Source organism: Xenopus laevis, chromosome 1S (genome assembly GCF_017654675.1).
Source record: "Xenopus laevis strain J_2021 chromosome 1S, Xenopus_laevis_v10.1, whole genome shotgun sequence".
NCBI classification, from domain to species: domain Eukaryota; kingdom Metazoa; phylum Chordata; class Amphibia; order Anura; family Pipidae; genus Xenopus; species Xenopus laevis.
Genome location: NC_054372.1, coordinates 119281647 through 119407781, shown reverse-complemented (window position 1 = coordinate 119407781; position 126135 = coordinate 119281647). Strand labels below are relative to the sequence as shown.

Below are 126135 nucleotides of genomic sequence, written 5' to 3'. Positions count from 1 at the left end.
ACAACAGGAAGAAACACTCTTACTGCCCATTCAAATAGTTACTCATTTTGCTTCATTTCTAAATTTTAGACATTTTAATTTGTGCTGGGCAGTTACTAATTAAGTATAGTTTAATAAAAGTTTATGTATTTAAAATTCTCCTTTTCCTTATTGCAATGCTTATTTATAAAGTTAAGTTTTTTTCCAACACTGTAAACCATTTCCCCCAAAATATGCTAAAGATTGCTCATTGTTCAATTGACTCAAATACAAGGTAATGTGTGTTGTACTTAACCAATAGAGCAGTTCCATAGAGCCATCTGCTGCTCACTCCTGGTAATGTTTTATCAAAGGAAACCATATTTGTGAGGAGGTGTCACATCCACAACATGTTTATGTGGAATTAAGTGCTTAGTAAACTGTATTGACATATTCTGGTTATTGATGTGACTGGGAATAGAAATGAGTTGATAGTTTTCAACTTGCCATCTCTCAGGATTACTATTTTGTCATTCAAGAGGAAAACATTAATGTTTTCTAAATCTATAACTGTCAGCAATTATAGGAACAGTAACACCAAAAAAATTAGTGTTTTAAAGGAATGACAATATAATGTACTGTTGGCCTGCACTTGGTACAACTGGTGTGTTTGCTTCAGAAACTATACTATAGAGGAAGCAGAGCCTGCAGCTGCAGGGGGCCCAGGAGGTATAGGGGCCCCATGAGGCCCTAACTCATATACAATTTCAATAATTACTGGTAAAACAGGTCAATCTCTAGACATTTTGGGAGCCTGAAAAGAGTTTGCTGTAGGGCCCAGCAATATCTAGTTACACCACTGATACTATAGTTTATACAATGCATGGCATGGGGCACGTGTATAAAAAAGGAAGCCAGAAGTCGGAAGCTAGCAGTATAAGGTGTGAAATGAAAACAAATAATCACATTTTGATTTTCAGTGCTTTGAAACGTTACAAACAATAACATTCCTTTGCAGGGTTTCCTATACAGTAAAATGATTTGTTTAAGGGTCGGAGGATATAATATGAGGGTACTGCCACTGGCTGAAACAGTACCAATAACCATAATAACTGTAACACATACATATACACAAATATCTAGACAGATTCATCGTATAAATATGTCTGCCATTGTGAAGTGCCCATAAATACTATCAACAGAGATAATCTCAGTAAAAGCACATTATTCATACAGCATTAAGCCAAAGTGCTTTTTTGTGCAATTGCTTTATCGGTCAGCTATCATATGAATGTTATGTACTCACTCTAATTGTTTGCTGCCTAATCCCCAGCTGGTTCAGTTCTTATGTCTATTACCTCATGTGCCTTGTCTGCAATGGGCTTGCTCTCATTTCCTTCCATTCACTTTAGCGCTCTGCCCACCTTGGCCCCCGTATGTGTATGCTCAGCCACTAAATCAGATGTCTCACAGGTCATGTGTTCCATATGAAATGGTTTGGGTGAGACAATTGTAGCTTCTCCTTAAGTTCAGGCATCTATCCCCTCAACACAAGACATGACAATAAATCTTGTACCTACCTTACTATTGGGCTGAAAAAAGAAAACCTTTCACAGTATAGTTTTCCCTTGATGGCTCAAGAACTGCAATTGGCAAGCAAATAAACCACTTTAATGCTGTCAGAAAAAGTACTGATCTAGAAAGATGGCTCGTAATGACCTGGCCCGAAACCCATAGGACCTGACTTCCGCACATGGTTTGCGGGTAGTGGGCAGGTGATGTCCGAGATGAGCAGGTTGGGTGCAGGTCTATAAATAGAAGTGCCGGTCAACATTTTGTTATGCAAATCAGGTACTCTATGCAACAGACAATTAATGGTCAGATCATGGAGGTTACAGGTATAGCTGGTCCAATTAAGGAAGATGGAGTTATAGGGGGAAAAACCCCCATTAAAATCTGGCCAGACGCACCAATAACATTGTATGAAATGGTGCGTGTATGGCGGGAGATGAGCCAACTGATATCAGTCAGCTTGTTGATCGGGCTGGCTGGAAAATTTTGATCCAGTGCCTTTGGTGATCTGGAGCGACCAATGGCCACATGAAAGATTGTAACCGTTACATAACAGGGGTAGGCAACACGCAGCTCCGGAGCCTCCTGCGGCTCTTCATCCTGCTTGCTGTGGCTCGGTCTTGCGGTTTTGCCTATACAGCCCTTGTTGGTGGCTTCTTGAGTGTGCGACCGCTGGCTGTATAGACATCCCAGGAGTGATAGGCAATACCGAGTCGCAGCAAGATGATTCATCATTGTCCTTACCGTGGTCACACACTCAAGACAAGAGAGGAAAGATCAGCAGGGAGCTTCAGAAACAGAAGTCACATTAAACAGACGAGAACACTATCATTTAATAGGGCTAATCAGTGTTTAATTTATTTCAAAGTAGCCCTACACATGCACACTGCACTTCTGTTTGTTGTATTCTGTTGTTTCTAACAGTTCAATTTAAAAAAAAAAGGTTAAAACTTTTAAAAGTTTATAAGCTGTGTTAGGTTTTGCGGCTCCAGGCTATTTTTCGTTAGTGGAAGAGTGGAAGGTTGCTGACCCCTGATCTATGACCACCTTTATGTCAGATATATACAATTTATCAGGGATCAGATCCGGACAGCCAAGCACTGTGTTTCTGGGACTAGAGCAGCCTGAAATACAGACTCAATTTCCTATTGAATGCTTTTAGGTAGTTGCAACAGTGGGGATCATTTATAAACACTGAGAAAATTTGCATCTGGACAGTATCAAAGAATCAGTGATTAGCTTTTTTTCAGTCAGCTGCATGTAGAACAGTAAAAGCAAACATCTGACTGGTTGTCACAGATACAAATTTGCTCAATGTTTATAAATGACCACCACTATGTGCTCTCAAAGGGAATACCATCCAGCAACTACTCTGTAGTTATCTCTGCTGTGCACAAAACTATGGGGCTGATTTATGATCGTTCGAGGATCATGGTCAAGTAAATCAATGACCAGAACTGGGCCAAGACGGCCATCTCTCTCCTGCGAATGTGCAATGGAGCACTTGCACTCTGTGAAGATACATAGGGGTAGCGTGCACAAGCTTTGAGGATGCACGGGGGGGGGGGGGGGAGCATGCACACGCTCTGAGGAAGCAGAGGGGTGGGTGTGCACACAGGTGAGCTGAGATGAACAGTTGCAGTGAGAGGAACAAATTCCTGGACCAGTTTAAAATCTTTTAAAGGGGTTGCTCACCTTCCAAACATTTTTTTTTCAGTTGAGTTGTTTTCAGATTGTTCACCAGAAATCAAGACTTTTTTTCAATTGCTTTCCATCTTTTTCTTTTACTGGTGTTCCCAAATTTGTTAAAATTTTAATTTTCCTGTTTTTCAATCTGGCAGCTCAGTAATCCAAGGGCAGATTCTGAACAGTTACAATTTGCTACATTTAGTTCCGTGGAATATGAGCAACTATTTTATCAATTGTAACAGCTGCCTTTAATGAAGCTCAGGAATTCTGCTCAGCTGGGACAAAGATAAGAAATGTATCAACTAAATGTATCAATTAAGAACAGTTTACCGCAAAATTAAACTTAACACTTATTAGAAAACTGTCACAAATAGAAAATAGAAGGTAATTGGAAAAAATTTGTTTATGGTGAACTATCTGAAACCAATAGAATTGAAAAAATGTTGGTGTAAACAACCCCTTTAAGGAATTGTAAAAATGATTAATCAACCCCATCCCTGTGCCATTTCCAGTTTATCAGCTCCCATGGATTGCATTGCTGTATGCTTACAAATGTGAAATATTGCTCACAGTTCAAATGGAATGTTTATCCTTTGCAGATAAATATGTATAGATTAGCATAAAATACAATGCAAACTAGGCCACCTTCTTGGAATATTGTATTATTTACTTTACTCAGGAACCTTTTATCACCTCTTTTATCATTGTCATGAACACTTTTACAGAACTATAATGAGCCATTATACATATATTAGTTGCCTTCCTCATTTTTAAAAGTGTTCATGTCAATGACTACATTATTTATCTACGAAGATAGGCAAGTATATCTGCAAAGATCTTCCATCAATGTTACCCTGAGATGCGTCTTGCACACAGGGCTGAAATAAAGAGATTCTTCTTCCTTCATGGTGGGCTGTAGGTGGTGAAATCCTTCCACTGGCTCCAGTACAAGTGCAAGGAGTACTCCAATCTATTGAAGGAAGATACGGCCTCCAGTGCAACTTTAATAAGATTATGGAGCCTGCACTCACTGGCATCTATACCATGTTGGAATGCTGGTGTAAGCACCATGGGTACATTTTACAGGAAAGTAGATGGTGACCAATCTTACATAGTAATACGACCTGTTTTATGAAAGGGTCAGTTTCCCTTTAAACTTACATCTACAGTTTCTTTTTTGTCAAAAAGATACATTTATTTTATAATCTGAAATAAACATCTACACAAAGCTTTTTTTCTGGTTAATCAATGTTTAATGGAATATGAAATACAAATCATTTTCAAAAAATTTTAGGGAAAAAGGTAGAAAATATGTTCTTGTGGCCTTTTAAAACCTCACGTCATGAGTCTGAAAGAAAACAAACAAACAAAAAAATTCTGAATAAAGATATGCAGTATTTAGTAAATGCTGGTTTTACATAAGGTACAAGGTATTCATGATCTTCCTCAAAGCAAGCAAACAATAAACATTCAAACCTCTATAACAAGGCACATACATTAAAGGAATTGTTCAGTGTAAAAATAAAAACTGGGTAAATAGTTAGGCTGAGCAAAATAAAAACATGTTTCTTATATAGTTAGTTAGCCAAAAATGTAATGTATAAAGGCTGGAGTGACTGGATGCCAGAACACTACTTCCTGCTTTTACAACTCTGAGTAGTCAGTGACTTTTTAAGGGGGACCACATGGGACATAACTGTTCAGTGAGTTTGCAAGTGATCCTTAGCATTCAGCTCAGATTCAAAAGCAAACAGTTATGACCCATGTGCCCCTCCCTCAGGTCTCTGATTGGTTACTGCCTGGTAACCAATCAGTGGAAACCAAGAGAGCTGCAAAGCAGGAAGTAGTGTACTGGCTATTATGTTACACATCCAGTCATTCCAGTTTACATTTTTGGCTAACTAATTATATTGGAAACATTTTTTATTTTGCACAGCCTATTTACCCAGTTTTTATTTTTATACTGAACAATTCCTTTAAGGGCTATGACACACACTGCATCCTGACTGCTGTGGCACTCTGAGGGAGAACCATGGTGGTCAAACTGTACTAGTTGCTTCCCCCCATTTTCCAATCGAGTTATTGGTTGAAGCCATCAATGGAATGAATTTCATGGTCTAACGTGACCATGACTACTTAGCATTTGTGTTAAATAACATAATATTTTGTAGTTTGGGGCTAATAGGCGGAAAGTTCTATAAAATGCACAAGCAGCCTCATGGTTATTTGAACTGTGTGTTTTAACTACAATAACATCTATAGTCTGTAATATGCAAGACTTGTAGATTGTATATTCATAAACGTGAATATTAGCAGTCAAAATAAATCCACAAGATAATGACAAAAATGTACACATACCCTTGCCCCTATGTATGTAAAGTAATCTTCCAATATAACAGATGTTATGCTTAGAACTGAACAGCATTGTCCTTACCAGTTCCTGATTTATGGCTCCTTAGACCTTGGGTTCCTCCTCTTGTGTGAATAATCCTCTAGAAATGCAAAAAAAAAACTCAGTAAATATAACACAACTCAACAGAGATCAGCTTTCGTTTTTTAAGTAAGGTAACATGATTGTGGACCAAACTGGCCTGATCCAAATGTTTAGGCCCAAGGTCTAAGATCAGATCACACAGAGCTCCCTGTGTCCCTGTGACCATTTAGGAAAGGACTGCACATAAGGCACGATGCAGTCCCTGCCTGATTCTCCAAACGTATCGAATGATATTTAACTGAGCCCCAATTAGATATCAGTTAGGGAGGACATTGATTTGGCCACATACATAGACCTATAAGTTGCCAAGTTGTTGAAAAGTGGGCCAGCTTATCTTGGTGAGCCTAGCTGGCTCACTTGTTTCATTGGTTTCATATGAAGGCTTGCATCAGGATTCATGAGCCAGCTGGAAGGCAGAAAGAGTTTTCACCTCTACCACACACTGTCAAAAAGGGTTTAAACCCATGTGCCAAGGAAAGCAAAATAGAGTCGACCTGCAATTAAAGTGACCGTTACATGTCATTCTGATTGAAGAATGGGAGAATATTTTAGCCACAGCACATACCAGAAGCCCTAGAAGAAGGAAAAAGTAGTGATGGACAAATCTGACCCTTTTTGCTTGTGAAACAGTGAAAAATGTGGCAAATACATTGAAGTCAATGAATGAATTTTTTTCATCTACTGGTGTCTAGGACATCTTTTTCACTGAGAAACCTGGCGAAAAATTTCGATCATCACTTGTAAGCAGTGATGCAACCTTCAATAAATTGTCAGGGAAGTAAAAACATAAAAATAATGAAGAAATATTACAACAATACATGCCCTACATTTATTTATACAGACCTTCCATTTCCGAATCGCTGTCTTCCACATAAGGCAGATTAATTAATGTCTGTTTTTTGTCTCTAAGAACCACAAGCTGAAGCTTCCCTCGTGATTTCTCTATCAAAGCCTGGGCATCCAGTAAAGACATGTTCTCAGTCAGAGTACCATTAATCTGCAAAGGAATACAGCACATACTGGTCATTATAATTTACTTATACATACACGCAATGAGAATGTTCAAGCAGTTGGTGCTGTGTTGCAACAAGTGTAATGCACTGCAATAGGCAGTGGCAAATCTACAGAAGTTCTTCACCCCTGGCCAATTGAAGTGTTGCAAAATAACAAACTTATGCTGAAAATCCATTTTTCCTATGCTTGAAAATGAAATTTTTTTTTTAATTTTTACTCTGTGCTACTCTGTATAAATGTAACAATTTTTCAGCTTCTGCAGATACCATGTCTGAAGCAGGAACCTAAGCAGTCCAGGAAGTTAGAAACATGGAGTACCTTCAATTACCTTACTTAATAAAGTTATTTTGATATTTTAAAAAAATAGGCAAAAAGTATGTTCAGCACAAGCAGTTGTGCCCCATAACCCCCATACAAGTTACTCCACTGAATTTTGTACAGATAATGCTAATGTACACTTGCATTTCCTTCACTGGTAGGAAAAAGCCTAGCACAGGTATGGTACCTGTTATCCAGAGTGCTCGGGATCTGGGGTTTTCCAGATAACAGATCTTTCCGTAATTTGGATCTTCATACCTTAAGACTACTAGAAAATAACGGGAACATTAAATTAAAATTAAGATGAAAATTAAGTGTAGGACTGGCCAGATATGGGATGACTTTGACGTAGTTGGCCAGTTTAAATATATTGCAATATATGGACAAACAATCACTGTTTTGTTTAAAGGGTAAGGCATTTTTCAGTAGCAGTATGCACAAAATGTCTGTCTTAAATATATTGATAATGGGTTGAGTGCAGAGGACTCTTGTATTTGTCTATATGTATTTTGTGGTCACAGCCTCATTGCACCCCCGCCTAATGATTTTAAAAATTAGTGGTGAGCACAACTTTCCCTTTGTTTGTTATAGTTATACAGGAGCAGTGACCAGCTCCATGTTGTAGCTCCCACCCTTCCCAACTATAGTCAGGTGATCCCACTGGTGTCTAATAAAAGGGCAGCCAAGTTTGGGAGTTTTACTTTGAAAGCAGCTAGTAAGTTGCAGGTAAAAGTTAGTCCCTTTGTAAAATGTATAATGAAGTAATAGAATTCTTAATAAATCAGATGAAAATTGAGCATAGGACTGGCCAGATATGGGATGACTGACGTAGTTGTCCAGCTTAAATATATTGCAATATATGGACAAACAATCCCTGTTTTGTTTAAAGGGTAAGGCATTTTTCAGTAGCAGTATGCACAAAATGTCTCTGTCTTAAATATATTGATAATGGGTTGAGTGCAGAGGACCTCTTGTATCTGTCTATATGTATTTTGTGGTCACAGCCTCATTGCACCCCCCGCCTAATGATTTTAAAAATTAGGGGGGAGCACAACTTTCCCTTGTTTGTTATGTCTATGGGAGATGGACATTCCATAATTCTGAGTTTTCTGGATAACGGGTTTCTGGATAGCAGATACCACACCTGTATACCCATAAACGTTTTTGTTTTACACAAAGCTTATCTCTGCTTTAACCTGCTGATTAAAAGCACGATGATCTGTATTTTCAGCATATATGTAGTTTGCTTGTGTTGAAGCAAAGTTTTTATTTTTACCATACTTTCCAATGGTAATGTTATTAAACCCAGCAGCAGACACAATAACACATACTGTACATTGAAACAAAGCAGTTCACCACTGAGTCTAATACTATATACACAATGTTTACATAGTATGGAAATCCTATGCACTCAAACTTTCCAAACTGCATTTAAATTAAATAAATTGTAAAGAAAGCTCAGTAATGAGTACAATACAATATTGTGAAATATATATAAATATTTTCTTACTGCTAGCATTTTTGTTTCCAGATTCTTCACTGTATTTTCTGCAGATTTTCTAATTTATTATGTTTCCATAACCCTTACCCATTTCAAAAGCCCTCTTGTAAATCATTGTAGAATTGGTGGCAGCAAATAATTAAGTCAAACCTTTAACAGCTTGCCTTCAAGCATATCCCATTCTACTCGATAGGAGGTGGCACGCAGACCCTGGCTACAAAATTGTGGCTTAAAAAAAATAATTTTTCTTATATTTACATTAGCACCTCAACACTTTCATAATGAAGTTGTTTTAAGGCGACAGAAAAAAAAGACTATTCCCAATGATTCACTGCACCAGCTTCATGGAAAATCTTTAAAATTGAATTATTTCCTACTTTTTTCCCTTGGGCCTCAATCATTTTACAGGATACTTACAGCAGTTAAGGCAGCCTTCACGGGTTTCCTAAGTAATGCACGGTATCAGAAGATCATCAGTTATGTCTGCACGGTCATAACAAGCTGTCACAAGCATTTGATTCACTTCACACCTAGGCCAACCTCTACTCACTTTACCTTAAGTATGATATCTCCTTCATGCAAAGTCCCATCTTTTCCTGCCAAACCAGTGCCCGTCAACCCCTTGATGTAGATCTGGCTGCCAAGGCGAAGGCCATATTCTGAGGGGAGTAAAAAATAATCCAGGTTTTAACAACATTTTATCCATGGTTTCTATTAAGAAAACAATATAACCATTATTAAATTACCTTCGTTTGACTTGTTCTTTGAGAGAAGAACACTTTTGGTTTTGTCTGAACCTCTATTTGGTTGAGGAGATGGGCTACGAGACTGTAGCCTATCTCGGCTGCGACTTTTCTGAATTTCCTTTTCATAGGTTCTCTTCCCCATATCTCTGTCTGGACTGTAATCTCCACCTCTGTCATACATATCATTTCTATCTATGGTGCGGCTACGACTGTTTTCTCTCCTGTAACCTCGTTCATCATCTAGTTCACGATCTAGGCTTCTACCACGGCTGCGTTCCCTTCTGTAGCCACGATCATCATCCAGGTCTCGGTCTATGCTTCTACCACGACTATGGTCTTTTCTGTACCCACGATCTTCATCTAAATCCCGGTCAATGGTCCTACCACGGCTGTGGTCCCGTCTCTGTCCATATTCCATATTAAGATCTTGGTCAACGCTTCTGGCACGGCTGCCATAACCTCCCTGTTCTCGTTCATAATATTGGCCTCTATCTTGGTCCCTTCGGATGTTTCTGTCTGGGCTTGGATCACGGCTGCGGGAACCCCCATATCCACTCCTGTCACTATATGCACTATAGGCAGTTCTGCTTTCATATTCAGAATAGTCATCTATTACATCTAAGGCCGGCTCCGATTTGCTTGGAGGACCCAACTGAACCTTCCTTGGTCTTTTTACTACCTGCCAGGAGTAAAATGCATGAAAAGTAATTGAAAAAAAAAAATCAAAAAAATCAAATGGAAAATAGATGATAAAAGTACAAGTAACACGAGAAAATGTCAGTTTCCTAAGAGTACAGGTATGGGCAGGGGCGGATTAATGCCTAGGCTACACTAGGCTATAGCCTAGGGGCCCATTAGTGGTAGGGGCCCATGGGTTTTGAATTTTTTTTTTTTTAATTTTATTTTAAAAAAATTCACCGGGGTCCGGGCCCCCCCCCCAGGCTTGCTGACTGGGACTCTGGCTCACAGCATCTCTCTGCGTCACAGTGTACAAGTGCACAGACTCGCCGGGCTGACAATCTTCATGTGGACAGACACGCAGTCTGACTGTCTGTCTTCTTCGAGACTCCACTCTCACTCACCATCATCACTCCTCTTACCTTTTTTTTTTTACCAAGAAGCTGCTGCCCAAGTTCAAGTTGCCTATTACTGGCTGTATTGTGCTGGAACTTGTCTCTGTCCCAGGCAGCTAGCCTAGCTGGAAATTTTTTTAGCCTGCAGACAGTGAAATAAATTCTGCAGACAGTTAAATAATTTTTGTTATTTTTGTTTCTCCTCGTAAATACGCTAGCGTCATGTGCCTAAGTTTGAAACCGCTAGCATATTTACACGGTGGTTGGCTTTTTTTTTTTTAAAAAAAAAACTGTGGCGCGTACCGCGCCATAATAAAGTCCAACCCTAGGAGGGGGCCCCAAGGAAAGTGTAGCCTAGGGGCCTCATATGTCCTTAATCCGCCACTGGGTATGGGACCTGTTATCCAGAATGCTCGGGACCTAGGGTCTCTGGAAAGGGATCTACCCGTAATTTTGATCTCCATAACTTAAGTCTACTAGAAAATCACGTAAACATTAAATAAACCCAATAGTCTGGTTCTGCTTCCAGTAAGGATTAATCATATCTTAGTTTCGATCTAGTACAAGGTACTTTTTTATTATTACAGAGAAAAAGGACGTTTTATAAAGTTTGTATTATTTTTGGATTATTTTGTCTATGGGACAAAACCTGTATTTAGTGGCGTAAAAGAAAAGTGTTAAGTAAGTAAAGAAGTTCTATCTATACATAAATTAGAATTCAAGTTAAATATTTATTTGACAAAGAAGTTTTTTTTTTTTGTTTTTTTTTGACGGATAGGCTGGTGCAGTAATATAATAGAAAGATTATGAGACAAGGTAGATCAATTGTGTGCTGCATTTTTGCAAATTCCCAGAAAACGAAAAATGTGTATAAAGGCATTATAAAATTGGCTGGTCCCAGCACAATATAATATACATAATGTCAGCAAAATGCCCCTTGGGTTGCTGGCAGCCTGCAGTCTGTGTAAACGTCATCAAACTGAGATGCAAAACATGTGTTGAAGACAGAATTTCCTCAATGGCGCTTTTTGGTAGTGAAATGCTAGTGAAAATAGGATATTTGTAGGCCTGATATATTTAAATAGAGGATGTTATACAATGATGTCAGGGAGGCTTTTAAAATGCCTTTGACCAGTGTTTTCTTTGACAAGATTTCCCATGCCATGACACACTATATTTATTTTTTCACAGCAGTCAAATTATTAAGCAATTAAGCAATGACACTAAAAACAGAGGTGTATGGAGATTTGTGGCATGCTGGGCGCCATAAAAATATCACATTGAGCCCATAGACCTCCAGTTGGACTGCCTTAGTGGTCCCAGTCTGTAGTGCACCACAGAGCAAGCATCAGCTTTATTAGCTTTTGTTAAATTAATTCTCTCTCTGCCTTAATAATAACAACAATAATGTTATTTAAGTGACATGGGGTTTACTTGCCCTATCAAATTACTTTATCATACTTTGTATGGTCTGCTTTATAGTATAAGGCGGGGGAGAGTGGCACCAGCAGGACACATGAACTGTATGTAAACTCATACACCAAATACTGCCTAGAGCCCCAGTTTATCTTAATTCAACATTACATAGTTGCATAGCTATAGTTCTGCACAATTTTGTATCATCAGCAGACATTTTTTTACTTATGGTGACAAAATAATTTACCAGAACTGCAGTTTTCCCACATTTTCTCAGCTGTTGAACGGCAAACGAATGTGGCACATTCTCAAGAAGGGTTCCATTAACCATTATAACCCGGTCATTCTCACTACAACATAAAGAAAACATATGTTAAATAAGGAGTTCAGTTCATAGCACAAATTGACAGTAATGCATATTTTCTTAGTTACCATACTGTCATTGCAATATAGATTGTTAACCCTGTTATCAGGCCAAGCCAATTGTTTCATGAATAAATAACCTTAAGCACACAGGCAGGTCTCAGACTAGAGTCCTGCGCGGGTCCATTTTTGGAACCCGTACACGACCCATACCCTGCAACCCGGACCCGCATTCTTACCTGCTTGGACCGGCTACCCGACCCGCAAGTACCTTATCCGCAACCTGGACCCGCAAGAATCAGGAAGTGCCGTCATTGTAAATCAGAAGTGCCATTATCGGAAATAGGCGTGATCAGAAAAAAGGCGTAAAAATTGCTATTGAGAAGACCCGCAAACCTGCAGAACCACCGACCCGCGTCTATACCCGCAACCCGCAGGTTTTTGTGGGTACCCGACCAGCTGCAGGACTCTATCTCAGACTTGTCCAAGATATGACTACTTTCCCTTGCATTATTATCCCACAGCATGTACTGTTTTGAGGGTAAATCACATTTTAAAGTCTAAGAATGAAGGAAGGCAGAAAGAAAACCTACCCACAAGCCACCTCCACCCGATTCTAATCCTAATGTCTGACAAGAGCAAACAGACAGCAATATTGCTACTGGATTACTGTAATTTCCTCAGACAATAATAATGGCACCACAACAAAATAATAATGGCATTCTTGTCTTGGAAGATAGAAAAGATAAATGTATACTGTTATCACTTGAAGGGACAATGCCATCTGATAATTATGCCTTTTTATTATATCATTTTACTTTTTTCCCCAAAGGCATTAATTGTGCTTTATAACTTTCAGCTAATATTTATTTTCTAAATTCACGGCACCCTTATCTCTGATACTGTAATAATGTTTTGTACGGTACATTTCAAGTTGATATCTGTTTAACATACCTTTTGCCTGTTTTAATAATGAAAATTCTATGGTTTCTTGAGCTTAATAGGGCAAACAGGAAAACTGAAGCTACTGCATAGTTGGTCCTTAAGAGAAATATAAACAGATTATCAATATTGAAACCCCTCCCTAAACCCTTAGTTGAGACTGTTTTGTTAGCAGGAGTCCATTATGCAAGGGGGGTTAATTTGTCCAAACATGGAATAGTTTGTTCTATTTAGCTCAAGAAATAGCAAAAGAAGATTTTTGTGAATTAAAACAATAGGCAAAACGTTTGTTCAGCACAAAGTAAATATAATCATTTGAAAAGTCTGTACCATTTCTGAAATAATCAAGTTACTCTTCAGCATCGTCCCTTCAGCAATCTGCTTCTATATGACAGTCATCACTTGATGGACAGTTAACTTTACTATAACATTGTTCTGTGCATCTGTTGCCTAGACATTTCTAGAGCAAACTGCCTTTCAGAAAAATAAACTACAACAAAAAGCCTGCATGTAGAGAAAGTTGGATATTGGAAAATAACATGATTGCTTTGATATTTGCAGTTTATATTACATTTTTATTAATAATAGTAAGCCTTATAATGTAGAATTGCTTTCGGAGACAAGACTTCTACTGCTTGAATGTAAGATAATTTCCCCCTAAACTATACTAGTGAGTGAAAGTACTGAGTAACGTGTAAATTTTATTGATATTCTGGTGACAACAATATATATCTTAATTTAAAAAAAGTTGAATAATGTATATACACAATAGCATTTAGTTGTTAGGGCAAATGTTTGGCAAAAATATTTTCCCCCCAACCAAAGGTGCAGACTAATAAAGTTGTACTCTGGTTGGGGGTAACGGTAGCTTTTTTTTTTTTTTACTTTTTAAATGGCCTCCCACCAGTGCTAGGACACCTGCACCGGGAGGGAGCTCCAAGTTTGAGCAGCCATGCTGGAGCATGCCCCTGGCATAATGAGCGAATGCTGCAACTTGCTCATTATGTGTATGGACAGACACTCTGCACGATATGGCCCCTTGCACCAGGAGCTCCCTCCAGGAGAGAGTGTGCTAGCGTTGGCGGGGTCACTTTAAACAAAAAAAACAAACTACTGTTACCCCCAAACGGAGTGCAGGATGTATTTGCCTGCACTTTTGGTTGGGGAACAATATTTGCTTTTGGTTGGGGCGCAATATGTGCCTGCTCCTTGCCCAGATAAGTTATATGGAAACATAGCAGTGGAAGTGGGGTGACATCTCCACACACAAGGTGAAAGAGGCTGGATAGCAGTGATACCAAAGGGAAAAAAAAGACAAAACTGAGTGGCATACATATCTATATATATATCTATATATATATCTATATATCTATATATCTATATATATCTATATCTATATATCTATAGATATAAAATGTATATATATAGATATAGATATATATAAATAAAACGTATCTTTCCTTGAAATGAAAAAAACAAGTGCATAATGAATGGTATTTACAAATAAGGTCCATTTCCCTTAAAAAAATACATTACTTTTCTTATTAAAACAGTTGTCAATACAAATATGAGACTGCACTGAATTTGTACAATTTATAGTGTTAGCAAATCTTCCACCCCAAAGACAATCACTAAATCATGCATTAGCGTTTTCAATCTGTAGCAGAAATCAATCAGCAGAAGAAAAAAAATTACTGCAAAATAAATAAATTATCTGGGATCTATCATGTCAAATGTCAAGATTTTTTTCATAGGGAAGAACAGAATCAATAAACATATTTTATGCAAGTGAGGTTGTGCATGTAAAGTAAGGCTAAAGCTATATCTTTTAGCAATGGGACTAGCACAATAATAAATAACAAAAGAATAAAGGTCACTGCTTTGAGACCAATTAACAGATCAACTGCAGATATGGATTGACATCTGATTCAAATATATCAGACTAGCACACCAGATGCAAAATCTTTTGTTTAAAAAAATCCCTCATACAAAAAGTGGATCTTAAAGGATAGTATATGAATGGTCTCACTAAAGTAAAGCTGTTAATAAGCTAGTGCCTATCAGTCTTCAGAATTGTTGAAATTATTACCCTCTATCCTATTCCTTTTTGGGCATCCCTGGGCAAGCTCATGTGCATCACACAAAGTCAGTCAAGGCATTTGCCTTATTACAGGTGCAGCGATGATGCACTGGCCACATGACATACAGCCTGCCTCCATTAACTGCCCATCTAATAGGAAGCCTACTTGCATGTAGAGGTGATGGCACCATTGTTTTCCTACATATTTAGGGGATGTTTACTATGGTGCTTTGAGATATCATAACAAGGATAATGAACGTGCACTTAAATACTTTGTTACTGTGCCTTCTCCTTTAAAAATGTCAATAGGATTTTGGTACTCCAGATGAATCCATTAACATAGTATGTGCCTATTCAGGTGACAGCCTGTTTAGAGATTGATCATGTAATCCAGCAACTAAGGTTTAAAATGCCTGTAAACAACATGACTGAACTTGGGGCATCCACCCAAAGTTAAATTCACCAAATAGTTGATATGAAAACAAATGACCAAAAAATATTAGAAAATGTTTTGGGGTTTAGCTTACAAATTACTTACAGCAGTCGACCCTCTGCAGGCCCCCCTATGAGTACATCTGAGATCACAATGGAGTTGTCACCATTTTGGAAGTGTGGATTGTCCCTTCCTCCAGAAACAGCAATGCCAAATCCTTTTTTGGGATCCTATGGTAAAAAATTAAACAGAAAAATATCAAGAAAGAATGTTTTCAGATCACAGTGGTTGAATTTGGAGAGATGGATTGTGTTGGACTCAATGGGCATGTGAATGGAATAGCTTCACATTCTAGCAGATATACCCCTGTACCTAACCAATAGAAAGGGACAGTGCTTAAAAACACCATCATGGCTCTCTGGCCCACACTTATTCTTATTTTTACTGTAACTATACAGTATTTGCTTTAAGTATGCACAGTCACTTTGGTGCAGAGAAATTTAGGATCAGCATAGACCGGAAATATGCAGTTTACTCCAAACGAGTCAGATGTTTTTTTATGATACTATGAATGTAGCCATTATTATTTTTACATAATACATTATGCCCTGTTATTCTGTTGTTTTATTTAGTATGAACTTTACCAACTGCAAGAAAAACTGTTTCTCAGTGCAGAATTGCAATATATGGATAATGTTCTGGTTTATTTTCACATCTTGCAGAACATGGAGCAAGTCTGAGATTTGCAGAACAAAGCATGTAAATATTTTTTAACTGAAGTACTAGTGTATTGTGTGTGCACAACTGAACATACATTGTTACTGGAGCTGGTCTACTTACTAGAATGCCTGCAACCTGCTCATCATTAGGAGTAGTTGCATGCATATACCCAATCTGCCTCCACATATACTGGAAAAATATCCAATGTTAATTCACACCAGAAGAGCAACACCAAAAAACTAATGTTTTAAAAGAATGTCAATATATGTATGTTGCCCTGCACTGGTAAAACTGGTGTGTTTGCTTCAGAAACACAACTATAGTTTATATAAACAAGCACCTGTGTAGCCATGGGGCAGCAATTCAAGCACAGGATAAACAGTAAATAACAGATAAGTTCTGAAGAATCCCATTGTATACTTCAGCGCTTATTTGTTATCTGCTGTGTATCCTGTGCCTTTTCTCCTTTTTCAGCTTTGAATGGCTGTCCACATGCTACACAGCAGCTTGTTTATATAATCTATAGTGTTAGTTAGTGTTTCTGAAACAAATCCACCAGTTTTGCCAATGCAGCACAAAAGTACATTATAGTTTTCTTACTTTAAAGGACAAGAAAAGTCTTTTAATCGCTAAAATAGTTTTTCAAAAAAACGTTCCTGTCTTCTGCAGTGCCCACTGGAAGGTATAGTTATTTCTCAGTTCTCGGCACCAAAATTTTCTTTTTGGTGATGTACTAAAGAACTAACTGTCCATGTGCCGAAACCGTTCCTGCCCTGTATGAGAGCACGTCTAAAAAGCTTGTACGCTGTTACAACTTGCTACAATAAGAGCGCTCGTGTAATTTTACATGTGCAAGCAATTCCTTCCAGTCTGAACAACTGTGCAGAATCGCCAGTCTTTGTCTTACTGCAGGAGCATGGTATCATGGGAACTATTTTATATAAATAAGATTTTTTCTACTATACTGCTTCTGATCACACAAATGGCTTAAAATAGAGCAGACAAAATCAGCTAGCTGAAATATGCTGGCTGATTTCAGCCCTACCGCGGGCAAAAGCCTCCTCTCTCTTGGGAATTGAATCAGAAGCAGTGCGAACAGACTCAGAGTATTTCAGCCCCTGTGTGGCCCTAGCCTTAAAGTATTAAAACTATAATGTACGGTTGTGCTGCACTGGTAAAACTGGTGTGCTTGCTTTAGAAACTCTACTATAGTTTATATAAACAAGCTGCTGTGTAGCCATGTAGGCAGCCATTCACAGCTGGAAAGGAGAAAAGGCACATGATACACAGCAGATAACAGATAAGCTCTGTAGTATACAATGGGATTCTTTAGAACTTATCTATTGTGTTTTCTGTGCTTGAAAGACTCATTTTGGTGTTACTGTTCCTTTAACATCATCTACCTTTCAGGCCTGTTTGACCTCACAAAGGGTTTAGTTTTGTTATAAAAATAATCTCCCAACTTCAGTGAGGAGGCTCCAAATTCACAGGAGCTATCCCTGTGTCTATTCAGTATTAGGAGCACAATAGTCTAAGCACAGGTAGGGTAGTTATGTATTTTCAGCTAGTGGTATCATGTTAACCTTGTACAACTATTAGATATTAACTCATGGAAACCAGACTGTAACACATTACTTCAAAGTACCAAAGTTAAACACAGCCCTGATTTTCACAATTAAATTATTCAAGCAATAACATAACCACACTTGGAGGTGTTGGGTGATTTAGTTAGTTCTGCAACAGCTAAGTAGCAAAATGTTGCCTTCTGAGACTTTCAGGTTCCCCATGCTGTAGTCTTGCTGATCAACATACTAGTGTTCCCTCACTATCATAAGGAACACTAGTCTGTTGACCATTGCATATAAAAAGTCTTTAGTGGAAAGATGAATTGGTAGAGGCAGTAATGGACCAGTGTGACTTTTACAGGCATGCCACTTATTTTCTGCATTCATTATTTACATGTATCAAAAAAAAAAAAAAAGAAATCGGGAAGCAAAATGTTGCGATGAGTTAGGCATACAACACCAATCCAAGGTACCTTTTGCAATGTGACAGTGTACTGCTCCCACACGACATCTTCCAGTCCATACCCCTGTGAAGAAAGAGGCATATATGTTTAAATAATAGGAATTGAGAAACAGAAAAAATGAGAGATCAAGATTCTAATTACAAGCTGAGGAACGGTTTCCATGCCTCCTGCCATCACAGTGTCGAATAGTTTTTGTGTTTCTCCAGGTTTCCTTAAATCACTGTGAGACATAGCTGGACGCAGTTCTAATTGACTGGACGCCGCAAGGCCTGAATGCAGTTAATCAGCCAACTGCATGTTAGCGGTGTCAAACTTTTTATTCATTTCATTTATACTGAGATGTGGTTCATGACTTTATCAGCATGAACATTTTGTATAGCAAACGCTTCTGTCTAAACCATCACTTACCATTTCAAATGCACACGCACACACACACACCTTACATACTAATTCAAAAGAGAACACAGCGAGATAATTCTGCCTGCACAAATTGATCGATGGATAAACTAAAAGGGAAAACTACAAATATTGTAACCATGCATTCCATACTATTTACTGAAAACACTTTGGCAAATGATAGAGAATATTCATGCACCGAGCCAAACAGGCTCCCCGTAATTGGCAAATGGTTTGATGACAAGGAAAACTATAAGGAATCCTTTATCATTTATTTATAAAATATATATTTATTTATTGTTGCGTCTACCTTCACATTTTAGCCAAAATCTGTTCCCTTTTTCAGGTACTTTACGGTCATCTGCAGGGAATGCAATATCTCTAGTGCGACAAAACAGGATTAATATATATATATATGAAGATAGATAAAGATTGCAGTATTCACACACCCAATGCAAGCTAAGCACATCTTACACTTTGCATTAAGACACAAGCGCATTCACATCAAACAACTTGCCTCACAAGCACACGCAAGTCACCCACCAAAAAAATAAACATTTCAACCACATCCAATGCAAGCAAATTCATACAAAATCCATCATACTGACGCAATAAAACACAGAGCAGCACATTGCCAAATAAACATATTTATACTGTCATGAAAAGACTAAAGTCCTCAATAATTAACCCTGGACTGATGCTCTTAACTCAGCTTGAAAGAAAATGATTGTATTGATTACTCAATATAAGTCATCCAGAACACTATATAAGTGATATATGTTAAACTCGTGCCCTTGGTTCATGATTTTACTTTCTGCCATGTTTTAGCATAAAGTGAATTTAGATTATCCTTTACAGGTATACTAAAGTTATTATAGTCGATATACTTCTCATGACCGCATCCAAGGTATTACATAATAATACTGATCCTATAGGCACCATATTGTTTTTTTTTTCTGTTGACAGACAAAATTAAGCATAGGCTAGATTTATAAGTGCATTTTATAGTATAAGTGCTAGCTATAGCACAAAATGCGTAAGGGCAAGCTATATTTTCAGTAAAGACTCCATTGATTTTTCAGAGCATCTGCCTATAAATACACATTTGGTTGATCCCCCTCCTTGGCTGAAGTCTCAGGGTGGAGCACCTGAGGCCGGCCCCAAATATAAGTGTACTCTTGCTTGCTTGGGACCTGTGGTTTTCCAGATAATGGACCTTTCCGTAATTTGGCTCTTCATACCTTAGGTCTACTAGAAAATTGGGTAAATATTAAAGGAGAAGGGAGGTAATTTTATATTTGAGGCTCCCAAAAGTTAGGCACCCCCAAGTGATTGTGTTTACTTACCCGATACTCCTGGCCAGTGCGTCTATCACAGAGCAATCTTCTGCCTGCTTCTTCACTCTTCAGATTTCCTGGGGCAGGCGAATGTGCAGTAGAATGAAATAGTCGGCTTTTTCATTGAAGTTTGGCTTTTCGCTCTACTGCAAAGCAGCAGGCAGAGGATCGTTCCGTGGTGCTCGCTGGAAGAACCCTGGGCCGGTGCAGTTTTCTGCTGACAGGAGCACCAACCGGGAGTGTCAGGTAAGTAAATACAATCACTTGGGAGGGCCTAATTTTTTTGGCACCCCAAAGTATAAAATAACTTTCCTTCTCCTTTAAATAAAACCAATAGGCTGGTTTTGCTTCCAATAAAGAATAATTACCGTATATCTTCGTTTGGATCAAGTATAGAGAAAAAGAAAATACTTCCTTTGATTATAATGGAGTCTATGGGAAACGGCCATTCAGTATTTTGGCGCTTTTTGGAGAACGGGTTTCCAGATAACAGATACCATAGCGGGTACAATAAGCGTTCTATTCAAGGATTCAGTTCAGCCAGACACACATACAATATGCTTTTCCCAATATGCTTACTACGTCTACATTTTCTTTCAATATACAAAATACAATTTAGGAGTGGAGGACCCAATTAAAGCCTTTATTGCAGCATAATATGAATCTGTAAACATTAATGTGGTGATTAAGTTCTTGTGCAAACAGATCATTTTTCATATGTTCTCTTCTAACATAGTATAATGTCATATTAAAAAACTAATTTTGAGTTTCAGAGTTTTAAAATAAAAAATACCATGGAACGTTATGGGATTTGTAAGCTTTCAAAGCCTCAGCAAGGCACTGATATATATTCACTTTTCTTGTTTGAATTTAACCTAAAATGTCTTGACAGTTGATGGAATAAAACTAATTTAAATTTTTTTTTTTTAAAAGGGGACCTACTGGCCACCTTCAGGAGACTTTGTATTCATATGGCATATTTCTGGCATTTCTTCTGAAAATACATTGCTTTGATTTCTCTCCAAGTTTAGAACATTTGTTCAGCCCATTGCAAAGATCAATGCTGCCAGGCTGAATTCATGCCTAGAAATCAAGAATCTAAAGAATGTGTTGTATTGAAGTGTGCAAATGACAATTACTGAACCTCAAAGCAATTAGCTGTAATTTTGCTTTCCACACACGTTTGTTAGGTATTTTATAGCTTTTATTCAGAGTTGGTTGTTTTTTAACTGGACTATTGATAACTGGTAAGGTGGAGAAAGGAATACAGAAAAAAACAAGCAAGCATCAATATACTTCAGAAATGTGTATTTCTTGACTTAAGTGTGTGTGAAATGCATGAATTTGACCGGGACAATTTAGTGGAAGCTTCACTGGGTCAGGGAATGATGTGAACAATGAACAATCTCATTAAAGTCATCCTTAAACATGTTGGTACTATACGGATAAAATAACAAACACGTAAGAAACATAAAATGCAGAACCCTCCACCCAAAACATGTATGTAACCACAAATTGTAATTGTTTGCTAGAAAAAAATTTTTTTTAAATCTATTTTAAAATGCGCTACAGTATATACATGTAAAATATTTTGAAGTGTGCAAGAAAACAGATATCATGTAAACTGATCGATGGTAATGTGCAACACAAGGCAATTCTATGGCATTTTCCCGACATGGGTTTCAGCAAATAAGCCAAGCGTAGCTATACTATGGAACTGTTTTCAGACAGGTTATTGTTCCTCCTACTGAATATAACTGACGGAGTTGAAAGGGGACATGGATTTTTACTATTGGGTGCTGTTCTTATATCTATCGGGGAGCTGTTATCTGGTTACCTTCCCATTGTTCGGCAGATGAGCTGCTGGGGGTAGGGAGGGGGGTGATATCACTCCAAAATGCAGTGCAGCAGTAAAGAGTTTATCAGAGCACAAATCACATGACTGGGGGCACCTGGGAAACTGACAATGTCTAGCCCCATGTCAGATTCCGACATTAAATATAAAAAAAATCTGCTCTTTTGAAAAACGGAGCAGCACTATTAACAGATGCATTTTGCAAAAAACATGTTTTTCCAAGGCAGTATCTCTTTACTGATCTGGAGGTGAGCATTAAAAGTACAGTTGCTGATGATACTAAATTGTGCAGAACTATAGGTTCCATGCACAACGTTGCCACCTTGCAGAACTACATTGGAAAACTGGGCAGCAAACTGGAAAATGAGGTTCAATGTGGATAAATGCAAGGTTATACACTTTGGCAGAAATAATATAAATGTGAGATATACACACTAAATGGCAGTTTGTTAGGGGTTTCCTTAAATGAGAAGGTTCTGGGGATTTTTGTAGTTAAAAAGAGGCATTAACTCAAGGGAGAAGATTAAATCAGGTCTCTAGGTCACCTTGAGTATGCAGTGCAGTTTTGGGCTCAAGTCATTAAGAAGGATATTAATGAGCTAGAGTGAGAGTAGAGACGTGCAAGTAAACTGGTTATAAGGGTGGAAGACATAACTTATCAAGTCAGGTCAAGGTTGGGGCATGATTATTCTTTATAAGTACATTAGAGGGCATTATAGACAAATTGCAGGAGATTTTTTTTCCCATAAAATGGAATACCCTTTCGACCAGAGCAGGGTCCCCAACCTTTCTTACTCGTGAACCTTAAAAAGAGTTGGGAAGCCACAAAACCATGATAGAAGCTCAAAGAGGGCTGTGATTAACTCTTTGGTAATCTCTGTGCAGACTGTCAGCCTAACGGTAGCTTGGTTTGTCAGTATATCTTGTTTTTATTCAACCAAAACTTGCCACAAACCCTGAAATCTAAAAAAACCACCTGCTTTTGGGGCACCGGGAGCAACATCCAAGATCTTGTTGAGCAACATGTTGCTCACAAGCCACTAGTTGGGGATCACTGGACTAGAGAAGAAGAACTTGAAGATTTTTGAAGAAATTTGTTGGCGAAACCAGACTATTTAATTTATTTAATGTTTAAATGATTTTAAACATTTATAAGGTATGAAAATCCAAGTTACGGAAAGATTCTGGAACATTCTGGATAAAAGGTTCCATAACTGTATATAGAGTTTATCTGAGTGTATTGAGGGGTCAGTGTTAAGTGTATGTATGTATGTGCACTGGGTTTCATTTGGAAGGGTTGAACTTGATGGACTTTGAGCTTTTTTTTTCAAGCCAACTTAACTATGTAACTCACTTGTATAATTACGATTTTATCTTTCCTACTCATCCTCCCTTCAATTTCTAGCATTCATTTCCTGTTTTGTTATTCTATAGTCTAAAAGAAATGTCTGACAAAGCATTTTTTTGCCCACACAGTATCTATCTTGTGTGCCTTAAAATGGTTGAAAAGATCCCCATGTAGACATCAATGGTAACCATGTTGATCAACAGAGTACATTATTCCTTAAATCTATGCTTCCAATTTTCTCTCTTTCCTAGGAATTCAATTATATTTACCTGAGCACGTTAAGATTGGTACAATTTACAGTCAATTTTAAGCTCTTGTAAGCAGTGCCCTCTGATCTTATTTTTTATTTGATAACACGTTTGTTAGTAACTAATAGAAAGTGCTGTGTAACTTACTGGTGTTATATACAAATAATGATTACCCAACAAAGCACTGCAAAATGTATGTCTGTAGGGCCACTGCAACCCCTGCCATCAGCTAAAACCACAGCTAGAAGTTGATAAATGGGGTAATGGAAAATGTTATATATGGCCTTAAGCCTGTTACTTGTCTAGTAACCTATAGCAGGTACCTGGGCAATTGTAAATGTATTGGTTAGTATAGGTTGCTAAACAAGTAGCAAAATGTAAATGGTTTAAAACATGTTACCCGAATCTCTTTTACACTCAGTACTGCTATCCAGAAACCTGTAATCAAAGCTTTACTGGCACTGTGAAATTGAGTCTGTTTCCATTAACCAGGTTAAATACCAGGATGGCTGGGAGTGGCGATCAGTAACAGCTGGCGAACAGAAGCTTGAGAATTTCTAATAGAAATAAAAGTACCAAACTAATGTATGGTAGGTAACATATAAAGTTGCCCAGGTTAAGAGAAAAATGATATGTTGCTTTCAGAAAGATGCAGTGGCTGCAAAATTGACTGGAGCTCTGTTCATCTAATGTTGCTACAATAAAGAAGGATCAGAAAGGCATGAAATTGCCAAAGTTCTAACTTATCTTGGGCCATGTAACCTACAAATGCTTTCCCCACATTCCTAGGATGCATGCCCTCCCTCCTCTTCAACACTCCCAAATCTCAAGTTTTCAAAGTAAACAGCTGCAGTGGTAAAAGAGCTGAAACAGGCCAATTTATTTTGGTATGTGTAAACACAGGGCTTCAAAAATGTGCACTTGTGTATTCATAAAATAGATGCACAAAGGGAAACTGGCTCCAGCCCATGCTGAAAAATGCCACATAAAAACATAGGTCTTTCTATACACTGCAATAGAGGAACACAGTACTACAATAGTCATGGGTAAATAGTCGCCATTGAAACAGGCACATAATCCAGATAGCCATAAAGTACGCATCACTTTTATGTTTAAAAAGTTGACTGGGTGGTGGGAAAGCAAGTCGTTTTTGTATTGCTCTAGAATAAAAGAAAAATTTGTGAAGGGCTTTAGGTTTTCTGAAACATGAGTCCCCAACAATAGTTACAGCAATGTTTACATTTTGAGCAGACATTTATGTGTGCTATCCAGCAGACAGGGAGTTAAAGGAGACATATAGAATAAATGAAAAAAAGAATTTGTAGGCAATTATGAGTAATATATGGTGTTGCTTTTACATGGTACTAAAAATTAATATTACCTTTAAAAATAGCCCCTTTATTGGAGCTCCCTATATGTTCTCTGGTCCATGTCTGTGTTTCAAATGAGGGGTGGGCGTGTCCTAACGGTCCCTGCCAGAAGCACAGTAGGAGGGGGACAGCCAATCACAGCCCTGCAGTCACACAAGCACAGATAGACTTCAGTTCCCTATAAGGTCCTGCTAGCTGCTGATTGGTTCTTGCCCTACAGTAAAGTGAGCTGAGAGCCGCCGGCTCCCCTGCACAGCCTGGGAATTCAGGGAGCAGGAAGTGGAAGGGAGGGGTTATTATGGTTTCTGCATAAATATTCAATAAATCAGCCTGAAACTACTTTTTTTAAGCACAATTCTTCTATATCTTAATAAGTATAATGCACTGGTACATTCTTATTTTTACACAAAATGTCTCCTTTAACCCTTTGCCTGCCAAGCACGTACGGCGTACGTGCTGGCAGGCAAATGCTCAGGCTGCCAAGAACGTACATTGTACGTTCTTTAGCAGCTGAGCGCTCTCTCTGCTTCGGCGGCTTTTGCCGCCTCCGCAGAGAGTGGGGAGAGAAGACAGCCCCCTAGGCAACGAGGCTGGGGGGCTGTCAAGTCGGATCTGCGACTCGATTGTCGCAGATCCGACTTCAAAGTAGCAGACGCATCGCATGGAGCGTCTGCTACTACACTCACCTTCTTCCTGCCTGCAGAGCCGCCCACGCACTTCCTGCTGCGCAGCAACTCTGCAGACACGCTGCCAGGACTCCTCCAAAGAAGACAGCGATTCTCCTGCTCCAAAAACGGTAAGTGCACGTTTTTTTACACACTTACCTGCACCTACACATACTTACAGTACATTTATGCATTTTAGTAAAGATTGGAATTTTTTTAAATTTTTTTTTTTTAATTTTAGCACACTTGGTCCCTTTTGTACAGTTATTTACACTTATTTACACTTATTTACATGTATTTGCACACTCAGATAACTTTTATTAGTGCACAAATATGTATACACAAACAGGTGTTTTTTTTTTTTTTTACGAATTCATTATACTGTTATCTTTTGTTTTTTTTGCCTAAAAACGTGTTATTTTGGCAGCGTGACTATTGGATAATCGATTTCGGCCACTAATTACGCTGTCAGAACAATTATTTTGTTATTTCATTGATTTACGCTATTTTTGTGGTTTTATTGCAATTTTATCCCTGCATTATTGTTCCCTATGTATCTTTAGTATCGTTTTGCTGTTTGGTGCTTTGGTATAGAAAGATAGATTTTACTTAGTTTGATCCGCCAAAATATGTGCTTTCCAAAAATATATGGGTTTCTGGGGGTCTTTTTACAGTTTGGGGGTCTTACGGCACATAACGTACAGTTAGGGTTCTCTTTTCTGCAGCTTAGTTGGCTAGCGTGAAAATTCATAGTTACGTTTTTCATTTGGGGTCCATACACAACACATACTTTGGTAAATCTATACATATTGGGCATCAAACTATTTATTAGACCTCTGACGTCCATATTTAGAGAGATTTTTCTTTGTACGTAAAACATTGTGTCCGATAAATGCGGCAAACTGCAACATTTTTAGGCGATTTTCAGAAATGTTGTAAAAACCTATATGTTTAGAAAAGCTTTGCAGTTTGGTAGTTTCGTGTAGAAAGACGTCGTTATCTTTGTTGGAATCGGCAGAATGTGTACTTTCCAAAAATGTATGGTTTTGGGGGGTCATTGCTGTTAGGAGGGTCTTGAGGCAAATAATATGAAGTCAAGGGTCTATGTTCACAGAAGGCGAATGGGCAGCGGAGAAAACTCATATTCACTATTTTTATTTGGGGTCCGCACATGCCAGCTGCCTTGGTATATCTATGCATATTGGGCATCAAACTGTTCAGTAGACCCTTGGCATCAATATTTATGGTGTTTTACAATTGTATGTAAGAAATTGGGTGAGATAAATGCGGCCAATTGCAATATTTTTAGGCGATTTTCAGAAATGTAAAAACAGTTGCTTTTATCGCCAAATTTAGGAAAGGCTTGCGACTTGGTACTTTGGAGTACAAAGACATGCATACCCAATTTGGATTCGCAGGAATGTGTACTTTCCAAAAATATATGGTTTTATGGGGTGAACGCACTTTTTTCTACCTTTGCCCCCCCCAAAACAATGTAAATGTGTTGATTTTGCAGTACCTGAAATGACAGACCATATGGGGGTCTTTGTTTTGGGGCCCCTATACGCCACGTGCTTGGGTACACCTATACATATTGGGCATCAAACTGTTCAGAGGACCCCAGGCTTTCATATTTGGGGTGATTTGTCTTGATACCTAAAAGTATGTGGGTAATACAATGCTGCAGGGTCGAAATTTTGAAGTCATTTTTGGAAATGTCCCCAAAATCACCAAATTTAGGAATGGTTTGCGGCTTGGTACTTTGGAGTACAAAGACATGCATACCCAATTTAGATCCGTGGGAATGTGTACTTTCCGAAAATATATGGTTTTCTGGGGTGAACTTACTTTTTTCTACATTTTCCCCCCTCAAAACAATGTAAATGTGTTGATTTTGCAGTACCTGAAATGACAGACCATATGGGGGTCTTCGTTTTGGGGCCCCTATACGCCACGTGCTTGGGTACACCTATACATATTGGGCATCAAACTGTTCAGAGGACCCCAGGCTTTCATATTTGGGGTGATTTGTCTTGATACCTAAAAGTATGTGGGTAATACGATGCTGCAGGGTCGAAATTTTGAAGTCATTTTTGGAAATGTCCCCAAAATCACCAAATTTAGGAATGGTTTGCGGCTTGGTACTTTGGAGTACAAAGACATGCATACCCAATTTAGATCCGTGGGAATGTGTACTTTCCGAAAATATATGGTTTTCTGGGGTGAACTTACTTTTTTCTACATTTGCCCCCCTCAAAACAATGTAAATGTGTTGATTTTGCAGTACCTGAAATGACAGACCATATGGGGGTCTTCGTTTTGGGGCCCCTATACGCCACGTGCTTGGGTACACCTATACATATTGGGCATCAAACTGTTCAGAGGACCCCAGGCTTTCATATTTGGGGTGATTTGTCTTGATACCTAAAAGTATGTGGGTAATACGATGCTGCAGGGTCGAAATTTTGAAGTCATTTTTGGAAATGTCCCCAAAATCACCAAATTTAGGAATGGTTTGCGGCTTGGTACTTTGTAGTAGAAAGACATGCATACCCAATTTAGATTCGTGGGAATGTGTACTTTCCGAAAATATATGGTTTTCTGGGGTGAACTTACTTTTTGCTACCTTTGCCCCCCCCAAAACGATGTAAATGTGTTGATTTTGCAGTACCTGAAATGACAGAACATACAAGGGGGGGTCTTCCTTTTAGGGCCCCTATATGCCACGTGCTTGGGTACACCTATACATATTGGGCATCAAACTGTTCAGAGGACCCTAGGCTTTCATATTTGGGATGATTTCTCTTGATACCTAAAAGTATGTGGGTAATACGATGCTGCAGAGTAGATATTTTGAGGTGATTTTTGGAAATGTCACCTAAATCACCAAATTTAGGAATGATTTGCGGCTTGGTACTTTGGCGTAGAAAGACATGCATACCCAATTTGGATTCGTTGGAATGTGTACTTTCCGAAAATATATGGTTTTCTGGGGTGAACTTACTGTTTTCTACTTTTGCCCCCCCCAAATCGATGTAAATGTGTTGATTTTGCAGTACCTGAAATGACAGACTATATGGGGGTCTTCATTTTAGGGCCCCTATATGCCACATGCTTGGGTACACCTATACATATTGGGCATCAAACTGTTCAGAGGACCCTAGGCTTTCATATTTGGGGTGATTTGTCTTGATACCTAAAAGTATGTGTGTAATACGATGCTGCAGGGTAGATATTTTGAGGTGATTTTTGGAAATGTCACCTAAATCACCAAATTTAGGAATGATTTGCGGCTTGGTACTTTGGCGTAGAAAGACATGCATACCCAATTTGGATTCGTTGGAATGTGTACTTTCCGAAAATATATGGTTTTCTGGGGTGAACTTACTGTTTTCTACTTTTGCCCCCCCAAATCGATGTAAATGTGTTGATTTTGCAGTACCTGAAATGACAGACTATATGGGGGTCTTCATTTTAGGGCCCCTATATGCCACATGCTTGGGTGCACCTATACATATTGGGCATCAAACTGTTCAGAGGACCCTAGGCTTTCATATTTGGGGTGATTTGTCTTGATACCTAAAAGTATGTGTGTAATAAGATGCTGCAGGGTAGATATTTTGAGGTGATTTTTGGAAATGTCACCTAAATCACCAAATTTAGGAATGATTTGCGGCTTGGTACTTTGGCGTAGAAAGACATGCATACCCAATTTGGATTCGTTGGAATGTGTACTTTCCGAAAATATATGGTTTTCTGGGGTGAACTTACTGTTTTCTACTTTTGCCCCCCCCAAATCGATGTAAATGTGTTGATTTTGCAGTACCTGAAATGACAGACTATATGGGGGTCTTCCTTTTGGGGCCCCTGTATGCCACGTGCTTGGGTACACCTATACATATCGGGCATCAAACTGTTCAGAGGACCCTAGGCTTTCATATTTGGGGTGATTTGTCTTGATACCTAAAAGTATGTGGGTAATACGATGCTGCAGGGTAGATATTTTGAGGTGATTTTTGGAAATGTCACCTAAAGCACCAAATTTAGGAATGGTTTGCGGCTTGGTACTTTGGCGTAGAAAGACATGCATACCCAATTTGGATTCGTTGGAATGTGTACTTTCCGAAAATATATGGTTTTCTGGGGTGAACTTACTGTTTTCTACTTTTGCCCCCCCCCTAACGATGTAAATGTGTTGATTTTGCAGTACCTGAAATGACAGACTATATGGGGGTCTTCCTTTTGGGGCCCCTGTATGCCACGTGCTTGGGTACACCTATACATATTGGGCATCAAACTGTTCAGAGGACCCTAGGCTTTCATATTTGGGGTGATTTCTCTTGATACCTAAAAGTATGTGGGTAATACGATGCTGCAGGGTAGATATTTTGAGGTGATTTTTGGAAATGTCACCAAAATCACCAAATTTAGGAATGATTTGCGGCTTGGTACTTTGGCGTAGAAAGACATGCATACCCAATTTGAATTCGTGGGAATGTGTACTTTCCGAAAATATATGGTTTTCTGGGGTGAACTTACTGTTTTCTACTTTTGCCCCCCCAAAACAATGTAAATGTGTTGATTTTGCAGTACCTGAAATGTCAGACTATATGGGGGTCTTCCTTTTAGGGCCCCTATATGCCACATGCTTGGGTACACCTATACATATTGGGCATCAAACTGTTCAGAGGACCCCAGGCTTTCATATTTGGGGTGATTTGTCTTGATACCTAAAAGTATGTGGGTAATACGATGCTGCAGGGTCGAAATTTTGAAGTCATTTTTGGAAATGTCCCCAAAATCACCAAATTTAGGAATGGTTTGCGGCTTGGTACTTTGGAGTACAAAGACATGCATACCCAATTTAGATCCGTGGGAATGTGTACTTTCCGAAAATATATGGTTTTCTGGGGTGAACTTACTTTTTTCTACATTTGCCCCCCTCAAAACAATGTAAATGTGTTGATTTTGCAGTACCTGAAATGACAGACCATATGGGGGTCTTCGTTTTGGGGCCCCTATACGCCACGTGCTTGGGTACACCTATACATATTGGGCATCAAACTGTTCAGAGGACCCCAGGCTTTCATATTTGGGGTGATTTGTCTTGATACCTAAAAGTATGTGGGTAATACGATGCTGCAGGGTCGAAATTTTGAAGTCATTTTTGGAAATGTCCCCAAAATCACCAAATTTAGGAATGATTTGCGGCTTGGTACTTTGGCGTAGAAAGACATGCATACCCAATTTAGATTCAGGGGAATGTGTACTTTCCGAAAATATATGGTTTTCTGGGGTGAACGTACTGTTTTCTACCTTTGCCGCCCCCCAAAACGATGTAAATGTGTTGATTTTGCAGTATCTGAAATTACAGAACAAACGGGGGGTCTTCCTTTTGGGGCCTCCTATGCCACGTGCTTGGGTACATCTATTCATATTGGGCATCAAACTGTTCAGTGGACCCAGGATTTTATATTTGGGGTGTTTTACATTGATACCTAATGATGTGTGGGAGATATGTTGCTGTAGAGTGGAAGCTTTGAGGTCATTTTTCAAAAAATTCACCAATTTCTATAAAACACTATAACTTTAGGAAACAATTGCAACTTGGTGGTTTGGAGTACAAAGATATTTCTACCCATTTTTGATTCACCAGAATCTGTTCTTTCTAGTAATGGGTAGTTTTCTTGGGTAAACCTACTGTTAGTGGAATGTTTGGCCTTGAAATCAAAAGTATGCCGTTTGGGGAGTGTTGCTTTGGAAATTTGGTTGTGTACTGCTTGTAGATTTTGAGCTATACAAGTGAGAAATCTCCATAAAACTATATATATTTGGTATTGTCGCGTTCAGGAGACATAGACCTTTCTAAATCAGCTGTGTTCTCGTACGTAAAATGAATGATGTTTCTGATATATGTGATTGTTCTTCGTGCAACATGATTTTTTTCATTTTATTTGACACTTAGAATCCAATATTTTTTTAGAGAAGTAGAATTACACCAAAATTCTTGCATATTGTGAAAGTTCAGGTTGTCCTGAAAAAAACAATATATTGTTTTCCTGGGTTAACTAAAAGACCACCCCAGGAAAGGCCCTTAAAGTGAAAGAGTGCAAAATATCTAAAAACTGCTTGGCAGTAGATGTTCGCATCTAGGACAAAACGGCTGGCAGGGAAAGGGTTAATGTAACAGATATGTAAAGGCAAAATGACATGTGGCCTTTTGGCAAGGCTGGACTTGGGTCATGCAGGGTCAGAGAAGCCTTAGTTTGCTTCCAACTGCAGAATATGTAGGTGCTATAACAGAGATGATATATTATTATTCTCATTCATTCCTAGCCCAGTGGAGTTAACAATCTATGTTCAATTATACTTGCTTGTATGTTTTGCAAGATAGGAGGAAACCTGAGTGCCAGGAGGAGGTAACCTGCGCAAACTCAAGATGGACATATAAACAACTTGTGCATTGCAAGGTTCTATGCCTGAATGGCATAGAACCTCGGGCCCCATTTAAAAGGTAAGAAATAGTCAAAATAAAAACAATATTGCTGTTTAGAGCTTCTGATGACATTAAAAGTAGCAATCTTTAAGCCAGAGGTGAATAGCCCGTTTAATAGTTCCTAATGGAATGTGAAAATAACAACAGAGTGGGGTTGCAGCTACCAAGGACGGGAACTGTTCAAATCTGGCCATGAGAACATTTCAAAACATGCAAAGTTTACTTAATGAATACAGTATATACACAGGAAGCATTTTGTTTCCTCTTGAAACTCAACTAAAATTGTGATGTCACAGGAACTTCCTCTGATTACAAGAGTACCCATAATAACATACAGTAGGGTGGTCATTAAAAACCATTTAATAAACCTTTATAAGTTTCAGTAAAACAATTTAATGATATGCCCTATATGCAGTTACATCTACTATCCTCTTAGCCCATTCTTTCAAAACTCTGTACTATTTCTAAAAAAATGTTTTCTTTTGCAGGACTTTCTGAAGGTCATAAATATGTATTATCTACAGATAGCTAACAAAAACAGACAGGCTGGGGCTTTTTTAATGAGTTATTGCTAAACAAAGAGGGAGTAATAAACTGCTTTGAAAAAGAGATCTGCTTTAAGAGTTGTCAACAATGACTTCAATTACATAATAAAGATATATTAAAGAAAGATGATTTTATTTATAGCTTAGGAAGTTGTGCACAAGTATATATGTTTTGTTCTTTGGATGATCCCTTTTTGGATCACTTTATCCCTCTTTGTCCTTCCAGTGGAAACAGCATGTTATGACTTGGTTGAAGCCATTTTTCATGCTGTTACTAATAGTATATAAAAACTCCAATTTGATCGTTTTGTATACAACATGGACCTATACTTATCTTAGTTAACACCGTGTACAGTGAACGGTCTTATTACAGACAAAATGAACAAGGAATAGTATGTTTAAATGGACACTATGGCCATACAAAGGCTAATACAGGCCGACTCTGCCTGAACCAACTGTTAACCATAATACATGGAAATCCGTCACAATCAGCATGTAGCAATACAAGTATTGGAAATTTTAAGATATGCGCGTTCAGCAGGTTTTTTTAAATTTATTACTATCAGGAGCAGAGGAAGGTAGATGGGACATTTTGAACACCACTATGTTCCAATGAAGGACAACAGCAGTCAAATCATCTCTTGTGCTATTAGTCTAATATTATTGAAGAGAAGGGTCCTACTGGACAAACAAGCAGTAGTGAATGGCAGCTCCATGGGGGTCACACAGGGCACTTCACATTCAATGCTGCAGACACCAAATCTGTATGCCATTGACCTTAGGCAAGGCTGGGAAAATTTCTCCCATTAATTCTCCCAACCAAGAGCCATACATGGAAAAAATAGAAGGGAACATGTATAAGCATTATTTCTTGTTAACCACACCACAGCAGTTAAGGGGGTTCAATGTATTACCCCAATGCTACAGATTCCTGCCAAAGAGGACATGATGCTCAAAAGTAATTAGGCAAGGATCAGATGACTTACACATGACCATTAGTTATCAAACTAACTGAATAACTAAAAAAAAGTCGGCCAGATCTCGATCGGATGGGACTAAAAATCCCGTCGGATCGCGGCCGCATCTGTTCGTTGATGCGGCCCCGCGATCTGACCGCCCGTTTGCATTCGCTAGGATCCAATCGTTGGGCCCTAGGGCCCACGATGGGATCAGCCCGATATTGCCCACCCGGAGGGAGATCCGCTCGTTTGGCGACATCGCCAAACGAGCGGATCTCTCCATGTATGGCCACCTTAAACGAGGTGTGAGGGAATCGGTCAGATCTCATAAAAACTTTCACATGGGAGAACAACTGCTGTTTTGAAAGAAAATATACATTGCATCTATTATGGCCTACACAGTAAAACTCTGGTCATTATTCTTGACAATAGAATAAGGCAGTTGACATTTCTTTGCCATGTGTTATTACTGATGTACAGAGTTGTACAGACAGAGTTTGCACTATGCTCGTGTCACTTGTTTATCAAAAAGGTGTTCAGCTTGTGCCACGAAATCCCAACTCTCTGTAAATTACTCCTTCATAACGAGATGAATCTTTATTCAAAACAAGTCTCTGTGTGTTTCTTTCATTCTTATTAATATATAATGGAAAACTGACTGGCCCCATCATTGTAAAAGTGGCCCACATCTTATATATGTTTTCCACCATCCAATTGACCTCACTGATAAGAATATGTGACCTCAGTGTTAACACGCAAGAAAGAGAACTGGAATGGAAAGGCTGAAATATTTTATTTTGCACAGAATTAACTAAACCAGAGCAGGTCAGTCTTTCCCCTCAAATCTTTATATTACAAAAGGGAAATATTCGTATAAGAACAGACTGGCTGTACCACATAAGAATATAGTCCCAGGGGCACAGGTACTCGCAGCTCTCATTTGAAGCTTGGCATAGACAGGTCTCCTGTGGCCCTGGGCACAATTAATAACACAAGAATGCACTCCCCTCTCTCAAGTGGTTTCAAACAATGTTGGAGGAATTTAAAAACTTCCCCAGGAAATCAGCGAGCCCAAGTGCGAGGCCTGTCTACAAAGAGAAAGATCTTCTCCCCCCCCCCCCCATTTACTTAGAAAAGTGGAAAGTTCTAGGCTAACCTGCTATTCTCACACGAATGCCCGCGGAGCTTAGTTTAACCCTTACACTGTTCCCTAGCACAGCGCTGCAGCAGGACTACTCCCTCTCTCGCTTCAGCGACCCCCCATTTTGTTGCTAATTCTACCCCAAGTGTCGCCGCGTCTGCAAGTGAACTCTCGCACCTTGCCAAGCCACTTGTGGGTCTCCCACAGCCAAAAAACTAGTCCCGCGCAAGCACATTGCACGCTGTGCCAGTTTCAGCCTTACCTGGTAGTGAGATCTGACAACAGCCATTTTGGGAGTAAGTAATCAGGTGGGAGAGAAAGAATTCCAGTTCCTCCCGGCGAGAGGGCAAGCAGCACCTGTGTGTCTGTATGTGTGTAATCACAAGAGAGGACTTGGACCTGCGCCCCGCCCTCTGGCTGATCCTGAACATGTCGGGGCGTGGGGGAAGCTGGGCTGGGACTGTCTTGTACTCCTAGTTACCTCCCACACTGAATTCTTTGTACGCACAGCACGGCGCTGCCTGGTCTCACGTGGAACAAGTGGCGATACTTACCTGTGTGACCCAATTCTCTCAGGCCGGCAGGTTTAACTGCTCAGCTCTCAGCTCAGCTCTCAGCTCAGCTCTGTAATATGATGATCTGAGGCAGCAACACACATACCCTGGGGAGGCTATAGGAGGCCCGGCACTGATATGCAGGCTGAAGGAAGGTGGAGGGGGGGCTCTCGTTTGACAGCACAAATATGAATATGATTCCTGTGGCAGGAAAACAAGAGAGGAATTACATGTTACTGTGGGAAGACGTTAAAATTAGAAAGAAAGGGTTTAACTCCATAACAAAAGTTGTGTAGATTATAGGAAACTAAGAACGTTTTCAGTAAATGTACAGGGTTTAATAATGTCATTTATAAGCCTATTATAATGTACTCTCGTGATGACATTATAAAGTACAAAGCCATAACCTTTCACATGATAGCAGGGCGAACTTTATAAAATGTCGTGACCATCAGTACTGCACTAATATGGAAGCCCTGGCCAAGGAGCTCAGTAAACAATGACGAGTCTGAGGTACCTAAGCCTTGCAACACTTTTACAGTGAATTGGGAAGAAACCTTGTGTTTTGCACTTTTCACCTTGCCCCAAGATTTGCATGTTTTGCCCTGGGGTACACCTGTATGCAGTGTTAAGTTTAATAGGGCTAGTTTTGCCATGAGGCAAACTGTGGTAACTTGAAGGGCAGGCCCAGATTTGTGGTGAAACCATAAAGGCCTAGGGTGGCAAAATTTTAGGGGCAACATGCCGCATACCTAAGGACCACTGGGGACCCAAACCTCCCCAGTGCTCTGGCGCAAACACGCTTGCTTGCTCGGCACTAGGACCAGGGGGGGGGGGGGTGAGCGCATGATGTGGCTGGCTTTAGGACCATGTGGCCTTGGGGTACTGCTTCACTAAATCCGGCCTTAGGGGCAGGCCCGGGCTGGCAATGTGTGGGTTCTGGCAAATGCCAGAGGGTCTGCTGTATGGTTCCATAGAAAGTTACCATATAGTGGGCTGTTTGGGCTGGTAGGGAGCTGTTTGGGCATCTGTGTACTTGGAATGGCAGGGCCTATTTTGACTCCCAGTCCAGGCCTGCTTAGGGACATCAGTTCAAACTGAGCTGGAGGGATGCCAGGAAAAAACCTGGTGAGCCTTGGCCTTCGCTTGCACCTACGAGTAGTAGTTGCCACGTCTTCGGTTTAACAGCCTGGTTTTTTGAAGGGCTGTCCGGGTCAAAACTGCCTGCCTGGTTTTCCAAACTAGGAAAACCGGGCAGGATTCCTTAAGATTGACTCAGCGATCGGCGATCCCATGCGTAGCCCTATCCTGATGTCACGACCCGCCCTCTGCAGGGTCAAAACCCTGCACCATTGCACCACTGCCCGCCCCCCTGCTTAGATTCAACAGGGCCAAAAGGTGCTAATCCTACCAACGACCCAGACCCATCCCCTCTGACCTCCCTTACCGATTGTGGCCACATTAGAGGTTATGAGGTATGCTCTGGGCAGTTGTGGAGTTCTTGGAGGATGGTCACCTCACAACTGGGAACCAACGTTTTTTTGTGGCAAAAACTGCAGCTTCAGGTTTTCAAAACTCTTATTTTCAAGACTTATTAAGCATAACAAGCATGCAAATGTAACAGTTCATGTGGATGTCAGGTGGAGCTGTATTAGCAAAATTCAAGTAATTTTTTCATTTCAGTTTTTGAGTTTCATTTCAGATTTGGGAGATTAAAAATGGTAGGTAGAATGTGGTTTTTGTATTTACATGTTTTTATGCGATTACACGTTTGCGTATAGTGCCTGCATCATATACTAAACAGCAATACAATTTACATCTGTTAATGTATTGTGTGTTTAGAGAACTTCAAAAGCTGATTAAACTGTATTATTCACATTATGTAGAATACATTTGTCTATAAAATGAAGCTTATTTTACAGTTTAATTTGCTAGTGGTGTGCTTGACATCTCTATTGGTCATTTTAAACAGAGAGTTATGCATTTGTGCTGTAACAGGAGCTGCTGTGAAAATCCTGCCTTTTTATTACCCTTACTCCTATCATCTTCTCATTGTCGGTTCCCCACTATACATATTTCCCTGGCATATCATCTTCTTCTAAAATATGCTGTGACACAGAAAGAAAATAGTTTACCCAGAGGTGGCTCCAAAATGTCCCAATGCAAATACCCTTAGACATCATTAAGTGCAAAAGTCAAGTTCCTGTGTAGATTTCTTGTTACACATATTGCCATTTGCTTTCAAATATAATATTGATTTGTTTTGGAAAATCATATTGAGTTTGGGTTTTTGGAATCTGTTTTTTTCCAATATATTTTTGGCATTATTTTACTATATGCTACAGGGCTTGTCAGAATCTGTGCGGGAACAGTGTAGAATAATGAGAAATAACAGTCAGCGCAAATTAGTTCCTAATTTTGGAGATTTATTAATTTGACATACTTGACAAGGCACCCTAGCAGCTCTATTACATGCTACAGATATGGAGCAGTCTTGGTGTTCCACCCGTTAAAAGAAAAAACATGCTTTAAAATGTGTTATGCATATATTTTATTTATAAACACTTATGCCTATCATCTTAACACACCTATCTCACCTCCTTACTGTCATTTAGTAACCAGGGGACAAAGTTGGCTAAAACACGTGCTTATCACATCTTTATTTGTACATTAAACAGTAAAGCTGTTGGTATTAGCAAGCAAGAGACATTGCCATGTCTTGTCCCAGCATTAAAAGCCTTCTGTGCCTACAGTATTACAGAGCAAACGTACTGCTCTTGCCACGTTGCAGGTTTCATGAAGGTAAGTAGGTAACCCAATCAATAGTGCATTTGTGTGTGGAAGCATTGAGGCTATGCTGCTAGACTTAAATGTAAGCAAAAGTAGTTCAGAGACTACAATATAACTGTCCAAAGTATGATTCAAAGTGGAAATAAATCAGTACCTTCAGTCTTATTGAATTTCCCTGCTATGTGATCATTTAATAAAGGAGTACATCATTAATCTGACGTCTGAGTGCAACCGTGCATGTGGAAACAGTGGCTCAGTTGGACTGAAAGCCTGGGCTCATTTCCTGGGTGATCTCAGGCAAGTCTCTTCCTGAGCCCAATACTTTAATGATTGCTGTACTTTGAAAGATTTTTGGGGCTGAGCCTAAAGGTGGCCATACACTCTACAATTACAATCTTTCCTAAATATTGTTTGTTACAACAAACGTATAGAGCTGAATAGTTAGATATACAAGTAGAAACAATAGAATTCTACCTGTATCTAACGATTCAGCACTAACAGAGCCCAATGTTCAGGTGTCTTCAAAGGCAATCAAACCCGATCAAAATTTTCTGGCTGTCCTGATCAACACGCCGTCCGATATCCAAGTCTTTTGCTGATATTGGTTGGCCCTCTACCACCATACATGCATCGAATATCATACGAAAAATAGTTTTGTACGATATTATCGGTGCGTCTATGGCCACCTTAAGATGTTGAATAATAATGTGCTTAGAGCTATGGGAAGCTAGCATGATATATATGAACCAAACAAATTCAGTATATAGGAGCTTTAGCATTTTTTTCTGTAGCTTATTATGGCATGTGATAAACCGCTACTGCACTATTGTATTATAAACAAGCACTCCTAGATTATTTATTTTACTTTTCAGTACTGTAAATATAATACAATAAAATGCTTTCAAACATCTTAAAATAAAATTGGCTGCAACCAAACTGGATACAGTCATTTGGAGATCATTCTTTGCTAATGCTAAAATGATACATTCGTCCCATTCTTAATCATGCCCTCTGTTTTATACTAGCACATAAACCTGAATGCATAGAACTTTTTCCCTCACAAATACAGAAATCTTTCTTTATAGGAATGTTAACATTTAGGTTGTTTTTCTACAGGTTGCTACTGGGTTGCTAAAAAGCCACAAGCAACATTGGTTATAGGCTATTTCGCTGGAAGTCCATTAAGAGCAGTGGTGAGAGAAGCATTGATCGCCTGAACAGAAAGCATAAATTCTGAACCAGGTCTAAAAAGCTTTATTTATGCTACTATTGTTTGTATACTTGGATTGTGATAATGTTACATTTATTCATTCTTGGGTAATCTCAGATGTATCAAGCTCTCAGCAAGTATTTTGTCCAATTAATATTAAAGATATCTTTTATGAAAAATTAAAAAAAAAAAAAAAAAAGCTTTGTCACTGGTTGGTTTGGAAAAGTCTACTGACCAGTGCCGGGCCAAGCAGACCAGGCACCCTAGGTGACCCAGTTGGCCACTTCGCTCTCTTTCACTTAAGCACATAAGAAAGCTTATGAGATTGCTCTCATTTAGGGGGTTATTTATTAACCTACGAATTTTTGTAGTCGTACTTTTAAATGGCAACATACCATTTTTTTCAGAGAAAAAAAAAAACCTAGATTATTTGGGGATTTATTAAAGTCCGATGAAAAGTACTCCAACTCAGACCTGCCGAGAACATGTAAAAGTCAATGGCAGATGTCCTGTTCGTTAACAAATAGAACATTTTTCTGAGTAGCGATGCGCTTCCGAAAAAAATTGTAGCTTTTGGGCGATTTTACCAAAAAATTTAAGGTTTTGAGTGAAAAATCTGAAAAAATCATGGTTTCAGATTTTTTAAAATTGTATTGTGACTTTTTCCACACAAAAAGAATTTGTGAAAATGTATTAAAAAAAAGGGTGAAAAATCCATGCGGATTTAGTCGAAGTGGTTTTCAGAAAAAAGTGAGAAAATTTGATAAATAACCCCCTTAAAGGGGAACTCCGACTTCCAAACCAGAATTTGATAAAGAGGCCCACATTACACAGAAACCACTAATATACCCATCATAGTTACCTGTTTCTTCAAAAAGTATGAATAAATGCCATTTTCTATGCTGAAATCCAGCTGTTTAACACTTATTCTCGTTCTGCATCATTTGAAATCCTGGCAGGGAAGGAGGGACTAAACACTGATGTTACAAATTGTAACAACTTCTCCACAGTTTACAGACAGCATGCAGGAACTACATAACCCACAATGCATTGCACTGTGGTGTTCTGTCTCTTATTGAAATCACATGTGCAGGGAATTGTGGGGTTTGGAGGATGCAGGCTAAGGACAGATGGCTGTTGATACAAAGTAACAGTAGTCAGCTATGTTTTTGTGGAGTTCCCCCTTAATGTGTAAAAGTTAAACAAATAAAGCCTTTTATTACTAACAACTCTAACAGTTTTATATGGTTCATTAGAAGCTCATATTTACATTCAGCAGGCAGTATGCCCCCTTGTTAAACATGAGTTCAATGCAATTTTGCCTACAAAATATGTTTTTATTATCTTAAAACAGGAACATATAAGATACTTAGTGTTTGGTTCTTGTGAGGTAGACAGGATACCAGCTCACAGATAATACTCTAGCATCATCTGTTTATCCCTAAGCCAAAACAGTCACAACAATGAGTAAAGGGTTTTTTTTATACAGAGTTCAGTATCTGCAGTTAAAATAACTCTAATTAATAGCAGATAATAAGTGTCTAAGAAAAATATAGATTTAAATAAGAAATATGCATTTCTTTAATAAAAGAATGGGCCTTTGGCCTCATGTTTTTATATGGTCATAGAACTCGTCTGTAACTTATAATATCCTTACATTTTACAATAGGGCGTACTTTATTCACTATAAAAAAGGCACAGAACATGCTATTTAAAGTGTACCCGTCTTAGAATCCACCATTCCACCGCTTCTTCTCTCTCTCTGCTGCCCAGTTGCCCACCTCCACATGCACCGCCTATCTCCATATGTGCATTGTATTCCTTGCTTCAATATGTGCCAGATTACATGACTCCAAAAGTGGTGCCGGAAGAAGTTTTGCCCCGGACTCTGGAACAAATGGTGGTGCCTCTCTTGCATCCTAGGTGCATACTCCTGAATGAAAAGCTATGCCCTCTTTCACCTAGCTGCAGAGGGCACAGGGGAAGGGAATGTTTGCAACAGATTCACAGGGAGGGAAATACTATGGAGACAGGGGCCAAACTACTGTATGTCCCTATGGTGCCAAAACAGCCAGAAGGCCCCCCATACCACTCTTACTAATGTACCCCTACTGAAATTGATAAAGATATTAATATTAGAAGTCACAGAGCAGATACATGACCATATAAAAGCACAAAACCGAGGGCTTTTACAAAGGTCATGCAACTCTGAGGTTTTAATTTTTATTTACATTACCGTGGGGGTACATTATATAGTGAATAAAGTACCCCCTCTTGTAAAATATAAGGATATTATAAGTTACAGAGGAGTTTCATGACCATATAAAAGTAAGAGGCCGAAGGCCGAGTGTTTTTATACAGGTCATGGAACTCCGCGGTAACTTCTAATATCCTCATATTTTGCAACTGGGGGTACTTTATTTATTATAATACACAAGTTTCAGTGAGTCATGTGACAAAAATGACATCAGAACTCACCGTTTATAACTGATGACATCAGAACTCACCGTTTATAAGGATATAATTTACAGGATATTCATGGCTTTTGTGTATTATACATTATATATTGCCTCCATGAACCTATTCTAAGCAATCTTTTCAAACGATCTTCGTAATTTATTTTGAATGATTAGACCTCTATTCTACCTTTTCACAGCCTAAAAATTCTGTCTGGTCGCTGGGGTGACTAATCTTCCCGAATCTGCTCGTGTGGCCTGACCCTAAATGGAAGTTGCTTTGCAACTCATTTAAAATGATTGTGTTTGAAAATGTTTTATGGACTTATGTCTGGTAGAATTAGGGATGCCTATTTATATGATGTATGTATGATTAGTTACCAGGGATGCACCAAATCCAGGTTTCAGTTTGGAATTTGTCCGAATCCGAGCAGAACTTGGCTGAATCCAAGTGCTTAGCTGAATGAAAGCTGAACCCTAAGAAAATCAGAAAAGTTTACAATTTTATGTGTGTGTGATGCACACACTACAATTTTTGGTGCACCCTTTGTCCCTCTATTTTTCTATGCAAAAAAGCTTTTAGCATATGCAAATTGGTGTGCCAAAAATAAGGATTCGGTGCATCCAAATACCAGTCTGTGCATTTTGGTAGAAAGTAATATTGATAGATACACACGTAAAAAGATTCTCCAGAACCTGAATTAATTTTTCATGCATTCTTGACAAAACATTTTTATTTGGGGGGGGGGTACAAACTTTAAATAAACAATTTTATTTATCTGTCTTTAAAAATGCATTTATTTGTTAAAGATGTTAGTACTGTCAATGTCAGAAGTAAGCATTTCCGTATGTAAGGCTGACAGCGTATACATTGGGTATAATCCCCTTGCAGCACTGCACTTTGGGAACTATAGGAGTTAAGTTTTAATTGTGCTAAGGGGCACAGCCCTACACACTCAATTTGGGAAGAAGAATGAATCTTTTATAAAGAAGAATTGTTCATTTTATAAGTAGGTCAGCAAAAGCTTACTGCGTGTGACAATGTCAGACTCATCCTCGAGTGTATGAAATTGGGTTTATGATAATCTGTGGCATATACCAAACAAATGAGACATATCTGCCACTGGTGTGCTTTGTGCATTTAACACTTATACTGCATAAAAGGGCATGCCATTACTCTACTTCTATCAAACCATGTAAGCAATTATATCATTTCTTGCAGGCATACTGGCATGTTCCTATATAATAATAATAGGAATACTGTCCCTAAAAAAAATCTGTTTTTAAAAAGAATATCTACTTTTGATTACCTACTTTTGATTGCCTTTAACTGCTGGGTTCCTGCCCTTAGGACTATATAATAATTGCCACCCTTTCTGAAAAAATACCAATGTTTATATGTCTTTGTTATATGGTCATATTCAAATATTTTTACTGTCTAGGTGGTAAACTTCTGAGCCCAGGATGTGAACAGCCACAGTTATTCTGGGTTTGTAGGACAAACTATTTGTTCCCTGTTTGTTATAAACTAATGTAAAGCACTGCATAACTTGTTGGCGCTATATAAATAAATGATGATTAATGTAACAACTCACCCTGGTGGTCTAGTGGGAGGAAGGCAGGGACGCCTGCCGCCCCCTTGGCGGGGACGCCCGCCACGCCGAAATTCATCAATGGCGCCTGTTCTCTAGGCGTGATGATGCCAGCGTGCAATGGCGTGAAATTTAAATATACTTAAAAACATTTTTCATGTCCACACTGCCCGTTATAGGAGTTTGTTCCTGGTGCTTTCTGAGCTTTGTGCTAACCTGCTATTCTGATTCCTGTATTGACCCCTGCTATTTGACGATCCTGACTTCTGAATCCTGACCCTTGCCTGATTACCGACTTCGATTCTGCTTAACCCTTCTGATTGACTTCCTGGTTTGACCCTTGCCTACCTGACTACGTTTATTCTCTGCCTGCCCTGACCCGGCCTGATCTGACTACTCTATTGCCTAACGCCTTGTACCATGACCTTCTGCCCAAAGACTTTGCTTACAGTTGTGCCCCTCTGCCTGTCTAGAACCCCTCGCCTTGCACCTCTTGTTTTAAGACCTGGCGGCATCTCAGTAGCTGAGGGCTCCTCCCAAGGCCAAAGGCGGCTGCTACAGGCAGAAGCACAAGCCGAGACCAGGGTGCTTGGCATCGGTTCTAGATTTAGGGTGCCAACCGTTACAATTAGTCAAATGACTGCTGCAATGGTGAATGTGCATCACATCATCAGGGCTGCCATTAGAAATTACGGGGCCCCATACATCAACATTTTCAGGGCCCCACCCACCCAGGCCCCATCCCACAGTAAAAAGGCCACACAGACGTCAGTGCTAAAAATGGTAAACCCCACCCATGCAAGTTATAAAAAGTCATTGATGTTTAGGGTCCCCTTGTGAGTTAAAAAAAATTATTGGTGACCAGGGCACCCCTATAAGTTAAAAAAAAAACCTTGGCGCCAGGACACCCCATAAAATTTTCTGGTCATTTTGCAGCTTTAGGATTTCAACTTCGGCTCCTTTTGTGGCATCGGGTCATTTTGCGGCTTCAGGACTTCAACTTCAGCTCCATTCGCAGCTTCGGTCATCAGCACTTCGGGATCTGACAGCTTAAGAGTGCTCCATTGGCCTTCAGAAACTAATAAAAGTGGGGAGGGCCCCAAAGTTCATCCAAACAAACAGCCAGATACAAATATACAGATAAGATACTGTAATAAAGTTGGAATAAACAGCTTCAAAGCAGTATTTTCAAACTGCACGTGTTTCTTTTATTAGCAGTGCAAAACACTACATGTTTCTGGTACAACCCTTTTTCAATATACACTTGAAAAAGGGTTGTACCCGAAACATGTAGTGTTTTGCACTGCTAATAAAAGAAACACGTGCAGTTTGAAAATACTGCTTTAAAGCTGTTTATTCCAACTTTATTCCAGTATCTTATACCTTTTGGGAGTGTGACACTGGCTCCTAGGAATTCACAGCGATACACTTTTTGAACTTATACGCGGGGACCAGCAATTTGTCTTACTTTAAAATATACAGATAAAACATCTTCAGTGGCATAAGTTTTGGGGACCCCCCGTCCCCAAAACTTATGCCACTGAAGATTTTTTATCTATATATTTGAATATGTCTGTTTGTTTGGATGTGGGAGTGGATTTACTCATTTCTCCGCCAGGCAAATAAACTCAATTAAATCTATAGACTCCAGTGAAGCCATGCGTGTGCATCAATAAAAATGATTGAATACTTGGTTTTCTCCCAGTGGTAGAATCTGTCTATAAGAAGTGGCCTGTTGCCCATCACTGGCTTAAGCCATACATTTAATGGATTCATTAATATAAATAAAGCCAACAATTTTTTAATATATATCTTTTTTATTATTATAACTGACAAAACATTATCTTATGCAGCCTAACAGCAACAAATACAACAGATATTCACCTACTGAAAACTGTGAAGTGGGTCATGGTACAGCTGGCAGTTAAGTTGGCCGTTCATGTGAAGATCTGCTTGTTTGGTGAGGTCTTTGAACAATATGCCCACCTTGAGTTAAGCTTATTTGTAAAATTAATCTAATCCTACCCAGTGTGCCAGAACACTAGTTCTATGTTCTAGGTTACAATGAATCCATGAGTCCAGATCACTGTAGTCGTAAACAGAAAACTTAAACTATAGAGGATGCAAAAAATATGGACTTCAAAAAACGCTTGAACCAAAAATGTGAAAAAAAACCCTCTGGTTTAAGGTGACTTGAATACTTGCTACTGTAATATAAATCGAATTATAACTTGTTTAAATGTTGTCCAAATGAGCTTTAAAACTTTTATTAATCGCACCACACACAGAATGAATAGAAAGCTGTTTTTCCCTTATGAATGTGCCAGGTCAGGAAGTGATGCAATGTGTAAATGATTGTATGCTGAGTTCTCTCAGATAATACAATGACTCAGATGACTCATGCTTTGGCTTCTGAATACATATAGGGCAAGTGACTCCCATGGAAGCCATTGGCTGTTAGTGGTATGTTGATTACATCAAAAGAGAAGTCAACATTTTCTCAGCTGGAAACCAGCTATACTTTACTCTGCCTTTTTTAGGAGTCTCCACCTGTGCTTTTATATCTAGACAGAAAGTTTGCTTCCCAGCTTGGCAATTTAAATTTGGATTATCCTGATATGCAGATATGAACCCTGCCAGGTTTTTGAGGCGTGCACCTGCACAGAAGTCAGCCCTGTTATTACGCACTAGAGATGCCTGCCAGCTTCCTGACATGGAACTATAAACAGGAATGCGGCTGGGAATTGGCACATGAAAGGCAGAAAGGTAGCACTGTTCTCTAAACGATAAATCCTGTTTATAGTTTTAGATCTGTGCTTTGGTTAAAACAATTCTTTCTTTAGACTTTTTCATTTTGAGAGTTTGCAGTAATGAGTGTACATGGCATCTGCAGGGTGCAGAGAAAAGGGTAGTCGGACAGACCGGGGTCGGTGCGGGCAGAATACAAGCAAGGTCAATCAGGCCGGGTCAATACAGGCAGCGTTCATGGGTCGTCAGGCAAGTGTCAATTCAGGTAGCGTTCATAGATAGTCAGGCAGGCAAGGGTCGATATCGGTAGAAACAGAATAGTCAGGCAGGCACAGGTCAGGATAATCAGAGTTCAGAGGAGTCGGGCAGGCAAGGGTCAGATTTGGCAGAGTTCAGAAGAGTCAGGCAGGCAGGGGTCAAACCAGGAATCATAACAGGAATCAAACAACCCCAGGAGCTAGCAAGTAGACCTAACAACGGGCAGTGACTTTGTGCACAAGGCCCCTTTAAATATTCAAATCTTGCGCCAAAATGCGATGATGTCATGGCGTCGCGTAAAATCCAGAAGTGTGCGCCGCATGCACCATAGGAGAAACCGCTGAAGGCGTGGCAGGCATTCCCGCCGGTCCACTAGACCACCAGGGTGAGTGTTCCTTACATTAATAAGAAAACAGTATCTTGTACTTAATCCCAACTAAGATATAATTAATCCTTATTGGAGGCAAAACCAACCTATTGGATTTATTTAATGTTTCTGGTAGACTTAAGGTATGAAGATCCAAATTATGGAAAGAACCGTTATCTGGAAAACCCCAGGTCCCGAGCATTCTGGATTACAGGTCCCACACCTGTAGTAGCCATATGATGCCATGTGTTTTTATCCATTGTAAGGTGCAGAGTACAGCCAGACCATGGAAAGAATAGCTCTTTGAATGAGCATTACGTTTACCTGGTGCTAAACGACCCCTTATGTCTCTAAACTTTAAAAAATGGGAAGGAATAATCTCCATTGTTAAAGGTAATTCTGTCTTTGAATATTATTAAAGCTTTTGATAAATAAAACTTGGGTGTGGCCTCATTCTGCATTCACATATAATAAACCACATTTATTTTAATAAGTAAGGTTAAAATATTTGACAAAGATGGGGTAATTTACTAACAGCTGTAAATGTTGGTCTATGCCTAACCAACTCCTGTTACATGAACTTGGGTGATTTTGGCCATGCCCCCATTGTGCCCAACCACACCTCCCCATGCCCTTACATGCCACAATTACAACACTTATGCAAAAGACTAGTGGACATTGTTCATTTACTTCTGTTTGCCCCAATAATTGGCACTAATATTGACCATAACAAATAGCATATGGCCTACCTCCCAACATCTGAAAAATGGAAATATGGACAAAAACATCAGGTGTGCGTAGCACAGCAAATTTTTTGACACGCCCATTTTATGGCCATATGAAAGTTTGAGCACATTTTTGGGACATTTAGGGCCATGTTTTATGTGTTATAACAGCTTTGCTAATGAAACTGAAATTGCCCTTGTCTCTTAAATAGTTACAGTTGTATCTTTGCTTATTTTAAATTGTTACAAATGTATCAAATTGCAGCTGCTCGGTGTTCTGGGCTCTCTTCCAAAAAGTCTCTTATTTGAATTAAGTTTCGGAAACTTTGTATCTTTTTCTGGCATCAGTGCAGGAGATCAAAAAGAAACTCTGGACATTTCGGTAAGAAAACAGAAACTCCAGGCTGAGCTGTGAAATCGGGTCTGTCCTGCAGAAAATGGGACAGTTGGGTGGTATGATATGGTACATCCATCAGATCATCTGGTAACTGGGGCTTACATAAATAGCCGGTGGGCCTGACCCTTAATCGGCCCCTGCCGGGCCAGACCCCACTTCCGATAGGATTGTACAAAAAAAAAAGTTTTGTTAGGAGCCACACAGCGCCATTCACCCATTCATGCATGCACGCTCGGCGTGTCACAGTAGGGGGGCGGGGTCGGAGGGAGGCCCTGGACAGTAGTCCCTGTGGGCCCCGGGCCTTCCTGCAGACGTGCTCGGTGCGTCACAGTGGGAGGGGGGGTCCTGGACAGTAGTCCCCTATTATTGCCACCCATGGTACAAAAGGGTACATTGTAATTACATGGGACAGACCAGGACTGGATACAGATTATGGCAAATGCCAGAGGGGTTGCTCTGAGATGACAGTCACTATTTATTTGGCCTATGGGGGCCTGTTTGGAACTCTGTGTACTTGAAATCTCAGTCTAGACCTGAATTGGGGCAACCCCTTGACTAAAATTATAATCAAGGACAACATTTTTTTGTAGTCAAACAATAAAAAGCTTTTCATTAAAGAAGTTAACATTATGGGGCAGATTTATTAAGGGTCGAAGTGAAAGTTCTAATTTTCAATTTTTTTCTTGGCTCAAATTGTGAATTATCCAAACTCAATTCAAGTTTTAATTCGAATTTGAACTTCGAGATTTATCATACTCTGCTCCTTTAAGAACTTGAATTTGACTATTTTCCACCTAAAACCTGCTGAATTACTGTTTAAATCAACGGGAGAGGTCCAGGGATCAATTTGGTGATCTTTGCAGTCTTCCTGACATTTATTTAGTTTTTTAAGTTCCAAGCAAGTTTTTCTATGAATTCGTTTTGAGTTTTTGGGGAGATTCAATTCGTCCGAGCTGAGAAAATTTGATTTTAGTAATAGAGGGACCTAGCATTGGACCTTTACTTTTATTCGCCACACTCTTCAACCAATTTGTTTAGTACTTAAGCTCTCCCCTTACTCATTGCTCATCCCTTGTAACTCTTCTCTTCTTGCTGCCACTGTTCTTATGTTACAACATTAGTTCTCTGAAGGCAGTGCACCTTGTGAGTAGTCTATATGGCCAGTATTTTACAGCCCTTGCCATTAAAAACAATCATTATGCAATAGGCAACAAAGTGGAAAACATAGGAAGGAGGATAGAAAAGATGGCAACTCTAAAGGGGGTATTTATTAAAATTTTTCTAATTTTTATTTAAAAAAAAAAAAGAATTTGACCAAACTCCCAACCACATATACCCTTAATTAACAAAAAAAATCTGAACAAAAAAAGCACGTGTGGGAAAAGTCAAAACAAAATTGAGCGATAATCTGAATCAAAACTTTTTTTTCGGATTGTCCCACAAAAACCAGCATCAACATTCCTGAAACCCTCCAAGATCATGAAGGCAAGAGCCCTCTTCCAGTTGTAAAAGCCATTGATGTCTACATGACCTTTGACAGGTTTTAGCTGGAGTATTTTCGGATTTGGATTTGTTGCACTTTTGTTGCATAATACACTTTAAAAAAAAAAAGCCTGACCAGAAAAATGAGACCTTTAATAAATGTGCCCCTTGGAGTAAGGCAATGGAATATGCCTATGGCTTCTCTCCCATGTGTTTTACCTGTGAATATTCTAGACCACCTCTCTGGTTGCTCACTATTCAGTAATCATGGATGGCACATACCAGTTCTTACCTGGCATCTCCTATAATCGCTGTACTGTTAAATAGTAAGTGCTCCCATCTGCTTAATTTAAGTAATGTAGGCTAGTAATGTGCAAGCCACAAGAGCCATCGGGTTACATGTAGGTTCACTTTTTTAGCAGGTGGGGGGGTCATACTTTGCTGATGGCCCTGTCCAACATTGATGTCATTGTGCACCTAATTCTCTTCCGCTTGGCTGCCATCACTCTAGTCCTATAGTGAATGCTGCTATGCAAGGAATGTAAGGAATTTTACTTTGACAAGGTTGGGTATGGATTGGGAAAGCATGGAATAGATCAGTGCTGGGCCAAGTCTGTCAGTTGCCCCAGGCAACCCAGCTGGCCGTTAGTAACTTCGGTCCCCGCCGCAGCTAGGCGCATCGGGGCGCAACTAGGGTTTCGGCCTGGGCGGTAAAAATGATACTTGATGCGAATGTTATTGATGGTAAAAAACTGCAAGAATATAGGAATTCCGGTATTTTTTTCAGAAAAGGTGGCAACCCTAGGCGCAACCAAGGATGCACGTGCATAACAGAGGACGCATGTGCGTAATTGCGCACAACTGAGGACGCGCATGCGTAATCGTGCGTAACCGAGGACTGTGCCTGAGCAACGGTGCGCGTACGTGCGCAAAGCACTTCGAACTCACAGAGCGCACTCACTTTTCAATGTAGTAACACTTGCTGGACTAGGGGTAAGCCTCTTTTGCCTACCGCTAGTTCCGGCCCTGGGTTAGATGCAGGCAAATCACTAATGAAGCCTGCAAGAAAAACACCCACTGTATTTTTGGCCTTATTTTATGAGGCATGTATGTGGATGAATGAACTTTGGTATAAGATTTTGTTTATACACAATGAGGGACATCACATTTATGTTTAGTGATTATTTTTCCTTATACAATTTTGTTATTAGTTTGTACGTCACTTGTAAATTGTATTTATACTTATTTAAATACTGTAGAGACAACTAAAATCCTTGGAAATAGCCATTTTTGCAAATATCCAGAATTTTCTAGAATTGGCCTTCGTTACTGGCCCGCTAAAGATACATGGAATATTTCTTCTTTGTTAAATTTAATGCAGTGCATGTGACCAAACACTGAAACATTGTCCAATGCAAGGCTAAACTGGCGGCTGTTAATATTTAACTAAGGAATACATTATATACTGTAGACACCATTATAATAGATATGTTTAAAAATAGTTTAGCTTCCATAATAGCTAAACAGTCCAAATCATTATTCATTCCTGTTTTTCCCAGCTGCATTAGTAAGCCTAAGGTGAATGTCAAAAGGAGCTGCTCCTTTTGACAAGGTTGACAAAAGCAGTAACCCTTATTAACCAATTTGTTTTTTGCTTTTATTTTCTAACTTGCAATAGAATGTTCAAAGCTATTCATGGACTGGTTGCTATTGGCAGCTGTACCTGTGAGGAACTGCCTGATGGTCATTGCACAGTTGGAAATAGTAACCAAGTCTTGAGTCCTGCGCAGAACCAATTTGTTAAACCTGACCCGCAACCCAGACCCGCAACCAGCATACTTACTCGCTTTGACCCGCTACGACCAGCAAGTACCTTATCCGCAACCCGATCCGCTGACCATCAACACAGGAAGTGCTGTCATTGTAAACAGAAAGTGACATCATTAGAATTAGGAGTGAAAAAAAGGAGTAAAACTCGCTATTGATAAGACTTGCGACCTGACCCGCAAACCCGGAGAACTGCCGACCTGCATCTATATTTATACCCACTCCCAAAACATCTAACTGCAACCCGCAGGGTACCGCAGGTTTTTGCAGGTAACCCGCAGGTACCCGACCCGCTGCAGGACTACCCAAGTCAGCAACACAATGGGGGTCATTTATCAACACTGGGCAAATTTGCCCATGGGCAATAACCCATGGCAACCAATCAGATTGTTGCATTTATTGTTCTACTTGCAGCTGGCTTTAAAAAGCTAATCAGTGATTGGTTGCTATGGGTAACTGCCCATGGGCAAAAATGAGCCCCAATGAAAATAATTACCGGTATGTATTATGTAGTAAATGGCCAGACTAGATGGGGCAATAGTTTATATTTTACTTTATTTTCTATACTTAAAATAAGACAACAACAACAAAAATCTGAATATGGTCAGTATATGGAGCACCCCTGTACTACAGTAGGTTTCATTAGATTCATTTGAAGATGCCTATGGTTTTTTCAGTTTATTAATATGAGCCGATCCTTTCTTTACCGATAGGAAATTGGAGTGCTGTAACCCCTCCTTATTTGCCAAAGGCGTTGTCAGGATTAGTAGAACAGGTAGAGGCAAGTTTATTCATGCACTGGCCCTGAGCCTCTTCATTTAGCAGCTGCTCAACTGTATCAAAGACGATGGAATGATGTCACATTAGGAAGCATTAAATGAAAAAAACTTGAAATATAAATAACTTTACGAAATACAAAGCACCATACTAGTTTTATAATTTTTTCTTTTACCCAGGACTCAAAGCAAAAGGATAGAATATCTACAATATATAGGGCATTGACTGAAAACTGTATATAATACATTGAAAACCTATTAAATAATTAGTGAGAACTTTGCAATCTCCCATTGTTTTAAGACAAAGTATGCAGTAACTTGAATGAAGTACCAACTGGGACACAATCATATCATTTGTTTGAATATTAATAGCTAAAAGGATATTGCACTAACATAGTGCGTCACATAAAGGCTGCTGTGTTCTCCTGTTGTTACAGGAATAGTAGGTCTCTTATGTTAAACCCTTATGCAAGAGTAATAGAACACAGTACAAATCACATACTGATAATGACAACTCAAAGCAGAGATGTGGGTAAGAAGGTGGTTGAAATAAGCAGAGGTGGCCTTGAAAAAATCTTAAAGATGAATGCTCCTCTTAGGTCTTGATCAAATGGAAACAGTTCAGACTTTTGGCTCTTTTACAGGAACATCGGTCCTACAGTATAGAGGTTGCCTGCGCCAAAGTTCAAGTTCTCAGTTGCAGTGATTTTGTCTGTTTGTATTCAGAGGAGGCGTTTATTCAATTTTAGCCTATATTCCCCAGTGGGCTCTATTTTCTTTAGGTTTTGTCTGCTGGACCAGCTGCTCTCTTCAAGAACATGGGCTAAATCTGTATACCTACAGGGGGTAGAAATAAAATGGAAACACATACCATTAAAAGGAGTTGCTCTTCAGAGAATCTCAAATTCAGTTGGAAATTATTCAACATATATTTGATACTGTTATCAACAGGAAGGGGGTTATTTATCAAAGTCTGATTTTATCTCAACATTTTCTGCTACAAACGCCGATCAAATCCGCTCCGGTTTTTTACTCTTATTTATTATTACATTTTCCCGAAAATTTGCTTTGCTGGAAAAAATCTGATTTTTACGAATTTTTCACCCGAAAACTCAGATTTCTTATGCTTTTTTTGCCCAAAAACTGCGGGGTATTGCACAAACCCAGCGCACATCAAAAAATCATTGGGACTTCTCCCATTGACTTTTATGCAACTTTGACAGGTCTGAGATGCCGGTTTTTCTGATTACGGTTTAATAAATTCCAAAACATTCGTGATTTTTTTAAAAGTCCAATTTTTGCATGTAGCAAATAACCACCTAAGTGCAGCGTTCCTTCCATAAAAACACAGCTGTGAGCAACATGAGAATCAAACTGATTTTAAAAAAAGGAATCAGCAGCCAAATAGCGGCTCCATAAGTCAAAAATGTGGAAAACCCTATTTAATACATCGTAAAGGGCTCAAAACTAAAATTTTCATGCATGGAATGAATTTATTAAGATCATTTCCTAAACGTCTCTATACACTTGTAAACCATTCTCAGCCACTCATGTGTATCTTGGGCTTTGCATAATTTGCAATACAGTATTTACTTCAGTAGTTAATGACAAGGGTTAAGCATTGCAGCATTAACGTTACATTATGGGGGGATGAGAAAGATCTCTCTGATGTAAGACCTTTTTGTTATCATAAGACCAAGGTTATCCTGAAAAGATCGTTTACATGCATGTTTTGTCCATCAACTAAAAAGACCATTTCAAGTGATATCGTTTAGTTGAAGTCAGGAAAACTATGGGTATGTGCCTGTTTGGCCCTGCAGACAATTGGACAATGGATACATTTCACTGTGAACAATGAAAATATTTCAATCCTGACCAATGGAAAAGTCATACTAAACTAGAATCCACGATTTGCCCTTAATTATCAATAAAAAAAATTGAATCAGGAAAAACCGTGACTTTTTCGGATTGTCACGTGAAAAACAAAATTTTTTATCAAGTTTGACGCCTGTAAACTATTGATGGGCGAATTTATTCTCCAGGCCCGAATTTGCACATTTCACCGCTGGCAAATAAATTCACGAAATTGCAGCGAAAATTCGCCGGCATCCAAGGTTTTTTTTTTTTTTTTACAACGTCAACAATTCCGGCAACAATTTCGATGCTGGTGTCAATTAACAGTTGCCCATTGACTTTAATGCTCGTCAAATGTCGCCGGGAATGGATGGTGTCGTCAAATTTCGTGTTTCGTGAATTTTCCGCCCATTCGCGAAACAGGACAAATTCGCCCATCACTACTGAAAACCACGAAAAATTTCAGTTTTAGCAGAGAAACCAGCATCAAACCCTGAAGGGTTAAGGGTTAAAACATCTTCAAATGGTTAAGGGGACATCTGCCATTGACTTTTACATGAATTCGGCAGGTTTTAAATGGAGTATTTTCGGATTCGGACTTGAAACAGGTTCAGGCATTAATAAATCGTAAAAAAATGTTGTCTGTTTTACTGCAACTTTTTCAGGTTTTCAGCGTCAAAACGGATGCAGAGGAAAAAAATGCCTTAATAATTAACCCCTTGCTGTATGACAACATGGAATACCATGGAAAGATTGACATTGATAAGGGCTTTGGTTGTGTGGGGAGTCTGATAGTCACACATGCAATATATTTTAGTCCAGAAGTGAAGCTTGACTAGCAGCAATAGCTGGATTCATAGTATAAGCACTTGCTTATACTATGAATTATATTATACTATGGAGTGTCTCTCCCTCGTAACTAATGACACGCCTGGTGGTTACATGCAATTCCTATAGGGAGCAATGAAGGGTGTTATTTGGTAACCTTTAATATAGAAACAGGTAGTCACTGTGTGCAGAGGTGTTGGGAGTTTCACTGGCATGGTTTTTCCACAGGCCACTTGTCTTCAGATGTAATAAGCCATGTTCTAACTGACACCTAGTGGCAAATGTAGAGATAGTCCTTGCATGGAATCAAGCGACTCTATATTGAAAAGCCTTATACTTGGGTCAGATAAGAGATGGGTGGTCACGTGTTCATTGTTTGTCAGAACTGAACCAGCCTAGATATTCAGGTTAATTGGTTTCCAAAAATAGTCAGTGAATTTATTCATTCTCTGTAACTGCTATGTCAGCGCATCAGTGGAATATATTTCCTGTGGATCAAATAGCAGCTTAGGTTGGCTTTATAAACACATAGGGTTGAAAGGGATGGATGTGTGTCTTCAGTCATCCTATTTTATATATACAATAATGGCAAAACTAGTTTCCTTATTTTACAATAGGAAATACGCTTTCCCATCATTTAGATTTATTTTAAAGGAGCACTAAATCCTAAAACGAATATGCCATTTTGGAGAAACAGCTGTTCCTTCTGGTTCAAGGTGACAATTTCTTTTGCTGCTACAACACACAGTGGAGCTCTTCAGTGAAGATGGCAGGGAGCATGAAGCCTGAAATGAAAAACATAGACTGCGGCAAAGAGAGGAAAGAGGAGAAGATGGCAAGGGTGGAGAGTGGTAAAAAGGTTATTCACCTTAAAATTAACATTAAGTATGATGTAGAGAGAGAGACACAAACAATTTGCATCTGGTCCATTTTTTATTATTATTTGTGTTTTTTGGTCAGTAGCCAGAAAGAGTCAGAAAAAGCAGGCAAATAATTAAAAAAATATACAAAATAAACAATAAAGACTAACTGAAATGTTGATAAGAATTGGCCATTCTATAAAACACTAAAAGTTAACCTAAAGGTGAACTACCTCTTTAAAGGAGAAGGGATCTGCCCATTGGAAAACAGAAGAGTTTGTCTCATAAATGATGGGGGGGGGGGGGAGGAAGGATTTGGTTATACAGACAACAAAGGGAGGGGCAAGAAGGAACTGAGACAAAGAAGGAAGCTGATGAGAATATTGGCATGAAAAAAAGAATACATAAGAAAATAAGGAATCATAGAAGAAATGATAAAAGAATTGGTATACGTTGGTTTACCTATTAACAAAATAACTGGGGGGAGGGGTGCGGATAAAAAGGTTTTCCTTGGGTTTCTAAACAAGTCAGCTGTAAAGAGCACTCACCATGGTGGTCTAGTGGGCCAGCGGGGGCGCCTGCCGCATGATGCTTCCCCTTCCTCCACTCGTGCCGGTCTGTCCTAGGATGTGCATGGTGCGTACTTCCTGGTTTTACGTGCGCAACAACGCTGGTGTCATGACATCATTGCACCGTGTTGCGAGATTTAAAGGTATTTAAAAGGGCTTTGAGTTTAAACTCATTGCTTGTTGTTAGGTCTAATTCGTTAAGTTTCCTGAGTGTGTTTTGCCTGTTTGATTCCTGTTATTGATCCTGCCTGTCTGACTATCCTGAATTTTGATTATCCTAACCCTTGCCTGCCTGATTATTCTGATTCCATCGTTATTGACCCATGCCTGCCTGACTATTCTGATTCTTCTGGTTTTGACCCTTGCCTGCCTGACTACCCTTGAACGCTGCCTGCACTGACCAGGCCTGTCTGGCCCTGCTTGAACTCTGCCCGCACCGACCCCGGCCTGTTCGACTACGGTTTTGTCTGCTCCTTGAACTTTACCTTCCATCCAAAACCTTGCTAATGACCGTGCCTCTTTGCTCATCCCGAACTTTGCTTGGCTCCTCTCTTATTAAGACCTGGGAACATCCAATTAGCTGAGGGCTCCTCCCAAAGTGAAAGGCGGCTGTTAAAGGCAGAAGCAAGAGCCGAGACCAGGGAGCCTAGCACTGGTTCTGGACATCGGCCTTTTCGTTGTTATCAAGATCAAAATGTAACGGTTGTCAAAGCTGTCTGGATGATTAAATATACATTTTATATACACATTTTGCAATTCTGTACAACATGCACTATGGTTTTATTCCTGGGTTGGTAACAAAGTCATCAAAATTTCTCTGTCAGCAGAGCAACATCAGAAGACTTTCCTCTTCTTCTGAAATTTTCTCCTGACTGTCATGATTGGTCTGAAAAACTGACCAGCAGGTGTTACTGTAGATTCAGCTTCATTATATTAGCAGTGTAAAAACGGCTTATATCTCAAACTCTTTGCTGGGAATAGCAATATTATACTTGATAACTTGTGTATAACACAAACGTGTAGTCATTGAGGTACAAAGATAAAGAACCAGGGGATCCTTTAGTGTAGGGGGGCCAGTAAGGCCCTAATTATTTTGCCATTTCAAATTATCTTTGTATAATCGATCATCTTAAAATATTTAGGGTCCCTAAACTGAATTTGCTGTGAGGCCTAGTAACATCTACTTATGCCACTGTTAGGCTTGTTTGCGTATATTGCGTATTATTATTATAGTATATTATTATACTATAGTAAAATATCCCACCAAAATGTCATTATTAAACAAGTACTGAGCACAAAATATTTTTTTCAATTTCCTTTATCAATAAAACTATAGTATACAGATATTTTACTCTAAATAAATTATATAATTTCTCTTTTACAAGCAAACTAGATCACAATATGTCAAAGACAATATATGTACACAACATAAGGCTTAGTTATAAATAGCACGTTTTCTTCAGCTCATCCAGTAAACGTTGAAAAGATCTTGAAAAGAAGCGTTCTCCCCATACGGAATGTGCATGTGGATGCTAATGTGCGGCATGGAATTATTTAACAACCCAACAAGATGGATTTAACAGTTATTTCTGAAGAAACTGCACTGATATTGCATTTACAGTGTTCCAGGCGGAGCTTTGAGCAGGTGGACAGGAGGAACCTACAAATGGAAAAACATCCTCGGGATGAAGCTCATAGCCTGGCTGTTGAATGAGTTGCAGCAACTAAAGCAAAGAACTTTCATATTATAAGAATCCTTCTCAGTTCCAGGAATGGGCTGAAACATGTTCCCCAGTTCAGGTTATGCCAAGGCCAGAGGCTCAAGGTCAGTATGGTTCTCTCTTTCAAGTCAATGTCACACGACGTAACTATAGAGCAGACCAAGCTTAACACTCTTGGAGACACCGGCTTCTCAACATTACTTCTTCATTCACAGCTTTCGGGGCAATTTACTGCAAGAAAACAGAAGTACACATCAACTATATGACAAAAACCCAGCCCCTTTCTGAATATGTCTTATTTCTATGCTCATTTCGCACGGTCACTTTATGATTTTCTTGGGAGTGTTAAGAAGGGTAGAATGGCTACTGTTTCAGACGTTCTCCATTTGAGGAGTTTGGCTCTGACCAGAGGTTCTGAGGTCAGAGTCTTGTAAATGGCTATGAACCATGGTTAGATTGCTAGCCTTTAGTAACTCTTCTCTGGAGATTTCCAGCATGGCAAGATGTGCTTTTATGAATCTGTTTTGGCATAGTGATTTTTAAGTTATGGAAAACTATGTTGGATAGGGCTGCCCAGGTCAGGCCTGACTGTATTAAACAGCCTTCTCTAATTATTTCTAAAGTTAATATTTCTAAAATTATTTCTAAAGAAGCTAAGAACCTTGCCTCAGACACCAGGTATCAATGTCCCCAGTACAAAGCTGAGCTGAAACTCTTTAACCCTTTGAGCATTTTGCTAATGCAGAGAGAACAACTGGTGGCAGCAGAACCTGAAAAGTCCTTGAACACCTACTAAATGGGATCATTCTATTTATACTGGAACTGGCAAAATCATCTGCAACCCCTAAGGTAACCAGATAGCAGCTCCCTAACAAAATATAACAGCTCCCTGGTAGATCTAAGAACAGCACTCAATAGTAAAATCCAGGTCCCACTGAAACACATTCAGTTACACTGAGTAGGAGAAATAATAGCCTGCATGAAAGCAGTTCCATCCTAAAGTGCTGGCTCTTTCTGAAAGCACATGACCAGGAGAAATGACCTGAGATGGCTGCCTACACACCAATATTACAACAAAAAATCAGAATGCAAAGGAGCATAGAAAATGAATATCCTACTGACTCTATTAAAACTGCTCTAACGACTGCTTAAAGAAACTGACTGTGGCGTTTCCCTAGTAAGTCAAATATTGCTGGGCAGATACAAACAACTGCATATAAATTATCCTGCTGACTCTATAGTAAATAAATCTGCTGCTGAAAGGACTGCACCAGTATGTGGTCCATGGCCAATCGCACCACATTAACCTCTTCTATTAAACATTTGTGGGCCCAAAGGCTGAACATTCACGATCAGCCCACAAATAACTGTTTGCTTAGCTATGTGGCCAAATGAATGGGGCCAAAGCTGCTGCTATTAGGAAATAACAAAGTATCAACTGATGTATTATATTTTAATCATTTAAATATTTATTCATTGTAAAAAGCGCCAAAACTCTAATACAAAACTTTACCAAGTACACATGGGCATCCACAGAAGGGGGCAACAGGAGGCCATTGCCCCCCCCCCTGGAAAAATTCAGTTGACAAAAAAACTTGCCTTTAGCTGCCTGCAGGCGCAGCCTATAACCCCATCCGTCAGTGCTGCTCCAGACTGTGAGAACTTAGGAGGGCGCCCTGGCAGCAGCACTGACAGGACGCAGAGGAGGAAAGGGCCCACCAAAGCACAAACTACCTGCCTAGATATGAGGGTGGGCTGCAGGGACAACATGTCAGTGTATCCTAGTGGGAGCTGGGAGGTCAGGGAGGGTCGTCCCAGCGTGCCGGCTGCCCCACACCACTCGCTTCCTTCCTGCATCTCCCCGGCACCTCCCACTCACAGTGCCTTCATGTGACAAGGTGATGTCACCAGAGGTCCTTCTCTCCCTGTAAATGTAGTGGCAGCAGCGGGCAGCATGGTGATGGGTGCAGTTCCTACTGCTGCAGCCTCCCCACCTCTGCAGTCCGGTGGGCCTGCGGGGACTCGAGCTAAGGCTGTGGCTAAGTAAGTGCGCAGGGGACCTATAGCAACTGGAAAAATGCAGCCTGACACTGAACGTGGGTCTGGGATGTGATTCGCTGCCAGTAGGATTGTTGCCGGATGATACCCTTTTTTGATATCAACTTACTTGCCCCTCCCCCGGAAATTTTTCTGCGGACGTCCATGCAAGTACAAGCAGTTAATGGGAGCTGCGCTGATCCTACAGGACCATTTATTTAACCATTAAGACTTTTTCAGGTTTTCAGGTTTTTTTTTTTTTTAGCTAGTACAGGTATGGGACCTGTTATGCAGAATATTCGGGGCTTGGAGGTTTCTGTAATTTGGATCTTCATAACTGAAGTCTACTAGAAAATCATGTAAACATTAAATAAACCCAATCAACTGGTTCTGCTTCCAATAAGGATTTACTATATCTTAGTTTGGATCATGTACATGGCGCTGTTTTATTATTACAGAGAAAAAGGGAATAATTGTTAAAAATATGGATTAGTTGGATAAAATGGAGTCTATGGGAGATGACCTTTCCGTAATTCGGAGCTTTCTGGAAAACGGATCCCATACCTGTATATGTCTAAAATTTGACCTTCAATAAATAGGCCTCCACAAGAATATCTGAAAACAATTCACATGAAAAAATGTTTTGAAAGTAAACCATCACTGTAAGTCTCCTGTCTCTCCGGTCGACTTTGCTGGCCATGAGTGTCTGGAAAAACACCAAACCCATCATGTCATTTCATTTTCTTGCACTGTTTTATAATGTCCCTGTCAGCTGTTTTGTTTCTCAGCTAGTTAGGAAAGAATAGAAGATTCAAATGAGGATGAACTACCAGCAGAGGGCGCCATTGTCTTATAAGGGACAGTAATAGCCAGTGCAGCAAATGTATTTATTTCTTAAAGCTGAAAATCTTTTTTTATGTGCAAGTGTGGCTCCTATCTTCCATGTCGTTCAACATCTACATTCTGATAACTGTTAACCTATTGTATTATTCAGAAGCTTTATCTCCTTTCAAAACATGAATGTAGTATAATTATAAAGCAAACCCAAGAGTTACTGGAATGTTGCCTATTTTATATAGAAGTGACCATACACAGAGGGAATCTTTGTGTAGTGAAGAAGGTTATATTGTTATATAATTTGTATTGGAATATAAGTTATATTGTTGTTTAATTACAGTTAATACAGCAGCCAAAACTGATGCATGAGTGAGCAGGGATAGGAATCAAGGGCTACGCCAGACTACAGGACTACGTTGTGCCCTACAATTCTTTTGTCTGCCTCTTTATCCAACTATTTCTTTTCTACCATAATGATAAACATCTACAGAATAACCAGATAGTTCCACCATAATCTGGACCAAAGAGATTAAGATAATAGTTTATTGGGCCTGTAGGTGCATTTGCAGGTGTGACTGTCATTATGGAGGACTGAGGCAAATATCATTTTACTGATCACCCTGCCTTTTATTTTACTACAGATGCAGCAGCAATCATTTTTTTGTTTTTTAGGATCACTACTACAAGCACACTCCATTGCAAACACTTAGGGGCAGATTTATTAAGGTTCAAATTGTAAATTCGATTTAGAATTTTTGATTTGGATTTTCGATCTCGCATTTGAGATTTCTCATACCTTGACCCTGGGTACAACTGGAATGCGACTGTTCGCCACCTATATTCGCCATGTAGAAGTCAATGGCAGAGGTCCAGTGACCCATTTGAAGATGTTAATAGCCTTTCTGACATTCAGAGAAAAAACTTGATTTTGAGTTTAGAGTAATGGCAGGTGGAACATTTTGTTGCTTAGGGAAAATTGTGTTTTCCTGCAGACAACAAAGCTGAGAAGACTTTGCTTTATATACTTTTACTACATGAACTTGCCCTGTTCACAGATGTTTTTTTGTTGCAGTGCATCTGTCAGACCCAACATCAAATAAGAAGGTCCATAGACACAAATAATTCAATATTTTGTCTTAGATGAGAACAATTCAGTGCAAGGGTGTCAGTGCAGTCCTCTTTGGGAGTGCATATTCCAACCTACAACCACATTTCAAGTCTGTTTATATTTTCTATGTGGTGACCATAAGCTGTAAGACCTGTGCTTACTGTATCTTCATAAGTGAATTCATTTGCATTCATTATTTTTTAAACCTTTTTTTTTCTAGGCAGACCTGACTTTTAATCAGAATAAGGAAGGAACTCAGCAGCCAACACCCAGAATATCCTGGAAAACATGCAAACTGAGTGCAAAAGAAAAGATTAGCAGGAGTAACCGCAGGGAGGCGGTTAGAACTGTGTCACACAACTCTGTTATCTGACAGCTCCAACTGCAACAGAACACAAATCGTTTGGACAAAGAGAAAGTACAGGAAAAAGAATACAAACAAAAGTTTAACCACCATCAGAAACATAGCTCGGCATTTTCTATATCTAAATAAATGAGACAAAGCTTTAGTTCATGCCCACATTCTTCCTTGTCAGAACCCTATGTAACATTTTGCTGTTGCAAAAAGCATTTTGAAAACCGCTTTTAAGATTTTAAATCGCAATTCACTTTGAAATTTAAAGTAATGATAATGTAAATGATCAACATTGTCTATTTTTGTAGCCGTGACAAGTAGCAGCTACTAGTAGATCCGCGTGTCTTCACCCTAAAGGTGACTGATGCCTAAAAATACCTATATATATTTGTACATATTTACATAAATAGTACCAAGTGAAGTCAATAATTCAATTGCTATAGGCTGTTTGGTAAGCATCCAACTGTAGTGCTGGCAAATCAGCAGGGACTGAGGAGCTTATTTCAAGGCCTTGAAGCAACAGATCCTACAGTACATTGCCTCTGATTGGAAGGCTCACAACTGCTTCTACCTCTGGAATTACTGTCGGTAAAATTGCCAAACAGTTGAAATGTATTTATTAAATAAATCAAGATACTGAATTAGTCTGTGATTTTTCAAACAAGTAGAATGTGAAGTGAAGTTTGATTGCACCTTGTGAAATTTTGTAATACTGTGAAATTTTATTGCACTTGGATAACTATTTCCATCTTGCTTGTTTTTGTTGTTTTTCTATTTATATATTTGTGAAAAATAATAAAACAACTAAAAGAGTTAAAACAAAAAAAAAGTAGAATGTGCTCAATACAAAATTGATGCAGATATTTTTTCCCGCAATGCAATGATTGTTTTCCCTAAACTTTGCACCTAAACGGGCGACTTTGGAAATGTATGCCATCCTGCCGGCGGGAAGACATTTGGGGAGATTTGTCGCTGGACAACTAATTTCCCCGTCTGCCAATACCCTAAAATGAGCCCTTATGTCTTTTTTTGTTGTGCATATAAAAAAGCAAAATAATACAAATCTTACCAGCCAGTTGGTGTATGTAAGCAAGGTTGAACAGGACTAAAATCAGTTGAGTATCCAACTGAACCCAAATGAGTCAGTCAAATGAACTCAACTGTGCTCTAAGAGGGCTACCTTTAAAGAGTTGCCTGTTATGCCTCTTGATTTCTTATCCTTGAAATTTGAAGAATAAATCAAGCAGCAATCAGCTGCTCTATGAGTGAAGCTGAAAAACTGTCATCAACAGTATAGTGTTTCATGCATTAATTGCTTCTATAGTACAGAATATGCAGCCAGGATCCAGCTTGTTGTACAGGCCCTTACTGACTTACTACAGTCCTATGTTGCAAAGCTTTCCTTGTGTCCTTCTGGGAAGCAACACAAGTGTTGTGCGGGTCGGGGTTTCCCTGCAAATCACCCTGCACCCATCTGTCCCTCCACCTGCGCCAGACTTCCGGGTTCCTTTTATAGACCTGCCCGCCAAGGATGTCACAAAAGACCTGGACGAGCAGGCGCACTTCTATAAAAGTTAAACCCGGAAGTTGGCATTTGTAGGGTTGCAGACGGCCCGAACCAGCCCGACCCCCGGGTATCGCCCACACATCACTACTGTCAGTAGTATTTTCTCTTTGAGATCCATCCAAACTGCTATAAGATTATCCTAAAAAGGAACACTGATGGAGCCCACTAATGGTGCTTCTAATGCTACTAGTGCACCAAATAGTTATTTCAAAACAGAATTAATCACAGCATTTAGACAGCAATAATCAAAACAAAATACAGCTAGAACTGTTGTGTTTTTTTGTTGAGAAGCTAAGCTTAGCCTTGCATTTTGAATGTTATCCTACATATTGCTCAGGTAACTGACATCCACAGATAGCAGATCCGCTTCTCTCAGCCTCACAAAACGCAGACGAAGAGCAGCAGAGCCAATTTTCCATCTGACCATGGCCGTATTGATTTTTCCTACTTTCGTCTTATACACAGTAAAAAAGGAGACAGTAAATCCTTTAACCAATGCAGGGGTGCTTCGCCAATGAGGCGAGTTGAGGCTGCTCCTGGTACTTTAAGAGCAAATTTCCAGGGGAGGGGGGGCAGCAGCAACTGCTGCTGCCTCAGGCGGTGGAGGGGCCAGGATCGCCCCTGAACCAATGTATAGTATTTTTTCATTCTTATTTAGCTGTCCATGCCCAATAATCTACAATATTTACATACTTGTGTTAGGGCACAGCCAACGCTAATGCAAAAACTAAGGGAAACAGATACTCACAAGATAGATGTCAAATACAGAGGAATTGTCATTATCCCATTCAAGGGTGCTCTGTTCAGATGTTTGATAGGCGCTGTCTTCCAGTGTGAATGTTGAACTTGAAGGCAGGCCTTTTCTGGAATCAAAACAAATCTAGTCAGAAAACATCAGAATGTTCAGCCTGTGTGAGCTCACTTAGATTCTTCAAATCATTTTCAATATATTGCATTTTGTATTTCCTTAAACAAATGAAAGTATGCTAGTAACCCATTCTTTACTACTGAAAATTATTTTTGGAAAATATATAGTCTTAAAAGAAAACTGCAGCACAACCCTTGTATCAGTCCTCCAAGGAAAGATTCAGCCTTTTACACATTTTATAATCAACATTGTATGTCTCTTCACAAAGAAATCATGCTCAATTCAAATTGTAGGTGTTTCAAATGCATTCAGCAGTCAAAATCACCAATGTTGCCTCCCTTTCACTTGAATGAGAAGCATTTGACAACACTGGTACAGGCATGGGACCTGTTATCCAGAATGCTTGGGACCTGGGGTTTTCCGGATAAGCGGCCTTTCTGTAATTTGTATCTTCATTCTTTAAGTCTACTAGAAAATCATGTAGATGTTAAATAAATCCAATAGGCTGGTTTTGCTTCCAATAAGATTTAATTATATCTTAGTTTGGATCAAGTACAAGGTACTGTTTTATTATTACAGAGAATTTTTTTTAAAAAAAATTTGATTATTTAGATAAAATGGAGTCTATGGGAGACGGCCTTTCCGTAATTCTGAGCTTTCTGGATAATGGGTTTCCAGATAATGGATCCCACACCTATACTGGGTTTTAAAGCACCAAACGTTCACTAAATTCTCTAGTGAGCATTTTCAGGTCAAATATCAGGGCTGCCCTTCATGTTGTTCCCATTCAAGTGAATGGCAGGTAGGAGTAGTTGTTTTGCACAGAAATATGCCAGCCCAGCAGAGACCGCATACAGTGTGCCATAGCCCATACTGTTTGGTAAGTAGGCAGTAAATACACATATATAGATTCATTCTTTTCATTATGAAAGCATTTTTTACTTGTGTACATAAACACAGAGAAGCAAGTGAAAGCAACAACCACTTGTGCATGGGGATTGGGTATATATTAATACGTGAAGGGATAGATTTGTAGCTTCTGAGTGAACTTTTTAGTACACCATAGTGACTACCCCCTGATTTACTCAAAGAAATGTTTGCTGATACATAGCTTCAAACCCAATGACGTAAAACTGTGCAGTCAGGCTGAACAACACGACAAGAGGCGGATAGAGATTAAGAATAGCTGTCTCTGCAAGTGAGGTAACAAAAGAAAAGCATACAACAAAAATGTGAGCTCTGGAGAACCAAGCCAGAGGAGAAAGAACCATCCTACTGTAAAGGATTGAAAAGAAGCCGAAAGGCAAACATAATGCAGCTGCTGGTGTAACAATAACAGCTGCACTTTCCCAGGTATATTGCCAGCTTCTGGGTAAAATGTGTATATACTGAAATAGCTAGCAGCATTGAAACTGCTTTCTCTGTGTGACAGACCTGAGATATTTAAGTACTTAAGAACAAGTTTTTCTAGATTTAGATATCCTGGGTATGAATCATAACAGTCTTTAACACAAACTGTAATACCAAAGGGCTGATTAGCTAACCTAGCACATAGTCAGCCATTTCTTACACTACCGTCTACATCAAACTTACTGTTGCTTGGTTTGCTTTTTGATAACTTTATTGCAATATTGCACCTATGCTAGTATATTTGCCCCATCTGTAGAATACGTCACACAGAATGACTTTTGTTATAAATAATATATACAAAACACCAATACAAGGTCAAAGAACATATGTTTCCACTAAAATATTTGTTGGAACAACAATCTTTATTGGAATAAAATATAAAAAGTAAAAACCATCATCCATAAATATACCTAGATAACTTGGAAGAGTTAGAACCAGAGACCAGAGAAATTGAGAGTGAGTTGAGCCAATTAAGAAAAATGCATTCAATGATGTGAAGTATTATGTATGATGCACAGATTTTGCCCTGTACTGATAAACTCTTATTATTCATTCACCGGTAATGTATGTAGGGATAACATTTTGGCAGTATTGTGTAAAGTGGCTTCTAGGGACAACTTATATAAAATAACATGTTTTATGGTATAAGGCAGTGATCCCCAGGCTTTGGCTTGTGAGCAACATGTTAAAACCCATTCTCTTTGCCTAAGCTGGCATCTGGTTGTTTCAGATCCTGCTCATGCCCTTCCATGCATTTTGATCCTGGTTTTTGACTTGTCCTTTGACTACGAAACTCGATGCATGTCCTGACCTCTGCCTGTTTTGTCTTCTCTTTGCCGGATCCTTGCCTGTACCTCATCTAGAACCTCTGCACTCTGAAGTTGGTAAGTTCCCAGCTAGAAAAACAGCAGAAAGTTCCAGGTTTCCAAAAAGGCATCAGTCAAAACCGGGACTAGTTGGGCTCTCCTGCCTTACAGAAGAGTCGGCTCAATGCCAGCAAGCTAACCCCAGATTCCTGCTTAACAAGGTACGTTACAAGAATAAAATGCATGGATAGTTTTGATATGGAATGTAGCTGAATGAGATTGTTATCAGTCCTGCAAGGGCCTGAGTTTATTGAGTTCTTCCTGAGCTCTGTAGAATTGCTGCTGAGACAGCTATCACTTTTACATGTCACAGAAGTGACAAAAGACAGGTGTCTATAAAATAAATCCCAGCACTGCTGTTTTCAGTTTCAATTACTGCTGACAGGCATCAACAACTATAAAACTGCCTCATTTATTGAATGCTTACTAAAAGTAAATATCATGCAATGTCTCCTGCATCAGCAAATGTCACTGGAGCTGGTTAGTGTTTCCCTAGCAGGATACAATCAATAAACTCTCCCATCTGCTGTCACTAGCAAATTGTTCCAAACACTGCTTGGCTTTACGTCTGTTTCAGTTTTTGACAGAGAGGGAGTTTCAGAGCTACGTGAAGCAGCACTATTTCTACACCCTATTTTTAAGTTTAATTGTTTTTTTTAATTGCTATTTAAACTGCAAAATAAAGGATTTAGAAGGGAAACTCTTTACAGATATAAAAAGTGTTTTATGCCGCTAAGTTCTATGTGCAGGAAATTCACATTGTAAAGGCTGGGATTGTGCAACTGCTTTTATTCTTTTCTGATTATTTCAAGAGAAAAGATGACCCAATTGGTTTGTATAGTGGATTTCATAGTAATGTTTGATTAGTACTGTTAACTATTTATCTTGAAAATATTTAAATACACCTGGGAACTGACTTTTATTATAAATGTGTGGTGTTCTGATATAAAGGAGCGCTAACCTGGTAAAAGGCACATGATGCATTTTCTTTGCCATGGAGATCATGGAGCATCAATTTCCTTGTTTATAAAAATATTTATTCTTCAAACTAACAGCCCCACAAAAAAAGGGCACAATGTAAAATCACTCTGCATTGCTAACAGTTTAACTTAAAGCATACTGCGGACTGCCCTGATTCTTAAGTATCTGGTAGTACGCAACTAAATTTATTGTCTGTTCCACATATATGATTTAAGGTGCTGATTAGCGATGGGCGAATTTGACCCATTTCTTTTCACCAAAAAATTCGCCGCCAGCAAAATGTCGCAGACCCCCATTACAGTCTATGGGTGTTGAAAATTTTTTGTAGCGTGGTAAAATATTGTTATAAATACATTTTTTTTGATGCACCATAAAAGTCTATGGGCGTCATTTTCGCGCCAAAACAAGGCGAAAAAATTCGCCCATCCCTAGTGCTGATATCCTGGCTGGTTAGTATATTACATACAAGAGAAGCAAAGCTGGATTTGATGGTGGGCTGCCTCTAGGCTGCCTGCATCTAACATCCGGCCGGCATTACTGAGGCTAGGACTCCCTTGCAAATGAACACAAGTAGGCAACAATGCAATTTCAATAGCAATCTCCTTGCACTTTTTCAATTAAAGATTGCAAACAAGCTCTTAAGATGTAAGGTGCCCATATATGCACCGATATTATTGTACAAAAGATCTTTCGTACAATAATCTTTGCGTGTTTTATGGGAGACCGATATCGGTAAAAAGCCTTGGATATCAGTTGTCTAGACGATCAGGCAGGACTGAAAATTTTGATTGGGCACCTTCGAAGGTGCCCCAACATCGTTATGTTAATGCTGAATCATCAGATGGAGCTAAAGAATTGTTTTTGTTTGTACCTGCATATCTGACAATTCAGCTCTTGAAGGAGAAGGAACTTTTACCGAGGAGACAAAGGATGCGACGTGTACATGGCCAACATGGCAGCCACAAACTCAGTAATGGGGAAAAACTTCAGTGGCACGGTGTAAGTGTGGGAAAACATTTTGGCTGGTGACACTATAACGGTTCAGGAGGGGTGTGATCAGGCAACAGTTTAAGATAGGTAATAAAAATGACCTCTTCTTTTCCTTTAACGTTAGTAGAGTGGATGAAAGTTCTTTCGTATAACCATAATTGTAGCATGTATGGCCTCCTTTATGCTTAATGCCAATGGCTAGATAGGTTATCAGCTGTGAATTTAAATACTATCACTAAGACATCTGGGAAGTAGGCAAACCAGTTTTGCAACTGCCTGACTCCACTTATAGCCTGACGACTTAATGGATTGTCTGTCATGTTTAGAACTACTTTGTCCTTACAGCTGAAAATCAGCAGCAGTCTTAACCTTTAAAACATTTTTGTTATCTATTATCTTTTACCCTGTGTAGGAACATGTCCCATAAATCATGTCATGTCATGTTAAAAAGTAAGTGTGTACCCGACTGTATAACAACCAAAGTACACAATGTATATATATATATATATATAAAAAAGGTCTGCTTGGGCACACAAAATAAGGGGAAATGTGTCTAAAGAATTAAGTGCACACTTCATGCGCCATTAGTAATAGCAACTGAAAAATTCTGATCGCAATTACAGGAAAAAAATATTCACTGTGGGTAAAAGCCATGCAAGCTGCATTTGAGATTGCACTTTGCGGTCTTGATATGTTAGTGTGTGTGTCAATAGTAGAGACATTAGTTTATAAACTGCACTGGGTCAACATCGATAAATTGTAACACACTCCTGCCATAAAAATAATTGAATGGATTTTTCAATAAACGCTGTCCAGTTCTTTCCAGATTATCTGGATTTAAAGGGGTTTTTCAACTTCAAACAACTAGTTGTTTTCAGATAGATCACCAGAAATAAAGACTTTTTCCAATTACTTTCTATTTTCTAAGTGTCCCCGTTTTTCTAATATTTAGGTGTAAAGTGTCATTTTTCACCTTCTAAAGCAGCTCTGGGAGGGGGGTCGCCGACCCTGTAAACTGTTCTAAATTGATACAATTAGTTGATATATTTCTTATATTTGTCCCTGCTGAGCAGAATCTCTGGGTTTCATTACAGGCAGCTGTTAGAATTGATACAATAGTTGCTAATATTCCAGAGATGCTGCTGAGAAATGTATCAACTAAATGTAGCAAAATTGTAACAGTTTAGAGTCTGCACCTGAATTAGTGAGCTGCCAGACTCAAACACCAGAGACACGAACATTCACCTTTAAACTTAGATTTTGGAAAAACAGTAAAAAAATAAATAATGGAAAGTAAATGAAAAAAGTGATTATTTCTGGGGAACAATCTGAAAACAACTGAACTGAAAAAAAGTGTTTGGAAGGTTAACAACCCCTTTAAGACCTTACCATTTGAACACAAATTCTTAATGGATTAGGAGTGAACACAACAGTACAATAAACACTAGGCCTGTTTAGAACTGCTCATAAACAGCTTTGTGCTATCAATCTATTCTTTTGTAAAAGGAACATATATATATCTATATACTCTCCTGAAGATGGCCCCAGTGAGGGTGTCGAAACATTGGGAATAAAACATAATTTTGTTTGATTACTTTACAAGTTCTTGAAGTGCGGTTTGTTGATTGACTATGTATGAATGGTTTGACCAGCACCCAGGCAGTTGTGAGTCATTTTGAGTGCACCGGTCTGATTGTGTTTATCTATATATATATATAAATTTAATATGATTTCAAAACAAGGTTCATATTTCAAAACATATCTTATATCGTCTACGAGGAAATGGAGAAAAATCTTATAAGTCTTCAGTAAAATTGTATTACTTCAGTGATAGGATCAAGGTGTATCTAGGGTCAATGTCATGGCCAGGCTTCTCTGACCCTATTTCTTGGCTTGTTTATGCATACTCTGTTGCTTGCATGGTTTATTTCTCTTTGTTTGACGCTAATGTTTTCTGTACCAGCCCATTGTACAGCAGTGATTATTAGTTTGTATTTGATACATATAAAATGAATGGCTTATTTTAAAAAATATATTTTTTTACTGCCATGGTATGGGTGAATTATTGTACATTTTTTGGAGGGGAAAACAACTTTTTTTCCACTCTATTTAGTTCTGTTTTATTTTCTTGCAATTGATAAAAAAAGTTTCGTGCTAGAAGAGGAGACATCTTTGGGGGTAGAGCAGATTGATCTCTATTACATATTCCCAAAACCTAGGAGTATCATCTACTATAAATATTGTGGGCAAATTATGTGCAAGTTAACATGATGTGGGGGGGTTGTATAATTATATAGCAGTGATATTACACAAAGTGGTCTGCTGGAGAGATCTTTGGCATGCTGAGGACCATACATGTCTCATTGAGGGTTATATCTGTTGGACAGTTCTGACATAGGGCAGCACAATCTATAATGTAGGTAGGGAGAGAAACACCTGTCAGAACTAGACAGGAGGGGGAAACAGCAGGCAGCAAATCTGCTGAATGTAAGGTCAAGTAACTGGTCATTTGCCTCCATAGTATGTTCTTTGCACAGCTCAAAATTTCATCATTCAAGGAGAGCTGGGGAAGGGTGTTGGATTAGCCCTCTGCCCTTCTAATCACTGGTTGCCAGTAGTAAAATCATAATACCCTCTGTTCTTTCTGCATATCCTAAATGAAAATATATCTATATCTATATATATATATATATACATATATATATTATATACATTATATACATTATATATATGGTATATTTCTTAGTTGAAAGCAGTGTGCTAACAGAGAAGAATGACACGGATTCCTATTTCCAACCGAAATTACAGTGTAATCGGTTATTTGGCAGATTCACAGCGTTTCCATGCCAACTGCCAAGTGCTTTGCTAAAGGAGAACATTTTGTTTCAGAAGCATTTTGCCTAAAGAATAACTGCTGTAAGCTTAATTTAATTTGGTTAATAATCAGCATCTCTTAAAGATTTGCTGTCAGGTAGTCTCCAGCTCAGGAGAACAGGAAAACAATCAATCTGAATTTGAGAAGCCCAACTGTACATCTTGCTGTACTTTAACCTTTACTACAAGATTCACCAAATAGCTGGAATACAGATATAAGACTACAGAAATAACATTAAAATAAACACAACATTTGTCTACCTATAATTTCCCACACATATACACAAAGATAATTACTATTGAATAGTATGGTAGCTCAATAATGTGCCCAAAGATCCCCAGATACTTTGTTTAGGGATGAGGTGAACCAGAAGAGTGACCATATACAGTACTGCCTGATCTTTTCAAAGCGGGAACATCATCAGCTAATTTACAATACACACAGTATCACAGGATTGCTGCCTGCACAAAAGATCTCAATGGTCTTGAGAAAGGCTAACCCAAATTGTAAATTTGTGGCAACACACCAGTTTTAGATGACAGTTCTATAAGTTCTTAAAGGAAAACTATACCCCCAAAATGAACACTTTAGCAACAGATATTTCATATCATATTAAGTGGCATATTAAAGAATCTTACCAAACTGGAATATATATTTAAGTAAATATTGCCCTTTTACATCTCTTGCCTTGAGCCACCATTTTGTGATGGTCTGTGTGCTGCCTCAGAGATCACCTGACCAGAAATACTTCAACTTTAACTGTAACAGGAAGAAGTGTGGAAGCAAAAGACACAACTCTGTCTGGTAATTGGCTCATGTGACCTAACATACAGTACAGTGAATCCTACGATCCCAGGGGGCGGCCCTTATTTTTTAAAATGGCAGTTTTCTATTTATGATTACCCAATGGCACATACTACTAGAAAAGTATATTGTTATGAAAATGGTTTATTTACATGAAGCAGGATTTTACATATGAGCTGTTTTATGCAATATCTTTTTATAGAGACCTACATTGTTTGGGGGGTATAGTTTTCCTTTAACTAAACATTTGGTCCCACCCTACAAGTGCAATATACAGTGGCTAAGATTCTGTCACCAGTGTCTTGCCAACAACATTTTTCACCCTCATTATATAGATTATAATAATTACCTGCTAGAATACCCTATAGTGTCATCATTGTGATACTTATCATCCACATACAAAGATGAAGAGGATACCGATGTTGCTAATGAAGCAGCTTCAAACAAGGATGGGGTACTTGGGACGAGGTCTGGTCGGTGCCTGGAATTTAATGCTGAAAACACAAAAAAAAATTTGATCAGAACAAGGGGCAGGCAAACACTATTAAAGGAACAGTTCAGTGTAAAATAAAAACTGGATAAATAGATAAGCTGTGCAAAATAAAAAAAAAGGTTTCTAATATAGTTAGTTAGCCAAATATTTAATGTATGAAGGCTGGAGTGACTGGATATCTTACATAACATAACGTAACACTACTTCCTTTTCAACTCTCTAACTCTGATTTAGTCAGCGACTTTAAGGTGGGGCCAAATGTGACATAATTGTTCAGTGAGTTTGCAATAAATCGTTAGCATGCTGGTTAGATTCAATGACACATGTGCCCCCCAAGTCACTGATCGCTTACTGCCTGGTAACCAATCAGTGGAAACCAAGAGAGCTGCAAAAGATATGGAAATGACTAGTATGGTATGACTAGTATAAGACTAAAAATCACTGCATGTAGCCTGTTCAGGTACATTTTTATTTTTTTTCTGCTTTTTTTTCTAAGTAATTTGATGCTTCCTCACCTTCTTCATCAAGACTTGTAAAACTTAGCCCCTCGGTAAGTCTTTTATTTTTTTCTTCCATCCATTCCTGACTGTTTGATGAGAGTATTTCCTGTGAAGAGGACTTAAGCGCAGGAATAGAATTGCCCCTCTTTTTGGATGGTGACGCTTTTAAAGCTGAAAAATGTTAAAATTATAGTAATAAGCAGGCATTGTAGAATATGTACAGTAACACTACCGTCTGTGAGATTTTTATGCAAAGGTTATGCTGTATTATCTATACAGAATTTTTAGAGTTGTTTTTCTTATTTGTAAGAAAGTACTTCAGTCATTGGGAAATTAAATTAAAGTTATGTGTTCAATATTTTCTAGTTATAAAGATATTTTGGGGTGATCCATGTCATTGTTAACAGCAGACTCTGGCAAACTAATTCTGCCCTACATCCTTGCTGCCATATTATGAAGTAAACCCCAATAGTACTACAAATGGTAAACATTCTTTACAGATTGTGAATATTTACTGTTAAGTTTTGACTCACTATTTTATACTATTTTATATAAGTGGTGCAGTTATTAATATCGCAGTAATTACCTTTATGTCATTAACCTACCCATATGTTGCACATATGTATTTCACACAGAACATTACCTTGGACTTTTTTGAAAACCCTCGAGTTCATAAACTTCAGAAATCTGTCAGCATAAAAACACGGCCTGTGTACAGATACTGAGTCCTGAAAAAAAAATAAACAAGTATTTCATGTTATAAAACAGCAAATCCTGCTTACCCAAATTCCTGTGATAAGCCCCTAGGGATTGTTTCCCACAATGAGAAAATCCGGTTATACATGGTTTTTCACTCAGTTCCCCTGTGCATGACATACAAAACCAATCCATTGTACTGCCTCACAGAAATAAAATTAAAATCTCTGGTCAATATGAGTACTGTGACTGTGAAAGGTTCATTTACTGTTACAATGTGGTAGCTGCAAATATCTGAGCAAATGCTAAGAGTATTACAAAATCCTGTTTTATAACACCAAAATCCTCCAAATAATACAAATGTTTAACTGTAATAACCTTTCCCTGGATAGTCAATACGAGCACCATATACAGCTACATTCATTTTTACAGTGCTCAGTTAAACATACATAAATAGATTTGAACAGGCAAGCAAATGCACCTTTGATAAGACCATTATCTACTTTAGGGATAAAAACATTGTGCCATAGGTTCTTCTAACTCCTGTGCCCAGAGCTGTTTTCTAAGAGTAATTTAAATTGGGCCATAGTACAAATTATTTCTAATGGCAAATACAGTGAAAAATAATGCAGCTTTAAAGCAATGAAATGTTATTCTAATAAAAAGCATATTCATGAATTCTCATAAACATAATGCAGGTCATATAAAAGACATTGCAATAAAGATAACAGGAAAGTGTTGCATCTTTCAACACTTTAGAATTTAAGTTCTTAATTCTATTACTTGGGTTTAATAGGCTCATGCTCTATATACAGTGATCTTTTACATTTAGCAACATCTGAATGCCAGCATTATCCATCTGAATATACGGTAGATAGTTTGGGAGTAGATGTAGTTTTAGCATGTGTAGGCAGTGATATTATAAGACTCTTTGCAATTGGAATTATTTTTTTGTGATTATTTAGCAGCAGTTCTCCATCTTGGAGTTTCACAAGCTAGTTTGCTAGGGTGAAATTCACTATAATAGGCAGTGAAAAACTGTAAGATAAATTGGAGAGGTTCTAAATAGGAAGATAAGTAATAACAATACAATGTTAGCCTCATAGAGCTATAGTTTTTTTGGCTGCTGGGGACATTTACTGCTACTTGAAAGCTAGAAAGACAATATAATTAAAGCCAAATAATTATAAGAAAATTAAAAATGAAGACAAAATGAAAAGTTGCTAAGAATAAGATATTCTATAATATACTAGCCCCCATATGAAATAAAAAGCACTAAGTTTGCACAGGAGCACTAACACATAGCAACCAAAAGTTGTTTGCTTTTAAACAGGTGACTAATAAATGCTACCTACTGATTGGTTGCTTTTAAACAGGTGACTAGTAAATGCTACCTACTGATTGGTTGCTTTTAAACAGGTGACTAGTAAATGCTACCTACTGATTGGTTGCTATGGGTTACTGCAGATAGCAGATAGTTAAAATGATCTGTCAGAGGAGGCAATGTTTCTCTTGTTCACACACTTAGACACTAAAAAGGGAAAGCAATACTATTTTAATAGCCTATTATTAATAAGAGCAGACTTTGCATAGCCTTTTGTTAAAATATTATATCAAAATGTACTATGCAAATTGTAAAACAAGAATTGGAGGAATAAACAACAAATTAGCAATTAATCAGATCTTTAGCAGCAATTATTTCTCCATGGTAAATACAACAAAACACAGGGAAATAATTATACCATCCATCAGAACAGCATTGTAAATTATCAATATATATCGTACCCCATCATAAACCAGGGCTTTCCATGAATGTTCCAACTTCTTCATTAACCTAGAGACAAAGCAATACCATTAGTAATGTTTGTTTAGAACAGGTGTACAAGTGTGTAGGACAGTTGGTATTTATGTTACCTGTAGGACTGTAGGATATCAATAATCCCCATAAAAAGCAGCACCCTTTCTCCCTTATGGTTCTTGGCTGGAATGCCTCCCATTCTGTAAAAAAAATAAATAAAATAAAATTAGATTTGGATGTACTGCAGTCCCCCAAGGCTGCAGCTAATGCTTATTGTTAACAGTAAATGCTAGTGAGATCAGAATACTTTCAATATTACAATTATGAATAAAAAGTGCTAAATGTTCTACAATGGGGTCAGGGAGTCCTGGAGATGCCTCATGAAGTCGGCAGGTCATATGACTATTAGTGGCGACCCTGTAGCTAGCACCTAACATCTACATTTTAAAGGAGAAGGAAAGCTCCAAGACAGTTTATTGCCAACAGATTAGCCACAATAGTGCAAGCTAGAATGTTATATTTATTCTGCAGAATGCTTTACCATACCGGAGTAAACAGCTCTAGACAATGTCTCTGTTTATTAAGGATAGATGCTGCCATATAAGCTTGGTGTGACATCATGTCCTGCCTGGGTCTCTCCCTGCTCACTTACAGCTCTGAGCTCAGATTACAGCAGGGATGGGAGGAGGGAGGGGGAGAGGAGCAAACTGAGCATGCTCAAGCCCTGCCCTGGAAAATTTAAACTGAAAACAGGAAGTCTGGTATAGAAGCCCAAGTGTACACAATAAAAGGAAATAATTGCTGTGTTTCTTTTGACAAAGGACTCAGAGCAGCATTACTTTGATGGTTTACTGGTGTATTTATATAGACCTTTCTGATAAAGCTTACTTCATTTTAGCCTTTCCTTCTCCTTTAAAGTAATTTTTTAGAACAGATTTGGCATATTCTTTTGAATACCTTGGAATCTATATTTGGGACATTTGTAGATATTTCGCACATTTTTCCTAATATAAAACTGGTTCTAATTAACTACACAAACCTCTTCTGTTTCAGAATATATGTATGTATGTATATAAATATACAAAGGCAGGTCACTCTATACTGATATTTTATAATGCAATTGAAAATGTTTTGATTTCAAAAATTAACTTACGTGCTTTCCTTAATGAAAAAGTCTACATCCTTCCCAGGTCCCTGTATGGACTCCAATGCAGTAGAATACAGAACTTTTTGCACAGATGGTCTTTTATTGTCAATTGAGTAGTGTGAACTTTCTCCTTCCTTTTCTTTACTTGTAGAACCAAGTACATGGACTCCGAGCAACAGGCTATAATCCATGATTTTGAAGCTTTCCAGTACCTGTTACAAAGGTATGAGCAATATGCACTTCATTAACTGGACAAACTAAATAATCCTCAAAATGATTTAAGCAGAGACAATAATACCACAATATAATGCACAATCCATAATACATGATTACCTGCAAAACATCCTTATAAACAGTGCTCAGTTTTGGCATGAGCTATAATCAAGGCTTAGTAATATCACTTTTGTCATATGACTTAGGGGCATATTTATCAAAGATTGAGTGAAATTTGATCGAATGTTACCAACATGAAAACCCGAATAAAATTTGAATGCAATTTGAACTGAGTTTTTCTCAGAAAAAATCTTGAATGTCAGGAAGGCTATTAACTTCTTCAAATAGGTCAGCGGACCTCTGCCATTGACTTCTACATGAAGTCGGCAGGTCTTGCGTGTCGACCTATCGAATTCAAGACACTTCCAGGGTAGGGGAATGATAAATCTCGGATTCGAATTTTCAAAATTTACTGTTCAAACCTTAGTAAATCTGCCCCTAAGAGAATTCCAAAGCCAGTATAACTTGATTTATATGGACACAAAATTTGTTGGTGACCTCAAATATCCATATATTTTACAATAGGGGGTACATTATTCTCTACATTATTCTCTAAATCATTTTGCATACGACTCGGTTAGCAGGACATTCTCAGCGTACAGGCCTGAAAACGGGCAGGTTTGGGGGTATTTTAGATGTGTTGTCTTGGCTCTGCACTGCTAATGTAGATCAGGAGTGTTTCCTTAGTCACTATTCTTGACATGAATATTGGGAGATATGATATTACAGTAAAAACATGTTGTTATTATTATAGATGATAAATCACTGAAGATGGAAGGAAATATGAGAAAACAGAAACGTTCTAAAGAAAAGGCAATAATAGAATAGATAATTAACAGTAATCTGGATGAACATAGCAATGGTTGCTAGAATGGTAAAGTAGAATGTAGGCACACAAAAAAAGATTAATGGAATGGAGGAATGAAGAATAAGAAAGTAAAAGAGAAGGGGGTTGAGGGAACAATAAGTCAGAGCAAAAGGACAAAGAACAATTTAATGGGTCACACTTGCTGATGCTAAATAAGCTAGATGTGCCCTATTGTATCAGATAACGGCGGGTTTTCTTCTTTTAAAGAAATGCACAAAGATTCATAGAACCTTAACATGCATGTGGTTCACAAGAATAAATGGTATTGTGGCTCGGTGAAACGAAGTTGCTACAAGCAAATACATTATTAAAATACATTCAAATCTCTTGAGGGCAGAACTTTCTTCTCTGTGGTTTTCTTCTATTCTCCTTGTACGGTAACTATTTGGAAACCAGTCACTAAAAAGAGGACTCTCAAATCCATCACATCTCCTTAAAGAAAGACTTTGCCAACCAACCAAAAACATGGTGTTAAGAAAATGATCTTTTCTTTTTATTTCTACTCTTCACTAAAAACAATAAAAATAATAATAATAATAATTAAGCAGCTTTAACAGGGCACACAATGGCTGTTAATATGTTTGTTCTATTCCCATTTTGAAACACAAACATGCCATGTGAAACCAATAGGGAAATAAGGGCTGGTTCTCCAAACCTAACTAGCTAGCAACTGGGCTAATTACAGCCTGCTAGTGGTGATATCTATAAACCTGCCATTTCATTTTTAAGCATTTTATATTTTGATATTGCTGTCTTTTTAAGAACATGCTTAAAATATGGGCCATGGAATATCTGGTTATTCCAAACTATCATCTTAGAGACAGATTTACTGTGGTTGGAATGGTAAATTTGAATTCAAATTTGAATTTGATCAAATTTTGGTCAAAACTCACAATTTCTCATTTAAAACCACCAACTTGAATTTGAATGAGATTTAGCACATCTTGACCCTGGAATCAGTTCTAATTCAATATTTTGCCACCTAAAACCTGCCGAGTTTATGTAGAAGTCAATGGCAGAGGTCCGTTGAACCATTTGAAAATGTTAATAGCCTTCATGAGATTCGAGTTTTTATTTTCTGAGGAAAAACTCAATTCAAGTTCAATTCGAATTTGAATTTGATTTTTGGATTGTTCCTATTCGATCGAATGTTAGACGTTCGAGTTTTTTCTTAAATAACCTCCCATTCGAGTTGTAAGTACATTCAAATTTATTAGTTAGAAAAAATTCACATAACTTTGAAATTCAACCTTTGATAAATAACCACCTTAAAGTGCAGAAGTCCATATTCCAAAACTCACATCGAATTTAGAGGCCCTTTTAGTTCTTGCATATAATGACATGAACTGATAAAAGCAACCCAATAAACAGAACTGATTCTATAACTATACTCAGGCATATGTAACTTTTTTTGTGTGTCTAATATGAGATGTATATATCACTCTGTCTCTCTCTCGCTATATATATATATATATATATATATATATATATATATATATATATATATATATATATATATATATATCCTGGAAAGAGGCGAGCACTCATAGGTCTTAAGATGCAAAAAATCTGTGTGTCTGAGTGCTCGCCTCTTTCCAGGATATCTTACTTACTTTGCTGATAGCAACCAGGCATATATATATATATATATATATATATATATATATATATATATATATATATATATATATATATATATATATATATATATATATATATTGTGCTCAAATACACCTGGGCCTTGACACCTTTGTTTTATGAATGTAGCCATTACCACTATCATAAACATCATTCATACTGAATTCAGAAGAAAGAACAAAACATAAGGCAGATCAGTGCCATTCTACTGATGCTTCGAACCTGCATTTGTTATTCAAACTAAGCATCACTATTCAAATATACAGAGCATATCCGTATTTCCATCTGATTTTCATACTGTACATGATGGAGCTACAGCTAGTTTTACGTTAAGTAATATTCAATCAGAAGACAGAAAGAGGGCAATGACACTGTATGAATGTGTTGTACAGAACAATTCTCTGACCCTAGGGGGTTATATAAATGTAACAAAAGAGAATTTCAAAAATTCATCACCATGGTGTTATACTGTAAATATCATGCTGTATAGTTGCATGTATAGTTATCATGATACTCATGTCCAATTTCAAAACCCCCTCTCTTTAAGATACAGAATAAAGCACGAGGTTGAAAAGCACTGCCTCTCTATAATAACGCACAAGAGAAAGTTTCATTACAGTATTAGCAGACAGATAATGAGAATACAGAGCTAATTTAATTACAGAAATGAGAATTTTGGCAAAACACTGGGGCTCATTTATCAACACTTGCCAAAATTGCCCATGGGCAATTACCTATAGCAACCAATCAGTGATTAGCTTTTTGAAACCAGCTGCAAGTAGAACAATGAATGCAGCAATCTGATTGGTTGCCATGGGTTACTGCCCATGGGCAAATTTGCCCAGTGTTGATAAATGAGACACACTGTCATTACACATAGAAGGCTGGTTTTTCTTTTAAAGCAATACGCTCTGGACATGCAAAGCCAGCAGCTAATATGCATATCACATGGGTTCTTACTGCCAGGTTAAGTTAGGTCTACAAGAAAAAAGAAATCATGTTACAGCAAAGGTTTAAGCAGTTTGATTAAAATATCTGAAAAGCTTTTATGAAGTAATTTGTGTGAAATGAACTACCATTTCAATTTGGGAAATAAATTTGGCAAATGAAATGCACTGCTCCTGGATATTCACAGATTTTGAATTATTTGAAACAGCCAGATAGATGAAGAGTGAATGTTGAAAGTCATGCTATTTTGCACCTTAAGGTGTCCATAGATGTAGAGATCTGCGTGTTTGGCGATGTCACCAAATGAGCGGATCTCTCCCCGATATGCCCACATTGAGGTGCGCGATATCGGGCTGATACGATCGTGGGCCCTAGGGCCCAACAATTGGATCATAATGCATCTGATACGGCAGTCAGATCGCAGGACCGCATAAACGCACAGATGCGGCCGCTATCAAAAGTCGGTCAGATTGCGATCGGTGAAACCCGTCGGATGGCCCCATTCTGTCTGTCGGCTGCTTTTATTGGCCCGTGTATGGGGGCTTTTACCCTAGTTTTTGGCATGGAAAAGATGTATATTCTAGAAGATAAGATTTATAAATTTGGCAGTGACTAGTAATGATTCTTTAGCGTTAGCACTTATATCAGTTGAAAAGTTAAAATAGGGTTGCCAGCTCACCCCTTTAAAACCAAACACATATTTTACAGTCTGCATGGCTAATTAGCAATTCATTAAGATACATGCTGCAGAGTGAACTGATTTATGTGCAGCCCTGCATCATGCATCTAAATTAATTGCTAATTAGCCATGCAGGCTGTGGATTCCATATGTGTTTGGTTTTAAAGGGGTGACGTGGCAACCTCAGGTTAACAGTTCACAACAATTCCAGCATACTACAAATCTACAGAAACATATATATCTGTAGCAAACTATGGAAATATTTATCTGCATGACTTACTTGTTTATACAATGGCAAATTGTATTCAGGTTTACAGACCCTTAAAAACACACCACTCCCACTGAGGGAGGATGCTTGATGCAAGCAATATATATACTGAGAGAGAACCTTTGTTCGGGCATGTCCAAGCAATAAGACCCATTTATACTTCTGAGGCAACAACAGACACACATTACATTCCATTTCCAATGTCAGTGCATGCTTTATGTTTGAGTGCTGTGGAAACAGTATGAGTGTGTTTGCATTTCAGCAGAGCAGTGAATGAGTTGCATTGTGAGCAAGAATGATATCTTCTTATTGTATGCAGCTGGACATGAGATCACCACATGATACAGCCCCAGCTACTGTCTTCATGCCAGGGTTTTTAGCTTTCTTTTTGTTTTTCAAAACAATAGGAAACATTTTCCCTTTTACAATAATATTAGTCATGCAAGCAGTTTGCCAAAGCGACCTATTCTCTTTTCAGATACCGATGTGTTTATTTGTCTGGTCACATGGAGAACTAAAACACTGTTTCTGTAATATGTTTAGAAAGTTATGATGTAAAATAAATTTAATTCAAGGAGCTTTAGTGAACTTGCTACCAAAAACAAAAACGTGTTGCAGAAAAGATGAATCAATACCTGGTGGGTTTTTATCATCACACTGATTAGATAAACCATGTATTCAACATCCTTAAAGGGGACCCATCACCCAAAAAAAAATTCCAAATCCTATTTTTATCACATTAGTCAAGCAAAATGAACTTAAATTACACTATATAAATTATTTGAATCTTGTTTCCTTCAGTCTGGGGATTCATAATTATAGCAAGTAGGAAGCAGCCATTTTGTGGACAGTGTTATTAAGGAAAGTCTTGCATCATCTCAGAATCTTGTTTGTGCACCAGAATGGGGGACTGGATGTCCATCCCCATGCCCTGGCTACACAATTAAACGGTAAAGAGAACGGGGGAATGTGTGGAGAGCAGTGACATCTAGGAAGTGCTGAATGGAAAGTGAAAGTAATTGTCTGCCCCGCCTCTATGCCACTGGCATAGAAGAGGGGCAGACAATATTTGATTGACAGCTGAGATTTTTAAATGAGCTTACAACAGCTATGAATGCTTTAATAAAAAATACAAATTGGATTTCATGTTTAATTTGAAAAGGACTTTTGTTATACAGATTTTTGTGTCTGGATGACATGTCCACTTTAACATAAAACAAACACTAAACTGTGGCAGACTTTGAGACAAACCGTGTTGAGTATGGGTTTACTTCCAGCCTCATTAGAGACATAGATATTCCTATGCTATCAAACTATTTGGTGTAGACTTCTCCAGTAAAGAGTAAGCTACTTTGAGAGAGCAAAGCATAGCATTCGAGAGACAAGGGCAGATCAGTGGCAAGAACCAGAAATACTCTTGACTTCCTAGAAAGTCACTTCCTGTGATAAACTGTAATTGAAACAAAAGAGGGTTGTCAATTGGAGCCTTTTACTCGTACTCTGACAATATCCAGCACTGACCTATGGTGTAGAGACCTGTGTGGGTCTAGTCAGGCAGACCTCCACCCAACCAGGACCTGCAACTTGACCCACGCATGCATTTTTTCCCAATTATCCATTTTTATGGTTTCCAGTTATCCATATGAATAGTGTTGCCACCGTTGGCATTCATTCTTTGAAGTAGATGGAAGCTTTTTTACTTTAGCAGTGGAAGATACATGTTATGCTTATATAGACAAATAAGGTTTTGTATTTGGAATAACAGATGCCAATCTTAGTATCCTGAACATATGTGGGAAAACCTACTTAAAATGTGTATTTCCCTCCCCCCCTGTGCATTTAGAAGAATCATAGCTCAGCTTTGAGTTAACTTTTATTTGATGTAGAGAGGGATATTCTGAAACAATTTGCAATTGGTTTTCATTTTTTATTATTTAAGGTTTTTGAGTTATTTAGATTTATATTCAGCAGCTCTTCAATTTGCATTATAAACAATCTGGTAGCTAGGGTCCAAATTACCCTAGCAACCATGCATTGATTTGAATAAGAGACTGGAATATGAATAAGAGAGGACCTTACTAGAAAGATGAGCAATAAAATGTAGCAGTAATAATAAATGTGTAGCCTTACTGAGCATTTGCTTTTTCGATGAGGTCAAAGATGCCCATCTGAAAGCTGGAAAGAATAATATTATATAAATATATTATAAAAATATAAAAAATAGTGAAAACCAAGTTGCTTAGAATTGGCCGTTCTATTAAATACTAAAAGTTTACTTTAAGGTGAACCACCCCTTTAATAACAATTATAGGGAATGCACACGGCAATTTATCATTTCCACTTAAACCGTAAGCGTTATTTACATGCATTCTAAAGTGTAAGGCAGGGGAGTCCAAAAGGTAGATTGGGATCTACCAGTAGATCTTTAGCTGGTGATCAGTATATCTCAAGACACTAGTCTAAATCGCCCTACTATTTCATGCTTTTCATTCAAGATATTTATTAAGTTATGGTCACATAACTGCAACTGTTGCATTTAAAGACTCGTATTTGCACTCTAGTGATCAGTGACGACAGAGCAGACCAAATTATCGTAATGCTTGTACAGGTACGGGACCTGTTATGCAGAATACTCAGGACCTTGGCTAATTTGTGATTAAGCATCCAGCATGCCACAAATGAGTATGGACACATTCTGTACAATGATGAAAAACAAGAAAAAAAAGCTTGACATTAACCATTAGCCCATTAACAAATTAGAGTACCATCCATCTGCAGGTTTAATATTTTGTGAATTGTAATAAAAACAGAACTGCCACTTATTCTCCCACCTCTAGCCAGTGTTAGAGCATTTGCATTACTTACTGGTGTCAACAACACAGGGATAGGGGTCTAAGTCACCTTTGTTCCTACCCGGTGCTATATACACAAGGCTTATATAAGGTGTGTCTGAGATTCCTTGCTGTTATTTTTCAGTGCAAAAAACCTACCAGACTGGTTAATTCACTGATGGACAAGGGTGAATACCAATTTACAATGTATACACATTTGAACTAGGGTCCTATAGACAATTTTCCAACAGTGTTGTCATCCAAAATATCAATTAATTGTTCCTTAGAGGACCAGGACACATAGATTTGTGAATCCAGCTGTCAGAAAATACTGGGAAACACTAGTATTTTTGGAATATATTTTGATTGGTCTTTTTTTTTCCAAATTTCGAGTTCATGCGAGTTTTTACAAACTACTATGAACTCGAAATTCGACCCTTGATAAATGTGCCCCTAAGAGGCCCATTTTTTTAAAGGTCGAATTTCAAATTCATGTGAATTTTTTTAAATTCGAATATACTCACAATGTGAGGTTATTTAAGAAAAAATTTTGAATGGCTAATATTTGATCAAATGGTTACGACCCGACAATTCTAATTGTATTTGATCTGTATTTAATTTCTACGAATCTAATTTTTCTCCCAAAAAAAAGGTGAAAGTCAGGAAGACAATTAACATCTCCAAATGGTTCAACTGACCTCTGCCATTGACTTATACATGAACTCGGCAGGTTTTAGGTGGCGAATATTCAAATTAGAACTGTTTCCATGGTTGAGGCGTGATAAATCTCACATTCAAATTTACATTTGAATAGGGGGATAGGGGGAAATTTGGACATGTGAATTTTGAAACTCGAAAATTCGAATTTACTATTCGATCCTTGATTAATCTGGTGCTTAATATACAGTATTTCAGCATCATGTTATGGAATCATTTTACATACCCGACAATCCCTCTGTAGTGTTTTCATCAAAGCACTGTAAGTTTCTGGATCAAAATATAATCCCTCGGGCGTCTCTTGCAAGAAATCCAAATCCTTGTAGGTCGGGGAGGATTTTTCCCTTTCTTTTCTCGAGGCCCTGCGCTTGTATGTTGAACCTTTTAGGTCATACTTGTAATTCATCTTCACAGATCGTGGCAAAACGTTGTTCATGACCACAAGTCTTATGTTTATTCCTCCAGATTGAAAACAGTAAAGTCCATAAAATTTTGGTAAAAGTGTCCTGGGGTTTTGATTTAGATTCTAATGAACCAAAAACAATGCAGAGTTAGTTCATCAAATAAAATATAAATGTTAATAGATTTATCATAATATACCAAATAGACGAATTCTATACTGGCTGTGTTCTGATTAAGGTCTTGAGTTGCTTTAAGACCTTAGGTATGCCATAAAAAAACTCCTAATTCTGGTTGAAACATGCTCTAGGGCTCTACAAGGTTACATATATATAAATATAATTTTTCAAAATATAATCCAAACCCATAATCCTCAAGTATCTTGTATCTTGAATAATTATGAAAGTGTTTTCTGCACTAAATCCTTCAAATGATTAATCAAGGATATTGAAATCTGGGTGATTAGATGAAAACACTAAAACTAAAATATAGCTGCTTCAGAGCATCAAGCGATATAAAGCACGCAAGGTGTGGAGTAACCGCTGTATATGTAGACTAATCTATCTTTGGTGCCTCTTCCTATTGTTTCGTTTGTTGACTATGTGGGTATTTGCTCGGAAAATGTTCGACAGTGATAGAAGAACACTTCTGCTGCTGCAGTGCATATCTTATGAATACAATACATGTAATAAAACATATAGGGGCCGATTCACTAAGGGTCGAATTTCGAAGTTAAAAATACTTCGAAATTCGACCCTCGGATTGAAATCCTTCGACTTCGAATATCGAAGTCGAAGGATTTAGCGCTAATCCTGCAATCGATCGATCGAAGGATTTTCCGTTCGATCGAACGATTAAATCCTTCGAATCGAACGATTCGAAGGATTTTAATCCAACGATCGAAGGAAAATGCTTCGATCAAAAAATCACAGGCAAGCCTATGGGGACCTTCCCCATAGGCTAACATTGACTTCGGTAGCTTTCAGCTGCCGAAGTAGGGGGTCGAAGTTTTTTTTAAAGGGGAAGTACTTCGACTATCGAATGGTCGAATAGTCGAACGATTTTTCGTTCGATTCGTTCGATTTCGTTCGAATTCGAACGAATTTAACCAATTCGATGGTCGAAGTACCCAAAAAATACTTCGAAATTCGAAGTATTTTTCATTCGAATCCTTCACTCGAGCTTAGTGAATCAGCCCCATAGTGTGGAAAGCAAATAGATAAGTGACCAAAGCCAGAGATAAAAGTTGGAAACATACCATGTAGTACCCTGGGAGAAGCTTCTGTAAAAACTCTGCTTCTTTGTGCTGAACAGTTTTGATGATAAATTCATCATCGCTTGTTACAAAAAATATGGAGCCACTTGCACCAGGGTTGGACAATTCTATCAATGGCTCACTGCAGAGTGAATACTGAAAGAATAGATAGAATTTAATTGCACATGTAAATTTTGCCCATAAGGCACACAGAAATATATGAAGACCTGTCCTGTGAACTCCTTCCCTGCCTCCCATCGGAAACTCATCAAAGAGCAAATAAATATGCTCTCAGTACAGGGTAGCTTTGGCTTAAAGCCTGGGTACCTGCAGCAAATTATTGTTGAAACAGTTAAATGAACAAGATTTATTTGATAATTTTTCCTTGCAGTTTTTTGAGGTCAAGGTTAGAAGATGAAAAGCAACACATTTCTCCTAATGAGCTGCATAAATATGGCAATTAGCACATAAGAGCTTTCAATTAGATTTTAATCAGCTCTATTCACAGAGGTAATTTAACCTAATTATAATTTTGTGCTGGAAGAATTAGTATAACCACTAGCAATACCAAGGGACACAAAAAATATAAATTATAATAAAGCAACAGGTTTATCAAACGCACAGTTAATGCTAAACCCACATGCTCAGTTAGTTTAAGAACAAGCCATGGCCATAATGATCATTAAAATTTAAAGATAAGAAATTAAAATAACCTCACCTTAATATTTGCATTGGATGTATACCCTGTTCAATATTATTGCTTAGTTTTTTTTATCTCCCCTTTTTCCTATCGACCCTACTTCATCTACCCTCCACTTTCTCCACTGAGAACCTCTCCTTCTTTTCAGTCTATGCACATCATTGGATAAATAAATGTTGTATATATTATGATATTATTTTGACAGAACTACTGCTCTGATCTATAGGTAATTACTACTTATATTCTGTGCTATGTTGAAAACTTCAATAAAAAATACAATAAGAAAAAAATATTATTGCTTAGCTCTTTGTTTAAAATAGTTTTCTGACATCATTTAATTGCAGATTAATATGAATAACTGTGAAACAGCCTCTAGAAGCTAACTAATGGTGTGTTGCTCTATTAAAAAAAAACAGTAATATATGAATTAAAAGGACGATCCACAGGTATCTGGCCAGTGTTAAAGCCGGATGCATACTGGCAGATTTAAACATTTGGACCAGAGATCTAATGGACAGATTACTAGCCTATTTGTTTACACATTGGTAAATTGTGGACTATCATAGCAGTGTTCAGATTGAATTAGGCAGAAACTCATTAATCTATCAAGCCATTAATGGTATACAGACAGAGGCTATTATCTTTTTGTGCCAACACAATTTTAGACATTTGTAAAATGAGTATGTTATCTAATACGTAGTTATTAATATAACATAAAAAACACCTCCTTCCCTGTGCTACATCAACTCTCTTCCATGCAGGAATCAAGTTGTTAATAGGAAAACTTTGTACACAGACTGCTTTTTTTGTCCTAAGCACAATAGTACTGTTGCTCTGCTTTTCACAATTGAGTGAGTAAATAAGGGTTTGCACATGTAACATCAAAAACCTTTCCCATAATCTTGTAATATCAATAAGAATTCTTTTGAAAGGGGAAGTCAGGGCCCGGAACTATGGGTAGGCAAAAGAGGCACGTGCCTATGGCGCAAAGTTTGGGGGCGGCAGGCACTTACCTTATATGCAGCCTACCCCTAGTCCGGCAAGTGTTACCACATTGAAAAGTGCTATGAAGTCAAAGTGCTTTGCGCACGGCCACAAAAGCGCGCCCTCGGTTACGCACAATTACACACATGCATCCTCGGTTAAGCACAATTACGCACGCGCGTCCTCGGTTATGGTTATGTCAAATGATTAAAGAAGTCCTTACCAAGTAGTCATCTGGCTTGATACCAAAAAGTTCTCGAAAATATCGGAAAGCTAGAGGAGCATAGGTCTTGAACCTGAAGTCTGGATAGCGATGTGCTGGAGTTAGGTTGCTTCCTTCACTAAAATTATTGGGGGAAAATACAGAAACTTTAATAGAGGTGCAATAACAGATGTAGACGTAACAACAATTTGAGAAATTCAGAGAAAAACTGGCAGTTAGGAGGTTACCACATAACTGGCAAACAGAAGCTAACTTCAATTAACTTGTATTAGAGGAAGTACAACACTGTGCTAATATAATTAAAACTAATATAGTTAAACCCTGAGGTTGAGTAAATGTATTCTAAGTAAATGTATTCCTTGCAGTTTAATGGTATGTACTTTGAACAGGGAGAAACAATAATGCACTGCAACAGCATCAGGTGCATCAACATCAGTTACCTAGTGTCTAGCAAGTCTAACCTACATTAGCAAAAGCAACCATTTGCCAATGTAAATAAGCAATTGGCTCCCTATCTTCCTTTATCAATATTATGCATCCCAGTTAACTGCTATACCTATTCTATACCAAGGATCATCTGGCACACAGTGGGTCACTTTGTAAAATTATTTTTGTACCCCATGCAGCAGAAAGGTTATGGTCTGGTCTCTTCCAAATAGTTGCCCATGTCTAAAAACCACCCTGACTATATGGGACAGGATCAAATATTGCTCAAAACGTGTGTCCCCTTGGACGCCTGCTGCTCCCATATGTCAGAACCCTCTGTTCATCCCAGGTTAATCTGTAGCCTCATTTCAATGGTGGTATGATAATCACTTGATTAAGGGCACATAGGCCTGAAACATGTCGTGTACAAGTAGTCGACTAATAAAAGGATAACCACAGCATTTATATGCTTGCAGAGTGCTCTCCTCATTTCCCTATAAATCGGGTGGTATGATAATCATCTTACCAGGGTAACTCAATTCCTTAATTCTTGGGGCCCACTGACTCAAGCAAATGTACATGAACAACATCAACTTCCCACCTCAGAATCATTCAGGGCAAATCAAATTTTGCACTTTATAGCTTCTTTAAAAGCCTAATGGATGCAGACTGAAGGCTACATCTCCTTTCTAGAAAATTGGCGTATTGACTCCTCTAACCTATCCCATATGATCTCCGTAATCTACCTTGCGTTGTGTAATATAAACAATCCAAGATACCATGCCTATGTTAAAGCCTGGGAGGAAGACATTAACCAAGCTCTTGAACCTGAACAGTAGTCTGAGATTTGGCAGATTGCAAAACGTAGCTCTAGTAACACCATCCTATTAGAAGCCTCATATAAAGTTATGTTACGCTGGCAGAATATCTTAATTTATTCATAATGCCAATCCCAAATGTTTCCGGAGTTGTACTCAAACAGGTTTGTTATATCATATATGGTGGACATGTCCTACGGTCACATGATTCTGTATCAGAGTATATAACGTCATATTTTCAATATTTCTTGTCAACCTTAGTTGGGAACCTCAAATGGTAAATGCGGGGGCTTTACTAAACTACAACACAATCTACTCACAATAATTTTTATAGAAGCCAAGCAAATCATAGCTAAAGCATTGATGAGTAAAGCTATCATATTCCCAACCTTTAAGCAAAACATTGACTGGATTATGACAGTCTATTAATTTATATATTATTATATTTATTAATGCTAAATTTGTAAATACTTGGCAACCTTGGTTACATTATAGGCATACAGGTACTCAAACCAGGGCCTTACTCTCTATATAAACACTGCACATATATCCTTCAGCATAGGAATTCCATGTGCCCTGTTTACTCAATCAATGCAGTGCATTTCAGGGACCCAAGTCTTTAATAATATAATATAATCCTATATTTATAATATAATCCTTAAATATGTATATAACAAATTGTATATCTTTGACAAACCAGCAATGTGTTAATATTTTTGATCATTTTGTTATATATATTGATATTTTGTATGATTAGCCTTTTCTCCTTATTTTTATTTTCCATTATATAACCATTACTTTGTGTAATATAAAATGACAATAAAAAACGATTGTTGGAAAAGGGAAACTAGTCTGCAATGTCTCCTCAAATGAAGAAAAATAGAAAATAACTTTTTTAATTGATATAATGCAATTACCCAGAGCAAGAGGGGAAATAATTTAAATGCTGAGTAGCTAAAAAATATTTAGCATTACTCTTTTTCATTATAAACATAGGCAAGATAAGTCTTTTTTCTCTGAGCTAATATGGCATTGTTTACTTCCTTATTTTGAAAACACAACAGTCCAGCCATGATTTATAGATGAGATTCAAGCTACCAGAGATATGGATCCATTGTCTCTTTCCACCTCTAGCTAAAGGACATAACAGCATGCATGTAGACCTGCATGGGTCAATGGAAAAAAGGGACACTTTACCCCTTACAATATTAAATGTTCAAAGTCCCAGCTATCTACAGCTTAATGATTTTGAGTATGTAGAATATATATATCATTATTCAAAAACACTATATCACTAAGATTTATCAAAATGTGAATTAGAACTCACCACAGAAAATCTCACCCATATTTTATTTATTCCTATGGGACTTTTAGATTCGTATTTATCAATGGAGTGCACCATTTGATAAATATGCTTTTAGAAAATTTTACAGGAATGAACAGAAAGTGAGTGAGTTTTATTGTGGTGAGTTCTAAATTCGCACTTAGATAAATCTGCCCCTTAATGTAAGAATGGGGAAAGTGATAGTCTACAAAGTTATAGTAAGTCATTGGTGTTCAAGTACAGGTAAAATGATGAAGGGGTGCTGTGATCATCCTGCTACATTCCACCAACAAATATACTTTTAAAAGAGACTGCACTGAAGTTGGGTATAAATAGCTGGGTATAAATGGTAAGATCTGTGTAAGAACATTTATTGGGACTGGCACTTCTCAGAAATGGTCACATTGTCTGAAACACATCTTTATTCTACAAACTGGAAAAAAGGCTGAAAATATCTACAGTAACACTGCCTACATTTGCCTATAAAAGGACACAGATATTAGACTAATAAAATTTTTTCAATCTCGCTCAGACATGTTACCCAATGTAGTCATAATAAAAGCTAAGTTTATAATACAGTTTAAACTTATTTCTTCAAAACACTAAACTGCCTTTATACTGTATACGTAGTAACCACATTGAATTTTCTATTAAGTATTTTATGCAGAGGAAAATGGAATACTTAGAGGCTACAGTCTAAATATTAATGTGAAATTGTATTCACACGTCTATATATAGCAGATATCCTGCCTAAAAGAACAAACTTATTAATATAAGTTAGTGGTAAAAACAAAGCAAACCATATAAATGCAAACATAGCTGCAATCTTCAGTCACTCCTGCTTCTGTACACTGTCCCCACTAATTGGGGATGCAGTTACAAAAAGCCTTGCAAGACTGACTTAAAATGGTTTGAAAATCTAACAAAAATGTGAAAAAGACACATAATATTTCTACAGTACACTATGAGATAATGTATTTTTAATGGGAGCTTTATGCACTTACCTAGGTAAAAATACACTTTCAACTACGTAAAAGTCTTGCATAAGAACATCTCTATCTGGCTTGGATGTAAGGTTACCCACGGTGTAGCCTATTCCCAGCTGAATGGTTCCTTTAATAGCTGATGACGTTGTCTGCAAAGAGAATATTTGTGTATTATATACATTTTACCTTTCAATTTTCAACAAGTGAGCCATTGTTTTGTGTACTTAGCTGTCTTTGTGCTAGACTCCTTTTTAAAAGTAGCTTTGAAGAGACTGTAATTTTATATCTGAAGTGACAGTATCCGGCCTATTCTGATTTACTGGGCCATGAAAGAAATGGCCCAGCTCTGTTATAAAGAAAAAATCAGTGGGCATACAAAATAGACAGTGTTTTACAAATTTAAAACAGTTACACAAGAAGCTGAATTAAAGGAAGACTATACCCCCCCCCCAAAACAATGTAGGTCTCTATAAAAATATATTGCACAAAACAGCTCATATGTAAAATTTTCGTGTAAATAAACCATTTTCATAAAAGACTTTTGTAGTATTATGTGCCAATTGGTAATCATAAATTGAAAACTGCCATTTTAAAAAATAAGGGCCACCTTCTGGGATCCTAGGATTCACGGTGCACACAAACAAGCCATACATGTTAGGTCACAAAAAAAAAAAGACAGGGTTCTGTCTATTGCTTCCACACTTTTTCCTGTTACAGTTAGAGCTGCAGTATTTTCTGGTCAGATCATCTCTAAAGCAGCAAAGAGACCATCATAAAATGAGGGCTCAAGGCAAGAGATGTAAAAGGGTGATATTTACTTAAATATATATATACCAGTTTGGTAAGATTCTTTAATATGCCACTTTATTTGATACGAATTATCTGTTGCTAAAGTATTCATTTTGGGGGTATAATTTTCATTTAAGAGGTGTAATTTACTTAAATATATATATACCAGTTTGGTAATATTCTTTAATTTGCCACTTTATTTGATACGAATTATCTGTTGCTAAAGTATTCATTTTGGGGGTATAATTTTCATTTAAGAGGTGTAATTTACTTAAATATATATATACCAGTTTGGTAATATTCTTTATTATGCCACTTTATTTGATACGAATTATCTGTTGCTAAAGTATTCATTTTGGGGGTATAATTTTCATTTAAGAGGTGTAACACAAAACTCTCTCTATAATTTAGCTAAAGCAGAAAAAAAATGATCTTGTATACAAAATTAAACTTTTACATACAATGAATTGTTTAAGGCGTGACACCCCATATTGCACACATTGAGGGGGTTATTTACTAAAATCCGAAATTATTTTATTATTTAAGTGAAACAACTTTGACAAAACTCCCATCTACAATTTTACCTTATTTATCAAAAAATAATTAGAAAATTCTGGTGCGGGAAAAATCATGATAAAATCATGAAAAAATTCAAACCATATGATTTTTCTCAGATTTGATGGCCAAAAAAACGGATCATCATACAAAACCCTGCACAGATCATGATATTTTTCAATTGTAAAAGGTACATCTGCCATTGACTTCTACATGACCTTGGCAGGTTTCAGAGTACTTTTTATTCTGACTTTTAGTAGCCTCAGGGTTTAATAAATCACAAAAATGTGTGGCTTTTTTCCAAGAAAAAAATTGTGTTTTCTCCTTTCAAACTCCAATAAGAAAGAATCAGACTTTAGTAAATAACCCCCTCGGTGTTTTCAGGTTTAAAATTGCCAGTGCTGGTGCTTTCATTCATATCCCATTCAACTTAATTGGAGGTGGTAAATAACATTTTGTTTGGGGAATGCGTGTACTAATACACTCAATCTGCAGAGGTGCTGCTAGCATGAAGATATTTGCAACAAAATAGAAGCAATACTTTTATTTCTATTCACTGTTACTAGTGCATCTAAAACAGCAATTCACATTTTTGCATATACATTGCTGCATAACACAAAAGCACTGCTTCTTAGTAGTAATCCAAAGCTTAAGAGCTCCCAGCTAATTGCGTGCAATCAGCTATAGGGTGCTCAAACCAGAGAGAATTAGAACAAATGCTCCAGTTATTTGTTCACATGTTACTCCATACCATTCTCTATATTCAAAAAAAATGAAGTTAAAAGCATTGAATGAATTTCTTGAGCTTAGGGACTGGTAGGAGTAAATGTTGCTAGTTAAGGTGTTTGAAGAGGTTCCGATTTGTTGTTTTTAAAAAGGTTGGATGGCAGGAGAACTATAGCTCAGGTTTATTAGTATGACTTGGGTGTGGCTAAAAAGCCATGACCCTGAGAGGAACATGATGTTGGGAGACAACTCCAGCCTCCCAATACTCCCATGTACCCCAAGTCCACAAATGAGCCAATCAAGAATTTGTACTTCTTGTACACATTAATTTTGACTTCATTCCGCATTGGTTAATTATGGCATACCGCAGTTATTAACTGCCATTAAGATATGTGTATGCATAAATCTGTGAATGATACTTCATATAACCTATACTTGCATCTAATTCCCTTTAAGTGTGAGGCCATATGTTTGTATTGCATGGGTGTGGTTAAACCTGTGTTCATACATTCCATTTTGCCAGCAAAACACATAACAGAGAATAAAGAAAAACAAATATTTGACAGGCTGGTGATCCTGTAACATTTTTGCCAAACACAACATATAATAATAAACCTCCTCTTGGCTGACATTTTAAAAGTGTATTGTTTAATCACATTCGGTCAGACTGCTGTGTCATTTGAATATATGTATAATCACAGCTTTACAGTGAAACAATTCTAAAAATAAAAAAACATAGAAGATAAAGCTAACTATTGTTTTTAAATATTTATAAATTCTTACTAATATATATATATATTTGAGCCAAAAATACTGGCCAGTCGTCATAAGGTCATACATACAGTGGCAGCTTAACACTGTGAGCCCACCTATTGTTATGAAATATGTGCTGCAGAAGGTATTTCCATCACTGCTTATTGCAGTTTGCACAATACAGCCCATGGGTGGGTAACTTGTAAGAAGGGATGCACCGAATCCTGGATTCGGTTCAGGATTCGGCCAGGATTCAGCCTTTTTCAGCAGGATTTGGCATATGCAAATTAGGGGTGGGGAGGGAAATCGCGTGACTTTTTGTCACAAAACAAGGAAGTCAAAAATATTTTCCTCTTCCCGTCCCTAATTTGCATATGCAAATTAGGATTCGGATTCGGCGGCGAAGGATTCAGCGGTTCAGCCGAATCCAAAATAGTGGATTCGGTGCATCCCTACTTGTAAGTGATTCAGCTGCTGCAATTACCCAAAGATCCCAGCCATTTCCCCAGCTTCTCATATAAACCATATAAAGAGACTCCATCAAAGAGGATAGGTATAACATTCACTGTATTAGTACCTAGTGTATATCTACAGTATATCAAGATTCCTGATCCATCATAGACTGCATTTACTCCCATTTAAACGGAAACTGGATAAAAACTGAGCAGTATATTCTATAACCCAGCAAATGGTCCCTCTCTCCTATCTATATCTGGCCGAGCCTTCGCTTTAACTATCACAGAAAAACTGCCCTACAATGCACCTGACCTGAGACGTCAAACCTGAAACCTGAGCCTCAAATCTGAAAAGCTGAGTAATAATGAAAAGCATTATTACAAGGACCCACTCTAGAGGGGAATATAATTAAAAATGAATAGAAAAAAAGTGAAAAGAACATTTGCAATGCAAAAAAACATTTCATGCAAATTTTGATTCTTACCTATGCAAATTGTTTTTCTGTTTATGATTTACATTATATTTCCCACTAAGGCTTTTATGTGTTTACCATGACTTTTTTTATGGCCCAAAATTGATCTTCCGTTTGTCTGATCCATGCTTCAATTCTGAGCCAGATTTCAGCACACTCACCCTGCCAACATACTAATTTTTAAGAAACAATTCAGTTGCATTTTCAGGTATAAATGAAGGGTAAGATATAACATAAGGAATTCCCATTATCTTGAATGATCCCATCGTAGCAAATGGCTATAATATGGCATAGACATATTTACCACTGTAGAATACTTCTGCCTCCATGCATTTGATTCACTACATTAGAATACTCTGATTTATTATATGACAATAAAATATATATACAATGGTCCTCTACATTATTGAACACTAAACCAACAGAATATCTTGATAAACTAGCCTAGCACTTACAGATGTGCCCTTGTACAGGCTATTCTGGACTCACAGATGTGCCTTTGTACAGGCTATTCTGGATTTACAGATGTGCCCCCATCCAGGTTGTATTCTGGAGCATTGAACAACTGAATTTCAATTTTTTTCAATCTCTAAAAATTTGTGTTTTTCTATATTTCTAAAAAAAAAGGTTTGAAATTAAGTGAAAAAAAACCACAAAAGCAAAACGTCACCAAGTAAAGTTATTGAGGTGCTATAGAAGTCAAGCTGCGCTGATCCTATTGGACTGCTTTAAATCAATTCAGACTTTAAGAAGTGTTCAGAATTTTTCTCCACTAGAAATTGTCTGAAAAATTTAAATTTTTTGAGGTATTCATATTTTTAGTGAATTGTTTTTGTTTTTTGTAGTTTATACTTTTTTATTCTGAATTTTAACTAAATCTCAGGACATTTGTAGTTTTAGAGTTTTTCAGTTTAGTCATGGCTTCAAACACCTCTAAAACCACTAAAATACGATCTTTAGTAAATACCGTAAGTCTTGTTATACAATATATTTTCAAATCCATACAAAGAACAGTTGAAAGGGTATTAAATGCAGTATATGGCTGACTCTATACAATCCCTGCCCTACTGGCTCTAACCCCTGAAACAATGTAGGGAGCTGATGACCAGGTGGTGAACTGACTTCTATCAAATAACATACACAGAGTAATTACCATTAATACAATTTGCTATAAAATTGCGGTGGTAAAAAGTTTTTTGAAGAAAGGCGATAATTATATAATTATTGGCCTCAAGGACAACAAAAAAATATATAAAAGATTTGTCAATGTACACTTACTTTTTTATATGTTTTCTCTTCATTTGCTTTGTCACTTGTAGAACTTCCATTTTCTGTTACTGTAGACATCTGTAGAAAATAGAACAATTCCAGATATAGTTACCTGCTAGCACAATAAGGGCAATACATTTCTTTTTAATCAGCTGCCTTCACTGGGGATGCACGAGAGGACTCTTTTACCTTCTTTGTTCTGTTCCATCCCATCCCTGTCAGGTTCTGCAAGTTCCAAAAGGAGGGAACTAACTACCCGCTGTGCATAATACCTGACCCCACTGCAGCACTTGCTGGTGTTTCATAACAATCAAGCTGCTTAAAAATGTAACACAGAATCCCTTACATTCTTAGATGTTTGGCAGGATTTAAAATAGGGAGAAATCACTTGGGATTTACTAGTTTTAAAACCTCACAATGAAGCTAAGGCTTGTTCTGTAATGCAGCATTAATGCTGCTTTTGGCTGCAAATCATTGTGTTACACCATGAAAATGGCAAGCATTAGACCCCAAAAGACATAAAACATTGGATATGAAAAACAGTAAAGTCTGCAAATCAACATGCAGGCTCATTGAAATATGAATCTAACACCCACATTCCCAGCCTGCATAGCTACTGCCTGAACCATGGGACACCTTTCTTCAGCAGTCAGTCATGTGGAGCAGAGGTGATCCAGTGCATTTATCATTTAGGCACATATTCTCAAATCCCTGGGAAATATGTAGGTTACTGTGTAGGTATTACAAATAAAGGTTTTGCTTTCATAAAACAATTGTTATTTAGACACAGGTGACTGTGTATGTTGTGATTGTATTGATCCTGCATGATTTGCTGGAAGAATTGTATTTATCAACCTACAGAGGCGTTTTTACATATTCAGTTGTTAGCTCAACTAACATTTCATTGCTTAGTCTTTTTTAGCCTGCCCAAATCAAATGTAAAGACATACAATAAATACACGTATTAACATGTATTTACAGTATAAAGCACAAACATATCCTGTAGTGCTGTACAATAAATTGGTGTATACAGTTAACACACAAATTTACCTACAAAAACAATAACCAGGAGGTCCTACCTAAAAGAGCTTACTCTTACCTTCATTTTAAATTATACATTTACAGCATCTAATAGCCAAAGACTGTTTAGGGTGCTGGAAGTTCTAATAGAACAATAACCTTTGTCACAGTTCACAGGTTTTAGACAGATATCAAGTGGGCCTGTTGACAAGCAGAGGAGTTGCCAACTTAATCTGAAGGAGCCAAACTGGCATCTTAAATCTACCTATGAATGGCTACTTTAAAAAAAGCTGTTCAACCAAGTTTGTTTGTCTCTTCCTTGTAGACGTTAAGCTCTATGGGGCAGAGATTTCCTTCCACTAGTCTCTGACACTTTGCTCTTAATCGTTAATGTAACTGTACTTTTTATTTATTTGTATTTATTACTGTACTCAACCCAGTTTGTTATTTTTATTGTTCTGCTGTACAGCGCTGTGTTATATAAATAAAAATATACATGTATACGGTAACATTAACGGTAATATTAGCTTACAGATACACAAGAAATAGCAGAATACTCCCATTATACTCAGTTGAAGCAGCTTGTTTTGTTAGGACAGTATTAATGTTCTTTCTTTAAGAGAAGTGATTGGCTTTTTCACTCTTCCACACCTAGTGCTAGAAACAAGACATTTGTGGTTCTTCATGTGCATAATTATACCTATAAGAAATTATACTAATAGCAGCAACCTTCAAGACCACCTATACAGCTGGCTATGAGAGGGAGGCCCCGGCTACTGACTCAACAACAGTACTTAGAAGCAATTACCAGAGAAATGGTTTACATGCGATGTAGACACTTTTTTTGTATAATGGCACATTTTTCAGGTTGCCAGGGTAGCTTTAAAATGGAAAGACACACTACAACTAGCTCTATCCCATTTTTTCTTGAATACTTACTATAGTATGACTACAACTCACAGGACTGATAGACCCATTCAGTAATTTATTTTGGTTACAGCTGATCCTTTTAACAAAAACTACTTATGTCCCCAAAATGGCATGCCATTCCTGTATAATAAATGTGTAATAATTAAGCAATATGAAATTGTCTGTAGTGCTTTTACTGAATGGATATATACACAAAAATGTAGAGTTAAGTGGATAAGTTGTGTAATAACAGTTGACCTGTTGCAATTCTGCTTACATTTTCCACAAAATAAAGCATCTCACATTATCTAAGTAGCGGCAAGGACATTGTTTCTCTAATAAACAGTTGCATTCTTGTTCTTTTTGAAGTGCAAAAAAAACCCACACAGGCTTCTTTCTAGTTGAGACAGGAAACCGAGCCACCTGAAATTTTCTATTAATAACTGAAATGCTCAAGTCAATTTTTGCTAACTTTAGTTTGTTAAAATGCTGGGTACTTCTATTTTAAAGTAGACTGTAAGCTCTCACAGTATGAATTCTTTTGTTATGGTTTCCTTGCAGTACTGTGAAGTTTCCCATATGAATGTGTTTGCCATTGTAACCATTGTGGAACACATCATGCACACCCACATACAGTTATTGCAGGTTAACAATGGCATACCTCCCAACATTTTGGAAATAAAAAGAGGGACAAAAAAGCTGTCAGGGCAAAAAAAATTCTGACCACGCCCATTTCTGTGACCACATCCCCTAATAACCATGTCCATAATACAAAACTTGGCAGGTTATTAAAGTTTGAACATATTTCTGTGGGTTTTTTTCCAGCTATTACAGTTTTGCTAATGAAGGTGAATTGCCCTTTAAGCTGTAAGTCTAACATTTCCCAAGGGACCTATTATCTTATATTGTTACAATTACTTATTTGCTTATCTCAAAATTGTTACAAACGTATCTTATCTGCTGGTGGCTGTTCTGGGCTCTCTGCCAAAAGCCAATTAAGTTAGAAACTTGGTTTCTTTTGCTGGCTGTTCAGTGCAGAGAAAAACTTGACTTTCCAGTACAAAAGAGGGACTGTCCCTCTAAAAACGGGACAGTTGGGAGGTATGAACAACGGGGCCATGCTTCATTGCTTACTTCTTGTGCATACACTAGGGGGGTTATTTATCAAAGTCCGATTTTATCTCAACATTTTCACTGCAACAGCTCAATAAACAAAAGATGATAATTAACAAAAGGCTGTCCAAGTTTTTCAACAGAATGGGTTGATTATCCAGAATTCCACATGGGTCAGAATGATAACAGATTATGGCATAAAAAAGTGCTTTGGAAAAGTAGGGGGCATAATATGTTTGTGTTCTCATATACTCTCTGGTTTTCAGCTGAAAAGCCTTTCACTAAAAGACAAATAGACAAAAAAAACTTTTTGGGGGTTATTAATTCAAATCCGAATGCCAAAAACTCAATAGATTCAAGGTTTTTTTTTTTTACTATAAAATCAGAATTTTTAGTGGAAAAAATAAACTCGAATTTTAGTGATTTATTATACCCCAAGGCTGCTAAAAGTCCTAATCAGAAAATACTCAATTTCCAAGCAGTCGGCATCCTGTAGAAGTCAGTGGTAAAGGTCCCATTTCAAATTTGAAGATATCATGGTCTGTGGTGTGTTTTGGCCAAATATCTGAGCGATTTCATGAGTGTTTTGGCATTAAACCTGAAAAATTCTGGGGGGTTTTTTCACAAAAAACATGTTTTTTTCCCAAACTGATTTTATCGAGTTTTTTCAATGATAAATAAGGTCAAATCTTAGATTCTAGTTTGGTCAGGCCTTTTTTGAGTAAATAACCACCTTACTGTTGGTGCTCACATCTCATTGAAAGTACCTTAAAGTTGTTAATAGTGTTCTTGTAAACCACAATATCTTCCTCTCTATAGGAACAATATATAGTTACATTAGCAATGGAGTCACAGGCAGGTCATTGCATGACCAGAACTCTTCTGCATTGATGGATTATGTAGTCTGCCATACTTCTGCAAATATTAGATTCCCCATATCCTACATGATGAGAATATTTTGGCCTGGAACTGTGTGTAATAAACAAGCCACCGGAAATGTTACTCGTTCAAGTTCTCTAACATTGGTTTATTCTACGCAGCAGTGTATAAAAAAAAGTATGCCTCTGGCAGTGATCAATACACAATCATTATGGTGCCAAAGCTGGACACACCATGTGTTGAGGCACTAGAATGGATGGTATGCAATATGTTTGTGATTTTGTACTGAGAGAAGCACTCTACTAGCAGCTCACTAATGATAAATTGATAACTCACCAGGGGGAGATTGCCAACTAATCAGATCATAAAATGATAGTTTGCACATTTTATTTCATTATATTGAAACGTCCTGCACTATTCAAAGTAGATTTATAGTGATTTAAATTTTGGGTGTCCAAAACACCTCAAGTCATGGCTCATTAAAGCAACCTGAAATATTGGCAGTTGGCACCATAAGTAGAAAAGCAAGCAACCAACCTATGTGCTGTAGAAAGAGGCAACCCACGTCAAATAACAGAGCTGTGTCTGAATAAGAATTTAGAAAAAAACAACGGCCGAAATGTCAAGAACTACAAACAAAGACCAAACCCAGCTCTGACGTATAAAAATAAGGGCTGTTCAGTGGATTCCATAGACTTTTTGGCTAGACTTCATAATATTATCACGATTCAGTCATCATGCATGTCATGTGTGAAATAATCTGGTTATAAGGAAGGGAAAGATTGCTTTAGAATTTCAACAGTTTGTTGTCATAGGTTGCCAACTAAGAAATAAAATGGCTTGTTTTCCACTGGAGGCATCAGGATTTCAGCCTATTTTTGTCCTGTTTGGGTCCTACAAGTGACCTGCCATATTCATGTATAAACATGAATATATAAATACTCAGACATGCTTTAATTTCGTCTTGGGAGACTTTCCACTTCATTTAATCAATGTGGGAAAGTTACCTAGAGGTATTACAAGAAGGCAGGATGTAAAGTGAAAAATGGGCACAATGTACAATTTCTTTTGCATTATGCACTCTAACTATATTAGAAAATTTTTTTTATTTTGCACAGCCTATCTATTTACCCAGTTTTTATTTTTACACTGAACTGTTCCTTTAACACCTCTTCTCTCATTCCCATGAATACCACTATAGGACTGCTAACATCTGCGAGTTACTTTGATTATAACACTTGGATTATAAAAGTTAATGTTTAGTTAAACTGTGTTAGAAATAGATAGCAAGAATATGATGCACATATGATTTCATATCTTATGCTGGGTATCACATTTCTTATCTTGTGCTTGTCGGGTAGTTAATGTTGGGCTGTTCCACACAACAAGGGGCTAAATTACTTTATAGACCTGGGAATTGCAATAACAAAATGTTTGCCTAAACTGCCTGACCATAACTCTCTTTGTGGGATCCCTTTATTGTGTGACCCCTCTAGATCCCAGTCAGACTTCCAACACAGAAGACCTGGCCATTATTCCATCTACTGGATAATTGGATTACACGGGAATCAACCTTTCAGGGACCTGGTTAAAATTCACTCATAACCCATCAAGTTATGGAAAGTTACAATCTCATGCACGAATAGCTAAAAACCCAAATATACCTCAAAACCCTTTTGAAAGGAAGGTTCTATCTGCATGCAAAGTAGCTTATATCCTATTCCTAACCATTATTGTTGAAACGTTCATAAAAACAAGGGTTTGGCAATACTGTACAATTGTTTATTCATTACCTTCTGTATTGATGCTAATAAGCACCACAGAGATTTTTTTTAATTATAACATACACACACGGATTTGTCTTGAGCTTTTCTGTTTATACCTTTGGGAAGTATGCATCCAATGTATTTGGAAACACAATTCTGACACTGAAGGAGACGTTATTAAAACAGTAAACTAAAAATCCTGCGAGGCTTAATTAAATTGCACTGGCAGCCACTTGAGGTGGGGGGATGGTGGTGGTTGCTTTCACATAAGGACACATCACAGGTCTAGGCTTGCTTACCAAGAATATAGTTAGGATTGCCACTTTACCAACTCTTGCTAGAAATGCTGTTATCTACTACAGGTATGGGATCCGTTATCCAGAATGCTTGGGGTCTGGGGATTTCCAGATAAGGGAAGTTTCTATTATTTGGATCACTTCACCTTAAATACAAGATTAAATCGAAGAAAACAGAAATAATTTAAAAAATTTGAATTATTTGCTTAAACCGGAGTTTATGGGATGTTGTAAATACAAATAGAGTTAATAATGAATGGAGGGCACACCAGAACTTTCAAAAAATAGCAAGAGGTGCAGGAACAAATGTTACCCCTACTGCAGGTAACCTATATCAATAATTTATATCTGCATGTTTGCACACTCAAAACAAATACAATTTAGAGAGAGGGTGGTTTGAAAAAATAATTTTTACTTTTATGAAAAATGAGAATGGCCCCAACGTTTCGGCACCAAGGCCTAGCTGTTCAAATAAAAACCTTTTTTTCTCCATAAGTCCTGTGTGTGATAGATTCTTTTGAGCCATTATATATATATATATATATATATATATATATATATATATATATATATATATATATATATTAGATCCCTACGCATGTGTACTATCTGCAAGGTATTTGTATATTCTCTCTATGTCTGCGTGGGTTTCCTCAAGGTACTCTAATGTTCTCCCACACTTCAAAAACAAAACTGGTTCCATAAAAATTGCCTACAGCACCTTTAGTTCCACTGGGGCAGGAGCTAACATCAATGATGTATTGTATAGCATCTTTAAAAACTGCTAAACAAGCTAAACCTTCAGCAGCACCTTCACCAAAGCTAGAGCAAGGGACCAAAAAATAAATTAATAAAAACATTCTCCTTTACTATTAGACAAATACCAATGTACATTAAAAATGGAATCAGATTGGTTCTTTAAATGTAATATGAAGCTACTACAACACACTTTATATGGTGTCTTATGAACCTTATCTGTTCCCAAGAAACATGTAACGCTGCGCCATTCTTATATTGTGACTCAATATCTGTGTTGCCATAACAGAAAGAGAAAACTTGTATTCAGGAAGCTTTATCCGCATTCCTATTCAATCCACCTGTCAGACTGCTTCAAAAGCCAACAGTTCAAGTAATCGGGAAGGTACTGAAGAGAAGACTGAATAATGAAACATGGAAGAAATCATGCGGACAAGTAACCTAAACTACCACACAACCCATTCAGCAAATATGTGCTATCATTAAAGAATACCACTGAATACATACACTCCTTGTCACAAGGAACTACTGTCATTTATATTAATGCTTTCATGGGAAACTCAAGGATGTAACAAATGCATACACACAGTAGCCCTACTTCATAAACCATATAGCTTGAAAAGGTTGGGAAGGTATATATTTTATTAATAAAATAAGCCATATAATTAAATAAGTTCCTCTTATTAAACATTGAAAATGAAGATTTACATTAGTTTATTTAGTGCTGCCTCAGCTTGGCTGGTCTTTTTACTATAATTTTAATATATCCACTATGTTTATTATTAGTATTCTTTATATAACTTTACATTAAACATTAATGTAATTTTGCATTAATTAATGCATTTTAAGTATGCTCCAATGCAAGTTACTTTTATAATACAAAAGATAAAAAGACAAAATACAGATCTGTTAGCTACAAAGCTGAATTTACAGTAGTATTTGTGGCAATAAATAACTTGGTTTATTTCCAAATGGGAATTGAACCAGGGTAGCCATATGGATGAGTCTCCTTTAAAGGATTAAACAGGCTTTGCAAAAAGGCTGGAGTGACTGGATGCCTGATATAATAGCCAGAACACTACATCCTGCTTTGCAGCTCACTTGGTTTCCACTGATTGGTTACCAGGCAGTAACCAATCGGTGACTTGAGGGGGGGCCACATTGGTCATAACTGTTTGCATTTGAATCTGAGCTGAATGCTAAGGATCAATTGCAAACTCACTGAACAGTTATGTCCCATGTGGCACCCCTTAAAGCCGCTGACTAACTCAGCGTTAGAGAGCTGAAAAGCAAGAAGTTGGATTCTGTTATGTTAGACATCCAGTCCCTCCAGCCTTTATAGATTACATTTTTGGCTAACTATATTCAAAACATTTTTTTTTTATTTTGCACATTTTTTTTTATTTTGCACACCTATTTACCCAGTTTTTATTTTTACACTGAACTGTTCCTTTAAACTTGCTATAGTAGAAATCCTAAACTATTGACACCAGAACCTTTAGGTATAGCCTTCAACAATGAAAGCAGCTAGCTGCATGTTTTTTAATAAGTGGAAATGTGTTCACTACTATTAGCAGTGCTCTGCTTGGTTGCTTAGTGGTTCCAAACTTGACATAACAATGGGACAGGTCTGGAATAACCCAGCAATCTGAGGATTGTTCAACTCAGCAAAGCTTTGTAGTTTATGTGCTGACACAGCACAGACACTCCAGACTGAAAGCTCACCCTCATTCTGTCAGGAGAATTAAATTTTTGCTGTTCACTGATACTTTTATGGATACTTAGACATTATACTTTTATGGCTACCTCCAATTGTATACAGTAACAGTCCATAACCCTACAATACTTGTGTTTTCATTCTCAATCTCTGAATCCCTGCAATCCCTTAAACTGGCCATAGACGCAAAGATCCAATTGTATGAACCATCGTACAATCGGACTTTCCCATCTCTCGTCCTGCCACTTACCATTCCGATCAAATAAAGTAGAAAATAACAGATCAGCCGATGTTCTGCCCCTGACAGCAATCGTAAGAAAGTTATGTCCGACTAAAGCTAGAAAATCGTACGATCGGCAATACATGCAGAGATATTATCGGCAGCCGACAGAAATCTTTTAACCTGTCCGATCTACCAAACGACCGATCTCCACTGGAAAATGTCGGGACTCTCCACACTCTCTATGGCCAGCTTTGGCCATTCTACCCTTTTGGCTAAAATTGTTGACTCCATTCAGCCAAACTGCTTGTTCAGTGCTTGCTCTAACATGGCCTGAAAGTGTGTGTACATTGCCACACTCCAGGAAACTTGCAATTAAAAAACACTTCTTTTTCCCATACTGTTTTTAAGAGCCCTTTCTATTCACTGGACTTATATGCTCAGTGCTTGTTCCCACATTGTTTTTAGCAGCTTGCAATGTTCCCATCATTTACGATCCCTGCAAATTTATTTCTGCTTTTAAGGTCAAGCTAAGTTCATTGTATGGTTGTTTTTTGAATTTGAATTTGTATTTGGCCAGCTGCACTGAAAATATCACAGGACTGCATTTTTCTGCACTATTGTCTAGTTGAATTTAAACTGTCATTTGCTGCTGCAAATATGAAGGTATTTGTCCTGGCCGAATCACAAATCTAAGCCTGAATTTGGTGCATAGGTACTATAAAGAACAAATTACGGGAGTTTAGGATAAGTTGATAAGGGAAAATGAGGTAAAAATGAATCATGTGTAGGTATCAATTGAGTGAAAACATATATTCATATTAGTCTTTGCTCTTCAACTTTTTCATACTGTACTTTACTGTAGAAAAAACCCACGGCAATTTTTGAGACCCGCACCTGAACCACAATCAGCATACAGTAGAACCCCCATTTTTCATTTTCAGAGGACCATGAAAAAAAAGATGTAAAATCAGGGAAATGTGCTAAGGACATATAGGTGGTTATTTATCAAAGTCCGAATTTATCTCAATATTTTCTGCTACAATCTCCGATCAAATCGGCTTGGGTTTTTTACACTTATTTATTATTAAATCTTTCCGAAAATTTGCTTTGTGATAAAAAATCAGATTTTCACAATTTTTTCCGATTATTTCTTCCTATTCTCACAATGTTTTCTGAATTTTCACAGAAAACTCAGAAAACGTTGGGGTATTGCAAGAAACTCAGCACACATCAAAAAATCATTGGGACTTCTCCCATTGACTTATATGTAACCTCTACAGGTCTGAGATGCCAGATTTTCAGATTCGGACTTTTCCATCTTTGGGGTTTAATAAATCCCGAAAACATTGTGTTTTTTATAAAAATCAGTACAGGAATCATTTTTGCCTTTGGCTGATGGGGGGGGTGCTGAGAAGTGCAGTGTAATGAGAGGAGTTTTTTCAACGATGGCTCATGGTAATACTTTGATACAAATTATGACTTTGATAGAAATATAACACAAAGAACTGTTATCAGTAGTGGTTCATAGTAATACTTTGATAGAAATTTAACACAAAGAACTCTAATGTAGAACCCAATTTGGTATGTTGAACTCAATACAGTATACAAGACAGCTTTAAAACATATAATTGTGTATAATGATGCTTTGTACCATAGTATACAAGACAGCTTTATAATTTATAATCCCGTATAACAAAGCTTTCTACAAGCGAAACTATTGAACCCAATTAGTTGATGATGTAATACTTGTATTTGTTCCTAATATGTTTGTGACTTCTGGAAGTTTTCATTGGGACTTCCTTTGTTATAGCCAGGGGCCAACTAGATAAGATCTCTGATTCGAATGTGCTTGTTAGGAGTCTGGCCAGATCCCGATGAGCACATGGGAAGCAAGATCTGTTATTAACAAAGTGGTTTAATGTATGACCTCATTGTTTTTGAGCATATAAAACTGGGGGTCTCCATTTTGTTTGTTGAGATTTTTCCTGTGGCGTAATATTGATAGCAGCTTGAGACATCTCTGCTGCCTGATCCGGGATCTCCCAGTTGCTTGGTGCAGATGTTGATGTTCACTCACACGGTGATGTATTGTTAATTGATTCGATTGTTGTTATATTGCTAAGTTGGGGTAAAAGTGGCTAGATGACGAATCAAGCAATTACTGTTTAATTGCTGATTTGTGTACTCAGGATTGTTTTGTCTTACTTGTAGTAATAGTTTTACTTATCTTATTAATAATAAAGCACGCTCAATGTACTCAGTGTGGTTTGTGAATTATTTCCAAAAAACTCATAGAACCTCAAGTAAAACATGCAGTTAAACAGTAACTGGAAGGCTGCACATGGATGTATAAAGGGAAAACCATCAGTATGTATTTACACCTCCCCTATGGGCCCCTAAACTACTGTTATCTGCCCACTTTTTGACATTAAGCTGATTCAATTTGAGTCCAGGTCCTAAAATGACCAATCATTGTGGTCAAAAATGGTGTCTTAGGGTCAGTGGTGAATGCTTCTGCCCTCCTAATAATTACTTTATTGGTTCTTAGAACAAGTGCTTGAGGAGAAGGGAGCCAATAAATTTGATACAGACAAAAACCCTGTAAACATAAATTAATTTTCAAAACAAGCCCATCTTATTTTATGTTGCCCTTTTAACAGATCTGCAGGGTTTTTATTCAGGTAAACAACTGGAGGAATGCCTTATTTTATAATATAATCATAATGAAAGCAGGGAAATATAAAAGACAATATAATGCTGTCCAACTGTTTCCATATAAAGGGCCACTGAGTCATATGTTCGGGGGGCCAAATTACAATAAATGATGGTGTGATACAAAGAGGTAAACAGAGCAGAATGGAGGCCATAAAAATCTGTTTAACCCATGGTCAGCTGTGGCCTAAAAAAAACCTTCTTTTGCCACACTTGCCAAATCAGTCCCTATCAGTGTTGCTATAAGCTACTCCTTTTGGGGAGTCAGTCAGCCACAACAAATACCAAAATCAGTTTTCAACAGTTTGTATCAGTATGCTTACACAGAGTTTTTAACATTTTATTATTATCATCTTATAAAATACCAATGCCATAGATGGATATGTTGTGTAATCTGCACTTTTTACTCTGAATGCCTTTAGGGTAGTACAGCAAGGCCTAGTACGTGATGTACTTTGCTATTTCAGAAGATTACAGCTCCGGCGCTGTCACAGAATAACTCTTTCCTCTTGATTATACAATCTGTATCAGCAAAGTACTTAGCAGAAATAAAATAGGGCATTACCAGCCTTGTTACTGGGCAATGCATGATGCTTGCCAAATATTGTAATTAGCTCTCAGCCTATGATCACACATTATGGTCTTTGTTGGGCAACGGTTTCCGATAATTAGAAGTATACACTGCTTCACTGAAAAATGCAAGCTAAAATTGCTTTAATCTTGAAGTATATATTATTTATAAGACTATTACACCAAAGTAATTTTGGGGGCGAAAAATTGGTTTTATAACATCAGTATGTTATGACTGCTTGCTGTCTCCAACTGTTACAAATGATAACACTAACTCTTCATATTCTGCTAATGAATTCTTTAACTTTTGCCCAGGATTGGCTGTAACAAGCAATGCCAATCAATAGCATCAAGGGCAAATAAGATATTGAGCTGTATCAAAAGGGGCATAGATTCACCGGAGGAGGGGGTCATAGAGCACTGGTAAGCCCCCATCTAGAATATCCGTACAGTTTTGGTCTCCAGTGCTCCAACAGGACATTATTGAATTAGAGAGGGTACAGAGAAGGACAACTAGCTGGTAAAAGGTATGGAAACTCTTAATATGAAGAAAGACTGGCCAAGTTGGGGTTGTTGACACTGAAGAAGAGGTGCTTAAGGGGTGATAGGATAACTATGTATTAATACAGTATATAAGGGGATCATATAATAATCTCTTTAATGCTTTATTTACCAGTAAGTCTTTCCAGCTGACACAAGGTCACCTATTTCGATTAGAAGAAAGGAGGTTCTGTCTAAATATTTGGAAGGGTTTTTTTTTTTACAGTGAGAGCTGTGAAGATGTGGAATTCTCTCACTGAATAAGTTGTTCAGACTGATACATTAGATAGCTTTAAAGAAGGGGTTGGATGGCTTCTTAGCAAGTGAGGGAAAACAAGGGTACAGAAGATAGCTGCTCATAGTACAAGTTGATCCAGGAACTAGGCTTCAAATAGGTTTTTTTGCCTTCCTCTGGATCATCTAGCAGTTAGGCAGGTTATACAGTATATAGGCTTAAAAGGTTGGACTTGATGGGCGTGTGTCTTTTTTCAACCAAACTTAATATGTTACTATGTACATCAGACATGTTGGTTTTCAAGCATTTGATCAGTAAATTCTACCTGCTGGTTGTTAGGGATAACTAGAACAGTAGCTAGCTTTGCACATTTTATTACAATACACCATAAGGCTATTACAATACACCATAAGGCTATGGGCACACAGGCTGAAGGCTCTGGCTATTGTCAGCCTGTGTATTTTTGCAGGCTGAAAGAAGCAGATCTGCTCAGTGCCCCTGCTCCATTGATTTAAATCTGATCGGCTTGTGTGCACACACACACAGCGAAGCTGAAGTCACCCTGGAGATGCTTCCTTTTTGCATATTTTGGCTAATCTCCTCTTCAGCACAAAAGAAAGTATTTTGATGGTAGTGACCCTTTAAGTGCAGAATTTACCACATGTACTTCTTATGTAATAAGGTATAATAATGACTCTGGTGAGAGGCAGTGACTGCACTGTGTTTACCCACTGCAAGCTGATGTAGTGGGTCACAGATGACATTCACAGCAATCCAATCTCTTGTACAGGCATCTGAGCCTTCAGGCTCATAACCTGACAGACAAGGTAACTGTAACTTTCCTGTGGATCCCTGTAAGTTACATCATATTAAATGTGTGACACTTGCTTACGTCTCTCACAGGATATCACTCAACTGTGGGACTGAAGTGATATTTTACTCTCATTAAATCACTCCCACAGAAAAACATCATATGTAACATACCCTTAGGATTAAATAGCTTCAAACAATATGCAGTTAAATATGCAGTTAGGCGTTTAGTCATACTTGCAGTTTTACATAATTGCTACACGGAGAACAGAGATTCTCCAGGTAAAGTCGTATAGCATTTTGTAATATGCATGGTAAAAATGCTTCACCGAGCAGCAAACTACCAATACAAATTATTGTGACACAATAATGTCAAACGTTGACCTACTCTGCTAGTTGTATCTCTTCAACCAAATCTATACACTTAAGGAAACGTTGGGCAACTTCTGAAAGCCAAAACTTATTGAGAATAATAGTTGCTCGTACTAGAAGAGTTTAATCTCATTTTCTGTCAGGACCCAATAGCAGTAACTCATTGGGATAGATCTCTGGTGTTTTGCCTTGTCATGTTTTAAACATTTCTTAAGTCACTAAATGGTGCATTTATAAGGGACAATGGAGGACAAGTTATTTAACACTTGCATTAACAAAATGCAGCAGTCTATATAGCCATGTCCCTAACTATGCTAAAGTAATGAGAGTGTTGGGGAAAAAAACAAGGTGCAGCCATATAGAACTTTTGGAAGAATGCTGGGCTGCAAGAGAACAAAGCAGGTTCACATGGGTTTGGTGGAATGAGTTACCCAGACATAACTGCCATACGAATCTCAAGATTGGCTCTGATACCCAGAACAGGTAACAAACATACAAAAAACATACAAATACTGATTAACAGGGTGTCAACAGTGATGAAAACCTAATCAGTCATGCCACTTGCCCCAACTGAAAGTTGCTGTAATTCCAGTAACACCCTGGATGCTGGTATACAGATAATACACCCTGTCTATGTTTCTTTATTAGAAATTGCATCATCTTCAAATAAATAAATGATAGTTGAAATATTTGCAAAACAATTGTTATATTGAAATATTAAAAATGTTCAGAATGGATTATGTCATCTTAACTTCTGTCTGGTATTTTCACAATATTGTTTATTTTTCAAAAAAGGAAGGGCTAGATCTTCTATAAGTAGCTCCTATAATATGCGACACAAATAGATTTTATCATTCCTTTAACAGTTGTCCCAATAAATTGAGGTTCTACTTATCAGATTATAAAGTTTGAAAGTTTATTTACACAACAATTAAGTTCCTATATTTAGAAGTGGAAATAACAATTTGAGGGTTTATTTGCTATCCTAAGCACACAATGAGAACTTTATTTTACAATGTTACTCAGTTCTTATTGTGGCTTTTTTATTAGCTGAGTAAACCACTTGAAAGGGGGATTTTATCTAATCATTTCCCTACAGTTTAACAGAAACTAATATAGAGGGATAATACAACAAGAACAGGAAAACTTGTTTAAGCTCTTGCTGATATCAGTGGACTACAAACAAGGAAAGGGTATATATTTTCATCAATAGTCTTTAGTAGTCTTAATAGTCTTATGTAAATATTATTCTCCAGTTTGTCCTCTGTGGCACAACCCATAAGTGACACCATTTTCGTTTCATAGCATTGTTTACTTTTTTAGACCAATGTCACACTAGGAAATGCGACTGCCAAGGCCTTGGAAGGTAAGATCAGGAACAATTTGAGGCCTAAGAAAACTGATCAGCCAGTAGAAGAATACACAGATCAAAAAAATCATTGACCAGTCAACAAGCTCCAGTGAAGCGAGGCAATTCATTCATTTTGTTCCCAGAAACATAAATATAATAATGTATTGAATGAACCAGCTGAAAAAGTAAAGGCAGTAGTGGCAGGTGCTCTCAGAAACATAGTATTTTCTGTGACAGTACACCCATTTACCTCTCATAACTAAGCCTAGTATACTCAACCCCCCACAAGAAACAACCCATTAATATAATGGCATTTTAGGTGCACAGCAAAAAGTTGCTTTGTGTGACAGAAACACGTGCAGTAAATATCATTAACAGCATTAACATTCACTAATCACTTGTAACTATGGACCCAACCAGCTAGGGAAACACTGGAATTACCTTCAGGCCCATGAAGGTGGTAGTTCCAGGTTGCCTTGGAGGTCTTCTGCACAATGCATACAATTTATCAGAACAGGCTGAATGAGTATATTGGCACTCATTCAAGTTGCCTTTGTGAATAGTGTCAATACTTGCACAGTTTTGCATTTGTTTTAGTTCATGGTTTATGGTTTAACTGCAGCCCAGTAGGCTCTAAAGGTGGCCATAGACACACGGATCCTAACGTACGAATCGAGGATTCGTACGATTTTCGGACCGTGTGTCGCGTGTGCCGACATCTTTCGTCCGGTGGAGATCGGTCGTTTGGTCGATAGCTCAGGTTTGATCCCGCCGGAACCCACGGCACATCGTAATCGGATCGTTCGGCCGAACCATCATTTCTAAATGTTGTGCAATATAGGGGGCTGGGTAGGGGATGCCTACATGCCACCCTTAGCCAATCCCTCATGAATACGACACTGCTGAACGTGAAGTTTGTGTTCTATTTTACAAATATAACAGCATTTCTGTAGCATTAAAACAAGTTCTTTCGGTTGGTAAAGTAATAAAAGGCACCAAGACTGCCCCATGCCTACTAACCCACAGCAACTCATCACTAGGTACAATTTAGTGATTTGCAATATTACCAGACCTAGTACGCTATTTATTACATTCCCCTTGAAGTTTTGTTGATTAGGATGTTCTATAATGTAACCTTTTCTTGCTACTGTGTAACCAAGATGTTCATGGGTGTGTAGATTACACACCCTCTTTATCTTCTTTAGTATTGTCTCACATGCTGTTTTATTGCCTAGTATTGGAATTGCCCACATAATGCGACCTAACCCCATAGAAGAGATGAGTCTGACAGGAAATAATGTATCTCCTTTTACTTTTATGAAGCAGCTGAATGTCACAGATCATAGTTTATGTAACCAATTTGTTGCTTTCCTTCTTGCCACATTAAACATAAGGATCATTCTTATTCGGCAGTAACATCATTTCCTGTTTTGTGCAGACATATATATTTTACCTTCCAAATATCATTCTTGTTGACATCCCACTTGCTCTTTTGTGCATCTTGTGTCACTGTATTGCTACAGGATTATTCTTTATTCGAGCATATGTGAAAAATGAGCTTTTATTCAGAACACAATCTCAGAGAATAACTTTATAAATTCCACAGTGAAGGCAACCATACAATACTGTCAGTTTGTATTTTTTCATGCCGTGGAAGCTAAAACACACTTGGTTTTCAGGGGCCAGAAATGTTTTTTTCGGTTAGTTGAACAGTCACTATGACAGGCTTCACAACTGATTTCTGTTGCATTTTTACATAAACTGAGCAAAAGAAAAAAAGCTACAAGCTACTGCAATACATAAGAGACAATGTGTTCACTGGGTTGCTATAACTGAGCTGTCTTCTTCTGACCTTACCCTTAGGGCAGAGACACATGGGAAGATTCGGATAGATTAAGTTGCTCTCTTCTTCGGGCGACTAATCTCCCCGAAAAGCCTTCCCGCCGGTGACTAATCTCTCCGAACTGCCTCCCGCCGGCTAGAATGTAAATCACCAACGGGATGGCACACAGAGCACTTCGTTTTCCGAAGTCGCCCAAAATTTCCACGTGCGGCAACTTGATCTCCCCGAATCTTCCCGTGTGTCTGCCCTTAAATGACTTTCTAGCTATGTGTTATCTCCTGTAAAGCAAACAATACACTGTACACTAGAAACTGCTGTTTTGAAAGCTTTACTGTCTAAACATACTGCCAGTTTTTGGTGTCTGATATAAGAGCAGATTCACAGAATTGTTAAGGTTGTGCCAAGTACAGCCGACTTTTTTGTAGTCTTACATGAAAAATGTTCCTTCTATTAAAATTCTTAATGGGACATGAAGTCACTAATACGTTCTGTATCCTACTTGAAGCACAGGACCACAATTGTTGAACTGATTTAATAAGAGTAATGCAATAAAAAGTTGATTGCTAAGGGTGAAAAGACTTGAACAAACTTAGTCCCCTTTATTGCATTCCCCTAAAAGACTTCAAATCAAATCCTTATTGTTAAAGGGATACTCACAGAATTTGAAAACTCATTAATATATTTCCTTATTCATCTACAAAAGTGCATATTCAGAGGACACTTCTGTCAGGGGTATGGGGCACCTTGTGCCAAATTTTTTTCATAGGTGCAGAACACTAAATTTGTGTGACAGGAAGGGTGTAAAGTGCAAAAACATGGTGGATAACATCTATTGTTATCCTGCCTCAAATATTTTATTGAGTATGAGGGAACTATATTGGTTGTAACAACTGTATTTTTTTAGGTTTAGGAGGGACAGTAAAAGTAATTGATTTTGGTGGTGTAACACACGGATCCCAGCACGAGTCAGCAATTTAAAATGCCCAGACACCAGGCAACATGACTTGAGTTGATAGCAGCAGGAAAAAATGTTAAAAGTCAGCATTTGGAGGCATGCAGTTAAATTATATCATCAGAGTACATGACAGTAGTGATGGGTGAATGTGACCAATTTCGCTTCGCTGAAAAGTCTAGATTGATCGTGACTCACCTACAGCTACGGGCTTGGGGCGATGCACCCGGGCCACCCGTTGGATCTGGTGAGTTCCCTTTGACGATAACCCTTAATACTGTTTACGGCATTGTGAACCTAAGAGCAGGACCCGGGGTATATGCACCCGGGTCACCATCACTTTCAGGTGAGCTGTTCAAATGTGAAATATATAATTGTCCGCCAGTACACTGTAAGGACACTTAGTAGCAAAGCTTAATTGTACACTGATCTTTAGTGCCTAATTTAAGCGGTATTCACTTAATTGGATATATTATAGTGATTGGTACCAAAAACAGCAGATATTTTATACATCAAAGTCTATGGGCAAGTCTATATTTTTTACAGCAAAACCTGGCAAAGAATGTTGCTCACCACTACAGGCCAGTAGTTTCTACTTGCTAGCTAAACAAAGTGGAACCAGGGCAGGTTCAGCACCAGAAATGGCAAATAAAAGAAGAGATATGGGATATTTACAGAAAGAGGCACATGGAATATGAACAGGAACAATGCCCTAAGTTACATTTCAAAATGAAGGTGGTGCCCACCCACCTATTGTAACACTTGAAAGCTATGTATTAACTGTTATTTTTTATTCTTGAAAAAATAATTTGGGAAAAAAGGGCACATTTCAAAATAAGCCATACAAAAGGTGCTAATGCATGGCCATGACTTTTACAATATAATGTTGGTGGCAAAACCCATGACTTCCTAAATGCAACAATGATTTGCAGCTGCCACTGAACACAGACATTGTCTCACGTGTTTCTGTGAGCACACAGGAGAATGGCATAAAAGCAATCGTGCTTTTGTGCATAAATATGTTTATTTTGGAAAGAGAAAGAAGAGAAAAACACAGACACATTCTTGCATACATGTCCAAAAGTATACTAAACTCCAAAAATGGCCAATGAAGTGTATCATCTGGAATTTAAAGTCTACCAAAGAAGCAGATTTCATTACGCAGGAAAACATCTAAATATAACCAAAGGCCTATCTATTATTAAAGCAGTAACTACCTCCAGGCTGTATAAAAAGTATTCCCACAATGACATGCCTCCATAGTTTTTATCATAATCAAAACTAGTTTCTCTTTATCTGCTGTACATAGTCTCTAAAGTCACAGGTCCTTCATCGCTTGTGATTGTGGCAAAATGAAAGATATAAGCTAATAAAACTATTTACATAGGTATAAGATCTATTACCAGAAACCCCAAAACCCCATGTCGCAAGCATTCTAGATAATAGATCATATATATATATATATATATATATATATATATATATATATATATATATATATATATAAAAACATATTTTTGTGTTGTATAGTGTACTTGACACTAAGGTCTTTACTAAGGAAGTACAACAAAGGAGAAAGCAGTGCACAGGGTCTTATGTTTTCCACTTTGCCCTGGAATAGAATACTGTAGGTGGGTGGAATGAGGGCATCCTCTAAAATGCCTGTAGCTCAAACATCATTCAGACACACAGTGCCAAGGAAGCCCTTGGGTATCTAAATTCAAAGCAAGGTGCAAAGCATAGCCTGCAATAACCCTTGTCACAAGTCACTCGGTCATGAGCGCTACAATTTTAGAAACCTTAATGCTAGACAGAAAATGTGCCCATGTCAATAGTAAATGAGCCCTTAGAAATCGAATAATACGTATATTTAACTGATTTAGTTTCCATTGCTTTTCTAAGAGAGGGCCATAGTAAATGTAAGCAAGGCTCTCTAAAAAATGCATCTGAATTAGTGTCTTTCCCATCAAACACCAATAAAATCCCCAAAGTGTTCTCTAGGCATAAAAGCAAATACGTATACAGTAACTAGCAATACTTCTGAAGGAATTTAGCACTTTTGATTTTCTCAGGATGTATGCCAGGCACTGAGAGTGTGCAGATGATTCAATCTGGCAGGCTAGTGGGCTGTAGACAGTAATTTCATGAAGCAATTAACTATGTATTAGTGGCTTCAAGAGCAGGCAGTCATAATGAGCCTCCCAGTTGTGTCACCAATACCCTGGGGGATAATACAAAGTACATCTTTCAATCAGCATATAACAAACTCAGACATTAGAATAAAACTGTGTGAAACAATAAATACTTATTGCACTGCAAAACAATTTTCAAAGAATTCACGAGTGAATAGGTGTGTCTGAAACTACACTGGGTAACAGAAATAAAAAATGACTGAGATTAGAATTTAAAAAAATTCAGTAATGCCCATTGCAGACATTGTTTATGATTACATTTGTTTAATCTGCTTGGAAAATGCACACCACCATGTGTTGATTCTAAACAATATATGGGAGATACCTTGGTTAGAAACTGTTCAACACCAACCATAGTCATTTGCCTTCAGGTGCTACAAGAAGGTAATACATCATTTATGTTCTACAAGGAATAATGTAGTCAAATTAGTATTTAAAAAGATTAAATAACTCCCTTGTGTTCACCTTGCCCAAAACCGTCTCCCATAGGGGCAAATTCACTAAGCGCTGAAAATGCGATATCGACAGCTTCGCCACACTTCGCCAGGCGTAGTTTCGCCAGGGCTGCTCAAATTCACGAAGATCCGAAGTTGCACAGAGGTTACTGAACACTAGCGAAGTTGCACTTGCGATAATACGATAAGCAGTAGTTACGCTAGCGATGCCTAATTAGCATACGGTGTGCAGTTAAAATACAATGGACGTGTATGCTTCAGCAACTACATTACACTACACAAGGCCAGGGAAACGTAAAATTAAATAGAGGTCTTATATTGCTCTACACATGTGCCCACTGTATAGTTTAGGGTCCAGATCCAAATCATGGAAAGATCTGTTATCCAAAAAAAAACCCAGGTCCCGAGCATTCTGGATAACAGGTTTCATACCTGTACTATATTTGAATCAGCGGTGGTACACATGGCATTCATGTGATATTAAGAGGACATCTTTATCTTATATTAAATAAAGAATACATTCTATTTATATGTTCACTTTAATAAAGCCTGCATTATCTTGGCTAGATCAGTTATACAACAAATTGCTAAACGTCTGGCATTTGCTTGTTGATCAAATAACAAAAACAAGTCGGCTGCTGGCATTCACTAGTTTTGTACTGTGAATTTAGATGCCGTCAGTGAGGAAAGAAAACAGCTTGCTTTTGAAAAAACGCACTGCCATGCACTACAGCTGCCTAGTAAATGACACATTATCACCATTATCACAGATGGAGTCAAAGTCCAAGCAGGAAAAGGCCGGCACCAAGAAAGAACACAAACATCTTGAACACTGGTGAATGTCGGAAGAGGTGGCAGACAGTGGGTAGAATGCAAGCACACTAACAGGTTCCTGCTTTATCAGTAACTGGTGCAGAGCTCCTGTGCATATCTGGGAAGCTATTACATAAATACAAATTATTTCCATTAGTAGAAATAATAAAGACCATGCAAGCAATATCCACCCTAATTTAAATACAACTCCCAGCAAATTCAGAATCCTTAGAAATTAAACATAGGGACGTCATTTTGACACCATAAGGTGGGGGTAGTCCTATAAAATTGCTAACCACATTTGCACCTCCGAAGCATCTGCAGCTAAAGTGCATTTCCCGGCATTCTCCTCAGGAGGTTCTGCAGCAAGCTACAGGTGGAAGGCAATACTTAGGGTAATGTACGGTATGTCTAATATCCAACACCAAAACTCAAAAATCCAAATTCCATATCCCTCAGAGGGAGAGTTGCCCCCCTAGGTGGATATCCCTGATGTATATACCTGATTCAGCTAACACTAATAGGAAAGAAAAATAACCATGTTAAATAGACCAGTATTTTTCCAGAGAAGGTGGCAACCTTATTTACAGTCAGAGCAACAGGCAAAGCAAAGAACAGCTAAGAGGAACCCCACACTACTAGACAGACAGGCAGACAGACGATAAATTGCTGTTTTCTTGTTATTCCCATTACTAGCTATTTACAAGCACTGATCAGCATGGTACTGTGTATCACAGGAATCAGGCAGGGTTATAGCAAATAAGAAATGAGTTGCAATGAGACAACAGCTGTTTTATCAATAATAACATTCAGTTCTGCAGCTTCTTACCCTCACTTATCCCCATTCTACTTAGCCAGCAAGCTTCTGGGGCATTACTAACCTTACATTTCCATATCATTTGTAAGGCAATGTAGAAATTATTTAATTACAATGCGCAGAGTAAGTCTTTTTGGTTTATTCTTTCTATTGGTATAACCAATACTAGGCAGTAAGGAGGAAATAAGGGGTCATTCTAATGATGAACACGGTTTCCCTCCTGACACAGAGGCAGACACCCAGACCATCTTCACACTAACCTCTGGGGTGATCTAGTCCTGTGAGCACTGGACTGCTGTTACCATGTTATCCATGTCCCCTGGAACCAAAATGGAGCAATGCAGTATCTCCACTGTATCAGCTTGCTTCTCTAGGAGACCTATTCACAAGGTGCAATGTATTCCACAGATGCATCTGCAATTGTGACTGAGCCTGTCCTGGCCCCTCCCCCTGTCTCAGCACTGCACATACACACACTGCACTGAGACTGTGCTGGGATGCAGCTCCCCTCCCCGCTTATATTCGATTCCCTGTCCCCTGCCTAATTAGTTTTCACTTTGCCCGCAAATCAAGGCCACTGTACTTGTTACTTGCCCCTGAGAACACACGGCCAAAACAGATGCTTGTGTCACAGCCGCCTTGCTACAAACAAAGCAGTATATGCAAATGTGCTACTGGCAAACACACAGATGTATTGCTCTACTGGCAATATCTGACACATGCTACAGTTTTTGTCCACCAGCAACCAGATGTGCGACATGAAGGTTCCTTGGATTTTCCATCTCTACATTCAATTCATTTTGGCCTTGATACTCTTCTTTAGTGTGTGTAGTAATTTGGGCCCTAAAAAGTCCCATCACATACATAAATATTAAATTCGTCTTGGAAGACAATAAGTACAAGCTGTGGCTTGCATCATCTGATTTGCAGCAATTAATTCATACTTGTTTCACAAGTATTCATCAACAAGGAAACTTTGTTGTGGCAAAACCACATCTAGATTATGAAAACTGAGCAGTGATTACCAGTTTCTGTTGAGAGAAGGTAAATAGGAGTGTAGATTTGTCTCCTCTTTCTATTGGATATGATTTTCATTTCTTATTGTGAAAGCATGAGATGGTAGGTAAATATAATATGATACAGAGATGGAAATGAAACCAGAAAGGCCCCAAAGTCAATATTTGTTATCCCATCTTTCAGTAGCTTATTTTGGTTTGACAAAGTTACAGCTTGACAATAATATGTGATGATATTATAATATATAGTGAATCAAGTACCCCTATTGTAAAATATAAGGATATTATAAGTCCCCGAGGAGTTCCATAACCATATAAAAGCACAAGGCTTTATACAGGTAATGGAACTCCGAGGTGACTTCTAATATCCTCATATTTTCCAACAAGGGGTACTTTATTTCTTATAATACACAAGTTTTAGTGAGTCATGTGACAAAAATGACATCACTACTCACCATTTATAACTGATAACATCACTAGTCACCATTTATAAGGATATAATTTACAAGATATTCATGGCTTTTGGGTATTACATGCAGTCCCCTGTTTATTTGTCTACCAAATTAGTCCAGGGACTAATTGCCCTTGGTACAGTGGCAGAAAGATGGATGCTTATTTTGTTTACTTCTTGTGTGGTAAAAGTTGACTAATTGGTCGTGTTAGATTTCTTTTTAAAGTGTGGTCCATTTTTGCTTTGACTATATAGCAGGTTATTTTCTCAAACCATGGCATAGAGAAAAAAATCTATGCCCTATTGGCCAGTGTTAGCTATCAAATCATAACATGAAATTACAGGATGTGCTAATCTGAAAGGTAACCGGAAGACTCTAGGTGGGGAATTCTTATCATAATCATAAATTATATGTGGTTTATTAGTAGGGATGCACAGAATTCACTATTTTGTATTTGGCCGAACCCCCGAATCCTTCGCGAAAGATTCAGCCGAATACCGAACCGAATTTGCATATGCAAATTAGGGGTGGTATGGGGAAAACTTTTTCTACTTCCTTGTTTTGTGACAAAAAGTCATGGGATTTCCCTCCCCTAATTTGCATATGCAAAAAAAGGCCAATCCTGGCCAAATCCCGAACCAAATACTGGATTCGGTGCATCCCTATTTATTAGTAACTGAACAACTTATAGCCGGTAGGCAAACAATTGATGCAATTCATATTAGGGGCCTGATGCACAGTGATGAGCTGTGCAAGTATTCAGAATATACTGTATTTTCTTGTGGAATCAAATCTGGACAACAAAGTAAGTGACAGGTGCAAAGTTGCTTTAAAGTATGTATATTTGGGAGTTTTCCAATGATTTCAATAAAATAGAAAGGCAAACGGGGTTTACAGGAATATCTAGCAATAGGGATTATCCTCAAAGCTCTATGGCCTGCAGTTTGATCACAGCCATTTATATCCAATGTGCAACAACTTGTTGGGCCCACAGATCATTCAGTTAAATGTGTAACAGTGCTAGCCCTTGATGCTCTGCGCTGACTGATAACCACATATCAGGAGTGCTGGTGGTGCACAAACATCAAATATGAGGAAGAATTAGGGAATATGTATTTACTGTATACATGTATATAAATACTGCCAAAAAATAGCACGAAAAATAAAAGTGTTTCAAAGTGCATAACATATAATACACTGTTAGCATGAAATGGTAAAATCTGTGTGTTGGCTTCAAAAAGAATCCCGTAGTTTATATAAACAACCTGCTGTGTAGCCATGGGGGCAACCATTCAAGCTGGAAAAATTGTGAAAAGGAACAGGTTTACGTAGCAAATAACAGACAAACCCTGTCCAATAGAATGCTGTTTTATCTGTTATCTGCTATGTAACCTGTCCCATTTTCCAAGGTTGAATGGCTGCCCTGATGCAAACACACCAGTTAAACCAGTGCAAAGCAACAGTACATTATATTTGAATTACTTTCATACACTTTCAGTTTTTAGTGTTACTGTTCCTTTAACGGCACTGTGGAGGATTGCTGAGGGTTCTAGTACAGCAGGACCAAGTGGGAATTCCATATCCACAGAAAGCAGAATAAATGCCAGTACAAACCAATGGCAGCCAACAGTTCCAACTACATATTGCAACAGGGGTCCCTCAAATTAGCATACATTCACTATACGTCAAAAGAACAATTACCCTGCTTTTTTTTAAATAGCACATACATTTGCTATAAAATTCGAGCACCTGATATAAATTTTTAGTCAAAAACACTTACTGGTAGGCAGTGGATGTGATTTACTTAGACTTTGCTAAAGCATTTGATACAGTGCCACACAAAAGGTTACTGGTTAAATTAAGGAATGTTGGCCTGGAACATAGTATTTGTACCTGGATAGAGAACTGGCTAAAAGATAGACTACAAAGAGTGGTGGTAAATGGAACATTTTCTAATTGGACCAGTGTTGTTAGTGGAGTACCGCAGGGCTCTGTACTAGGTCCCTTGCTTTTCAACTTGTTTATTAATGACCTGGAGGTGGGCATTGAAAGTACTGTTTCTATTTTTGCAGATGATACTAAATTGTGCAGAACTATAGGTTCCATGCAGGATGCTGCCACTTTGCAAAGTGATCTGTCTAAACTGGAAAACTGGGCAGCAAACTGGAAAATGAGGTTCAACGTTGATAAATGCAAGGTTATGCACTTTGGCAAAAATAATATAAATGCAAGTTATACACTAAATGGCAGTGTGTTGGGAGTTTCCTTAAATGAGAAGGATCTAGGGGTCTTTGTAGATAACACGTTGTCTAATTCTGGGCAGTGTCATTCTGTGGCTACTAAAGCAAATAAAGTTCTGTCTTGCATAAAAAAGGGCATTAACTCAAGGGATGAAAACATAATTATGCCTCTTTATAGGTCCTTGGTGAGGCCTCATCTGGAGTATGCAGTTCAGTTTTGGACTCCAGTCCTTAAGAGGGATATAAATGAGCTGGAGAGAGTGCAGAGACGTGCAACTAAATTGGTTAGAGGGACGGAAGACTTAAATTATGAGGGTAGACTGTCAAGGTTGGGGTTGTTTTCTCTGGAAAAAAGGCGCTTGCGAGGGGACATGATTACACTTTACAAGTACATTAGAGGACATTATAGACAAATGGCAGGGGACCTTTTTACCCATAAAGTGGATCACCGTACCAGAGGCCACCCCTTTAGACTAGAAGAAAAGAACTTTCATTTGAAGCAACGTAGAGGGTTCTTCACAGTCAGGACAGTGAGGTTGTGGAATGCACTGCCGGGTGATGTTGTGATGGCTGATTCAGTTAATGCCTTTAAGAATGGCTTGGATGATTTTTTGGACAGACATAATATCCAAGGCTATTGTGATACTAAACTCTATAGTTAGTATAGGTATGGGTATATAGAATTTTAATTAAAAGTAGGGAGGGGTGTGTGTATGGATGATGGGTTTTCATTTGGAGGGGTTGAACTTGATGGACTTTGTCTTTTTTCAACCCAATTTAACTATGTAACTATGTAACTATCAACCGAAGTTCAAAAGTTTACCATAAGTATTATAAGGAAAGTGTATGTTACAGCCTATATAAGTATTCTGTGCTTTTATATTAGCATGGAACTCCTTGGTAACTTATATTATCCTTATATACTAAAATATACAGAGGCGTTATACTGAGATCTTTTAAGTTCCCTTTTCAGCAGCCACATGTAGCAATGCTCCCACTTACAGCACAATAATGTCACACACGTCACACACACACACACACACATATATATATATATATATATATAATATATATATATATATATAGTGAATAAAGTACCCCCTCTTGTAAAATATAAGGATATTATAAGTTTCCGAGGAGTTTCATGACCATATAAAAACACGAGGCCAAAGGCCCGAGTGTTTTTATACAGGTCATGAAACTCCGAGGTAACTTCTAATATCCTCATATTTTGCAACTGGGGGTACTTTATTTATTATAATACACAAATTTTAGTGAGTCATGTGACAGAAATGACATCAGAACTCACCGTTTATAACTGATGACATCAGAACTAACCGTTTATAAGGATATAATTTACAGGATATTCATGGCTTTTGTGTATTATATATATATATATATACACAAAAGCTATAAATGTCTTGTAAAGGATATCCCTATAAACGGTGAGTTCTGATGTCATCAGTTATAAACGGTGAGTTCTGATGTCATTTCTGTCACATGACTCACTAAAATTTGTGTATTATAATAAATAAAGTACCCCCAGTTGCAAAATATGAGGATATTAGAAGTCGCCTCAGAGTTTCATGACCTGTATAAAAATACTCGGCCGAAGGTCATGAAACTCCTTGGTAACTTATAATAACCTTATATTTTACAAGAGGGGGTACTTTATTCACCATCTATCTACCGGTATCTAAATTGTATATTTAAATGTCTCTCTCACACACAGACAGGCAGATTCAGGCTGTCTGACCCACAAAGAAACGTGTGAAGCAGCATGCCACCAAGCTCAGTCTCCAGATGAATGGAAGAAAGTAACAAGTGGCAGGTGCCAGAGGGAAACCCCACGATGTTATTAGGGGAGAGGCAGAAAAGCAGAAGTTGCATAAACAGTTAGCACGTTGAAACCCTATTGTAAGGCTCTTGTTCTTGCCATGCTTGAGGGCATCTGACGTCCCTTGCTCCCCCCCCGTGGAAGCCTTTGCTCTCTACCCTCATACACACAGAGCCATTTATAAATTGTGTCTCTTGGTTCAACTGATACTAAGCACTGTAAGCAGCAAGGAAGTGGTCGATGATGGGTAATTCTAGTGACGGACACTGTTTCTCCCCCGGCTCGGAGACAGGCACCCAGTCCAACGTGACACTTACCTCTAGGCGGGTGTTCTATTCCCGTGAGCCCCGGGCTCCTACCAACATGTTATCTGCCTCCTCCGGCACCAAGCGAAGCAATTCAGCACTTCCTCCCTTTCAGGCCGCTTATGTTACAGCTCTTGTCACAAGGGGCGCAATTGATTCCAGTCCTGATGGTACAGCTAAAGCAGCGAGTGTGACTGCTACGTTCCACTGAGCACTCAGCCTGTCCTGGCCACTCCCCCAGTCTCAGCACTGCACATACACACACTGCACTGAGACTGTGCTCGGCTGCAGCCAGGGCCGGAACTAGGGGTAGGCAGAAAAGGCAACTGCTTAGGGCGCAAAGTTTGGGGGCGCCAGGCATTTACCTTATATGCAGCCTAACCCTAGTCCGGCAAGTATTACAACATTGAAAAGTGGGTGCGCATCGTGAAGTCCAAGTGCTTCGCGCGTCCTTGATTACGCACGCGCGTCCTCGGTTGCGCGCGGTTACGCACAGCTGATTGTAAACCTTTGGCCGATGACAGATGGGGCAC

At 38.1% G+C, this 126135-nt stretch overlaps 2 protein-coding genes across 2 annotated transcripts; both read right to left on the bottom strand.

Moving 5' to 3' along the window:
• Window positions 1–4449: 4449 nt before the first annotated feature.
• On the bottom strand, window positions 4450–35076 carry MGC68999 (uncharacterized protein). Its single transcript, NM_001086394.1, is given in 9 exon segments — window positions 4450–4567; window positions 5654–5711; window positions 6557–6710; window positions 9102–9205; window positions 9293–9971; window positions 12029–12131; window positions 15705–15829; window positions 18358–18411; window positions 34971–35076. Coding segments are annotated over 8 exon segments (1293 nt in total). The 5' UTR covers window positions 34998–35076; the 3' UTR covers window positions 4450–4567; window positions 5654–5664.
• A 22227-nt stretch (window positions 35077–57303) lies between these two features.
• pip5k1c.S (phosphatidylinositol-4-phosphate 5-kinase, type I, gamma S homeolog) lies at window positions 57304–125715 on the bottom strand. Its single transcript, NM_001089262.1, is given in 15 exon segments — window positions 57304–57953; window positions 64375–64489; window positions 72770–72914; window positions 73429–73584; window positions 74057–74141; window positions 75895–75943; window positions 76024–76107; window positions 77061–77266; window positions 85503–85613; window positions 85616–85802; window positions 86934–87086; window positions 88838–88955; window positions 92410–92540; window positions 97421–97489; window positions 125615–125715. Coding segments are annotated over 6 exon segments (720 nt in total). The 5' UTR covers window positions 125615–125715; the 3' UTR covers window positions 57304–57953; window positions 64375–64489; window positions 72770–72914; window positions 73429–73584; window positions 74057–74141; window positions 75895–75943; window positions 76024–76107; window positions 77061–77266; window positions 85503–85551.
• Between the last annotated feature and the right edge of the window lie 420 nt (window positions 125716–126135).